At 57.9% G+C, this 127,567-nt stretch overlaps 3 protein-coding genes and 2 long non-coding RNA genes across 9 annotated transcripts; 2 read left to right on the top strand and 3 right to left on the bottom strand.

Moving 5' to 3' along the window:
• Positions 1 to 25,774: 25,774 nt before the first annotated feature.
• LOC147582162 (uncharacterized) lies at positions 25,775 to 35,018 on the bottom strand. 3 transcript variants are annotated; one of them, XR_015250660.1, is made up of 4 exons: positions 34,353 to 35,018; positions 33,964 to 34,179; positions 26,878 to 26,963; positions 25,775 to 26,231 (listed from the first exon to the last, which is right to left on the bottom strand). It is a non-coding gene; the product is annotated as an uncharacterized LOC147582162 (long non-coding RNA). The 3 variants fall into 3 exon arrangements; XR_015250659.1 differs by having other exon boundaries at positions 33,964 to 35,018; XR_015250661.1 differs by having other exon boundaries at positions 25,775 to 26,130; positions 33,964 to 35,018.
• Positions 34,968 to 72,777, top strand: MAEA (macrophage erythroblast attacher, E3 ubiquitin ligase). Of its 2 annotated transcripts, XM_086705656.1 has the most exons (10): positions 34,968 to 35,103; positions 56,657 to 56,839; positions 58,765 to 58,968; positions 63,222 to 63,344; positions 63,963 to 64,076; positions 66,639 to 66,715; positions 67,601 to 67,709; positions 70,446 to 70,579; positions 71,265 to 71,460; positions 71,982 to 72,777. In XM_086705656.1, exons 1-10 carry the CDS (start codon positions 35,035 to 35,037, stop codon positions 72,075 to 72,077), a joined length of 1,305 nt encoding a protein of 434 aa, XP_086561782.1. In that variant the 5' UTR covers positions 34,968 to 35,034; the 3' UTR covers positions 72,078 to 72,777. The 2 variants fall into 2 exon arrangements, with proteins under 2 accessions (XP_086561782.1, XP_086561783.1); XM_086705657.1 differs by lacking the exon at positions 63,963 to 64,076.
• A 5,503-nt stretch (positions 72,778 to 78,280) lies between these two features.
• On the bottom strand, positions 78,281 to 81,376 carry LOC147582161 (uncharacterized). The gene is made up of 2 exons (XR_015250663.1): positions 80,440 to 81,376; positions 78,281 to 80,358 (listed from the first exon to the last, which is right to left on the bottom strand). It is a non-coding gene; the product is annotated as an uncharacterized LOC147582161 (long non-coding RNA).
• A 162-nt stretch (positions 81,377 to 81,538) lies between these two features.
• UVSSA (UV stimulated scaffold protein A) lies at positions 81,539 to 111,215 on the top strand. Of its 2 annotated transcripts, XM_086705649.1 has the most exons (15): positions 81,643 to 81,693; positions 83,299 to 83,398; positions 83,909 to 84,002; positions 84,368 to 84,698; positions 85,226 to 85,346; positions 86,025 to 86,390; positions 87,249 to 87,361; positions 87,492 to 87,620; positions 95,586 to 95,697; positions 101,498 to 101,636; positions 102,013 to 102,138; positions 102,814 to 102,997; positions 103,421 to 103,538; positions 106,328 to 106,502; positions 108,114 to 111,215. In XM_086705649.1, the coding sequence occupies exons 4-15, from the start codon at positions 84,408 to 84,410 to the stop codon at positions 108,205 to 108,207; spliced, it is 1,968 nt and encodes a 655-aa protein (XP_086561775.1). In that variant the 5' UTR covers positions 81,643 to 81,693; positions 83,299 to 83,398; positions 83,909 to 84,002; positions 84,368 to 84,407; the 3' UTR covers positions 108,208 to 111,215. The 2 variants fall into 2 exon arrangements, with proteins under 2 accessions (XP_025778124.1, XP_086561775.1); XM_025922339.2 differs by lacking the exon at positions 83,909 to 84,002 and having other exon boundaries at positions 81,539 to 81,693.
• A 10,218-nt stretch (positions 111,216 to 121,433) lies between these two features.
• On the bottom strand, positions 121,434 to 124,877 carry NKX1-1 (NK1 homeobox 1). Its single transcript, XM_086702941.1, has 2 exons — positions 124,406 to 124,877; positions 121,434 to 122,317 (listed from the first exon to the last, which is right to left on the bottom strand). The coding sequence occupies exons 1-2, from the start codon at positions 124,875 to 124,877 to the stop codon at positions 121,434 to 121,436; spliced, it is 1,356 nt and encodes a 451-aa protein (XP_086559067.1).
• Between the last annotated feature and the right edge of the window lie 2,690 nt (positions 124,878 to 127,567).

Here is a 127,567-nt window from a genome sequence, read left to right as displayed (position 1 = left end):
CTCCCCCTCACCATCCCCTCCCCACCTTTGCACGTGGCCCTGAAGGCCCCGAACTGGCCTGCAGACAAGGGCCTGGGGTGGGCAAATGAGATGGTCCCACAGAAGCTCATTCCCACCCTGGGTGTGTCCACCACGGCCCACAGGGTGGGCCCTGACATTTAGGACAGCGCCGCCCACCCTGCCTTGCCCAGCTCAACTGTCCCCTCCAGGTGAAGCTGCCCCTCCCAGGAAAACTCACCACCTGGAAGGACAAGATAGGAGGGGCCCCACCTCTTTGCTCTTCAGAGCTGGGTTTGCACCCAAAGTAACCTGGTAAGTCAGTTCTGCTTTTGTGGAAGCCAACCCAAACTTTGCCAACTGCGGAAGGCAGCCGTGAGCCTAGGAAGACTGGAGCATGTTTCACCTTTGGGAAAGGGAGCACACCCGCCTGGCCGGGTCACTGGAGATAATAGCCTTGCAGCCCTGGCTTCTTTCCTTAGGAATTCGAGAACGTTCCTAATGGCAGAAGTTCCTATTTTGCTTTTGTCTCGATGCACAATAAAAGACCCTTTGTCTTTTAGTTGTTCCGGGTCCTCTGAGACACTGCGCAGACACCTGCCTGCATGATTTATACAACAGCGCGGACGTGAAGCAGGTCTGCGACTCCCACCCCCTGCCCTGGGACGCTCACTCGGTATTTACTCGGTGGTTCTTGAGAATACATCGCAGGCCACCCGGGAAAGACCAGCCTCTCCCGAGCGCGTTGAGAAGAGGCCTTAAGATGCACCTTCCAGTGACTCTGAAGGCGTGCCTGCTGGCTTCCTGTTTCCATGGCCGGCAAGGCTGGGCCGGCTCTGGGTCTCAGGGACCAGAAGGAGGCCCTGTAGGCATCACATGGGTGGAGTCGTGGAGGGGAGAGGGGTGGAGCCCTGATGGGGAAAGAGGCAGTCCTACAGAGATCTGGGCGAAGAATAGTCCAGAAAGGGAGCAACGAATGCAAAGTCCTGACGTGGGGGGAGGGTTGGGGCCTTGGGTTCTATTCCTGATGGTGGAAGGGGTGACGTGGGTGTGGGCGGGAACCTGAAGAACTTGAGGCTGGGCTGAGGGTCTGGGCCAGAGGCGGTCCTGACCACCCCCGTCCTGCGCAGCGGGAGTCGGCCGACCTCTACGGGGACGGTGAGGGCAGGCGGGGTCACCAGGGAGCCAACCACAGCCCTGGCTCGGACTTGCTGAATGGGATAGGGCTAAGAAACTCGGGAGTTGGACCGTGGACACCGGCAGTGGGCTACCGAAAGCCAGCAGGTCTCGGCCCAGAATTACGGCATCCGTCTAGGGTCTGTTTCACCCCCACCTTCGTTTTATAGCTGGAGCAGAAAGCCAGGGAGTTTCACAGCCGCAGCTGAAAGTGAGGGCGGCCCAGAGCTCCAGCATCTGCCCTGGCACCCCCTCCATGGTCGCCCCGTGGAGGCCTTCTCGGTGCCTTATCCTGGCTCCTCTGTGGACCCAACCCCCGACCCACCGGCCCTGAGCCTCCTGTCACCGTTACTAGATCTACGGAGGCCCGCCCGCCTCTCTTCCCTCCGCCTCCACCCCACCTTTCGGCCGGAGCCTTCGGGCCTGCTTGCCTGCTCGTGTGCCCGGGGCCCGTCCTGGGCCTGCACGTGGCAGGCACTCAGTGCCCACTGCTCTGCAAAGGACCCAAGTGTCCCCGGAGCTCCTGGGTCCCAGGCTCTGGGCGTGACAGTGCCAGCCCCAGACCCCATGGGAGGACCCGCTACTGGGGGAAACCACGTCCACGAAGAACCTCTAACATTTTAGATGAGTAACTGCTGCTTCGTGAGGCTCCGTGTTCACGGCCTTGAGTTCCACTTCAACACCCGCGACAGTCTCTCGTGGCAGCCACGTGCAGAAGCAAAACCCCACTTCAGGCGTCCACACCTGCCGTAACTGGGAAGGCCGGGGCGTCCGCTGCTCCCGCTGGCATCCGCGACCCCGGCGTGGAGGCTGAGGGGCAGCCACGCCTCCCCCAGGGCCCGTGTGCTCGCCGATAACACCGCAGCACCGCGTTCTGGTCTACAGACACCTGGCAAAGTTGGAACGAAGCGGGGCCGGGCCTCTGGCCAGTGCGCACGGCTCAAGCGGTGGGTAAAGAAATCGCCAGTGGGTGAAACCTGCATCACCCGCCACCCAGACACCGCAGCCGCCACGCGAGTCACGGCACTTCTGAGAGACTTGGGTTTTCAGCCGCAAGACGGGGGGACACGAGTGTCCACCTGCAGCGGGCTAAGGAGGGCGAGAGGCACTGGGGGCTCGCCTGTCCACCCTGCTGCTCTACCACTCCGGTCCCAGCCTCCTCCGTCGGCAAGTGGGAACGAAGGGTCACCTGTCTGGCAGGCTCGCGAGGACCTGGCGAGACAAGTCACGGTAACTGAAGGCTGCCTCCTTGCCCGGTGTGCCGGACCGAGGAAGGCACGGAGGTCCTGGCCACAGAAAGCCCCCTGCACCCAGCTCCCCCCACCAGTTAGCACAGGGTGTGGCCTCAGATGTTCAGGAAGAAAGTGTCCCAGCCGGTCCAGAGCCCCTCCTGAGACAGGTCACACCTTATGAGTCATTCACTGAGTTTTAGGGAAGAGAGGATGTCAATGGGCTAAATTGTGTCCCCCTCAAATGCATTCATTGGAGGCCTAACCCCCAGGATCTCGGAACATGACCTCATTTAGAAACAGGGTCTTTGCAGATGTCGAGTTAAAATGAGGTCATTTGGGTGGCCTACTTCAACGACTGGTGTCCTTCTAAGAAGGACAGAGGCCCTGAGACAGAAACGTAGACAGTATCACATGCAGACGGACGTATCTACAAGCCAAAGGACACCAAAGATTGTCAGCAAAGCCCCGTGTGCAAGGGGAGAGGCAGGAACAGATCCTTAGAGCCTCCAAAAGGAAACACCTTGCCAACAGATTGATCTTGGACTTCTGGCGTCACGAACCAAGAGGCGATAGGTTTCTGTTTTAATAAAGCCACCGGTTTGTGGGGCGTCCTCATGGGAGCCACGGAAGACCGACGCAGGGGGAAGAGCAGATATTCGGAAGTAGACTTCCACCTCTGGCATAGCCCAAGACACCCCCCCTGCCCCCCCAGAACTTGCAAGTAAGAGATGGAAGCAGCAGCCTTGCGGCGCCTGGTGGCTCAGTCGGTGGAGCGTCCGACTTCGGCTCAGGTCGTGATCTCATAATTCGTGGGTCCGAGCCCCACGTCGGGCTCTGTGCTGACAGCTCACAGCCTGGAGCCTGTTTCAGATTCTGTGTCTCCCTCTCTCTCTGCCCCTCCCCCACTCATTGTGTCTCTCTTTCAAAAATAAATAAACGTTAAAAAAAAAATAAAGAACGAAACAGCAGCCTTTTCCTGTGGAGCTGAGCTCACAAGAAGGTTGGGAGTGTTACAGGGACAGAGCACAGCAAGGCGCTGAAGGGCGGAGGCCTGGGAGGGGTTCAACACCCACCCAGGGGAGGAGAGGGAGGCCTCCCGGGCCCATCCAAGGCCAGGGATGCACAGCACCCTCCCCCTCTTGGGAGGGACGTGAACAAGGAGACCTTGCTCGCAGGGACAGGGCACTAAGGAGGCCTGCAGGCCCGGGCAGCTGTGACACAGCCAGGGCCCAGAGCCTCACGCAGTGTAGATCCTGCCCTGTGGAGCCGTTGCAGTCCAGGCCCCGTGACCCCCGCAGCGGATGAAGGGACGTGAAACCTGGACCGGGGCCAGTGATGCCCACGGGGACCAGGGCAGAAGAAATGCACGATCGCCACGGGGGACAAGCTCTTGACCCAGCCCCACGTGGTCCTGCCGGTAAAAGACGAGTTCACCTTCGGGAGTGCGAATCACGGCAAGAAGGAGCCACCACGGGGGCATCAGATACACAAACAGCAGGCCGCCCGGCAAAGAATGACCCAGAGTGAGTCCGACAAGCGGGCATCGGCTACCACGGTTAACACGGCGAACGGGCCGATGGAGTGAGAGGACAGGGGAATGACGGCAGGTGGGATTCCAGGGGAGGGGACCGACATTCGGAGGAGAAAGCAGTGGTCACGAGAACGACTCGAGTCCTCAGATTCAGGAATACTATGAGTGTTAAGCCAGAAAAAACCCAAATCTACATTTCTACGTTTGCGGGTGAAACCATAGAATACACAAGACATAAAACTTAAGAGGAAAAGAGAGCCCCGAATCACCTCGAAAGCAGTTGTGACGACAGCTGACTTGTCGGTGACGGTGGTAAAAGTCAAACAATAGTGGTAGCTCTGCTTTTTTTCGAAGTCTCAAGATAAAATAACTATTACCTTAGGACGTTAGTATCTGTTTTGGTGTAAAAAGTTACCCCAAGACTCAGCAGTTCAAAACAAAACACTTTGGTCCTCACAGCTTCTGCGGGTCAGGACCCAGGCGTGGCTCAGCCGGGCCCTCTGCCCTACAGTCTGTCACACGGCTGCAGTCACGGCGCTGGGTCTGCGTCCTCATCCGAAGGCTCGCCCGGGGGGTCTCGGTTCCCCCGACCGCGAGGCGGAGGCCCCGTGCTCCGGTGCCTCGTGGGCCTCTCCCAGGCGGCAAATGGCCTCATCAGAGGACACGAGTCAGAAAGGCTACAGGGAATCTTCTAGCAAGACGGGAGGCGCGGTCGGGGAAGTGGCGGGTGTAGGTCCCGCTCCCGGGCAGGCACCGGGGGCTCACACGAGGAGGGCTCACACACCGTCACTCCCCAGTGGGGTCCGTAACAAAGCCACCTTCGAACACACGAGACTAAACGTCATCAGCATCACGTCCGCATTGAAGTCTCTCCTTGAGGAAGCACTTCAGGAGGAAATAAGGGGCTGAGGGAGAAGGTGCGAGCAAGAAGCAACGAAGAGGACTGCCCGTGTTAAATAGTAACACTGAAACAGGCGGTCGAGGAACAAAGCCAGCGGAGCCGCGGTAGCGGGCAGACGAGGCGGCAGGAATGCAGAATGGTGCGGGGCCTTGCACTACTCGGCAGAGGCCAGCGGTGCCGGGTACATCCCTCCCTTAAGTACGTGCGTTTAAAAAAATTCTGTTGACGTTTTATTCATTTTTGAGAGACAGAGAGTGTGAGCGGGGGAGGGCAGAGGAGAGGGAGACACAGAATCGGAAGCAGGCTCCAGGCCCTGAGGTGTCAGCACAGAGCCCGATTGGGGGCTTGAACCCACGAGCTGTGAGATCATGATCTCCGAGCTGAAGTTGGAGGCTCGACCGACTGAGCCCCCCAGGTGCCCCCAGATATGTGTGTTCGAAGAGTGAAGTCAGCCACTAAAATAACACTGAGAGCTTCCAAGTCCGTGGTGGGGGGCAAGGAAAACACTGATCGGTCTCATAGGAGTCGGGAAGAGAGAAAAAAGGCAAGGATGAAGTATGGTAAAGAGAAAAACTAAAATGGGGAAAAGCTCAAACCGTAACCATCATCCCAATAAAGTTCCACAGATTTAAACTAGCCAGTTTTTAACGATCGCTTATCAAACTGGGTGAAGAAACAAAACGCAGCTGTGTCCTGATTCCAAGGGCAGAGTCAAAGCAATAAGGAAGGAGACATATCCGCAAGTGTGAACCACGAGAAAACCGTTACCACGTTGTCGGCGCAGCTGGAATCCACCCGAAGACCGCGGTCATGCGCGGAGAGCACGCCGGGAACGCTGCAGCGGGTCGCTGGGGAGGCCGAATGACTCTGAACTCGCAGGCAGCACACACACAGCTTGAGAATACGGAAGGCGGACATTGGCAGAGCCCCAGAACGATCGGCTCTGCGGTCAGAAGGGACGGTGACGACAGACCAGGCCTAGAATTAACCCACTCACAAACACTCAGGGGACACGGTCACGAGCAAGACGCACCACCACAGGATCCCTTACCTTCAAGCGCACGTGGCATGTGTATCAACAAGGGACGCGCCGCAGGGCCACAGAACCAAATCTCAACAGAACACCCAAGGGGATGCCACGACAATAGTACAGAGAAACAATCACCAAACATTTGGAAACGTAAAACCGTAAAATAACATGTGACTGATGGTTCGGGGAACGAATCAGAGTGGGGCCTTAAGACAGGGAGAACCCCGCCACGAAGCAAGACCACGTGCAAGCCTTTTCAGGGCGCAGCTCCCCTCGACCTCGGAGGCAGTCCCTAACCGGAAAGCGTGGGCACGAGGAAGCAAAGGCGGAGATGGGCTAGAGGGAGACCCGGGGAGCACGGCGAACGATAAAGCAGTGACCTGTGGGATTGAGAACCGGAAACAAGAGCCGACGTGAGGCGGATCCAACAGAGTCCCAGCTGGCTCCCTGCAATGACCGTGCGGCGGGAAGCGTCTAACCCCGCCTGCGGGCGCCCGCTCGCCAGGACGGCCCTTCCAGAGCCGGCGCGGGGCTGGCCGGCCCTCCCAAAGAACAAGCCGCAGCAGAAGTGACGGGACGCCCCTGCCGAGAGTGGGCGACAAGAAGGTCACTGTGGCTTCTGCGTCCCCCCTGCTCTGGGGACACCGGCTGGCACGCGGTAAGCTGTCCCGTGCAGAAGCCCGCGTGGCTGAACCGGGGAGGGGGGGGGGGGCGGCTGGCCGTGTGAATGAGCTTGGAGGCGGACCCCGCCCCGGCCGGCCCGACGCCGCATCCCAGCCACCGCTGCACGGCCTCTAAGACCCGAGAAAGGGACACCGGATCAGGCTGCGCAGAAAGTGCCAGCTAACACGTGTTCGCCGTTCGGGCCGCTGGGCTGTGATGTCCTGTGCTGCACAGCAGCAGGTAATCGTCACAAATAAACTAGAAGGGTCACAACGTGGCAAGACTGAAGGAGACACGGGGGCAGAATTCGCCACTGAACAGTATCGGTGACACAACCACAGATGGAACAGAGATTTTAAATTAAAAAAAGAGATTATAACCAATTTTTGTCAATAAATTCAAAGCTTAAGTAAAATAAGCAATATTTTATTAAAAATTAAACTTATCGGGGCGCCTCGGTGGCTCCATCAGTGAAGTGTGGGACTTCGGCTCTGGTCATGACCTCGCGGTTCGTGAGTTCGAGCCCCGCATTGGGCTCTGTGCTGACAGCTTGGAGCCTGGAGCCCGCTTCGGATTCTGTGTCTTCCTCTCTCTGCCCCTCCCCTGCTTGTGCTCTCTCTCTCTCTCTGTCTCTCTCCCTCTCTCTCTCTCTCTCTCTCTCAAAAATAAACATTAAAAAGAATTTTTAGAAATTAAACTTATCAAAATCACTCAAGAAAAAAATAGAATACCCAAACAGCTCGATAACCACGAAGAAAATGAATCAGTAGTTTACAGAAGTACCCTACCCCCAAAACAGATGCAGATGGTTTAAAGAAAAGTTCCACCAACTATTTAAAGAACAGGAAATCCAAATCTAATAAAAAGTGTTTTATATGAGTAAGAAGTAGGAAAGCTACCTAGGTAATCTTGAGAGATCAAACCCAGAGAATGCCAAAATGAAATTTAAAAAAATGTATAGCCTAGGGGCGCCTGGGTGGCTCAGTCGGTTAAGTGGCCGGCTTCGGCTCAGGTCACGATCTCGCGGTCCGTGAGTTCGAGCCCCGCGTAGGGCTCTGTGCTGACAGCTCAGAGCCTGGAGCCTGTTTCAGATTCTGTGTCTCCCTCTCTCTGACCTTCCCCCATTCATGCTCTGTCTCTGTCTCAAAAATAAATAAACTTTAAAAAAACATTAAAAAATTGGGGCGCCTGGGTGGCGCAGTCGGTTAAGCGTCCGGCTTCAGCCAGGTCACGATCTCGCGGTCCGTGAGTTTGAGCCCCGCGTCAGGCTCTGGGCTGATGGCTCGGAGCCTGGAGCCTGCTTCCGATTCTGTGTCTCCCTCTCTCTCTGCCCCTCCCCCGTTCATGCTCTGTCTCTCTCTGTCCCAAAAATAAATAAAAACATTGAAAAAAAATTTAAAAAAAAAAACATTAAAAAAAACGTATAGGGGCGCCTGGGTGGCGCAGTCGGTTAAGCGTCCGACTTCAGCCAGGTCACGATCTCGCGGTCCGGGAGTTCGAGCCCCGCGTCAGGCTCTGGGCTGATGGCTCAGAGCCTGGAGCCTGTTTCCGATTCTGTGTCTCCCTCTCTCTCTGCCCCTCCCCCGTTCCTGCTCTGTCTCTCTCTGTCCCAAAAATAAATAAACGTTGAAAAAAAAAATTTAAAAAAAAATGTATAGCCTAATACATTTAGAAACAGAAATACAAAGTTATAAAATACGAGCAACGGAATCCATCAACATGCACAAAAATAGTAATTATGCCAAATTAGGTTTATTCCAGGAATCATCAGAAAACCCATGATTCGGAGCACCTGGGGGGCTCAGCCGGTTGAGCGTCTGATTTTAGCTCAGGTTATGATCGCACGGTTCGTGAGTTCAAGCCCCGTGGTGGGCTCACTGCTGTCCACACAGAGCCTGCTTGAGATCGTCCTCCTCTCTCTCTGCCCCTTTCTGCTCATGCGCTCTCTCTCTCTCTCTCTCTCTCAAGAATAATAAACATTTAAAAAAAGAAAAAAGGAAGACAAATGAACATTTAACACATTATCGGTGGAACTTGTCCACAGAATCATCACCACATATACAAGAAACATTACTTGATAAAATCTAGTGCACGCTATTTTTTTTTAATTTTAAATTAGGGTTATACATGTATTTGTTTACTAAGGCCACTGTAAACAAAGTACCACAGACTAGATGGCTCGAAGCAACAGAATGGGTCCTCGCTCGTTTGGAGGCTAGAAGTCTAAATGAAGGTATGCACGGGGCTATGGTCTCCCCTCCTCTTCTTGCTGGAAATTCTCACTTTTCCTTGGCACGCTGTTTTTTCATTGAGGTAAAATGGACATAACATCAAATTTAACCATTTTAAAGCGTACAATTCGGTGGCTTCCAGTATACAGATATAGATACAGATACAGATACGGATACAGATACAGATACAGATACGGATACAGATACAGATACAGATACAGATACAGATACAGATACAGATACAGATACAGATACAGATACAGATAGATATCCAGATGTAGATGTAGGCAATATAGATACAAACATAGGCACAGAATCAGATATAGACGTGGACGTACATATCCACTGTGTCGTGTAGCCGTCACCACTAGGTGATTCTAGACCATCTCCATCACCCCCAGAAGAAACCCATCCTATATGGCAGCCCCTCCCCTTTTCCCCTCCCCTCAGACCCTGACAACCACAAATTTGCTTTCCATCTCTCCCTGCTTTCCATCGCACGGAGGATGACGCTTCCCCAAACTCCTTGTGTCCGGGCTGGCCCGAGAGAGGAGTCCTGGCCGGAGAGCTGGACGTGGGTGACACGTCGCTTCGGAGGCACAACACAGAGCCGCCGGCGCAGCTGCCCCAGCGCCCTCTTCCACCGAGGCGGTCCCGGGGCCACTCGCTGTGGCGGTGCCAGACCGGGGCTGCCACACCGCACATCCCCACCTCCCGTCCCCACGCACGCCCCCCCTCCCTGAGCATGAGGGGGGGCTTGCGATGTGCGTGAACCAGCAGAACACACAAACTCGATGGGATGCCATTTCCACAATTATCGTAATGAGATTTTAATGCCCACCTAGAGAAGCGACTCTCCCCCCTGCATGTGGCAGGTCGCTAAGGGTGGCCTCCAGACGACGGCCAGCAAGAGACAGGCCCTCGCTCTCGCCGGGGCAGGATGCTGTCACGACCACCAGGTGGGCTTGGAAGTGGGTCCTTTCCAGTCTGTCCTCCGAGGAGGACGCGGCCGGGCCACTCCTGACCCACAGAAACCGTCAGAATCACGCGCCAAAATAGGTGTTGTTTCAGGTCCCTGAGTCGGTGGCAATACTGTCACACGCTGTAAGTACGTACAGTGGTGACAGACAGGATGCTGGCCCACGGGGCACGGTGGTGAGGGCATACGGGCATAACAGCAAGACGCCCGGCCTGTGGTTTTGAGCCACAGCCGCCGGGGCTTTGGTGACCACAACGTAACCTGGCCTAACTGTTATCACTGATCACTTTCCAATGATAAATGACCTTCAACACACAGCTTACAGGGCCGGCGATGGGGGGGGGGGTGCCCATGGCTGGAGGGACGGCTGCCTGGACAGAGAGAGGCTCAGGCCTTTGTCGGAGGATGAGAACCAGCCACCCAAGGTGACACAGCGGGACCCAGCAGCAAGGGCAGGGCACTGGATGCCTTCACCTTGCCCGGTGCCTGTGGGGGTCCTCTGGGTCCAGCTCCCCCAGGGTCCCCCGGGGCCGCGGGCAACATGGGGGAGGGGAGCACGGGGGACCTCTGGCGGCAGCCCTCAGTCATTGCGCATCGAATCTTGACCCACGAAGGGTCGCTGGAGTCCAGGACAGACAGCCCAGCAAGAAATGGATGGAGGCCAGAGCCAAGCCCCCCGGGTCGCTGCTCCCCCGCCCCCGGCCCGTCCCCCACCCCTTCCTCCTCTTCCTCCTCCCCCCACTGCCCCATGGCAGGAGTTTTGGAGGTAAGAGCTCCCCAGCACGGTCTCTGGAAACACAATTTGGCGGGCACCCGCAGGGTGGGGGTCAAAGTGTGGCAGACCCTGGGGGGCAGACAGACTGTGACCGTGAACCATGAACCACGACAACGATTTGCTGTCTCCCCCAGCAGGACAAATCGAAACAGCTCAGCGGAGATGTTTGGGGCAGTCTACACAAGGAAAACCGCACACAGGACATCGGGCCACGGCAGCCCGAGGTGGGGAGGACCTCTTCCCAGAGCCTGGCGAGTCTCTGGTGCTCTGCCTTTCAGAGCGTGCCCCCCCCCCAGTCCCCACCCCACCGCAAGCACCCAAGGGTCCCCTCAGACCCCGCTGGAGGCAGAGTGCCCCCCGGGCCCGGATCGGAAGCCCAGGGCCGGGCCTCCTGCGTCTCACCTTCTCATAAGGACACCAGCCACGTTGGGTCACGGCCCACCCTGTACCAGCGGGACCCTACCTTAACTAATTACAGCTGCGATGACCCTGTCTCCGATAAGGTCGCTGAGACCCCGGGAGTTATAATGTCCACAGACTGTGGGACAGAGTCCAGTCCCGCACCCTCGGCTTGAGGTGAGACGTGCCAGGCGCTTCTAGCTTCCACAGCTCGCCCGTCTCCCCCCAGAGCTCCCGTCAGAGCTGGCGGACAGGCCGCAGGCCCCCGGCCTGCGAACAGGGGTGTGGAGAGGTCTAGGGGGCACGCTGGTGGGCACCCCGACCTCCGGGCACCTCGCCACCACAGGGGTCAAGAGAGGGCTCCGCCGCCGTTGGGCCCCTTCTGTGTGGGATCCCTCAGGATAGTGGTTAAACCAAAATCGTGACCGTTAAAGTTATAGATGGCTGTTGGAAAACCTTACTTTTAAAACCCTCCAAGTCACCCACGTGCCCTAAACTCGACCACAAACTTCAGTGACTTCTCTGCTCACCACGGTTTCGTGGGCCCGGATTCGGTTTCCTTCTGTCCGACTGCCCCTTTCTTGACCTTTCAGAGAGCATGTGGATAATCTGCCAGAATCCGTGCGTGCGGGGACCAGGTGTTCCCTGGATGGCCACGTGGCCGGCCACAGCGGTCCGGCCCCCAGCACGTGGGAACACCGCTCTCACGCCGCGGCCAGCATCGGTCGGAAGCCTGTGGTCGGCGGGATCGGCGTTCATTTGCGGGCCGTGAAACTCCGGTCTCTAGCAGCTTCTTAGGCTGAACGTGAAGCGACAATTCATTCATTAAAAATTACTTTTTGGCATCCATCGTATGGACGGCTCCAGGCGCTGAGCACGTAGCCGTGAACAGGGCGGGCAAAGCCCTGCTCCCCGACCTGACCAGCCAGGGGCACAGACAAAGGAGCCAAACCAACTACCGAGCAGCGCCAGGCGGTGACCGCCACCCAGAGAGACATGAAGGGAAGGTGCTGGAAGGGACGCAGCGACAGGGGAAGGGCCCCGGATCACAGGAACATGGGGCCTGGCACCAGCAGAGGAAGAGGAAGGCCGGGGCTGTGGCACCGTGTGGGTGGGACCTGTTCCCACCCCCTTTCTTCAGGCAGAGGGTCCTTCCTTCACCTTGTCAACGCGGGGGGGGGGGGGGGGGGGGGGGGCGGGGCACAGCCAGCAGATGACGTCAGCAGATGACACAGCCTCCCTCACCTGAGCCTGCGTCCAGACGGCATCCTCGGAGCATTCTGCCTTCTGGGTGTCCCCATGCCACCGTGAGGTCCTTAGAAACAGGTCACCTCCCATTTCTGCTCCCGCCCCCAGCTCCAAGGTTTGCTCAGATAATTTCCCACCTTCTTCTCCGGATGATTATCGGGCATTTCTGGCAGCACATCCACACCCATTCCTTGAGTGCCCCGCGCAGAACTCCCGGGAGGCTGTGGGGCAAGGGCCCCAGAGCCCGGTGCTGGGGGTCCCCACACCTGGCTCACCAGCCGGGTGCTCGAGGCCAGGGAGTGGCCCCTGTGAGAAAACGTGTTCTCATCACCGTGCGAGGCCCCGAGGGGCGTCTGAACAGGGCAGTGACGCACCCGGAGTGTGCACGGCTGGGAGGGCTGCGGGGTCCCAAAGAGCAGCAGGCGTCCTCCGGGCCAGACACAGGAAGGCCTGTAATGCCAAGGAGAACCCCGCCTACACCCTCACGTGGCCGGGCCCGGGGGGGCCCCTCTTCTGCCTTCTGGTCAGTCCCGGCTGTGCCCCAGGGCTCCCGCTCTGCGCCTCCAGTCTTCCCAGTGACCCCGTGTCTCTCTCGGGGTCTACCCACACCAGCAGCATCTGGGAACCACCTACCAACCCCTGACGTCCGTCCCCCTTGCTGTGGAAAAGACCTCTGGGGCCGGGCTCAGACCCCTGAGGTACATCTCAGCCTGTGCCCACAGTCCGTCCCCTGAGCCACCCTGACCACCGCCCCCTCCCCCTGCGGCCTTCCGGACAACCTCACCGGTGGGCTCCAGCCGCACAGGACCCCCCACCCGTTCCTCTCCGGGGGGGAAGGCCTTCTCCAGCCAGCGGCCAGGGAGGGGGGCGGCCAGGGGGGCGCGTCCCGAGCCCCCGCTGGACACCAGACGGGCTGGGGCACCACCCGCAAGCTCTGTCACCCGCCACCTCCGAGAACGTCCCAAGCGGGAGAACGTCCTCCAGCCGCCGGCGAGCACAGAGGCGGAGAGAGTCCGGTGTTACTGGTGTACCCGCCTCGGGGCTGTGACAATGAGGAGGCCACGCGCCGGCAGGGGCCCGAGCGTTCTCCGTGCTCTTCAGGAGGGTCCCCTGCGGCTCTGCCAGCTGCATGTCCCGTCTCCCCCGCTTTGGTGGTGGCCGCAGCGCCCGCCTGAGATCACACGGCGGAAAGGGCCTCTGCTGGGCGCTGCCGGTGGCGGGAGCACGAACGCGGCCGCTCGCTTCGGGCAGCTCAGCGTCATGGGGAAGGGCGACCGGGCCCAGACGCGACGGCAACCGTGGGGGACAGTGAAGTCAGGGGGTCTCGGCTAGCGGGCGGGAGGGCACCCCGGAGGAAGCGACGCCCGGCAGCCGACACTCCGGGACGGAGGGGCACGGGCAGAGGCCCCGGGGCCCGAGGACACTGACCAGCTCTGGGAAGTGGGGAGTCTGCGCAGTCGACGCGGAGGGAGCCGGAGAAGGGGTCAGCGTGGGCAGGTGAGGGGCCCCACTCCTAGGTCGGCAGCTGTGGGGGGCGGGGGGTACAAGTGTCCGGGACCCCTTCCCAGGGCAGCTGTGCAGCCGGCGTGTACCCCCGATCAGGTGGGGATCGGTGAATCCGCTACGAACAAAATGCCACCGTAGGGACTGGGAAAAAGGAAAATGAAATTCTCTCATGTAAACAAGCCCGGATTCTCCACAAGATTAGGGCTTTGTGTCCCCCTTTCTGCTCCCTGGCTTTCCGGAGGTTTCCATCCTGGAGGTGCCGCGGAGGGATCCGGCCATCACATGTGGCCTCCACATCGGCCAAGGCGCTGCTGCATCACCTCCCGACCCCTTCAGAAATCCCACGAGGCCCTTCTTCCCAGCCCGGAGTCACAGGAACACAGCGGCCGCGGAAGCCAAAAACCGGTCCCCGTGGGACGGGTGCGTGGCTCCACGGGAGGGGAGGCACGGGACATACTCGGGTGAGATATTTAGGTTGTTCCGAAACGGACCCGCGAGGGTGACTTCGGCTTCCTGTGACGGAATCTCTGCCCGAAGTGGCTTCAGTGCAGGTGCCTCGCCCACAGGGGTCGGAGGTCACAAGGCCGCAGGGGTGCGGAGCGCATCCGGTCACAGGGCAGGCCTTTGCAGCAGCTCCTCTGGGAAGGCATCACGAAATCACCCAGCCGGGGCAAGAGCTTGGACCGCCTCCTACCGGCCGCCTTCCCTGGGTGAAGAAGACTTCCGCGGACACCACCTGCCCCCACCAGCAGGTGTCCTTCAGGTCCCCTTGGCCAGAACTGGGAGGACCTCAGCCCAGCCCCTTCTCACGCACTCCCGGGCTGCCCCGCCTGGGCCTTAACTTCAAAAATAAAACTGCCAGTTATTTCCCCAGCAAGACTGGCTTTACTCGGGAACAGCAGAGGCCAACACAGGCCAAGCAACTCTAGGAGGGAAAACCCTACACGGACCACGACGATACGGTTCAGGAGGCTCGTTTATAAGGAAGGGAGGGTGGAGTGGGAGGGAGGGCTGTTGTAAACAGAAAGTTCATTGGAGCAAACTCTGAGCTGGAAGTGTGGTGCTTTCTCATTGGCTGGGCTGTGGCAGTCTCTCATTGGCTGAGCTGTGATGATCTCTCACTGGCTGGGCTGTGGCTGTCTCTCATTGGCTGGGCTGTGGCAGTCTCTCATTGGCTGGATTGTTGCTGGGGGAGGAGGAAACCTTCCATCCTCCTGCTGAGCTTGTAAAGTGGTGGCTACAGTGGAATCCACCTGCAAGGTGCGTCCCTTCCTGTTGGGTCTGCAATTGACCGGGAGCGGTAGGGCTGAGAGCTCCCCCTGCTGGCCACCCGACTCCATTCTAAATGAGGTTTCCTCTCACTAATTTTCACGTGGGCAAGTCCCTGCTACACCCTGTACCCGGGGGTGGTGCTGCCCGGAGAAAAGGCCAGCGTGGGCGCTGGTCCAGCTGGTAGGGGACCCAGGATGGCGTCCAGGTGATGAGGGAAGGAGGGCCTGGGTGAAAGCTGCCTGGCAATTGGGCCTCCCAGACAAGACCCAGTGAGAGACCCCTGGTGATTGTGGAGGGTGCTGTGGCGACATCAGGAGGAGGCGTTGTGAAACCCTGGCTGTTAGAAAAGCCAGTCACCTGCAAAGCCGCACTGAATAGAGAGATGGCACGTTTCCTGCAGCTTCTCTTAGCTCCTCCTTGCTTCTCCGTTCCTGTCCCTGCTGATGGCGAGGCCCCGCCCACTCGTCCTGCCCCCCCCCCCCCCCCCCCCCCCCGCTTCTCGCGGACTCTGTGCTCCACCTCAAGGCTGGTGCCCACCTTCATGCCGCCTTGCAGTCCCACATACCTACACCTGGCACCTCCTGGACCCAAGCCCAACAAGGGGCTGGCCAGATTGCTCAGTTACGTGTTGTCATTCAGCAGTTGGGAGTAGGGCACTGAAAATCAGAGTACAAGGGACCCTCACCCATCCAGGGAGAGCCCTTCTTGACTTCCAAGGCCACAACTGGCTCAGCACAGGGTGAACGAGTCCCCTAGGGGACTCGACACCTACCACCCAGATCAGCACAGGGTGAAGAGTCCCACTGACGTCCAGCTAATCAGGAATCCTCCGGCTGGGAGCCCTCTGACCCAGCCCAGCCCAAGGAGAACAAGTCTCCAGGACCCCCAGCTGGCCAGGAGCCTCCAACACAGCTCAGTTCAGGGGAAATGAGTCTCAAGGACTCCCAGACCGGGCACCCTGCAACCCAGCTCAGCACAGGGTGGACGAGTACCTGGAAACGCAGCCCAGGGGGTGGACCCAGCCCAGCACAGGTAGAATGCATCCACAGGACACCTGGCCAGCCTGAGCCCTCTGACCTAGCTCAGTACAGGTCGAACGAGTGCCCAGGAAACATGGCTGACAGGGAACCCTCTGACCCAACTCAGCACAGGGCGAATGCATGCACAGGACACGTGGCTGTCTGAGAGCCCTCTGAGGCAGCTCAACATGGAGTGAATGTGTCTGCCAGACCCTCTACTGATCAGGAATTTGACCCAGCATAGCGCAGGGCCAAAGATCCTGCTGGACACCTGGCCAACCAGGAGCCCTTCAACACAGCTTAGTGCAGGGCATAGGAGTCCCGTGAACATCTGTGTTCCCGTGGAGGAGCCAGGTCAGGCGCCGTCTATGAAGGCAGAGGTTCCTTCCTCTGTTGGAGGCTGGCTCCCATGTGTCACTCAGTCATGGCCAAGGCCTGGCTGTTGGAGCCCTTTCAAGCGCGGTCCTGTTGGGTTGCTGTGTGGACTTGCTGGTGAGCACATGGCCAGTAGTCCTCGGCCTGGGACCGACTTCAACCTGGTGTCCCGGTGCCATGCCATTTCGGGAGCCTTTATCTTTTGGGGAGTTGTCTTCAGAGGAAGCAAAGGGTACCAGCCATAAACTAAGAGACAGAGCAGAAGTTGGAAGAGCCATCCACGGGAATGAAACTCGTTGATACATCTCTGACCAATTTTGACAGAAAGCTTGAATTTATGAAAACAGCTTTTTAAAAAATTTTTTTAATGTTCGTTTATTTTGAAAGACAGAGACAGAGAGTGGGCCAGGGAGCCAGGGCAGAGAGAGAGGGAGACGCAGGATCCGAAGCAGGCTCCAGGCTGTCAGCATGGAGCCAGATGTGGGGCTTGAACTCACGAACCGTGAGATCATGACCTGAGCCAAAGTCGGACGCTTCACCGACTGAGCCACCCAGGCGCCCCAGAAAGCGGCTTTTAATACAAGCAGGGAAAGGAATTGATGTCTCTTTCAGAAGGAGTCTAAGCTAGAGGTTTCACTTCTCATGTGTGAAGAAGAAAATCGAGTTGAGAAATCTGCTTTGTCACTTGGTGTCACAAGGGGGACACAGTTTAAAGGCCTTGCCAGAGACCCAGGCCTCCCCGGACGCAGCACGAGATGAGGAAAGGGACTGGGAGCGAGCTGTGGAGACCCAGGCCCTGAGCTTGGGGGAGGCTAAGCTCCTCCCGGAGGAGAGGATGAGGTCTTAGAAGAACGGCCCGGCAGCGCGGGCAGAGGCAGGCCCCGTGCCGGGAGCTGGACGGCTTCCTTGGCAACACACGGGGCTTTCCTGGAAGTCTGCCTTCCAGGGAAAGTTCTCAGAGGGGTGAGACCTGCACACCCCCAACCAGGAGGGCGTAGAGGGGGAGCCGGGGCTGGGTGAGGGCCACCTCTGGGATGTATATGACTTTTAAATAAAGAATTTCACATAATCATTTCAAAATAATTTAAGATAAACGGTCCCGGGGTAGCCCAGGACTGCGGTCACCACCACGCCTCATGCGTCCCCACCTCCTCCAGATGGGGGACGGGGGCCTCCGTGGCTCTGAGAAAGCGTGGGGAGCTGACACTGAGCACGACCTGTCTGTCCCGTCAGCCCTTTCACACCCATTGACTCCTGTAGAACACAGGCCACCGCTGAGGTCAGCACCATCCTGATAGGAAAGGAAAGGAAAGCAAAGCAGGTGTTTCTGCATGAACCATTTCTTGCCCGAGACCTCCCAGCTGGATCGTGGTAAAACTTGGGTTTGGACCCAGACGTTACAGTTCCAAACTCTGGCCACAAGAGTAGGAGCATCTCAGCTGCGGGCCTGGGGCCCTCCCTGCCTCTGGGCCAGGGGTTGTGGGCTCAGGGCAGCAGGCAGACATGGGAGTGAGGGGCTGGAGGGTGGCTCTGCCCTGACAAGGAAGCACTGTGGGATTGGAGGGGACACGTGGGATTTATGCCAGCTGCTCTAGGTGCAGGGGTGGGTGGGCGGGGTAAGGCAGAACAGGGGACAGCTGGGAATGGGTGCATCTCAGAGACTGTAGGGTGCCTGTGGACGTGGCAGATGTCCTCTTAGCTCCGGGGATGTGCGGTGGGAGCTGAGAGGACGTGCGGGTCCCTGAGAGCCGGGGCCGCCTGTGGCTGCAGCCGAGGAGGAGGAGGACAGCCCAGCGCTGGGGCCCCTGGGCAGAGCTGGAGGCAGCACGCTCGGGGGACCTGGGCACGAACTGGTGGGAGCCGTGAGGAAGCTGGCTTTTTGGGGTGAGGCGAACTCGAGACGGACGTGGGACGAGGGAGGCTTGCCTCCAGGATGGATGGTGTCTGAGCTGATTCGAGGGCGGCTGGTCTGGGGAGCCGGTGGGGAGGCTGGTGGAGTCCAGATCACTCCAGCCTGAGAGGACAGTGGAAAGTTTGTGTGATCCCAGGGCTGGGGGTCTCCTCTGCTCAGCTGATCTGACCCTGCTCACCGTACCCCGGGTCCTGGGGCGGGGGCCGGCACCTCACCCTGGGGGTGTGATCCAGAGCTGTTCACCCCGTGAGTCCCCAGTTCCTTCATCTGTAAAATGCAAACAACTCTGGATGGGGTGGGCGGGAGGCAGGAGATGGCGGAGGTGGGAGGGGATTGGCAGGGGCAGGACACAGATGGAGACCCGAGGAAGGAGACACGGAGGGAGGGTCCCGGCCCTTCCTTGCCGAAGCCGGAGCAACAGCTCTGGGAGGAGAGCACCCCGGGTGCTGCCTTTGTCTCACACGGCTGGTGTCTCACTCCACCAGCCTCCCCACCGGCTCCCGGGGGCCTCCTCTGCCTGCTTGGTCATGGCTCGCGGGTCACGGGCCACAGCACCAGACCTCTCCTGCTTCCTCCACTGTTGCTTGGCACCCGCAGGTCAGAGTCCTTGGACCCGTGGGGAAGCTCTGAGCTCCAGGGAGCAGCGGTGGGACCTCTCGCTTCAGGGAACTCTTCTGGGCTGTGTTGACGGGCATGCAAGTAGTGTGTATGTTGTGCTGTATTTATAGGGTCACAGGAAGCTGCAGAAACTACAGGGAGTTCCCTTCATTCATTTTGCCGCAGCGTCACATCCCACATCGCTGCAGACGCCATTAACGCAAGGAAACCAACACTGGCTCATTGGGCGTGGCCGGCTGTTTATCGCGTACACTCAGCTAGCCAACGACACGATCCAGCTGTGGACTGTTCCATCAGCACAGAGATCTCCCTCAGGCCACCCACTCCTGCCCCTGTGATCCCTGCCTGTGGCAGTCGCCAATGCGTTCTCCACCTCGGAGGCTTTGCCCTTTGGAGAGTGTCCCCTGAGCGGGGTCCTGTAGCTGGGACCTTGAGGTTGGCTGTTCTTTTCACTCAACACTTGCCCCTGAAATCTATCCAAGTTGTATGTGTTGTATGCTTCAGCAACGTGCAGTGGCTTCTTTATCACTGAGGAGGGTGCCCTTGTGTGGATGGGCCACAGTTTGTTCATCCGGTCACCTTTCAAGTTTCCAGTCTTTGCCATTACCAATAGGCCCACAGTGAACATCTGCACACAGTGTTTTGTGTGATATCGTTTTCATTCTCTGGGCTAAAGGTTCATGAGTGTGATTGCTGGGCCGTAGGGTTCGTGTTTAGCTTTTTTTTTTTTTTTTTTTTTTAAATTTTTTTTTTCAACGTTTTTATTTATTTTTGGGACAGAGAGAGACAGAGCATGAAAGGGGGAGGGGCAGAGAGAGAGGGAGACACAGAATCGGAAACAGGCTCCAGGCTCCGAGCCATCAGCCCAGAGCCTGACGCGGGGCTCGAACTCACGGACCGCGAGATCGTGACCTGGCTGAAGTTGGACGCTTAACCGACTGCGCCACCCAGGCGCCCCTCGTGTTTAGCTTTTGAACAGCCTATCAAACTGTCTGACTAGGGGGGCTGTGCCGTGTACTTTCCCACCAGCAGTATACGAGAGAGCTGCATTTTCCCCGACATTTGACATTTTCCCTTATTTTACCCAGCTGACAGGTGGCTGGTGATATCTCATTCACGTTTTCGTCTGCATTTTCCTAATGGCTCGTGATGTTGAACACTTTCGTGTGTGTGCTTAATTGCCATCTGTATATTGTCTTTGGTGAAAAGTCTGTCTTTTGAAGATTTTCTATTTGGCCAGTTTGCAGTTTTCCTGTTGACTTTTGAGAGTTCTTTATATATTCTATTTAAAATTTTTTTTTCAACGTTTATTTATTTTTGGGACAGAGAGAGACAGAGCATGACCGGGGAGGGGCAGAGAGAGAGGGAGACACAGAATCGGAAACAGGCTCCAGGCTCTGAGCCATCAGCCCAGAGCCTGACGCGGGGCTCGAACTCACGGACCGCGAGATCGTGACCTGGCTGAAGTCGGACGCTTAACCGACTGCGCCACCCAGGCGCCCCAAGAGTTCTTTATATATTCTAGATACAAGTCCTCTTTTCAGATATGTGGTTTGCAAACAATGTTTTCCTAGTCTGTAGCTTGTCTTTTCATCCTCCTAACAGGATCTTTACCAGAGCGACACTTTTTAACTTTGGTAAATTCCAGTTTATCAAGTGTTTTCTGTTGTAGGTTGGGCTTTTAGTACCATGTTTAGAAGCCACCAGTCTCCAGGTCCTGAAGATTTTCTCCTGCACTTCCCTTTGAAAGCATTACAGTTTCATATTTTACTTTGAATCTGTACTGTGATCAGTTTGAGTTCACGTTTGTATAAGGAATGAAGTTCAGGTCAAGGCATTTTTGTTTATTTGCTTTGATGTTGTTTCTTTGCCAACGGATGTCCAATGGCTCTGGCGCCATTTGTTGAAAAGCTTATCCTTCTCATGAAGTGGATTATTCACCTTTGTCAAAATTCAGTGAGTCACACTGGCAGAGGCCTGCTTCTGGGTCCTCCCTTCTCTTCCGCTCATCTGTATCTTTTCCTCCACCACCAGCACATGGTCTCGAGATGCAGCATACTGATTCCTCCCATTTTATTCCCTTTCAAAACTGTTTTAGCTCTCCTAGTTCCTTTGCATTTCCGTATAGACTTTAGAATAATCTTGTCTATATCTATAAAATAAATACTGCTGGAGTTTCTTTAGGAAATGTGTGAAGCCAGTATATCGATCTGGGGAGACCTGACATCTTTACGGTGTTGTGTCTTCCAACCCACGAGCATGGTGTCTCTCCTTCACTTAGATGTTTGATTTCTTTCATCAGTGCTGTGTAAATTTCAGCAGGTAAGTCTTGTACATGTTTTTCAGATTTGTACGTAAGTGTTTTAATGATTATAAATTTTTAAAGATTGTGATTTTGGTTTCCATGTGTTCATTGCTAGTAGATAGAAATAAGGTTGATGTTTGTATGTTTATCTTGTTTCCTGAAACCTTGCTGAACTCATGTATTCTAAAGAGGATTTTTTCCCCCATCTGTATGACTCCCTGACCCCCTTCCTTGCCTTACTGCACTGGCTGGAACTTCAAGCACTATGTTGAATAAGAGTGGTGAGTTCAGAAGACTTCTGTGCCTTGTTCCTGATCTTAGAGAAAAAGTATCAGTCTCTCATTATTCTGTATAACGGTACCTGGGGGTTTATAGAGGGTTTTCATCAAGGTCGGGAATTCCCCTCTATTCTGATGTGTTCTAAGTTTTTATCCTGAATGACTGCTGAATTTAGAATTGCAAGAAATGCTTTTTCTGCATCAACTGATGTGCATTTGTGATTTTTTTCCTTTTTAGCCTGTTGATAGAGTGGATTAATATTGATTGATTTTCAAGTATGAAAACTTTCTCACATCTGGAATAAGCCCCATGTGGTCATGGTACCTGATTGTTTTTATACAGTGTTGAGTTCTATTTGATAACGTTCTGGTGGGGATTTTGGCATCTCTATTAACGAAGGATATTCATCTGAGGTCTCCTTTTCTATACTATCTGACAAGTTGAGTTTCAGGGTGATACCAGCTTCATCAAACAAATTAGGAATTTCTCCCTTGTTTTCCTTCCATTTCCTGGAAAATATTATGTAAAACTAATGGTAATTCTTCCTCAAATGTTTAGAAGAATTCTCCAGTGAAACAACCTAAGCCTGGAGATATCTTTTTGTTTGTTTGAGCTTAAAAATTATTTATTGAATTTCTTTGTTATAGGGGTATTCACAATACCTATTTCAAATGGAGAACATGTAGTAGTTTGTGCTTTTTTGAGAACTTGGTCCATTTCACCTAAGGTGTAAAATTTGTGTAGGCGGAATATTTCCTCCTCATTCTTTTGATGTTTGCAGAGTCTGAGCCGATACCCCTGGTTCAACCCTGATATCGATCATTTGTTTCTTCTCTTTTTCTGTATCAATTTTGCTAGAGGTTTGTCCATTTTATTGCCTGCTGTTTCATTGATTCTCTCTGTTTCTTTTTTCAATTTTATTGATTTCTGCTTATTTTTATTGTTTCCTTCTGCTGGTCTTGGGTTTATTTTGCTCTTCTTTTTCCTATTACTTTAGGTGCAACTTTAGAGGATTGATTTAAGACTTTTCCTCTTTTTTTTTTTTTTTAAATTTTTTTTCAACGTTTTTTATTTATTTTTGGGACAGAGATAGACAGAGCATGAGCGGGGGGGGGGCAGAGAGAGAGGGAGACACAGAATCGGAAGCAGGCTGCAGGCTCCGAGCCATCAGCCCAGAGCCTGACGCGGGGCTCGAACTCACGGACCGCGAGATCGTGACCTGGCTGAAGTCGGACGCTTAACCGACTGCGCCACCCAGGCGCCCCACTTTTCCTCTTTTTTAAAGTAAGCATTTAATGCTGTAACTATCCCTCATAACACCGCTTTAACTGTGTCCCACAAATTTTAAAAACATATTTTATTATAATTTAATTCGTCAATTTTAATTTCCCTGGAGACTTGCTTTATTTTAATGTTTATTCAGTTTTGAGAGAGAGACAGACAGAGTGTGAGCAGGGGAGGGACAGAGAGAGGGAGACACAGAATCGGAAGCAGGCTCCAGGTGTTGAGCTGTTAGTACAGAGCCCGATGCGGGGCTTGAATTCATGAACTGTGAGATCGTGGCCTGAGCCTAAGTTGGATGTTTAATCGACTGAGCCACCCAGGAGCCCCTGGGGACTTGCTTTTTGACCAATGTATCATACATAAGTGTGTTGTTCAGTTCCCAAGTTCTTGGAGATCATTTTGTAATCTTTCTATTATTTCTTAGCATGATTCCATTGTAGATGGAGAACATACTCTGTATGATTTCAATTATTTTAAATTTGTTGAGATTTGTTTTATGACCCAAGATATGTCCCATATTGTTATATGTTCTGTGGGCACTTGAAAACAGTATGAACTTTGCTGTTGTTGAGTGCAGTGTTCTATAAATATCTATGTCAATAAGCTAAACTTGTACTTTCCACTAATCTACTTTGTGTCTCTATGGATCTGCCTACGTGGACGTTTCACATCAATGGAACCATACAGTATGTGACCTTTTGCGTCTGGCCCCTTCCACTCGGCATGTTTCCAAGGTGCATCATGCTGTGTGTGTATAGCAGGTGTCAGTACTTGGTTCCTTTGCGCGGCTGAATAATTTTCCGTTGTAGGGATGGGCCACATTTTGTTTACCCATCAGCTGATACTTGGATTGTTTCCACCTTCTGGCTATCGTGGAATTGCTGGATCATGTAATTCTATGTTTGAATCTTTGAGGAACCTCCACAGTTTTCCACAAAACAGCGCACCATTTTACATATCCGCCAGCAAAGTAGGAGAGTCCTGCTTTCCACTCTGTCACTAACACTTGTTGTTTTCTGGCTTGGGATTATTTTGTTATTTGCCCTTTGGGGATTATGGATGTCCTAGTGGGTGTGAAGTGACATTCTATTATGGCTTTGATTTGCATTTCCCCAGTGACTAAGGTATGGGAGGTAGAATGTATCCATCACCCTCTTAGGGTTTGTGACTAGGACTGACCTGAGCCAGAGTAGCAGAAGAAAAGCATATATGTTTGATTTAATTAAAATTTACATGTCCATGGGAGTCCTCACAGGAAAATAAAGATCCAAAGAAGTGATGAGGCCTAGGTGTTTATAAAGCAGGTAAACAAAGAGAAGCGACTGTGGGAACGTAGCTAAAAGGTGTGCGGAGGGTGAAGGCAGAGGAAAGCTTTTAACAAGGTCTATCCACACAGAATCCCCTCACCTTGACTCCTCGTCTCCGATGACAAGAACGTTTCTTTCCATTTGGTGCGGGGGGGGGGGGGGGCTGCCTTCCACATGGAGTCCCCGCTCCTGCTTTCAGGAGGAAATGTTTGGGGGGAGGTCAGAGTCTTGTTTGGGGGAGGTTAGAGCCTTGTTAGGGGGTCAGAGCCTTGTTGGGGGGTCAGTCTTGTTTGGGGGAGGTCAGAGCCTTGTTAGGGGGTCAGAGCCTTGTTGGGGGGGTCAGAGCCTTGTTTGGGGGAGGTCAGAGCCTTGTTGGGGGGTCACAGCCTTATTGGGGGGTCACAGCCTTGTTTAGGGGGTCACAGCCTTGTTGGGGGGTCATAGCCTTGTTGGGGGGGTCAGAGCCTTGTTTTGGGGAGGTCAGAGCCTTATTGGGGGCGTCACAGCCTTGTTTGGGGGGTCAGAGCCTTATTGGGGGGTCACAGACTTTCTTGCACCTGCTGTGTTTCAAGTGCCTTTGGTGCAAATGACCAATATGCGGAAGTGACATCTTTTGGAGCAGCTGTCCTGAGCAGCTTCACTGATGACGTTGAGCATCTTGCCATGTACTTACCAGCCACCTGTGAATCTTCTTTGGAGAAACATCTGTCCAAGTGCTTTGTCCACTTCTTAATGAGGTTGTCTGTCCTTTTGTCACTGAGTTGTAAGAGTTCCTTATCTATCTGTGTCAGATGTATGATCTGCAAACATTTTCTCCCCTCTGTAGCTTGCCTTCTCTTGATAATGTCCTTTGATGCACAAAAGTTTTTAATTTTAGTGAAGTACAATCTTTCTATTTTTTTTTTTCACTTTGTTACTAGTGCTTTTGGTGTCACAGCTAAGAATCCAACACCGAACTGAGGCCTAGATTTCTTGAGTGCAGTCTTGCCCTGGCATCTCTGTCCTCAGCTGTCACTGGCGCTGCTGCACCTTCCGTCTCCACGCGCTCTGCCCGCGTGGTGGCCTCCATAATGACGTCCAGGACCTGTCCATTCTTTCCCGGTTGGCTCTGCTTAACATGGCCACCCCTGCACTTCTCCAATTCCTTAGCCAGCTCTAAAATTTAGGAGTGGGCCCACTCACTGTGCCGTCCACCCTCAGGTGAGCGGTCAGGGTCAGCCCTCATGGGCCCCAGGAGCAGGCTCCAGACTGGTTAAGTGGGGCTCTACAGCCACAGGCATCTGGAGCAGGTTCTAGAAAAGGAGAGGGCATGTGGATGGGCATGGCCCCTTGGCCTTGAAGACTCCTTTTTCATGGAGACAAGCGTAACCCCAGACGGACACCGAGGGAACTACTGGGTCTGGTGTCCACAGACACGTGCACATTGCAAGGCAGTGCCACGCGGCTTTGATCCCCCGTGAGGAAGAGGGCTCCACGCACGAACACGCCAACCGTAAATGTGGGAGTGTCCACAGCTCCACCGGGGAGAGGGTCCTCGGAGGCTGTCTCGTCAACCTGCTCGAAAGGGGCTATGTAACTACTACTCTGCCTGTGAACTGAAGTGAACGAAATAAACCCGTCAAGGTGCATTAGCGGTTTAGCATGGAAATAAAATCAGAATTCAAAGAGCGACCATGTGAAATGTGGAAAATCTAGAAGGAGTCATTACCCTTAGAAAGCAAAAGGGGCTCTCAGCTAGCGACAGTGACACAGCCACTTTTATTGTAGTAAAAAGCCAGTAAATCCCAATGAGCTGAAGGAATCGGAGTATCATCCCCACTAAATGTGTCGGACGGGATCACAGCACGCAGCAGGCGCGATCACAGGTTTGGCCACGTTACCGTCTCTCCTTGGGCATTGACACTGACCTTCAGAGAGGACTTCCGCCTCCACATAAGGTGTAGACGGTTGCAGCGACCGTTGCTCCAACCCTGCCACTGAGATTTCGCCAGATTTGGCACAATGGTGTCACATCAATGTCCTTTGTTTGTTCTGAACTTCGCCAAAGAGCTAAGGATGTGATGATAAAGTAGATTCTGGAGAGGAACGTGGCTGTTGTGGGAGAGAAGAGACCCGCGGCTGCTTCTCACTTCCGCAGGGTGGCGGTGAGACCGCCGCGGTCAGGAGCAGGACGGCGCCGGCAGAACTTGGAGCTGACAGGTGAGGACGGCACGTGGCTGGCGCGGGCATTAGCACGCAGGGAGCCCGCTCACCCAGGTGGGGCCTGCACCCCTCGGGCTCCCCCTCAGGGCCTGCGGAGCCGAGGCCGGAGAGCACCCTCCCGGACAAGGGCTGTGCCAAGCGCTTGCAAAGTTGGGGGCAGCACAAAGGGCGCAGAGGGACATCCTGATGGGAAGAGCTGGGGGCGGGACAGGAGTGCCACCTGGCAGGGAGAGAGATCCCACGGCCCAGAAAGCTGGCGTCCAGCCGGAAAGCCCAGAGACCCGCACGGTCTCATCGGAGCTCAGACCCCAGGGCCTGCCGCCAGAGCCTGTCCCTTTGACTGCTCTCATTAAAAAGCGAAGTACAGCCGACACCCACGTGGCATTAGGTGCAGGTGCACGACGGTGACCCACCACCCGCCTCGGTCCTGCCGTGCTCACAGGCGTGGCCACCAGCCGTCACCACACCATGCCATCACAGCATCACTGACCGTAACCTCTAAGCGGCACCTTTCATCCCCTCCGCCGGTTCCTTCCATACCCAGGAGCCTCCACCTCCCACCCTCCCCCGTTTTGCCTGCCTCCCCTCCCCCCTCAGTTTTTTATTATAATACGATATAAATCCCATGAAACTTACCGTCTTAACCATTGTTAACTACATGGTTCAGTAGCAGTTGATACATTCCTAGTGTTCCCTCCTCCACGTCCAGAGCTCTTTTCCACCTGTAAAATGGACACTCTGTCCCCGTCGAACACTGACTCCAACCCCCTCTCCCAGCCCCTGGTACTCGGCATTCTGCTTTCTGTCCCTACGATCTGACTTCCCTAGTGGCCTCATACCAGTGGAGTCGTACGTGATTCGTCTTTTTGCGACTGGCTCATTCCATTGAGCATCGCGTCCTCCAGGCTCATCCGTGTTGCAGCAGGTGTCAGAACGTTTCTCATTTTGAGGCTGAATGACATGCCGTTTTTCGTAACACGTTCATCTGTCCAGGCGCGCTTGGGTTGCTTCTGCTTCTTAGCTATCGTGAATAACGCTGCAGTGAACAGCGGGTGCAGATGTCTCCTCAAGACCCTGCTCGGAATTCTTTCAGGCAAATGCCTGGAAGTGGAACTGCTGGAACATGCGACAAACATCTTTCTTTAATTCTTCGAGTAACCCCAACACCGTTTTCCACACGGCTGCACCATTTATAGCCCTGCCAACCGTGTGCAGGGTTCCAGTCCCCACACCCGTCAACAATTGCTATTTTCGGGTAGCAGCCACTCCACCAGGTGTGAGGTGGGACCTCATTGTGGTTTTGACTTGCGTTTCCCTGACGTTTGTCGCTGTCAAGCATCTTTTCATGGCTTGTTGGCCATTTGCATAACTTCTGTGAGGAAGGTCTGTTCAAGTTCTTTACCCATTTTTGAGTCAAGTTCCTTGTTGTTGGGTTTTAGGGGTTCTCTACATATTCCGCATCTTCACCCCTTATGAGAAATGTGATCTGCAAATATTTTCTCCCATTCTGTGGGGTGCCTTTTTACTCTGTTGAGAGTGTCTTTTGATGCACATAAAGTTTTTCATGAAATGTAATTTGTTTTGTTTTGTTTTGTTTTTGCCTGTGCCTTTGCTATTCTACCCAAGAAATCATTGTCGGGGCGCCTGGGTGGCTCGGTCGGTTAAGCCAACTTCGGCTCAGGTCATGATCTCGCGGTCCGTGAGTTCGAGCCCCACATCGGGCTCGGTGCTGACCGCTCAGAGCCAGGAGCCCGCTTCGGATTCTGTGTCTCGCTCGCTCTCTATCCCTCTCCTGCTCATGCTCTGTCTCTCTCAGAAATAAACATTAAAAAAATTTTTTTTTAAATAACAATCATTGCGAAATGTTGGGAAGCTTTAGTCCTATGTTTTCCGCTAAGAGTTTTGTGTTATTAGGTCTTACATTTAGGTCTCTGATCCGTAATCTTTTCGTATGAGGTAAGGCTCCAATGTCATTCTTCTGCTTGTGGATGTGCAGTTTCCCCGGAACCTTAGAATGAGTTAGGAAATGTTCCCTCATTTTCAATGTTTTGAGAGTTTGAAAATAATTGGTATTAGTTCTTTCTTCATTTGATTTTTTAAAATATTTTATTGTGTTTCTTTATGACTTTATTTATTATTTAGAGCACATAAGCAGGGGAGAGGCAGAGAGAGACGGAGAGAGAATTCCAAGCAGGCTCCGTGCTGTCAGCTTGGAGCCTGACATGGCCTTGATCCCATGAACCATGAGATCGTGACCTGAGCTGAAATCAACAGTTGGAAGCTTAACTGACTGAGCCACCCAGGTGCTCCTTATGATTTTATTTTCAAAGAATCTCGACACCCAATGTGGGACTAAAATTCACAACCCCAAGATCAAGAGTCCCGTGTTCTACTGAGTGAGCCACCCAGGCACCCCAGTGTTAGCTCTTTAGATGTTTGGTAGAATTCACCAGTGAAGCCTTCAGTTCTAGGGCTTTTCTTTGTCAAGAGACTTTTTACTATTCATTCAATTTACTTACTAATTATGTCAATCAGATTTTCTGTCTCTTCATGATTTATTCTTGGTGGGTTTTGTATTTCTAAGAATCTGTCCATTTCATTTAGGTTATCCAGTTTCTTAGTGTACAATTATTCATAGTACTGTCTTATAATCCTTTTTATTTCTGCCACATGTGTTTGAATGTTTCCACTTTCATTTCTGATATTAGTAACTTGTCTTTTTTGATTAGTCCATCCAGCTGCAGTTTGTCAGTTAGGTTGGTCTTTCCAAAGAACCAAATTTTTTTTATTGATTTTCTCTATTGTTTTTCTATCCTCTATTTCGTTTTTCTCTGCTCTCATCCTTACTATTTCCTTTCTTCTGCTAGCTTCGTGCTTAGTCTGTTCTTTCTCGAATTCCTTAAGTTGTGAAGTTAGGTCATTGACTTGAGATCACTCATTTTTTTAATGTGCTTAGAATTATAAATTTTCCCTAAGCACCACTGTCAATGAATTCATTAGTTTGGGTAAGTTGTGTTTTCTTTTCCATTCATCTTTATTATTTTCTAATTTTCTTCATAATTTATTCTTTGAGGGGCGCCTGGGTGGCGCAGTCAGTTAAGCGTCCGACTTCAGCCAGGTCACGATCTCGCGGTCCGTGAGTTCGAGCCCCGCGTCGGGCTCTGGGCTGATGGCTCAGAGCCTGGAGCCTGCTTCCGATTCTGTGTCTCCCTCTCTCTCTGCCCCTCCCCTGTTCATGCTCTGTCTCTCTCTGTCCCAAAAATAAATAAAAAACGTTGAAAAAAAAATTAAAAAAAAATAATTTATTCTTTGATTCACTGGTTGTTTAAAAATGTGCTGTTTCGGGGGCACCTGGGTGGCGCAGTCGGTTAAGCGTCCGACTTCAGCCAGGTCACGATCTCGCGGTCCGTGAGTTCGAGCCCCGCCTCAGGCTCTGGGCTGATGGCTCGGAGCCTGGAGCCTGTTTCCGATTCTGTGTCTCCCTCTCTCTCTGCCCCTCCCCCGTTCATGCTCTGTCTCTCTCTGTCCCAAAAATAAATAAACATTGAAAAAAAAAATTTAAAAAAAAATGTGCTGTTTGGACAACAAATTGAGCCTCTAGTGTTTAAAGTAGGTCCAAAGTTGTTGACCATATTTATAGTCTCTACAAACTTATAGCTTATAAACATAAAATGAAGAATTCATCCATAAGCATTCCTTTTATTCCAGAAATACCTGCGAGAACCAGAATAGCTTCAAGACTTAAACCAGTTGAGTTTTGAGACGAGAGAACATGGAAGAAATCATAAATCCCCTGCAAGTTGCGCAGATGGTGATGGGCATATCTGGTCCTCATCAGTAAATGTAAACATTTTAAGTCGGTACAGTAAAAGGAGATATTAAATATCAAAACTATTCATAAATATGTGAAATGTTTTTAGCTTTCTTTGTACAATTTCTAAAATCTGAGTTTGTATTTAAGTTATATATATATAATACATATGTATATGTAAAGATATAAAAAAAATAAAAGTGGATTGTTTAATTTCCATAATTTTGTGAAGTTTCTAGTTTTCCTTCCATTACTGATTTCAATCTTCATCTGTTGTGGTCGGAAAGATACCTGGTATTATATCTATCTTCTAAAATCCACTAAGACTTGGGGCACCTGGATGGATCCGTCAGTTAAGCATTCGACTTTGGCTCAGGTCGTGATCTCATGGTTTGTGGGTTTAAGCCCCTTGTCGGGCTCTGTGCTGACGGCTCTGAGCCTGGAGCCTGCTTTGGATTCTGTGTCTCCCTCTCTGCCCCTCCCCTGCTCACACTCTCTTTTTCTCTATCAAAAATAAATATTTAAAAATTAAAAAAAAAAAAAAAAAAGAACTTGGGAGCCTTGAATAGCAGTTCAGAGTTTTCTGATACACCTCCATTACCCTGCTTTTTGCCAGCTATTATGACCAGTGCATTTTGGAGGCCACGCTTCACAACTGAGACTTAAAGATCCTTTTATGGAGAGTTCTCTAGTTGAGTAGAAATCCTTCTATAGAAGTTGGCTGGGATTTGGAGCTATACTACAAAGCTACAGTAGTTAAAATAGCATAGTCGTGGCATAAAAATAGGCACATCGACCAACGGAACAGAATAGAGACCAGAAATAAACTTCACGTATATAGTCAACTAATATTTGATAAGGAGCCAAGAACATACGGTAAGGGAAGGGCAGTCTACTCAGAGCATGGGAAAACTGGATGCACACAGGCAGCAGCATGAAATTGGGCCTCCTCCTGACACCACTCACAAATAGTAACTCAAAATGCCTCAGACTTAAACATAAGACCTGATACTCTAAAATTCCTAAAAGGAAACAGGGAAGAAGTCGCTCAACATTGGTTCGGCAACGATTTTGTTTTATGACACCAAAAGCACAAACAACAAAAGGAAAAAAAATCAACAGGTGGGACAACACCAAACTGAAAAGCTTCTGCACAGCAAAAAAGCCATCAACGAAATGAAAAGACAATGTGCAGAATGGAAGATAATTTTTGTAAACCATACATTTGCGGTTAATATCCAAAATATGTAAAGAAATCATAAACTCAACAACAACAAAAAACCCCAAACCATCCAACTTAAAAGTGGACAGAGGAGGGCACCGGGGTGGCGAAGTCACTTGGGCGTCTGACTCTTGGTTTCGGCTCAGGTCATGATCTCACAGTTTTGTGGGTTCGAGCCCCACATCGAGCCCCATGCTGACAGCACAGAGCCTGCTTGGGATTCTCTCTCTCCCTCCCTCTTTGCTCTTCCCCCACTCGCACTGACTCTATGTCTCTCGAAATAAATAAACTTAAAAAAAAAATGGACAGAGAAACTAAATGGACTATAACTGAATTTTCCAAAGAAGACTTCCAAACAACTGACAGGCACATCACCAGAGAAACGCAAATCAAAAGCGGGGCGCCTGGGTGGCGCAGTCGGTTAAGCGTCCGACTTCAGCCAGGTCACGATCTCGCGGTCCGTGAGTTCGAGCCCCGCGTCGGGCTCTGGGCTGATGGCTCGGAGCCTGGAGCCTGTTTCCGATTCTGTGTTTCCCTCTCTCTCTGCCCCTCCCCCGTTCATGCTCTGTCTCTCTCTGTCCCAAAAATAAAATAAACTTTGAAAAAAAAATTAAAAAAAAAAAAAGCATGATATTTCCTCATACCTGTCAGAATGGCCATCATCAAAAAGACAAGAGATAACAAGCGATGGTGGGGACGTGCACTATTGGTGCACTAAACTGGTTCAGCCACCATTGAGAACAGTATGAGGTGGCTCCAAAAATGAAAAACAGAGCTATTACATCATTCAGCAATCCAACTTATGGGTATACATCCAAAGGAAATGAAAACAGGATACCCAAGAGAAACACACATGCCCTTGTGGAGGGACAGTTGAGTCACAATAGTCAGGATATGAAATAACCTAAGTGTCCGTCAATGGATGATGAGAAGATGTTGTGTGTGCGCGCGCGCACACACACACACACACACACACACACACACACACACACACACAGTGGACTACTATTTGGCCATGAGAGAAGAGGAAACTCTGCCATTGTCAACAATGGATGGACCTTGAGGACATTATGCTAAATGAAATAAGTCAAACACGTCATGATTCGTGTCTTTTATGTGCGGAAACTAAAAAAGCTGAAATCATGAAAGCGGAGAGTAAAATGGTTACCAGGGGTTGCCGGGCGGGGGAATGGGAGAGAGATTGTTTAAAGGTACATACTTGGGGCTTGGAAGTAAGTCAGTCCCAGAGACCTACTGCACAGTGCTGTGATTATAGACAACAAAAATGTATCATGAGCATTAAACCTGCTAGGTGATTGGACCTGAATTGCTCCCAACACTAGAAGAAATGATAGTTATGTGACCCATAGAGGTGTTCCTAATTCTAAAATGGCAATCATATTACAATATAAGTGTGTCAAATCAATACATTGTACACCTTAAACTTACACACAATGTTGTTTGTCAAGTATCTCTACAAAGAAACGTCAGGGGGTTCTGTTACTCTAGGAAAGACTTACTGTCTCTCTGAATGTTTAAAAGGCATTTCCTGTTGGGAAAAAGCACAAAGATAATGGGGACTTATTTCACTGACAACTTAGAATGCAATGCATTAACCTTAAAACCAAAACCACCAGCTACTTTACTAGCAAAACTGGGTTTATTCAGGAATAGCAGAAATCTACAACCCAGGACAAGTGATCCAAGGAAAAACCATAGACAAGTGAGAATAAGGTACGGGAGACTCTTTTCTAGTTTGTTCTTTTTTTTTAATTTTTAAATGTCTATTTATTTTGAGAGAGAAAGTGTGAGCAGGGAAGGGGCAGAGAGAGAGAGAGGGAGACACAGAATCAGAAGCAGGCTCCAGGCTCTGAGCTGTAGCACAGAGTCTCATGCGGGGCTCGAGCCCACTAGCCCCAAGATCATGACCTGAGCCAAAGTGGGACACTGAACCGACTGAGCTACCCAGATGCCCCCAGGGGGCTCTCTTATAGAGAAAAGGAGGGCTGTTGTAAACAGAAAGTCCACTGGAGGAAACTGGGACCTGGAAGTGTAATGGCTTTTCATTGGCTGATCCATGGCAGTCTCTCACTGGCTGGGCTGTGGCTGGCTCTCATTGCCTGGATTGTTGCTGGAGGAGGAAGAAACCTTCCTTCCTCCCACTGGGTTAGTAAAGCGGGAGCTGCCGTGGAATCCACCTGCAAGGTGCGTCCCTTCCTGTTGGGGCTGCAACTGACCGGAGTGGTAGGGCTGAGAGCTCCCCCTGCTGGCCACCCGATTCCACTCTAAACCACGTTTCCTTTCAACTTTAACAGTATTTTATTTTTAAACTTCTGAAACTTGAGAACAAGACAACCTAGTTAAATAATACAGTTTTCCAAAGCTGCGCATGCTCATTTCAAGCTCAATTTTTTTTTTTTGCCCTGAAATACAGAAACAACTTCCTAAAACTCCTAGACGGGGGCACTACTACTCTGATGATCTGTGATTAGGTCTGTGATCAATCACAGTTGGTAACATCCCTGTTTCTCCTTGGTAAGGGTTTTTAAAAATTCTAGAATAGTGCATTCTTCTAGTCTTACACCAATTTCACTCCAGATGTCTCCTAGAGGCATATGCCATGCACAGGAATCTATCTTCCTCCTTCTCACTTTCACAAGCTTCCGAAATCGGCATCAGACACACTCACCGCGCTACATCGATCAACAACGGTGGGAAGGCTTGATTAGTATTGAGCTGTCAGCCCCTTCTGATGATCCTGATGAACTCACTCACGCGGATGGCCTCAGGTATAAGGAACTTGGTGTGAGCCTGGACAGGAAGCTGCTTCTCCCCGCGGCTCCCACTCCCACAGTATCGGCCTCCCTTGTGTCAAACCTTAGGTGGTTTTTTTTTCAACGCTAAGCTTGAGTTTCAAAAAAATCGTTTCAGGAATAAGTGTGCAACACGAGAAACGGTTTAATTGGGAAGTCTTCTAATTAATGAAAACTAATTTCATTTCTATTTAAAAAGGGGAATGAAAGGACTAGTTATTTTGAAAGGATAGAATGTGGAATGGTTGAAAGGGAACTGGAGTACCTTGCTAGGTGCCAGGGCCGTGTGACATTGGTGAGGACACAAAGGCACACAGGCCCTTGTTCTACTTTGGGAGCTTCTTTCCTGAAAATCCGTTAACAAAAATTTCCTTTCCTTTTCCGATAGGAAACGTCAGGACTCCAGCAGCTGCCACTCTGCGGAAATGCAGCCCAATGGAAAGTAGTTGCCTGACATGCATGGTGGCCTGCAGACCTCTCGGCTACTACCGTAAGGGGTCACGACGGCGAGGGTCACCGTCCCACGCAGAGGGTCACTGTTTCGGGGGCCCGCCCCCGCGGGAGCCCAGTCGCGCCCACGGCTGCGCCACTCGACGAGCCTCAGCCTCCCGACCCCAGGGAGCGCCCCGGACCGCCAGCGCCCAGAGGCTGGGATCGGCGGGAGCGTCCCCGGCCGCGAGTTCAAGGAGGAACCCGCCCAGACAGGCTTCCCGCTGATTGGCCGAACGCGAGGAGGGCCAGAGGTGATTGGTCCGGCCGGACGCCTCTCCGCGCGCACGCCGCGGTCGCGCCTCCTTCCGCCGCCACAGTCTGGTGGGCGGACGCGATTGGAGCAGGCGCGTCGGCCCGCCCGGGCGCGCCCCGCCCCCGCCGGAGAGCGCGACGTCACTACCCGGCGTGCCGCGCGCGGCGCTTCCCCCACCCGCTAATGTTTTGGCCGATTCAAGATGGCGGTGCAGGAGTCAGCTGCTCAGCTTTCCATGACCCTGAAGGTGCAGGAGTACCCGACCCTCAAGGTGGGGTCTGCGGGCCGGGGTAGCGGCAGCGCTTGGCCGGGGCCCGCGGGCCGCAGGGGTTCCTTGGAGAGGGAGGTGGGGCAGGGTGGGGGTCGGGGCGCGGCCTGGGGCACCGGGCGGGGTCTGGGGGTCTGCGCGTCCGGGCTTCCGAGGTCTCGGGGTCTGCGGAGCTGGTCTTCCGGGCTCCCCGGGGCCTGGGGGTCTGCAGGGCCGGCCTCCCCGGGGTCTGGGGGTGGTCTGCGGGGCTGGGCTCCCCCGGGTGTGGGGGTCTGCAGGGCCGGCCTCCCCCGGGTCTGGGGACCCGCGAGACCGGCCTCCCGGGCTCCCTAGGGCCGGTGGGGTCTGGGGTCCTGCAGGCCCGGTGGGTGTGGCGTGTGGCTGCCCATGCCCCTGCCCGGCCTTAGAGGACTTCGTGGCAGGGCGTGGAGCGCGTCTGTCTGGCGCCCTGCTTCGCCCTCTGGAGTCCGATTGTGGCCCCTTCATCCTAAAGAAAAAAACACACACAAAAAAAACCCACAAAAAAACCGTGAACTGCCCCAGTGACATTTCCGGCGGTAGGCAGGCTGGTGACTTTGAGGGCCGGGGTGGAGGCCGGCGTTTCCAGGGTGTGGGGTCGCGGGCGCAAGAGTGCCCGATGTGGCTCGCGGTGGGTGTCCAGCTGTCCTCCCGGAAGCTTAACGTCAGAGGGTGTTGGTATGTTGGCTTCCAGTCACTAATTAGGAGCCTACAGGGAGAGACCTGACGACCTAATGGGAACCCATCTTGTGGGGCGTCACCAAACCTGAAATACAGCCCTTGCCACTCGGTTGCCGGTTGTGTGACCTTGGATGGCCACTTAGCCAAGTCGCCTTCCTTGAGGCTGAAGCCCGCGTCTCTCATAGGAGGGGCTGTACTGGCTCCTTACCTAGTTCGCAGAGGAGTTGATGAGAACAAAGCATCAGGAAACAAGTTCCTTAGGAGACGAAGGCCGCAACATTCCCAGGAGAACTGTGGCTAGGCATTTGTGATTCCAAATTCCTTTCCCGAGAGGCCGGGTAGCTTTTTCCTCCTCGTGGCAGAGCCCAGCGTCCCCTCCACCTCAGTGGTGACAGGTGGCGGCGATGGGTGCGGTGAGCGCTGAGCCCGGGGAGGGGGGCGGGGGGCTGGGGTTTGAATACTGCCCCGCCTTGCTCGTCACTTACTGAGAGACCACTCTGAGATCGTTGACTCCTGTCAGACAGAGTCGTGATCGCAGCAGCGTCGCCTTGGGTGAATTGAGGGACCCGGTAATGCTTGCAGTGGTGCCGGCACTCTTTGGAAGGTACATGGGATAGCTGTCGCAATTCGTCAGAGAGTCACTGTCCTCACCAGAAAGCAGAAGTGAGGCTTTGTTGCTTTTCTTTAACTGGCTGTGGAGCGGTGGTGTTTCTCGGCGCCTTGTCTGATCCAGGAGGACAGGAGAGCGCTGTTGACATGAACCAGCTGCCTGTTCGCCAGGCCCTTTCGAGATTAGGTGCTGGGTGGTGGTATCTCCAACTCCTTGAAGGCCCTGTGGCTCACGTTGTGCCACCTGAGGCCCCGACCAGGCATCATTTGGGTTGATGTTTATCTCCCTCCACCTTCTCCCTCCACCGAAAAAAAAAGGCTTTATTTGGGGAGCTGTGGATTGCTGGCCTGTTGTCTCACTCAGTCCACCACCAGGCCTGTCGTGGGGCTGACAGAATTGTGGCAGAGTTCATCATTTGTGGTGCTGGCTGGTGAGTGTGGGCAACAGGCAGGAAGGGATTTCCCTTTCGAGTTCTTTCTGTTGTTTCACAGCCGTGAATGTGATTTGATTTCTAGAATTATTAAGTAGTCTTTGATTAAAAATAGTCCTGCAGGTATTCATACAGGTGAAGAAATATTGTAGTGTCATTTCGAGTGAGCTCACCAGATTGAAAAGAGTTTTACTTCTGCTTTAGAAGGATTTTTTTCGGGTGCGCTTGCGGGGCTCAGTCAATTAAGCCTCTGAATCTTGAGTTAGGCTCGGGCATGACCTCATGGTTTGTGAGTTTGAGCCCCCAAGGGGCTCTATGCTGGCAATGCAGAACCTGCTTGGGATTCCCTGTCTCCCTGTCTCTGCCCCACCCATGTTTTTTCTTTCTCTCAAAATAAATAAACTTAAAAAAAAAAGGATTTTTCAAATGTTTTTGAGAGCACGCACACGCATGCAAAAGAGAGCATGTGGGCAAGCGAGAGGGGGAGGGGCAGAGAGAGAGAGAGCATCCCAAGCAGGATTCTGCGCTGACAGCACAGAGTTCCACACCTGGCTCGGTCTCACCAGCCACGAGATCACGACCTGAGCTGAAATCCAGAGTCGGACACGTAACCGACTGAGCCACCCGGGCACCCAGCTTTTAGAAAGCTTTAAACATTTTTTTTTAACGTTTATTTATTATTGAGAAACCGAGAGAGACAGAGCATGAGCGGGGGAGGGACAGAGAGAGGAGGAGACACAGAATCCGAAGCGGGCTCCGGGCTCCAAGCTGCAGCACAGGGGCCTAACGCGGGACTCGAACCCACAAACCGCGAGATCGTGACCTGAGCTGAAGTTGGATGCTTAACCGACTGAGCCGCCCAGGCGCCCCTAGAAAGCTTTTAGATGAATTTTTGCGATCAGAGAAGCTATTTCCACCATATCCTCTCACAGATTTAGATCACCTATGACAAATTTTCTGTTGACACATGTGTCCCTGTTGAGAGTTAACATTTTTTTCTAGAAGTTTTCGGGAGTGATTCCTAGTGCACAATGAGGAAGTTTCACCGGGAAGCTAGGGACCCTTGCCTTAGGAACGCACGCTAATACAGAATTCTACAGAATTCCACAGAACGTTGGGAGGCCTGACGCTTAGGAGCTGTGCCGGTCACAGATGCAGGTGCCATGGGCGGGAGGGACACCGAATCCACATCAGGGCGAGGGGAGTGAGGGCTGAGGGGCTGGTGTCCTGAGAGGCCGGTGCTCGCTTCTCCGGTTCAAGGGTGCGTTGTGCAGCAGGGTGGTGGGAGCCGGGCCGAGCCCCCATTGCTGTCCCGACGGCCGTTCCTCCTCACACGTGATGGGACAGGGGTCTTCGCGATTCAGAACATCGGCCAATCGGGGCAGGTTCCTCACAGCCTCGGGGCCGGGAGGGGGCTCGTGGGCCCTGGTGGGCACCGCTCTCACCCGCTGGCGAAGCGGGACGAGAATGGCATGGCCGTGAGGCGCTGCTGCCCGCACGTGCCCACCCGGGCACCCGCTCCTTCGGGAGCCTTCCAGTGTGCGGCGGGCGACGTGGCCAGCACAGGCGCGTTCGGGCTGGGCGACTGCGTGGCGGGGGCCCGGCAGCGCCTCTAGCTTCTGCCCACCAGATGCCAGCGGCAGGCCCGCAGGATGCCTCCAGATACTGCCAGACGTCCCCGGGGGGGCAGAAGCGTCCCGGTGAGAGCCACCGGCCGGGAGTTTGCTCTGCGGAACCTGTTTTTATGTTCTGACCACAGCAGGGAGAGGGGGGTCGGTGGGACACGAGCCCTGTGTCCTGGGCCTGGTCGAGGCTTTTCCTGTCAGCGCCCTGAACCAGAGGCCCTGCTGTAATTACATTTTTTTTTTTTTTAACGTTTTATTTATTTTTGAGACAGAGGGAGACAGAGCATGAACGGGGGAGGAGCAGAGAGAGAGGGAGACACAGAATCGGAAGCAGGCTCCAGACTCTGAGCCATCAGCCCAGAGCCCTACGCGGGGCTCAAACTCACGGACCGCGAGATCGTGACCTGAGCCGAAGTCGGATGCTCAACCGACTGAGCCACTCAGGCGCCCCATGTAATTACATTTTAAAAAGCGTTCTCTCATAAGAGGACCTTATGTTTATTTTCCAAATCATTCTGATCATCCTGTTAATATTTGGGCGCATTCTATTTTTTTTTTTCCCTCAGAGAGCTGAACTACGATAATTTTTTAGAGACCTTTACCGCTACCCAAGTTAGGCGGGGTTTTCATCACAGCCCAGGAGAAGTGGTCTAGAATCGGTCCTTGGGAGACCTGGCTCCGGACCCTGATTCCTCATCTGGAGTCTCGCCCGGGACCTCGTCCGGGCCCTCCCAGCCGGAGGAGGGAGGTTCAGTGCCCCCTCCCAGCTGGCCCCTCTCCCTAACTCGTGACAGGCTGGGGCCTGGGGCAGTGCTCGCAGCGGGGTCTGTGGGCCTACCTCCTGGGTCCCGGCGTCCTCTACGGCAGTGTTTCAGCGTCCCGGGCTTGTGCCAGCGCGAGGCCCAGAGTTCCAGCTTTCGGTGAACTTTCCCAGACTCAGCTGGGGATTTAGGGACTGTGGGTTCTCAAGTTTGAGGAAGGGTGGTCGGCACGAGCGTTTGGTCTTAAGGGACAGATATCCTGATTGTTCTGAGCCCTAGAGAGTGGCAGTCGGCTGGGTCTTTACTTCCTTTCCCTTGAGATCGTTTGGTTGACCGAGTGAGCCCTTCCCTCCCCCAGAAGGTGGTTGTATTACTTGAATCCGGCCTGGGGCCTGGTTCCCTTCCTCTGGTGGGACCTCCAGAACCTTCCGGAGTCCCATCTGCTCTTCCCTGCAAGAGCCCCGTGTTGCCTTCGCCTTCCAGAACCCCCCAGAGCTAGAGCGTGGTCGAAATCCTCCCGGCCTTCCGCTCTGGCCTCTGCACCGCTGCTCAGATCCTTGACCACAGACAAGACACTTGGGGGCACAGGTCGATGTGCCCGCTCTGCTCATGATGCTTGGAAGCAGCCTTGTGCCGGGAGAGGAAGGGCTGTGGCAGCTGGAGGCATGGGAAGCCCGGCGCCAGGCAGGCAGCAGCCAGAGGTCCAGGGCGTGAGGTCCGAAGGCGGGGCTTGCTGGTACCGCCCCCCTCTAGGAGCCCCCCCGCGAGGCACCCCAGGGTAGAGGTGCCAGCTCCTTCGGCCCGCACTCCTTGCTGCTCCCGGAGAACTCTGTCCCCATCCTGGTGCCACCGGGCTTGGCGGGAGGGAGCTGTTAAACAAGTAGGTGCCAGCCTTTCAGATCCCGGAACCGCGCGTGGAGTCAGGCGAGCGTGGGGCAGTGGGGGGTGCGATGGCCCTCCGGGGGCGGCCAGGGCACGCGCACTTGGGGGAAAAGCTCCGCGGGCTGTGTTGGAGCCTAGGCGGACCCTGGCACCATTGGCATCCAGTCCCACTGGAACCGTAGGGCCCAGGATGTCCCCAGAGCCTCACGGAGGTTGTGACAGCGGGGCCCCGAGGGCCCAGACCTCCCCACGGACCGCGTGTGCGGCTCAGCAGGAGTGGGGAGCAAGCTGGGAAGACCCCCGAGCACTAGAGGAAGGAGGAGGCCGGCCGGTGTGTGCAGCGCGGCACCCCCCTTGGGGCTTTGGATGAGTGGGGCCGCTTGGTGCTGACCTAATCAGGGCAGGGCACGGTCTCCAGAGGTAGCTGCTGCTTTTCACGGCTGTGCGTTGTTTTTCTTTACACTTGGGGGCCACTCTTGAAAGCTTTCTGAGGAAACCGATTTGTTCGCTGTTTGAATAACAACTAAGTAATAGTAACTAAGTGTTGTTAAGTAGTTTAATAACTGAAGTGTGGCCGAATGTGGCTAAGGGAGGAACACACCCAGCTGTGCAGATGGCCTCGCTGACTGTCCCCTCCTCGTTGTGCCCCCCCCCCCCCCCCCCCCGCTTCCCCCACGTTCCTCCCAGCTCCTCCCACACGACGGTTGCCGCCCTCCCCTCGTGGTCCGCTCGCCCTGCCTGGCCCGTGGCTCCTGCACTCTCGTCTCTTCCTCCTGCCTCTGTTTCCCCTTTTCACTGGCTCGCTCCACCAGCGCGCACACGGCTCTGGTCGCCCCGTGCCCTCCAGCTGCTGCTTCCTCTCTCTGCCCCCTCCTCCCGCATGTCTGTTCGGTCTGAGTCAGAAGTGCCCCTAGGTCACAGTCCCCTCGCCTTCGGTATAAGTGCCAGTCGCCAGGCGGTTGCCTCCTCCTCTCGGCCCCCGGGGCGCCATTCTCTCGCTTCCTCTCATGGTTTGTTTTCTGCAGATGCCTTTGCTCTTCCCTTGGCATCCTCCGGCCCGGGGTGACCGTGGCAGCCGCCAGCCCTGGGGAGGTCTCTGTGCCGCGGCCTGCCACTCCCGCCTGGCCTCCCCTGGACTCCCGCCTGCTGGGTCTCTCCGTACATCTGGGCAAGGCCTGGAGGACACGGCCCGCAAAACCATGCCCTGCCCTGCTCCTTGGCGCCCGGCCGGCCCGTCCCATGTGGAGCCCGCGCTCTCCTGCCGCTTGTTCAGGGTCCCTTCAAAACCTGGGGGTGTTCTGACGCCTGTGTTTCCCACGATCCTTGTGATCCCCTGCTGTTCTGCCCTGGCCGTGGGACCGCGGCCGCCGTGTCGCGGGCAGCACAGAGAGGGAGAGGAGGGGAGAAGGTGCCAGCTCCCTCCATGGGGCCTCCCAGAAGTGCTGTTCAGCATTTGTGCTTAAGCTCGGAGGCCAGGGCTTGGGCTTGGCTGTATCTAGCTTCAAAGGGACCTTAAAAAAAACAGCCTGGCTGTGGGCTTGTTGCTGCCCTGGGCCTGAATGAAATTGGGGTTTGTGGCTCCTGCTGTGATCTGTCCCTTCCTCTGTTTTGCTTTCTTTATGGCTTTAATCACAGCCTGACGGAACTACCTCTGTCTGCTTGCTTTTGTCGGAGGCCCCATTAGAAGCCATGCTGCCCGCCGGCGCTCTGGCCGGGCCTCCCGTGATCCTGATGGTGTCTCCCAGGGAGCACCCACTGATGGCCCCTCCTCCCTGCACAGGGTCCTGTCGGGCCCCCAGGACTCCCCCCTGGCCAGGTTCCTCCCCAGCTCACAGCTGCCCCCTCCTCCCGGCTGTGACCATGCGCCGTCTTGGTGACCGTGTGTGATCTCATGCGCTCCGAGGACGCTCCGTGCGTACCAGTCACTGCCAAAAGGTCATCTCCCCCACCCCGGAGCCCAGGGTCCAGGGTCACCTGGATCTCTGTGACGTAGCTCAGCATGAGTAGATCTGAACTTCTTAACTTGTCTGCCTCCTCCCCGTCTTCCCGGTCTCAGGCTAGGGCCGTGACCCCTCTGTCCTCACAGCTTAACGTCTGTATGTCGTTCTGTAGCTCCCCGGCGTCTCAGAATCTCCCGCAGCTCACTGCCTTCCTCCTGCCACCGTGGCCGCAGCCCCCATGTGTCTGTGGGTTGAGGTGGCCTCCTAACCGGTCCCTGCTCTGCCCGGGCCCGGCACAGCTACCACAAGGCTGCCCCAGACAGCACCTTCCCTGTTCTCCGTGGGTCCAGAGTGGGTTTGGGCCCTGACCCCTGCCTCTGCCCCCACCTCCTCTTCCTCACCCACCTCTGCTCCCCTGGGCATTTGCCACGGTGGCCTCCCTGCTGCTAGAGGATGTGCTGGTGGCTCCTCAGAGCCTCTGTACCTGTTTACTTTGCCCGGAACCCTCTTCCTCCAGGGGGTCATCTGTCTTACTCCCTCACGGTCTCGGATCTTTGCTTAGGGATCTCCCTCAAGGTGGGATCACCTTATTTAAACTGGGAGCCTCATCATCTTCCTCTCTGTTTTTCTTCTTCGCCATTACTGTCATCTGAGACATTCTGTATCTTGCTTCTGTCTGTTTCTGACCCCTGGGATTGTAAACTTTGTGGAGGGCAGAGAAGAAATAATTCATTTAACAAGTGAACCATTAGGGGCACCTGGGTGGCTCAGTCACTTAAGCATCCAACTTTGGCTCGGGTCATGGTTTCGTGGTTCATGAGTTTGAGCCCCGTGTCAGGTGGAGCTTGAATCCCTCTTCAGGATTCACTGTCTCTTCCTCTCTCTGCCCCTTGTGGGACGGTCTCTCTCTCCCTCCCTCTCCCTCCCCCTCTCCCTCCCTCCCTCTCTCTCTGTCTCCTTCCCTCCTTCCCCCACCCTCTCTCTGCCCCCATGGGATGCTCTCTCTCTTTCCCCCTCTCTCTGCCCCTCGCTCACTTGCACTGTCTCAAAAATAAAAACAAACAGGGGCGCCTGGGTGGCTCAGTCAGTTAAGCATCTGACTTCGGCTCAGGTCATGGTATCACGGCTCGTGGGTTCGAGTCCCACGTTGGGCTCTGTGCTCATGGCTCAGAGCCTGGAGCCTGTTTCGGATGCTGTGTGTGTCTGTCTGCTCTTCCCCCACTCGTGCTCCTTGTCAAAAATAAATAAACATTATGAACATTTTTTAAAAAGATAAGTAAGACATTAAAAAAATGTTTTTAAATAAAAACAAACAAAAAAGGAAATGAACTATTAAACATTACTTTGGCATTTCTGTCCAAAGAAGTAAAAACTGAAACACGAGTAAATGTAACTTCGAACAGATGAGACGTGTTTATGTACTCAGAAAACACAAGCAAACTAACTGGAAAATTACTACTCCAGTTAATGAGAATGTTTCACACAGTAACGGGCACACGAAAAATACCCCCAAATCAGTCACTTTTCTGTGTCAGCAATAACCCGTTAAAGCACCTCGTGGAGAAGCGCCTCGTGGGGAATGTTGTTCACGGTAAACAAAACGGCAACGGAGATACAGTCTCACAGTGAGCTTTGCCGGTGATGGACACTGAGGAGACGCCACGTGGTTTCTCAGGAAAGGCCTAGAGGACGACCTTGGCAACGGCAGGGAACGTCGTGTCTGTCGGAAGGACGCTGACGGCCGAAGATGCCCCCGATCGCATACTTCTCACTTGTAATCGGAGGCGCCCGTCGGGCCGGGCCTGCCCGACGCCGAGGCACGTGCGGGCCTCGTGCAGAGCTGCTTCCGGGTACCCGTCGCAGCTAACCAGCCGGGACGCCCGCGCTGCTGGAGCCACCGACGCGAGCGGATGGCGGGGCCTGCCGGCGGTTGGCGTCGCCTTGGGTCGGCGAGCCCGTCCCGAGGGCCGCGGGCGCTCGACCACGTGGAGCGCGGCCCCGGTGCTCCCACCGCGGCGGTGCTGCTCGGCTGCGCCGTGCGCGCTGGCTGACTCGGGCTGACTCGATCTGGAGCTCGCGCCGCTTTCCTCGTACCTCCCTTTCTAAAACGGGCCAGCGCGGGAAGAAGTCTCTGCGAGTGCCCAGCAGGCGGCAGGTGAGACGGTCGCGCACCCGGAGAAGAGGTCATGGGGGCGCTGGCTGTGCTCTTCCCCTTTCCCCGCGATGGCCCCCGGAAGCTGACGGCAAACGTCTTTTTTCAAGAAACCCACTGGAAACCGGACGAGCCTCCCCCGGGGTGTGTGCTGCGCTCGGGAGGTCAGCCCAGGGAAGCAGGGAGCTGCTGTGATTGGGGAGACGTCTCATGCCACACGCAGGAACGTGAGACAGAGATCTCTGGGATGTAGAGAGATGTCTCCCGCCATTCAGGGCTCAGTCGAACACTTTAGAAGATGTCACTAGCTTTGGAATAAATACGTCGAGACCCCTCGTGAGGTTTCTTCATTGTGAAAGATAAGTCCTGCGCCGTTGGGGAAATACTTCCTTCCTGTGCTGGTAAAAATGGCTGCAGACATTATGATGACAAACTAAAGTGCGTTTCTTTGTCAGCAAATACTGTCAGCAATCCCAGAGCAAACACCGGAGAAGGTTTGAACAAACACACACTCAGGCAGATGACATGGTGTAGGAGGATCGCTATAGAGCTGGAGGAAAGTACAGATGTTTTCTACAAAACTTAACTTACGGTGTTTGCCAGATTCTGTTTCAATCATGAAAACAGGAAGGATTACTTTTTATGAGTCACTGAAGGGGAAAAATGTACTGGAGGAAGTATAATTTAACATCAGCCAGCTAAACAAATCCTGTGATCTTAGAAGTTGTCATGCAACATATTAGCAAGGAAAGACGGAGTACATTTGATTAATACAAATTTAAATCCTGGGGATACCCAGATAAAAATAGAACCAGAATTTAAAAGCAAATAACAATTTTATTTGGGTGCTGGGTGGCTCGGTTGGTTGAGCATCCGACTTCGGCTCAGGTCTTGATCTCGCGGTTCTTGGGTTTGAGCCCTGCATTGGGGTCTGTGCTGACAGCTCAGAGCCCGGAGCCTGCTTCTGATTGTGTCTCCCTCTCCGCCCCTCCCCCCCCTCAAAAAATGAATAAACACTAAATAAAAAAGCTTACAAAAATAAAAGCAAATAACAATTTTTTAAAAATTTATGAAATATGAACCGTAAAGAACTGATTCATGTTGATGAGAAAGATCCAAAACCTCTTTTTCTTGTTGAATGTTGGGCAAGGAGCACAAAGGGAAAATGTATCGGGTTGAACCATGTAAAATTGCTATTTTGTAGGTTAAAAACCGATGGCTGAACAGGCTATGATATGAAAAGAGGTTAAAAAAAAAAACAAAAAACTTTCCATAAAGAAAAAAGCCCAGGATCAGATGGCTTCACTAGTGAATTCTAGTAAATGTTTAAAAAAGAATTAACACTGATCCTTAAACTCTTTCTAAAAAAATAAAAACGGACTTTTCCCAACTCATTCTGTGAGGTCAGTATTACCCTGATAGCAAAATCAGACATAGGTATCCAAGAAAACTGTAAAGCAATATTTCTTATGAATGAATATAGGTGTTAAAATCCACAACCACATGCTAGCAAACTATATTTGACAACATACAAAAAGGTTTGTGTACCATGACTAAATGGGATTTACCCCAGGAATGCAAGGTTGGTTCAACATGCAAAAATCAATGTAACATACCACGTTAATAGATAAAGGGCACAAGCCATGCGATCATCTCCATAGACACAGGGAAAAAAGCACATGACAGAATCCAACACTTTTTCATGATAAAAATCCTCCATTTATAGGAAAAGGAGAGAACGTCCTCAACTTAATGAAGAGCATCTATGCAAAAACCACAGCTAATGTCATGCTTAGTGGTAAAAGACTGAAAACTTTCCCCCTAAGACAGAGGTAAGGATGTCCATTCTGGCCACTTCCCATTCAAATTTGTCCTGGAGGTTGTAAGCAGGGCAGTTGGGCAAGAAAAAGAAATAACAGGCATTCACATTGGAAAGGAAGAAACAAAACTTTATTTGCAGATGAAATGATCTCGTATACGAAAAGTCATGAGGAATGCACATACATACCCACACGACTCAATAGAACTGATAAACTAGAGCGAGAGCCGGGTTGCAGGACACAAGATAAATATACAAAGACAAGTTATACTTCTGCACCCTGGAAACGAACAATCAAAAAGGGATGGAAAACATTTTTATAAGAGCATGAAAGACAATAAAGTACTTAGGAATAAGACTTCACCGTTAAGATAGCAGTAGATTCATCTACAGATTCGACCCAATCCGTATCAAATATCAAAATACTAGCTGGCTCTTTTGCAGAAATTGAGAAGCCAATCCAAAAATTCATATGGAAATGCAAGGAATCCAGAATAGCCAAGACAGTTAATTATCTGAGTCCACTCAAGCTGCTATAACAAGAGATCATAGACTGGAGTGGCTTAAACAACAGACATTTATTTCTTACAGTTCTGGAGGCTGGGAGGTCTCAGATCAAGGTGCCAGTACATTCAGGTTCCCGGTGACCCTCTTTGGTTTGCAGGTGGTTGTCTTGTCACTGTGTGCTCACATGAGAGAAGATGCATGCTGGTCTTTTCCTTTCACGAGGACATTGATCTCATTATAGAGGCCTCACACTTGTGACCTCGTCTAAAGCTAATTATGTCTAAAGGCCCCAACGCCAAATACCATCACATTGGGGATTAGGGCTTCAACATAGGAATTGGGTGGAGACCCAAACATTCAGCCAATAATGATCTTGAAAAAGAACAAAGTTGTAGGGCTCACATTTCCTGGTTTCAAAACTTAGTACAAATTCCACTTAAAAAAAAATTTTTTTTTTGATGTTTATTTCTGAGAGAGAGGGAGCAAGTGTGAGTGGGGGAGGGGCAGAGAGAGCGGGAGACACAGGATCCAAAGCAGGCTGCAGGCTCTAAGCTGAACTCACGAACCATGAGACCATGACCTGAGCTGAAGTTGGACGCTTGACTGACTGAGCCACCCAGGGGCCCCCAAATTACACTTCTTGCTTATTGGCTAAATGGCTAAAAATAGATTCGTGGGCTACAACTGAAAGTCCAGACATAAGTCCATACATAATTCTCGATAAGGGTGCCAAGAGGGTTCCATAGGGAAGGGAGAGGGTTTTCAACAAATGGTTCTAAGACAACTGGAGATCCACTTGCAAAAGAATGAAGTTGAATTCTTCCTTCACACCATATGCAAGCACGAACTCCAAATGGATCAGAAAGCTAAATGTAAGAGTAAGAACATCTAAAGCATAAGAAACTAAAACAGAATTCTTGGTTGTTGAAGGTTGGACTTCAAAAGTGAAAAGCTTGGGGCGTCTGGGTGACTCAGTCGGTTGAGCATCCAACTTCAGCTCAGGTCATAATCTCACAGTCCAGAAGTTTGAGCCCCATGTTGGGCTCTGTGCTGACAGCTCAGAGCCTGGAGCCTGCTTCCAATTCTGTGTCTCCCTCTATCTCTGCCCCTGCCCCACTTGTGCTCTGTCTCTCTCTCTTTCTCTCAAAAAGATTTTTTTAAGTGATAAGCTTGTGCCTCCAAGGACAGAATGATGAGAAATGTTTTCATATCACATTTAATAAGAATCTAGTAGTGGGGCGCCTGGGTGGCTCAGTCGGTTAAGTGTCCGACTTCGGCTCAGGTCATGATCTCATGGTCCGTGAGTTCGAGCCCCGCGTCGGGCTCTGTGCTGACCGCTCAGAGCCTGGAGCCTGTTTCAGATTCTGTGTCTCCCTCTCTCTCTGATCCTCCCCTGTTCATGCTCTGTCTCTCTCTGTCTCAAAAATAAATGTTAAAAAAAAAAAAAATTAAAAAGAAAAAAAAGAATCTAGTAGTATCCAGAATCTACAAAGAACTCTTATAGTTCAATAACATAAAGAACCCAGTTTTAAAATGAACAAATGATTTGAATAGACTTCTCCAGAGAAGATATACAAATGGCTAATAAGTATGTGAGAAAATGCTTTATATTATTAGTCATTAATGAAATACAAATTGAAAACCACAGTGAGATTCCACTTTATGCACACTGAAACGACTGTAATTGGCAAGATGGACGGTAGCAAGTGTTGGATGATGATGTGAGCGAACCGAACTCTTCACGGACTTCTGGGGACCATAAAAGACACTTTGGAAAGCAGTCTGGCAGTTCTTTTTTTTTTTTTTTTTTAATTTTTTTTTTTAACGTTTATTTATTTTTTTGGGACAGAGAGAGACAGAGCATGAACGGGGGAGGGGCAGAGAGAGAGGGAGACACAGAATCAGAAGGCTCCAGGCTCTGAGCCATCAGCCCAGAGCCCGACGCGGGGCTCAAACTCATGGACCGCGAGATCGTGACCTGGCTGAAGTCGGACGCTTAACCGACTGCGCCACCCAGGCGCCCCGTGGCAGTTCTTTAAAAAGTTAAACATAGAGTTACCAGCAATTCCACTCCTAGATATCGCCCCCGAAGAAATGAAGAGATGCCCACACAAAAACCTGTATGGGAATCTTTGTAGCCATATTATCCATAATAGCCAAAATGTGGAAGCCATCGAGATGTCCGTCAACTTATGAGTGTGTAAATAAATGTGGTAAACTCGTGTGGTGGAATACTATTCAGCCATAAAAAGGATCGAAGTACTTACATCATGGTGTGGAGCCTTGGGAACATGCTAAATAAAGGAAAAAAAGCCAGGGGTGCCTGGGTGGCCCAGTCGGTTAAGCGTCCGACTTCAGCTCAGGTCATGATCTCACAGTCCGTGAGTTCGAGCCCCGTGTCGGGCTCTGTGCTGACAGCTCCGAGCCTGGAGCCTGCATCGGATTCTGTGTCTCTCCCTCTCTCTGCCCCTACCCTGCTCATGCTCTGTCTCTCTCTGTCTCAAAAATAAATAAAAACATTAAAAAAAAGAAAAAGCCAGACAAAAGGCCATAGAATGTATGATTCCATTTATGTGACGTATCTAGGGCGGGCAGATCCGTGTAGGTAGGAAGCTGGCTACTGGTGCTTGGTCGCCTCGCTAAGGGGAGGACTTCAGTAGGTAAGGGATTTCTCTCTGGCTCGATGAGATGTTCTGGAAGTGTTTGTGGTGATAGTTGTACAACCTTGTGATAACATTAAAAGCTAAGTTGTACACTGTCAGAGGGTGAGTTTTATGATATCTGAGTTGTATTTCAACTTAGAATTGGGAAGTTAACGGCAGCCTGTCAGCATTTTGTACAGCCCATCTCAACAGATGATTAGGGAGCCCTCCTGCACAGCACCACCAGGCTCGGGCCGGTGCCGGTGGCCCGTGGGTCCGCGTACGTGTGCTGGTCGGCCTTTCGGATGGACCCACAGAATTAGAACGGCCGGGTTAAAGGTTCGGCATGGTTTGGGTGGCGACTGTCAAGTCCCCCCGCCGTCCATCTGCACTCCCCGCCAGCCGCGAATGGGGTCCGAGTTTCCCCAGACCTCACCCCGGGTTTTCCGTGGTGGCACAATCCAGCGCAGCCGCCCTGAGCCCCGCGTGGCAGTGAGTGCTTGCAGGGCTGCTGGTCCAAATACGTGCTCTAAGTGTGAAATAGAACGTACACTCACTCGTAAAGATTTAGCACAAAGAGAAAAGGTAATGCAAAATGTCTGTAAATATTTGGGGGGTGTTGGATTAAATAAGATCCACTAAAAATCCGTTCAATCCTGCTCTTTTCAGCAGGTGACTGGGTGGGCTCTGTCTAGCAGTCTGGGTGGGCTACTAGAAAACTTGAAATTGCACGCGTGTGCGACTCAGAGTTGCGTTGGGCGGCCCCGCTCCGTGGCTTTCTCCTTGCCATTTGTCTTTTGTCTGTCTACTTACTCTGTTTCTGAGAGGTGTTTTAAAAAGAAAAAAACCTTGCTCTGGTGTTTCTTCCCACAGCCATCCAGTTCACAGTGATTACTAATACTGTGGGCGTATCCTCACCCCTTACTCTGTTTTCTGTCTCCTGTGCTTTTGTGTGTCTTCTGTTTCCTTTTTGTAAATTGATAAGGTTTTCTTTGTTTCATTTAATTTCCTCTTGTGGTTTGGCAGGCTCACAACCACACCCCAGTCGTGACAGATCAAAAAAAGTCTCCAGACACTGTTGCCGAGTGGGGGGGGTAGGGGGTAGTCGACCTGGTGGAGAAGCGCCCCTCCCACTGGTCCTGGTGTCAGAACATCACCTTCTGGGTCTCGCTTGTCCCTCACCTGTGTCTGAGCTTCAGTGTGCTGCACCCCACATCAGCGGGCACCAGGTTACCATCCCCGTGGGTGGGCGTCCAAGTTGGTTCCGGTCTCGGGCTTAAGAATAAAACTACTAAGCATTTGTGCACAACTGTCGTTGTGAATACCGTGTGTTCGTTTCTCTTGGGATTGCAGTTGCTGAGCGACACGCGTGTGTTTAGTCGTACTAAACATCCAGACTGTCTTCCCAGGTGCCAGCGATGGCATCTAGGTGTCCTCAGCCTGGCCAGCAGGTGGTGTGAAGTCTTAGGGCTCTCCAGAGAGACAGAGCCAGTAAGGGAGGGAGAAACAGAGAGGGGAGGTGAAGAGAGATTGAGACTGACCGGAAGGAATTGGCTCATGGGATTACGGAGGCTGAGGTCTGCAGTGCGCAAGCTGGAGCCCCTGGAGAGCAGCCGGAGCAGCCGGGGTCAGAAAGTCGAAAGCGCCTGGGGGCCCGGAAGAGCTGACGTCCTGGCTCTGCCGTTGAGTGGGGAGAGTCCCTCCTCCCAGCCTCTTACTCCCTCCAGGTCTGGGTGGATTGGAGGAGGCCCACCCCTGCTGGGGAGTCCGCCTGCTCTACTCAGCCCATCACCCAAATGCTGATGGCCATTCATACCGAGAGCCGTGTCTCCCCCAGTGTCTGCGCACCTCGTAGCCCAGTCAGGTCGGCAACACATAAAATTAACCCTCCCAGGGGCGCCTGGGTGACTCAGTCAGTTGTGCATCCGGTTGAGTGTCTGGTTCTTGACTTAGGCTCACATCATGATCTCACGGTTGTGAGTTCAAGCCCCGAGTGGAGCTCTGCCCTGGTGGCACAGAGCCTGCTTGGGGTTCACTCTCTCTGCTCCTCCCCTGCATGTGCGCTCTCTCTCTCTCTCTCTCTCTGTCTCTGTCTCAAAATAAATATTTTTAAAAATGGGATTGTCTTGGTCTTGAGTCGTAAGAGTTCTAAGTATGTTCTAGGTACAGGTCCTTTGTCAGATTTCCATATGGTAAATGTTCTCTCCTAGTCTTGCCATAGTTGTCTTTATTCTTAAGTTGTCTTTCAAAGAGCAGAATTTTGTTCTGATAAGGTGTAATTGATCAATTTTTCTTTTATAGTTAGTGCATTCTATATCTCTTTAGAAAACTTTGCTTGCCTTAGGGTTATGAAGATTTTCTTCTGTGTGCCCATCTAGAAGCTCTGTAGTTGTAGCTTTTCTGTTTGGGTCCCTGAGTCCATGATCTTCTAAGGCGGGGTTTATGGACCACCTGAGCTATAGACTGAAGCCTTCCCCCTCCCATGTCACTGTCTAGATGGTCCTCTCCGCCCTGGATTGCTTGTCTCCTTGGACAGAACACGATGAGGGTCCATTTCGGGGTTCTCCACACTCCGCCGGTCCCTGTGTTGCTGCACGAAGGCCACACTGTCTTGATTGCTATAGCTTCACGGTTAAGTCTTGAAATCAGATACCATTGTCATGTAACATCAGTAGCGGGAATATCGCTTTCGTTGTGGTGAAACGTTATGCGAACCAGCCATCTCAGGCCTTTTTAAGTGTGCGGCAGGTGTCCAGACCTTTTCGCCTTGCGCAACTGGAACTATGTACCCGTTTGTCTCAGTCAATCCAAAGTGCTGTGGACCGCGTGCTTATAAGCCCCAGGAAGGTATTCTCCAAGCTCTGGAGGCTAGGGCGTTGGGCCGGTGTGGTTCTGGTGAGGGCCTCCTCCGGGTTGCCGATGGCCACCGTCCGTCTGCATTGCGTGTGGTGAAGAGTGAATGGTCCCTGTTGTAAGGACGCTGATTCCAGTCTTCAGGACCCCACCCGGGTAACCCAGTCACCTCCCAGAGCTCCCGTCTCCATACGCCATCCCAGTGGGGGTGGTATTTCAATGCACAAACTATGGGGGACACATTCAGTCCCGGTTGCACATTAAACAGTTCCCCCTGCCCCCCAGCCCCCGGCAGCCGCTCTTCTGTGTTGTGCTTCTGATCACACGGCTCCTCTGTCTCATGTAGGAAGAATCACACGGCTTAGTCTTTCTGTGCCTGGCTATGCCACTTGGCACAGTGTCCTGCAAGGTCACCCGTGTCACACCAGTTGTCAGGACTTCCTCTCGTCGGGTGGACCACGTTTTCTTACCTGCGCGTCTGTCAACGGACTCTGGGTTCTTGTTCGTTTTAGCTGATGTGAATGCTTCTGCTGTGAACGTGGGGTGCACACACCTCTTGGAGACCCTGCTCTCAGTTCTTCTGGGCTCACACCTGGGCCAGACGTGGGCTTACTGGATGGCAGGGGGAGGCGGGCGTGGGCTTGCTGGGTCGCAGGGGGAGGCAGGCGTGGGCTTACTGGATGGCAGGGGGAGGCAGGCGTGGGCTTACTGGGTCTCGGGGAGGCGGGCGTGGGCTTACTGGGTCTCGGGGAGGCGGGCGTGGGCTTACTGGGTCTTGGGGAGGCGGGCGTGGGCTTGCTGGATGGCAGGGGGAGGCGGGCGTGGGCTTGCTGGGTCACAGGGGGCGGCAGGTGTGGGCTTACTGGATGGCAGGGGAGGCAGGCGTGGGCTTACTGGGTCGCAGGGGGAGGCGGACGTGGGCTTACTGGATGGCAGGGGGAGGCAGGCGTGGGCTTGCTGGGTCGCAGGGGGAGGCGGGCGTGGGCTTACTGGATGGCAGGGGGAGGCAGGCGTGGGCTTGCTGGGTCGCAGGGGGAGGCAGGCGTGGGCTTACTGGGTCTCGGGGAGGCGGGCGTGGGCTTGCTGGGTGACGGGTAGGCAGGTGTGGGCTTACTGGATGACAGGGGAAGGTGGGCGTGGGCTTGCTGGATGGCAGGGGGAGGCGGGCGTGGGCTTACTGGATGGCAGGGGGAGGCAGGCGTGGGCTTGCTGGGTCGCAGGGGGAGGCGGGCGTGGGCTTACCGGATCACAGGGGCTCCCTGTTTGATTTTTGGGGGACCCGCCACATTGTTTCTGCAGCGGCGGCACCAGTTTACGTCCCCACCGACAGAGCGCGGGCTCCCAGTTTCCCCACACCCTCTCCAAGGCCCGTGGACCCGCTTTTCGGAGGGCCGTCTTCCCCCGGGGTGTGACGTGGGGTCTCCTGGTTCCGCTCTGCATTTCCCTGAGGCTCGGTGACGCCGAGCACCTTTTCGTTCATGGGTCGGCCACGGCGTCTTCTTTGGAGAAATGTCTGCTCCAGCCCTTTCCCTTGGGTGCTTTCAGCCTGGTGTCCCCATTTGTCTACCTCTGTTTTGTTGTCTATACGTTTAAGCGTATGTTTTTAGTGTCTGCCTCTTATTTTGGGATTCTTTCAGAATCTCTGAAACTTATCGTCCCCATATCCACATTACTTAGGCCATGGATTTTCTTTTTCCTTTTAAACTAACTGCCTGTTTTTTTCCCCTCTTGGTTTGATTGTATTTTTTACTCGTTTCTTTCCTCTCAGCTCTTTCTTGTATCTTGTTGTTTCTTCTCATTCATGTGGTTATTCTTGCTTCGTGGAGGACTCTCTGAGTCGTCTTCCTCCCAGAAAAGGCTGTGGGTGCTCAACTTGGCAGTGTCTCCGTGTTTGGAAGTGTCTTAATTTTGCCCTCCTTCTTGAATGATGGTTGCTTGGTTCAGAATCTTCAGCATTTCTGAAATTCCATTCCTTCATTTGGTAAAGGCCTTTTGGGAGGAGCCTGTGAAGGAGCCGTTGGTGACGGAGCGGCAGGGGGCAGCTGGGGAAAGGCAGGGACCCCAGGCTGCGGGCCCTGCGGGCAGAGGCTGAGGAGCTTTCCGGGGTCAGCTGCCCTGTGTCCTCGGGCCGGAAGTTGGCCCAGGAGGCGGCTCCGTGCTCTGGGAGCTCCTGCCGCGTGTTTGCGGAGGGGCGGTGGCGGGCGCTCACATCCCTGGCCTTGGCCCCACGCCGACCTCCGGGTGCGGCCCAGGCTGGTGGGGGGCTTGGGCAGATGGGGGTGTGGGCAGCAGAAGGTGAGGCCCTCACAGGGGCCGGAGCCCGGAGGGCAGGAGGCCAGTCCTCGGGTGGGAGGAGTGGCGCAGGAGGCACGCGGCAGGGCCATCCGGAGGTCGGAGCCAGGAGCGGCGGCTGAGGGGCGGGCTCGGGTCGCGTCACACGGCGGGCAGGAGAGGAGCACGGCCGGGCCGGGCTCGGCGCCACCAGCAGTGCTGTCACGTGGTTTTGTTAGCCACACCCAGAAGCGCATCAGGTCTTCGAGAGAGAGAGAGAGAGAGAGAGAGAGAGAGAGAGAGAGAGAGAGAGAGTAATTCACTTCGTAACCTCACAACATGCGTTGTCGGGCCTGGATGTTGATGACGCACTGAAGGTGAACGTCAGGGCGTTGCCGGCTTCCTTTTTGGATACAAGTTACAAGTGGAGGGCTCAAGCCTGTGGCACCTGCTTGGGACCCTCCTCTTGTGTCCCCTTTGGCCCCGTGGGACGAGCCTCGGGCCGGGTGTCCCGAGCGGAAGGCGGGATGCTGAGACACGTCACTCCTGTGAGTCCCTGCTGTCACCCGCTGAGCGCGGGTATGTCGACCACGCAGAGTCTTGCTGGCACTTAGGAGCACGACCGTGTCCAGCGTGGGTGACAGAGCACAGTGGTGCTCACCTGCCTTACAGCCGCGTGGAGCGGGGACGCTACCGTCACCTGGTGCGTGCTCGGACTGACTGTGTGTGTGGACGTGTGACTTTTCCTCTTTTCCTTTTGACCGCGTTTATTGAAGTGTAGTTTTAACGTCTGAATCTGAGAGTAAAACTTTGAAGCTTTTGTTATTGTGCGTCACGGGATTTGTCTCAGTACATTTTGCAGTAATCCTGTTTATCGTGTCTTACGAAAGCGCCGGCCGGGTCAGGTTAGACACACACCTGTCCTCACACGGTCGGTTTGCGGGGCCGCTGGGGTGGGTGGAGGCTCTGAGAACAGCCCAGGATTCTGAAAGGGAGTCTGCTCGCGGCAGCATCCCACCAGCACCCGGCTTCGGCGCCTCCTCTGAGGTTGACCGGAGTCGAGCGAGCGCGAGCACCCAGGTCTCTGTGCTGCGCTTTGTTACTCTCTTGCGAGGTACGCGTGACAGAACTGAGGCTCGGCGCAGGGTGTCTCTTCCCCTGGGTGCGGGGACAGGTGCGTGTCTGCGGCCGGCCGTCTGCCTGCAGCTTCCCCCTCGTCCACGCCCGTCAGGGACCGTGAGATCAGGACAGACCTGGTTGGCCGTCGACCTCACGCAGCCGAAGAGGCGCAGGTGCCTGGGTGGTCGTGTGTCACCCCACGTTGGGGACGGCCCTGCTCTGTTTCCTCTCAGAGACTCTCGTGTCTTGCTCGTGCCGGACCCAGCGTGGAGGCTGCAGGGGACGAGACCTCCCCGTGTGGCGCCCGTGGCTTGTCCAGTGGTGTCGCGCCTCTTGGGCCGATAAGACCCAAGGTGTGGACAGGAGTGTTTGCCCACTGCCACTGTGTGCCCAACAGAGGCGAGGTGGGAGTGGCAGCCGGGACAGGACGGCGGTGGCCTAGCCGGGTCCCGGGGAAGAGTCCTGTTGCTGTGGCCCTCCTTGGCCGGGTCTGGCCCTTCTGATTTATGCTGTCACCTTGGCGTCTCCACCCCTGGGAATCCCGGCTCCTCCCCACCGAGCGCGGTGCCCCTTGGGAGCGGATCCTTCCCCGTGGTCGGCACCACTGTAGGGAAGGTGTGCGCTTGGTGCGGCTTGTCACAGACTTCTGCAGTGACTGCTGGCCCTCGGTGGGTGGGAAGTGCTGGGCCCGCAGCCGGGAGGAGGGCTGGGAGGGGTGTTCTCTCTGGAAGGACACGCCATCCTTGGTGGGTATTAGGGGAAGGCGGTTCACGTAGTAGTTAAACGCGCGCTCACGATTTCCCGTAGGTGCTGGCGCGCCCTCCCCCTCGTCCTGCGTGACCCCCCGCTGTTACGTCCCCGCTGTTACGTCCCCGCTGCCCCCACCGGGCCCATCATGGGCCCTCTGCAGCCCCCAGCACTACGCGTTTTCAGTCGTTTTCTTAACTGTTTGTCATTCTGGATGAACTTGGGGATTACTTCGTCACAATGTACCCGTAAATGTTCTCCAGAAAGAGTGCAGCTGCACTACCTCTGTGGATTTGGGGACAGGACACATCCTCACATTAGTGTCCTCGTCCAGGAACACGAATGGTCCTCGGTTCACACAGGCCCTTTGTGGGTAGTAGACGTGTGTTTAGACCGCTGGAAGCCTAGGACTTCTGCCTGACGAAGTACCAGGAAGGAGGTCTGGGGTCCTGCACATAGGACGGCGGGTGCTCACACGCCAGCTGCCTCTCTTCCCTAGGTGCCCTATGAAACACTGAATAAACGCTTCCGGGCTGCTCAGAAAAACATTGACCGAGAGACGAGCCACGTCACCATGGTGGTGGCCGAGCTGGAGAAGACGTTGAGCGGCTGCCCCGCCGTGGACTCTGTGGTCAGCCTTCTGGATGGCGTGGTGGAGAAGCTCAGCGTCCTCAAGAGGAAGGTGAGTGTTGCTTCCGGACCGTCCCGTCTGCCCCCCGGTGCTCGGGCTGTGGCGTGGGTCCGTGGCCCCGGCCTCACCGTGTGCCCGGGCTGTCCCAAAAAGGGGCCGTCTTCTGTGGGATCGGGGCCACGGCAGAGGCCAGGCAGCCCTGAGGTGGGGAGGTGGGCTTTCAGGGCCAGAGTGCGGGAGGGGCGAGCCACTCCACGCCGTGTGTGCCCTGCGCCCTCTGTGGGAATGGCAGGCCGGCTTCCAGTTCCACGCTCCCCTTCCTGTGAGGCCGGGTCGTCCTGGCACCAGAGTGTCCCAGGTGCAGATGGGGAGACAGATGACTTCTTACTTCCAGAATCTCACCTCAGAACTTTGTGTCGGGTTTTTCACGAAGCTGGGAGAGCTAGGAAGGGTGTACACTACGCCCAGTGAGAACAACCTGGAAAATACCAGAAGCTATTGTAAAACATCTCGCTGAACTGTCAAAGGGCTCACGAGACAAAGTTTATCGCCAGAATCGGAGGGCAGGGGACAAGAGGAGAGAAGGGCGGGACCCCCTGCCGCCCTGGGGACTGCATCACACAGGTGAGCCCTCTGAGGGCCTTGCTGGCCGGGGCCCACTAGCCCTGCTTGTCAGGTGAGGGTGCCCCAGGGGCAGACATCGCAGCCGGTTTCGGGACAGCCAGGTGAGCCACGACCCCTCCTCTTCGACTTGGTGTCAGCGGTCCCTACCGGTGGTACCTCCAGGCGCCAGGCGGACCGCAGCGCTTCTCGGGCGGGGGACGGCTTCTGTCAGGGCGTCACATCTGTCGAGTAAGATGACCGGACACACGGGACGTGTGGCCGAGGCACGGCAGAAATGGTGGACGCCACGCGGTCTTCGGGGGGTACGGCGTGGAGGCTGTCGGGCCCCACCCGACTCCGCCGCGTCTGAAGAACAGACAGCTGAGACCATCTGCGGGGGACACAGGGGACGGGAAGTGTACAGTGTGAGTGGGTTTAAAGCGAACCAAACAGAACTTCGAGAGATTAAAAGTATAATAAGTGAGACGAAAGACGCAAGTGTTTGCTTATAACAGACTTTTCAACATTTAACAGTCAGACCAAGCTAAAGAGAGAATTTGTGAACTGGAAGGTAGGTGTGAAGAAATTATCTAGAATGCAGCACAGAGAGCAGGAGAACGCGAAAATGCATAAGAGGGTAGGAGGCCTGGGAGAATAGAGCAAAGACTTTGACCAAAGCCAAGGGACGGTGCAGGGGGAATGGCTGAGATTTTCAGAACTGCGGGAGTCGCCAGGTCAGAGTCCTAAACGGGACAAATAAAAATAGACCTACCTAGGATTTCACATCGTGAAACTGAAAAGAGAGACAGAAAAATCTGAAAAGCGGCAGGAGGAAGAAAACCACTTCCAAAGGGTTAGCAGCTACCCTGGCAGCAGGTGGAAGCCGCAGAGGAGCGGACCGTGCCCGACGAGCGCCAGCCGGCTGTGACACCGGCGCCACGGTCGGTGGTGCTCGAGAGTCGGCTGCCGTTGCAGACGGCGCCGGCACGTAACACTTCTGGGGAGACGCACAAAGTGTCACGAGAGGTAGTCGTGACATAACAGGTGGTTTACTTAACCGGGAAGCGAGTTCAAAACTACGTGTCTGGCAGCACAGCAGCAGAGCACGTTGAGCAAAAAGTCGCGTCGCGGAAGAGCAGGTGGGGGCCACAGAGCCGTGGGTGTTGACTTGCCTTCTCGGGAATGACGGATGCAGCCGCACCTGCCTCCGGGGCGTGTGTGGGACCCTCCCTTTGGCCGCCCGTCACCCGGGCCCGGGGCCGTCCCCTGCCGTCCTCGGATTTGTTCTTGCCTCCCGTTTGCGGGTGTTGGGGGCGGGGCAGGCTGGCCGCCGCCCAGTCCCGAGCGCCTCTCCGTTGCGTGTCGTGTCGCAGGCGGTGGAGTCCATCCAGGCGGAGGACGAGAGCGCCAAGCTGTGCAAGCGCAGGATCGAGCACCTCAAGGAGCACAGCAGCGACCAGCCCGCGGCGGCCAGCATGTGGAAGAGGAAGCGCATGGACCGCATGATGGTGGAGCACCTGCTGCGCTGCGGCTACTACAACACGGCCGTGAAGCTGGCCCGCCAGAGCGGCATCGAGGTGGGCCGAGGCGCGGGGCGGGGCCGCGGGGGCCAGCCTCCCGGGGCAGGTCCCTCCGGGTAGAGAGGCTGACACCCGCGTGCACACGCGCTCCCCTTTCGGTGGCTCGGGAGCCGAGCGGGCCGGCGTCCGAAGTGACAAGCGGCTCCGGGGGAGGCCTGCCCGAGGACACTGGGATGTGTCTGCAGCCATCTAGGTTGGCACGCGGGGCCCTCGCTCCCTTTCCGGGGGCCTCACGGAGCCGTGTGCACCTTTCTCTGGCCTCCGGGCCGGTTCAGCTGGGGGCCGCCCCTCTGCCGTTGGGCAGCGGTCCCTCTGGTCTCCCGAGGGCGGCATCTACCGTGGTGCGGGGTCCATAGCACACCCGCCTCCCCACCCACCAGTCTCTGCGCGGCACCCAGTGGTGCCTCAAGCCTGTTCTTCCCACGCTTTTCTTTCCCTGACCTTCCCTGCCCAGTACAGCCAGCTCGTGCCTGACTGTCGGGGTGTCCTGTCCTCCTGTTTGCCTCGCACGGCCTGTGCATCCGCGGTGGTCGTTGGGCTTCTCACAGACACCCCGCCCTCCGTCTTCCTGCCCCGTGAGGGAGTGGCCGAATGCTCCTGGCCCCGAACGTGTGCTTTGATGGGGAGAGAGGCATGAGTCAAACAGGATGTGTACAGGTCGCACAGGGCACAGGGGCAGGAGGACTGGGGATTTTCAGAAGGTTGGTTTCGGGGGGCACCTGAGTGGCTCAGTCCAACTCCTGATTTCTGCCCGGGTCAGGGTCTCACGGTGGTGGGTTTGAGCCTTGTGTGGGGCTCTGTGCTGACAGGGTGGAGCCTGCTTGGTGCTCTCTCTGCTCCTACCCTGCTCCCCTTCAAAATAAGTAAACATTAAAAAAAAAAAAAGGTTGGGGTGGGCTTGCAGAGATGAGGTCCCAGGCCCGGGAGCTGCCATATAGTTGGGGCGGGTGTCTGAGCATATGCGGAACTCATCGATTGGGGTTTCCCCTCAACTGAAATGTGTGCATGGTGGGGGGGTGGGGGTTGAGTTGGAGGCATTGCTTTTTTTTTTTAATGTTTGCTTATTTTTGAGACAGAGACAGAGCGTGAGTGGGGGAGGGGCAGAGAGAGAGGGAGACACAGAATGCGAAGCAGGCTCCAGGCTCCGAGCCGTCAGCACAGAGCTCAATGCAGGGCTTGAACTCACAGACCGTGAGATCATGACCTGAGCCGAAGCCGGACGCTCAACCGACTGAGCCCCTCCAGGCACCCCTGGAGGCATTGCTTTAATAGGCTCACCCTGGTTGCTCTGTGAGAACAGACTGTGGGCGGCAGAGGGGGACCGTACTGTGATTCACGGTGATGGCAGTGGTCAGACCGTGGACATCCTATGAAGGGGGCCCTGCAGCATTTCCAGGTGGAACCCAGGCTCGCAGCTGTTTGCAGCAGGAAGTGTAGGAGGACCCTCATGCCCTTGGGTGGGGGGAGGGCTCCCAGCAGAGTGGGGTGCCGTCACCGGCGAAGACGCTGGTGTATCAAGGTTCCTTAACGTTTAACTTCCGTCCATCCCAAGACGCCGTGGAGAGAGAGCTCCGGGGCCGCCCGGATGGGGCGGCGTGCCCCACGTGGAGCCTCGGTGTTGGAGGAGAGGCACATCCCCAGGGGTGTCTTTGTGCGCCGTCTGGCTTCTCACGCGGGGCCAGCACCTGATCGTCTGGGACGGTTTCCAGCTTCCATGCGTGTTGCGCATGCTGACCCACCTCCACCGCCCGGCGTGGCGCCTCTGGTGTGAGTCCCCCAACCCAGGGGCCACGCGTGGACCTCGGAGACCCCGTGGGCAGGAAGGAGAAAGATGCGAAGGATCCAGACTCAGAGGCTGCACCGGTCAAACACACAGGTGGACCCTGACACGCGAGCAGGGGAGACCGCCTCTGAATTCAGGGCGAAACTCGCAACCGGAGATGGAAGTAGACAAAGACGATCCTCGTGTAGGACACCCAGCATTTGCCCGTTAGGGAGGTTCTAGAAAAGAGAGAAGAAAATGCCAGAGAAACGGCGGAAGGAGTGGCTCAAGAAGACAGCCAACCTCTGAGACGCTGTGCTGGCCCTCGCCCCGCTTAATAAGTAGGAACACCGGCGTGCGAGGCGTGTGTGTGCACGACCCTTACCCGTCAGCTCGTGTCGGGAGGGCGAGGTGTGGGCGGGGCGGGAACCGGGGAGCACTGCGGGAGTCTTAGCTGCCCCCCACCGCCCCTGCTTGAGGACAGAGCCCTCTCTCACTGGGCCGGCCCCCCTCCGAGCTTGCTGTCCTGCTGCTTGCTCCTGCCCTCACCCCAAAGTTGGCAGTCAGGACGTGGGGCAGGGGAGCCACGGTTGGGTCTCCGGCCGTATGAGCTTGGGGATCCGTCCGGTGGCTCCTGACGACTTGGGTGAAGCGGCCCTGGGGTGACCCACCCCAGACTGCCCTCCGTTAAGCTGCCGTTCGGAAACCCGCAGAGCTCACGGGCCGTGTCCAGGGCGCCGACCCCGACAGTGGCACAACCCCTGTCCTTAGGTCAGCTACTCTTCTGCCCGAACCTGGCTATTGCCTTCCACGGCGACACGCCCCAGCAGTCCCTGTGCTGGCCTCGGCCCTGGTGTGGCTGAGCCCAAGGGTCGCTGTGTGGTGGCACTCTGATTAGTATGTTTTCTGGTTACTTTCGCGATAAACATCCGGTGTTAATGATACTGCAGCATCGTTAGCTGTAACGTACTGTTTTTTTTTTTGAAGTTTATCTATTTTTGAGAGAGAGTGCCCACGCATGAGCAGGGGAGGAGCAGAGAGGAGGAACAGGAGAATCCCAAGCGGGCTCTGCACTGTCAGAAAAAATCCCAAGGCGGGGCTCAAATTCACACACTGTGAGATCATGACCTGAGCCAAAACCGAGTCGGACGCTTAACCACCGACTGAGCCACCCGGGCCTCTGTCCAGGATGTACTTCTTAATGTGCAGAAAGAAAGGAAAGCTTCTGGCTTTCGCTCTGGTCACTTCTACTTGAAAGTCCCCATCTTCTGCCACAGTCCTCCCTTCTCCAGACACCGCTTGTGCGAGAAGCAGGCCGCGGCCCTGGCTGCCGAGGCTGGGAAGCTCGGTGGTGAGCTCCTGACTTGGTTGGCCCCAGGGCAGACCTTACGTGGAGACAGCATGGCAAGAGAGCGGACTCGTCCCGCACTTTGCCATGCCAAGTGGCTCTGTGTGAGGCCTGCCTGAGGACACCGGGATGTGTGTGCAGCCAACGCTCGCCTGCTGGCCACAGGACACTGGCATGCAGAGCAGCACGGTTCCCCCGAGAGTTCAAGTGGTCCAACCCTCCCCCGAGGGTTCGTGCTGGACGCTTTCCCTCCGCTTAGCGAGACACTGATCTTCAGTAACGGTGTTTGCTCCGGTCATTCCAGGAGGGGGAGAAACTTCCCGCTTGACATTCGTTTTCCTCACGGCTTGTCCCTTTGGTGATGTGCAAGCATCCACTGTCTCTTCCCAGCCTGCATGGCCACATCCTTCTTGTTGGCAGTGCTCCAGCCCCTTGCTGGGGACGTGCAGGCCCCGGGCACCCCGTGGGCTCCTTCACTCTGGCAGACATGTGACGGGGCTGGTGGCTGTCCTTACCCCGAGTCCCTGGGCCTGCCTAGATCCGCCAGAGCGCAGCAGATGCGGCTGTGTAGGCTGCTTCCCCAACTGCACAGGCACCAGAGAAGGGGAAAGAGCAAACGTGACACAGAGACCGCCCTGCTCATCCACCCTCACTGCCCCTTCTCTAAAATCTCATTCAAATAAATCTTCAGAGGAAAAAAAAGGCCCAGAAAATGAGGGTATGGATTCCCGGATCTAATTGTGAAGGGGTGAAATGGGGTCAGGCGTATGTTCCCGCCGGGAGGGGGAAGGTTCTAAACTGGGGCTTTGGTTTGGGGCCCACAGCTGCTCTTGGGAGACCGTACATGGGCGCAGAATGGGCCTTGGGCGGGGTGTTCGGGCCACTGTGCTCGGCCCAGTGCTGGGGCTGGCGTGCTGGGGCCGCTGTGCTCTGGCCGCTGTGCTCAGCCGGCGCTGGGGCTGGTGTGCTCGGCCCGCTGTGCTGGGGCCGCTGGGCTCAGACGGCCCACAAGAGCCTCGGGCCGAGCCCTTCTGCCAGGCTGGGCCCCGCCGAACCGGAGGGAGCACAGAGCACATGGGGCCTGGGTGCGGGGGTCCCAGAGCCCAGTGCAGGGAGCTCACGCCGCTACCCTCCCCTAAGGACTTAGTGAACATCGAGATGTTCCTGACTGCCAAAGAAGTGGAGGAGTCCCTGGAGAGGCGCGAGACCGCCACCTGCCTGGCCTGGTGCCACGACAACAAGTCCCGGCTGCGCAAGATGAAGGTGTGCGGGCGCGGGGCGGGGCTTGCGGGCGCGGGGCGGGGCTTGCGGGCGAGCACCTGCGGGAACCAACGCTTCTTCACCTGTTGGTTCAGAGTTCTGAGCTTCCGGTTGGTAGGGTGGGGGTGTGGGGTTTCGGTTTTGGTCATCGTGTTTGGGTTTGGGGTAAAATCCCTGAAAAGTGCACCCCCTCTGCATTACGGTTTGACAAATGGCCTGAGCATGAGGTTCTGAAGGGGCGAGGTGCCGACTGCCTGCGTGTGCCGGGTCCCTCCGGCTCGCCCAGCCCCTCAGTCACCGGTACAGGAGAGCCCCGCCGGGAAGCGTTGTCCACCTGCCAAGGTGCTAAGTGCTAGGTTTTCTTGAGAGCTTTTCTTGAGAGCTACAATACAAGCAGCTTAAAAAATGGACACTTAAATTGCAGAATTTAAATGTGCTTACTGAAAGGTGTTGTCACCATGGGGCTTGCAGAAATGTTTAACTTCTATTAACCTTCCCCTGCCTCCGTTAGAAAAACTGTTTGTTTTCTGTTTTCTAAACCGAGCGCCTTTAACCTCTCCCCGGTTGAGCTTGTCGTGTGCATATAGTCACCAGCCAAGGGTGACGCTCTCTGCCACTCAGGGCCGCCAAAGCGAGCACGACGCGAAGACGGGACGGAAAAGTAGAGTGGCCAGTGGCTCCCCTAAAGAGAGTGAGGATCTTGGTATGGAAACCATAAAAGGAAAGCCAGAATTGGTATGTAACACTTACCCTGCGCTCCTGCTCCAGCCCCCACAGCTGTGCCACACGGTGGGAACCAGGCCAGAAGGAACGTAGGCTTCCCGTCCTGACAGCCAGTTTCTGCAAGCCCCGATGCCTCCAGACAACACTGCTGCTTGGCCAGGGCACGTCCCCCTGGGCCGGGTCTCAGGCGGGGCCTCACAGCCACTGTGGGGGAGGGCGGGTGGGCAGGCGGCCGAGTCCGCGGCTGGCAGCTTCTTGTCACCGGCCCGTGCGCTGGAAAGCACGTGGACAGCCACCCCGTTGGGCGTGAAGATAGGCTTGTTACGAAGTGCCGGCCGAACAGGGTAGAGCGGTGAAGCATCCGCAGCGCACGTATGTGTGGGTACACACGTGCGCTCACGCGCGCAGGCCGGGGAGGGGCCGTGCTGGACCACAGCAAACCCCTCGGAGCAGTCAGAGGCCCTAGGCCAGAAAACAGATTTGAGACCCGAGTTTCCCGATGGGTGTGCCGAGTGGGTGTCTGTTGACTCTGGGGTCCAGACGCTTCAGGGCAATCGGAGCGGCAGCACACGGGCTGCGTGTCCGGAAAGCCGGTGGAGTCACAACCGTGAAGGCGCCAGGCCCCCCCAGGTAGCACACGAGGGATGCTATTCAGCCGTGGGTGCTTGGCACGATCGCCTAGAATTGTGCTGTCTCATGCTGGAGTCTGGGCACCCGACTTCCAGTTCGTTTGTATTTGCCGGTGAGACCGGAAGGTGAGCTGCGAGAGCAGAGCCGTTATAAATCCTCGAACGCGTCCGCACGTGCAGTCATAGGAGCTGTCGTGGAACGCGCCGTGGCGCTCTCACCTGGGACATCCACCTGGTGGCTCCCCCCTGTTGTTAGAGCTCCTGGCGTCCCCTGAGCCCAGAGCGGCGATCGTCGGCCGCCCTGGGGAGGCAGGCAGGGCATTTCCCCCCGGGCTCCCCACCTTGGCTTCTGCTGGTCTGACCTCAGAAGGGAGCGCGTCATTGCGGGTGGGACCTCCTTTCTGTTTACAGTTGGTGCCGGGCCCGCCACTCAGCACGTGGCATCTGCTCCATCCATTTGGGGGCCAGGACGGACCGCTGCCTTGGTGCAGAGGGCAGGGGAGGTGGGGTGAGGGCGGGGAAACCGCTTGCCCCGAGCACCTGTGTTGTGGACGTGTTGGGCACCAGGTAGGTGGTTCTCAGCACCTTTGCCTCCGACGGCCTGGCGGGCCCCAAGGTAGGTCCCGTCAGCCGGTGCTCTGCCCTCGTGTCCCTGGAGGCGCCCTCGCAGGGGTCCGGCTGAGACCCTTCGTCAGAATGTCCGTGTGCACGTTCGGAGGCCCGGGTGGGAAAAGTCCACGTGATTGGTAGACTCGAGTCACAGTTGAGACACTTGGGGCTGGCTGACTGGCTCACCACGTAGAACTCTGTCCGCACCGCACTGCGATCCAGGTACGACAGAAGACGGAGTGACAAATCGTGGAAAACCCAGAGATTTTCCTATTCCGTTAACTCCACTTATTCTGTTTCTGGTTGGAAATACTGAGCGTTTTCTGAAACCACAAAGATACTATAGTTTAAATTACTACTTTTGTAGAATAATCCAGCTTTTCATCTTAGGTCACAGAAGTTAATTTTGCCTGCCTTCACCCATCCTCAGTCAGAGTTTGAACCCAAATTGGACCGGCATTGTTGAGATTTCAGAGTTAGCGTTTGGGCTTCCACACAAATGACCGTGCTGGTGCCGCACCCTGTCAGCTGCCCCTCACTGCCCCACGAGGCCCACCGGCCACTGCTGCCCCAGACCTGGCGCCCCCTGTGCCCTCTGCAAATCCCGGCACCCCCGCCCTCCCCAGGGCCTTTGAACTGGCTCTTTCTCTGCCTGGAACACGTGTCCCCGGCATCCCTGTGCACTGTCCCCACCCCCACCCCACCCCAAGGGTCCTCACCCGTGTCCCTGCTCGGGGACCTGGGTTCTCTCCCCTGCTCCCCGCTTGGCGCTCCTGCTTCTGCTCCCCTGCGAGACACCACCTCCCAGCCTCTCCCAACCGGGTGTTGGGGCCTCATGTGGGGAGCAGGTTGAGGTGGACAGTGCCACACGGGATCCTGAGGCCAGGTCCCCGGGGCCGAGGCTGGGAAATGCGGCTGGGCTAGGAGAAGGCTGTGACAGCGTGCCCACACGCTGATGCCTTTGTGCGGATGAAGCAGCCGGGGTTGTGAAGGGGCTGGAAACTTGTCTTCACACACACGGGAAGTCGTGCCACGGGCCCTCCGAACCCTCAGCCTCCGGCATCCTCGCCCTCAGGGGGTGCCTGTCCCGCCATCCCCGAGCCTGGCCCACGGGTGCACTCGCAAGGCCCCAGCCCCCTGGGTGCAGGGCTGCTCCCGCCGTGCTGGGGAGGCATGGGCTGCAGCTGAAACTACAGCTTTGGCGTCCGTCCCACCTCCCTGCTGGCTCGAAGCTCCCTCGGCAGGGCGTGCGGTGTGTGGCCCGTGTGGCGGGGCCAGCCCGTGGGCGTGGCTGTGTGGGGACGCTACCCAGGCCTTGTCTCGTCTTTGCCCCCAGAGCTGCCTGGAATTCAGCCTCAGGATTCAGGAGTTCATTGAACTCATCCGGCAGAACAAGAGACTGGACGCCGTGAGGTACGTGGAGGAGGTCTCCCGGTTCTCCGCAGAGGGCAGACTCCCTCCCTGACTTCACGGGGCAGGCCTTCTGGGCTCTGGGGGGTGAAGCGTGGAGTGTCCAGCAGGCCTGCCCTGACTGGCTGGGCCCTGCCTGTGACTCGAGGCCTCTCTCCCCGTCCCCAAGCAGGACGCTGGGGCCGGGCACCCAGGCTCCTCCTGTCTGGTGCACACGACCGTTCTGACGGCACGAGGCCGACTTACCGTGTGGGCACAGGCCGTGGGTTCTGCTGTGTCCACCTGTCCTGGGACGGTGCCGGCCCCGGGCTGCAGGACGCTCAGGCGCGGAGATGTGCCGTTTAGGGGGTGGACCGAGGGTGTGCGTGAGGGCAGAGGGGGGGCCTCTGGGAAGGAGGCTGGCACGCAGGCACGGGGACGTGGGGTCCCCAGGTGCGGCCTGTGCGGGAAGGCACAGCCCTGGGGCCCGACCTGTGGGCTCTGTGTCTCCTGAGAGTCAGAACCCGGGGGGACGGACTGTCTCCGGGGCCTCCCAGGGCTGTGCCGGGGGCGGGGGGGACCGGTGGGCGTTCTGGCGCAATTAGTGTTGCTGGGCTTTGGGTTCATGTAGGCCAGGGTCACTTGGAAGAGCTTGGGCAGGTGCCCTTTACAGCTGGGTCGCTGCCTCTGGCTGTTCCCTGAGTGGGATTCCATGCTCGGTGCCTCGAACCTCACCCCCGACCCTGTGTCCGTGAGGAGGGGTCCCTGCTGAGCTGAGCTCCCAGCAGACCCTGGCCCAGGGCCACGAGGAGGGGGCTTCTTCGGCACTGAGGCTCCAGCATACACTGTGAGCGCAGACTCTTAAAGGTAAAGCTGCAAACTTAGACGGCCCCAAATGTTGTTTTCCAGACACGCGAGAAAGCATTTCAGTCAGGCTGAGGGGAGCCAGCTGGACGAGGTCCGCCAGGTCATGGGCATGCTGGCCTTCCCACCAGACACGCACATCTCGCCCTACAAGGTAACCCGTGCCCGTGGGCCCTCAGGGCTTGGGAGGACTTCGTCTGTGGTCACTTCCACGTTCAGAGTATGGCCAGCACCCCAAACAGGCCCTTTCCCATCTTGTTCCTGTTTGGCCGGGGAGAAGTTTGGATCGGAACGACGCACGGGGGTCTCAGCCTAGAAGGCCCTTCGGCTCTGAGCGCGTCACCTGCTCCCCTCACCTTTCTCCCTCACTGCCAGTGTCCTTCCTGACCTCCATCCTCTCTTCGGGGTCTCTGTGGGTCCACGTGGGGTCCGGGCGGGGCGTGGTCATGCAGCATCGCTAACCAGTCCCCTTGGCTTTGCTGGGTGCTGGGGCAGGGTGTCTGGCCTCTTGAAATCAGGCAGTGCCCCCCCACCCCCCAAAGCCTAGGAGCAGCCCTGGCGATCTTTGATCCGCCTTTGGGTTCCTCCTTCTCTTGTCTCGAAAAACGTCAACGTGTTCACAGCTGAGTCGCTCACGGTCCCGTCTTGGAAAATCTGGGGATTCCAGCAACTTTCCCCCGTTCCGGTGGCTGCTCCCCGCCGGGGTCCCTTGGCCATCAGTCTGGTCACGCCCACACGAATGTCCTTATAAAGGCTGCTTGGCTGGACCCTTAATGCTCTTTCTGAGCAGCCTTCTCATTTTCGCAACACAGACAGAAGTTTCCAGATCATAAAGTTCTGCTTTCTTTTGGTGGGCAGTTCCGCCCTGAAGTCATTTTTGTCTTCATGTGTGTTACTGTAAATGGGACTCTGCTTAGAGACCACCTCGGTCGGACTCTCAGTGTCCTCGCACATCTCCGTCCTCCGGGGTCTCCGGGACAGCAGCACAAAGCCGCCGCACTCTCTGACGCCTCTGACAGGGCTGGCCTTTCCTCGGCCTCCCTGCCGCCGTCCCGCTCCTGACCCCCTAGCCGCTCGCCCTCCATGAAGACTGGGGCTCTCCGCGTGGGACCAGTCCCATCGCCGCAGCATGGACTCTGTGTGGTCACGCGTCCACACTGTCCCAGCTGTGGCCCCAGTTCTGGCTGTTCGTTGCACGGCTCCTCCCTCGGTTTTCCGTCGTCGTCCGCCTGGGCTCTGGGACAATCCCACAGGCTTGGCGGCTTAGTCCTCACAGTCTCGCGCCTGGGAGCCCTGGATCGTGGCACCAGCAGGGTCCGGTGAGGCTCCCTGCCTCCACCCCCTTCCTGAGCCTGTGGCTCCTGGAGGTCCACCTGCCGACACTGTCACGGCGAGGGACACGGCACTCGACCCTGGTGTTCCCTCTCGCTGTTGTCAGCCTGTCCCCAGGAGGGAGGGAAGTGAACTGCCTTCCCCGTGGGCTGAACCCGCCTTGTTCTCTGAGCCTGGACGTTGGGCTCTGAGGTCCCACGTGCCCCATGCGGTTTTGTGGGCCGACAGCTCCTGTCCCGGGCACAGCCCGGGACCTCGCCCCCACTTACTGAAGTGCTTGGCCGCAGGCCTTCTCCGGGCTGCTGGAAGCTGCTGCTTTGTCCCGACTGGATGCACACAGTCCTCAGGTGTCAGGCATGTCCTGTGATACAGCCTGTGTTCACAGAGATCTTGGGCGTGATCACGTGTCTCTTCCCTGCTCTGGAGAAGGTTTGCGAGGAGTGCAGAAGGGGCCTGCCCTTAGTGCGTGAGAAGGCCTGCTCGGGATGGCATCCGTGGGGCCCGTGCCCACTCCTCCCTGGAGAGGCCTCACGGCGGCAGGAAGGAGCAGGGCCGGTGCTGCCATCGCAGCCTGAGGACCGGAGGGCTGACCGTCGGGGAGACATCCTGGCGGCGCGGAAGAGAAACCACGGCAGCCAGTGCACGGCCAAGGCCGGCTGGGGGTCAGGGAGGCTGGGCGGCACGAGAGAGGAAGGCCGGGACGTGCACAGTCTCAGCGGAGGGGCGCGGGCCGTCAAGGGAGGTGCTGAGGCTGTGGCATGCCCTGGGGGCCGTGTTGAGGGGGCACATCCCTGACCCCTTGTGGCAGGAAGTCACAGGTCTAAGTGGGTCACATGAGAGGCAGGATGAAGTGCTCTGGTCTTGGAGAGGTGGCCACACCAGTGGCCCGAGGCCAAGGGTCTGTTGAGAGAGGGGTTTGCGGAGCCTCTGGACTGTGGGCTTGGTCCTCTGTGGGCTTTGCTGTGGTAAAAATAACATTAAAGACACGTGCTTTTAACATTGGAGTGAAGTGTGCTATCTGCCCCGGACTAGGGCTCCCCGTGGGGCTCCCACCCAGCGGTTGCCTGTGCCTCTGCCTTGACGCGGGACCCCTGACCCTTGTGCTTGACGTCCAGGGTTTCCCTCCTGTTGGTGTGTGCCCTCCCCTCCCTGCTCTTGTAGGCTCTGAACTTGGAAAGCTCTGGAGACGGGCTCATCAGGCCCGGTGTTCTGTTCTGCGGTTCTCCACCCTGAGCCGGGCTGCTGGGTCCCATGCCAGCAAGTCCCTTTCTGGAACGAGACTTTTCCTCTGGAACCTCAGTGCCTTTATCCATGTCCAGCTGTCTTTAGACCCACTGAGTCCCCTTCTTGCCGCGAGGCCACAGGACCCGCACCCTCTATCGTCTGTCCGCACAGAACACACTGGCGGGCCTGTGGGCAGACGTGGGGTCTGGGCTTCGGGCGCGCTGTGCCACTCTCCAGCTGGCGGCTGTGGGCTCGTGGGGGCCCACCTTCTGTTGCCCGGGACTGCAGTGGGCCCCGGGGTGCCCCCAGCACTGCTCTGCCCTGTCTCTTCCAGGACCTGCTGGACCCTGCCCGGTGGCGAATGCTGATCCAGCAGTTCCGGTACGACAACTACCGGCTGCACCAGCTGGGGAACAACTCTGTGTTCACCCTGACGCTGCAGGCTGGCCTCTCGGCGATAAAGACACCGTATCCTTCTGGCGGGCAAGGGGCCCCGCGCCAGCTCCGCCCTTCCGAGCCTGGGGTTCCCGTGCCCTTGCCTCCCCCCTCCCCCCCCCCCAGGGAAAAGCCGGGGGCTGTGGCCCTCCCAACCCGAGACCCGTGCTCTTGGCTTGTGTTGGGGGGGCCCCCGCTTAGGTAGTCGGGTGGTGGTGCGGGCGTGCCCGGGGCCCCGCTTGGTCCGTGGGAACCCGGTCACGGAGCCACACTTTGTGTTCTCTCGCCCCCAAACGCTGCCTGGCACGCTGCACGCCGACCGGATGGCCGCCGGTGTGCGCAGCCTTCTGGCGGCTGGGACCCTCACCATGCGGAACCGTTGCCCGGTGTGATTCCTGAGCATCCCCTCCCAACTTCTGCGGGTCTGAGCCCAGGCTGCGGCCAAGCGCTTCGTCTTTCTTCACACGGTTCCCACCCCAAGGCCGGAGGGCCCCTCTCGAGTGCAGCACGTGGGCTTCCTGGGACCCCGGGCTGTTTGCTTTTGTGTGTGAGGGGACCTGCCCTGAGGGCCGTGAGTGGGAACGTGCTGGGGTGGCCGGGACGTGCTCTGGCCTCCTCGGTGGGGCCATTTCCCCGCCAGATGCAGTGTTTCCTCTGCCGTGAAAGAGAGCTCTGGGCTTGTTTCCTGCCCCGCGCCCCTTCCTTAACCCGAGCACAGACAGTGCTACAAGGAGGACGGCAGCTCCAAGAGCCCCGACTGCCCCGTGTGCAGCCGCTCCCTGAACAAGCTGGCGCAGCCGCTGCCCATGGCGCACTGCGCCAACTCCCGCCTGGTCTGCAAGATCTCCGGCGACGTGATGAACGAGAACAACCCGCCCATGATGCTGCCCAACGGCTACGTCTACGGCTACAACGTGAGGGGCGGGGCCGAGGGGCGGTGCTGGGGTGGGGCGTGGAGGTGGTGGCGGCGGGTCCGGGGAGGGGGTGGGGAGGGCCCTGGAAGCTGGAGAGGCAGGAGGTCCAGGGGAGGGCCTGGGAGGGGGTGGGAAGGGGAAGGGCCCTGGAGGAGGGGGAGCCTGGGAAGGGGAGTGGGTAAGAGGCAGGGAGGGGGTGGGGGGCGGGAAGGGGGGAGGGCCCTGGAAGGGGGCTCGGGAAGTGGAGGAGCAGGGCCTGGAGGGGCCGCGGGAGGGTCGAGGTGGCGCTGGAAGTGGGAGGCATGGGGCCTGGAAGGGGCTAGGGGCGGCGGCGCTCCTGGCCTTCCGCCTGCGCCAGGCGCTCTGCGCCAGGCGCGGACGTCTCGGCCCCGCGCTGCCCCCGGAGAGAGCTGCAGGGTCAGGAGTTCGTGGGCAGGGCTCAAGGGGAGCGGAGCTCTCCCGCAGCGGGCGGTGGTGGGCGCGCCCGTCTACATGCTCGCGTGCGGCCCGTTGTCTTTCAGTCTCTGCTGTCTATCCGTCAAGATGACAAAGTCGTGTGCCCGAGGACCAAAGAAGTGTTCCACTTCTCACAAGCCGAGAAAGTGTACATCATGTAGGCCGGGCCGCCCCGCGCCCCGGGCCCCCGGGCCCCCGCGCCCCCGCGCCCCCGCCCGCCTGCGTTTCTGTTTCTTGCGACCAAAGATCAGTGAGCGACGATGGGCCCCCTAAGAGGAGAGGAGTCGGATCAGCACGCGTGTGCTTGGGGACAGCCTCTCCGCTGGTAGGACTCCGGAGCGCGCGCGAGCTCCTGGCCGCCTTCCCCTTACAAAGAGAGAGACCTTCTCGGCCGCTTCGGAAACAGGAGTCGGTTGTTTTTCCGCGCCCCGGACCCTGTCTCCGCCCGCCGAGCCCCGGGGCCTGAGCCTGCGCCCGGAGAGGTGCCCGGAGGCACCAGGACCGCACTGCGGCCCCAGGACCGCGCGCCGGGGCGGGGTTAGGGTGTGCTAGGTTCAATGTCACGTCATTCGTGCCGCCTTATTTCCTGCTTGAGAATGTATTCACGTGGAGACCCACTGGACCGAGTTCTGCAGAGGCCTTGCCGATGGCTCCGTAACTGTAGACGTAACGCTGTTCGTTACAGAAGCTAGTAGTTCAGTTGAAGTAACCACCGGTGACTTTCCAAATTCAACGAACCATTGTAGTTTACACAAAACCATACCGTAGAGGTTTGTACTTAGCGCTTATTTTTGCATGTTGATGTTGATTAGCTAATAAACTGTAAATGTACATGTTAATAAAAGGGTTTTCTATTTCTTACGTCTGTGTGAGGTGGAAGCCGCTGTGCACCCCGGTACCCTCGCTCCTGTCTGCTCACCCTGGGCCGCCCCCAGTCCAGGACCTTTGCTCGTTTCTGCTCACCCCAGGCCCCCCCCCCCAGCCCCCCAGTCTGCGGCCGCACCGCCGGTGGGGCCGGGGTCCCAGGAGCGGCCCCCGCGGCTCTGGCCCGCTCGTGCCCACATCCCAGAGTCCCGCTCCAGCACGCAGGTGGTCGGCCTGCTCTGCTCGGGGAGGCAAGGGCGGCAGGGCCATCCGAGTGGGGTCTCCGGAGTCGCCGGCACACGTTGGCGGCATGCTGCCAGTGAGCGCCAGGCACACACGTGTGGCCGTGGGCGGCCTCTTCCAGAGTCCCTGCTCGGAGCTCAGGGTCGAAGTAGTGGGGTGCAGGCTCCTCCCTGCCGTGCCCTCCAGTCCTCCAGCCGCGCTCTGACCGCCACCCGTGCCGCCTCCCCTTTTCCTTCTTCCCAAAGGCGTGTGCACGCACGCGAGTGGCCACGCGCCCCGGGAGCCCCTTCCGGTCCACTCCAGCGACCGCATCCACGGTGAGAGCGGCTCAGCCGTGGGGCAGCCACAGGGTGGGTGGAGCAGGGCGGCTGGTCCCCGCTATGCTGGGACGTACGGGCTGTGATGGGTGACGCCGCACACACGCGCTCAGGTGCTCCGCGGAGGTGCCGGCCCGCTCGTTAATGCAGGAGGCGCCGGTGCCAGCCCGCACCCACCCGCCTCGAGGCCGCCCCACCTGCTCCGCGTCCTCCCTGGAGTCCTGGGCTTGCGGCCTTGTGCTCGCGGGAGTTTTAACTGAGGTACGAATCGCATCCGTTGAAACACGGCGATCTTCAGGAAGCGGCGTGAGCAGGTTTGATAACCGTGTGTGCAGGTGTAACCCCCGGGCCCAGGCGGCCAACGTTCACCCCCAGACCCCAGGAAGCCGCACCTCCGCCTTCTTCCAGCCTATCCACACCGTCTGTCCGCGTGCAACGAGCTCTTGGGCTTTGACCACCAGGGATTAGTTTTGCCTTCGGGTTACGTGGAGACAGACAACGTGCTCCTTTGTGCCGTGCTCGCTTCAGCAGGTGCCTGAGGTGCGTCCACATGCCTGCGTGTATCGGCGCTCCTCCCGGGCGGTGGGGTTGCTCCCGGGCATCCGCGGTCATCCTGGCATCGGCGCCCCTCCTGGTGTCCGCGGTGCTCCCGGCATCAGCGGTGTTCCCGGGCATCTGAGCTCCTCCCGGCGTCGGCGATCCTCCGGCGTCCGCGATCCTCCAGCCGTCGGCTGTGCTCCAGGCATCCGCGGTCCTCCCCGCATTGGCAGTCCTCTAGCATCGGTGCTCCTCCCGGTGTCGGTGGCGCTCCAGCATTGGTGTTCCTCCCGGGCATCTGCACTCCTCCCGGCGTCGGCAGTGCTCCTGGGCATCCATGGTCCTCCGGTGTTGGCGGTCCTCCCGGTGTCCACGATGCTCCCACATTGGTGCCCCTCGCGGGCGTTGGCGGTCCTCTGAGCATCGCTGAGGAGTTAACCAGTCCACAGACCCCATAGGCTGTCCATTCTCTCGATAGACCTTTGCGTTTGCATCATTCTTACTCTGAATAAAGCTGCTATGAACATTGCTGGACAATTCTTCGTGGACATTATTTTCGTTTCTCGTGGGTAAACATCTGGACATACGGTACCTGCGCCATGGTGTTGTATACTTAACTTGACAACTGCCAAGATTTTTCCCAAAGCGGTGATAACAGCGTTCATGCCCGTTGGCAGTGTGTGAGGGTTCCAGTTTGTCCACATCTTTGCTGGCATCTGCTGGGGTCATTCTTCCCGTGAGCCGCTCGGATGGGTGTGTGCTGGCACCTCCCTCTGGGTTTCATTTGCATTTCCCTGATGCCTAAGGATGCTGAGCCCCTTCTCAGGTGCCGAGTGGTTGGTCACGTGCCTGTTCAAGTCTTCTCCCCATTTTGTATTGGGTGGCCTCTCTTGATTTGCAGGAACGCAGTACATATTGCGACACAGACCCTCTGACACACCTGAGTGCACTTGGTTGCCTGTCATCTGACGAGCAGGGTTGTTTTTTTTTTTTAATTTTTTTTTTTTTAATGTTTATTCTTGAGAGAGAGAGAGAGCATGAGCAGGGAAGGGGCAGAGAGAGAAAGGGAGACACAGAATCTGAGGCAGGCTCCAGGCTCAGAGCTGTCAGCACAGAGCCTGATGCGGGGCTTGAACTCACAAACTGTGAGATCGTGAAGTCGGACGCTCAACCGACTGAGCCACCCAGATGCCCCTGACCCGCAGGTAACATTCAATTAATTTTTTCTTTTATGGTTTGTGACTTTTTGTGTTCTTTGAAACATTTGCCCACCCCAAGGTCCCAATGATCTTCTCTTCTGTCTTCTGGAAGATTCAGTTTTACCTTTTGTTTGGCTCTGTAACCCGTCACAATGAGCTTCTGTCTGTGGTGTGAGGAAGAGGCTGACGGCCATCCCCCGCCATGTGTTCATCCTGTTATTCAGACGTCATTTGTTCAAGGCTCTTTTCTGTCCATCAGATGATAAATCCCCTGGCTGTGTCTCTCTGGGTCTGTTTCCTGGGGTGGCCCTCAATCTATCACCCCAGCATCCTGTCATTTCACTGAGGCTTAAAGTACAGTACAAACAAGTCCCTTTTGTTCTACATATTTTCTACTTTTTCAAAATAAAATTGTTTTGACTGTTCGCTTTAGTTTTAGAGTCAGCTTGTAAAAGTCTACCCCCAAAAAAGGCTGCTGAGATTTTAACTAGAATTGCATTGAATCTATTGATCAACCTGGGGATTTTCAAGCTGCCACAACACTACCACAGACGGTGCTTCAACAACAGAAAATCATTTCCTCACAGTTCCAGAAGCCAGAAGTCAGATCTGGTTGCCAGCCTCTTCCTGGCTTGTGGACGGCAAGAAGCCACCTCTCGTGGGCTCCATGGCCTTCCCTCTGTGTGTACATGGACAGAGACCCCTGCCTACTAGGGGGACACCAATCCTGCCGGACCAGGGTCCGGCTTGTGATGTCACGTGACCTTAGTCACCTCCAAGTACAGTCACCATGGGGGGGCAGTCAGGGCTTCAACACGAGTTTGGGTGAGGGGGACAGTTCAGTCCACAATGGAGATTTTAAAATCTCGACAATACTGAGGCCACCGGCCTTTGAACACGGGGTGTCTGTGTCCAGACCTCACCACGTTACAGTTCTCAGTTCTCTTGCTTATCCTAAGTGTTTCATGACCTTACTGCTGTTGTCACTGTCATCTTTAGATTTAACTTCCCATGTGTTCCAGTGTGGTTAACATATATGTAGCACTGATTTTGTTTATTGATCTCGTATCCTGTGACCTTTCTAAGCTCATTTGTTCTAGACGCTCTTTGGTAGGTTATAAAGCATTTTCTATGTGCGCGATTGTATCACCAGCAAACAAAGGCCATTTTGCCTTTTCCTTTCTCATCTCTATGGTTTTTATATCTATTTCTCCCCTTCCTGTGTGGGTAAAGCCTCCAGCACAGTGTGAACCAGGAAGGGAAGAAGGAAGTCCTGGACTTGTTTCAGATCTCAGGGGGAGGTGTGGTCTCCTGCCAGGAAGGACGCAAAAGACGATGTCTGCCGTACGTTTTCATGGGTGCAATTATCAGGTTAAGGAAGTTCACTCCTTGTTCCCTGAGTTATCATCATGAGGGCATTTTGAATTCTATCAAATGTTATTCTCTTCGTCTAATGAAAGTACTACAGGATTCTTCTCCTTTGCTTTGATAATGAAGGAGACAGGGAGGACTACACGATGGACCTTGAGTGGTGGACCAAGCCTCCCCTTCCTGAGACAAGCATCACTGGGTCATGGTGTAGGTTTCATATATCGCTGGATCTGACTTGCTGGTACTTTGCTGAACAAAGTGTCCATGACGTGCACTCTATTATTCTTTTAAGGTCTGTAAGATATGTAGTGATGCTTCCTCTCATTCCCAATACTGGTCATTTGTTTCTTCTTTTTTCTTGATGTCTACCCAGAGGCTTATCAATTTTGCAGATCATTTCAAAGAAACACCTGTTTGATTTTTTCCCCCTATTGTTTCCCTGTTTTCCATTTAATTGATTTCTCTTCTTTACTGTTTTCTTCTTCCCGCTTATTTTGGGTTTAATGGCTTCTTTTAAATTTTTTTTTAACATTGATTTGTTTTTGAGTGACAGAAACAGAGTGTGAGTGGGGGAGAGACAGAGAGAGGGGGAGACACAGAATCCGAAGCAGGCTCCAGGCTCCGAGCTGTCAGCACAGAACCCAATGTGGGGCTCGAACTCATGAACTGTGAGATCATGACCTGAGCCACACCCAGCTGCTCAACCAACTGAGCCACCCAGGTGCCCCTCTTTTTCTGGCTTAAGGGGAAGATTAGATAACTGCTTTGGGCCTTTCATTTCTACTATAAACCTCCCGTACATTTTTTTTTTTTAATTTAATGTTTATTTATTTTTGAGACAGAGCACAAGAGTGGGGGGTGGCAGAGAGAGGGAGACACAGAATCCGAAGCAGGCTCCAGGCTCCAAGCTGTCAACACAGAGCCTGATGCGGGGCCAGAACCCACAAAATGTGAGATCATGACCTGAGCCGAAGTCGGACGCTCAACCGACTGAGCTACCCAGGTGCCCCTGCGTACATTCTTATGTTGTTTTTATTTTCATGCATTTCAAAATATTTTATAATTTCATTGTGATTTTTTTTTCCTTTGACCCATGGATCACACAAGTCTGTTAGCTAATTTTCAAATACTTGGAGACTTTCCAAATCTTTTTGGTATTAAGTTCTAATGTAATTCTGTTAGAAAATCTACTGTGTCTGGTTCCGACCCTCTTAAATTTGTAGCGATTTGTTTTATGTCTGCCCTGATAAGTGTTCTGTGTGCACTTCTAAACAATATCGTCTGCCATCGGGTGGAGCGTCCTGCCAAGTGCAAACCAGGTCAAGTCCACGATGGGCGGTTAGTCTCTCCTACCCTTCCTGATCTCCTCCCTGCTGGTTCTTAAAGCTTACAGATGAATTTGTCTATGTCCCCTTTACGTCTGCAAGCCTTTGCTTCATTTATTTGTAATTTGTTATTAGGAGCAAGCACCCTAGCTGCCAAAATCTCTTATATAAAAGTCCACTTTGTCTGATGAGGGTCCGGCCAGTCTGGCCCTCACCTACTTAGTGTTAGTATGTTACATCTTTCTCGATTCTTTTGCTTCCAATCCAAGTCAAATTTGAAGTGAGTTTCTTGTAGACATTATACACTCGAGTCTTTTTAATTCAGTTGGACGACCACTGCCTTTCAATTGAGGTGTCTAGACCGTTGACGTTTAATGTAATTATTATTATTGCTGGATTTAAATCTGTGCCCTTTCTATTTGTCCGGTCTGTTTTCTGTTCCCTTTTTTGTCTTTACTTGACACCTCTAGACTATTTCAACATTATTCCTTTTTTAAAAAAAAAATAGTTTTAATGTTTATTTTTGAGAGAGTAAGACAGAGCTTGAGTGGGGGAGGGGCAGAGACAGAGGGAGACACAGAATCCAAAGCAGGCTCCAGGCTCCGAGCTGTCGGCACAGAGCCCGACGCAGGGCTCGAACTCACGGACCACACGATCATGGCCTGAGCCGAAGTCGGACGCTCAACTGACTCAGCCGCCCAGGTGCCCCCACACGGTTCCTTTTAATCTTTGACTTTTTAGCTACGCCTCTGTAGTTCAGTGTACATCTTGAACTTCCCACAAGGGCCTTCAAATACTGTATAACTTCATGTAAACACAAGGATCTGAGAAAACTGACTGCCTTTCTCCCTCCTCTGTCCTTTGCCCCAACTATGGCATATTTTCCCTCTACGGACATTCTGCACCCTGTGATACACTGTTACGCTTTCAATGAGCAGCCAATGATTTAGAAAAGAAATTTAGAACAAGACAGATCTTCCATTTACCCGTATTTGCCGATCCCAGTGCTCCCCCCAGCTTTTGTACATGTAGGTTGGCATCTGCGTTTGCCTTTCATCTGAAGAGCTTACTGTACCGACGCTCCCTCAGTCGACCTGCGGACGAGGAATTCACTCAGCCTTTGTCTGAAAGTGCTCCGTTTCAGCTCAGTTCAACTTTGGAGGGGTATTTCGTGGCATACACGGTTCTGGGTTGACAGTTTTTCTTTTAACTCTCGGTTTCATGCCTGTGGTGTCCTGGCCAAGAACCCCGCCGCTTGCTCTTTGTAACTTCGTGTGAGGCCCCTTCTCTTCCACTCCTGTTCGTCACTGCCTTCCCACACTTTGATCGTGACGGCCTTGGATGGGCTCGTGTTCCTTCTGCTGGGGTTCATCTCTGAAAGTCCCGCTTGGTTCTACCATATCTTCCAGGCCTCAACACACTCACCTGAGCTAACTCTGTGTATTCGGCATCCAATACAGGCGCCTGTTGCGTGCCCGATATCGTGAAACGAAACAAAGATGCCTGTTCTCGTGGAGCAGGTTTTCAGAGCAGAGAAAAGAAGGTACTAAGATTACAAACCTCGTGTGACAGGAAGTCTCGGTGCTTTGAGTGCTGCTAAAGCAGAGTTGCCTGAGGAAATGGCAGGAGGAGGCTTGTTACACAGCCAGCGAGGGGCCCTGCCCGGCTGGGAGCGGCCTTCCAGGCAGAGGGGCTGGCCCGCCCCGGAAGCCGGGCCCCTGGAGCAAAGCAGCCAGCTGGGGGCAGCACTGAGTTCCACCCTGGCTGGGCGAGGTGAGTGGACTCGAGGGGTGTGAGGACAGAAGTGGGGGCACAGGAGGCGGCTGCCGGGCCGCGGAAGCAGAAGGACTGACATCCTATCGGCTAAGACGAGGGCGGTGGGCAGGAGACGGGACCGGGCCGTGCAAACATCACAGGGCACTGGGGTGGACGCGGGTGTCGCAGGAAGAGGATGGGGCGCAGGGCAAAGCACAGACAGCTGTCTCCGGGAGTCCTGCTGCAAAAGAGGACCAAACCCGGAACGGCTGGGGGAGGGGCGGCATGCACACAAGGCTTTGGTTAGGACAGGAGAAACTGCTCTCCTGCCGCTGAGAACAGTCTAGTGGTGCGGGAACACCGAACCACAGCAGAGACGGAGGGAGGGAGGCTTGCTCCGAGTGGACCGCGGGCCGGGGTCAGGCGCCCCGCGAGGGCCGGCGTGCTTTCCGCTTTCCTTTTCTCTTCCAACAGCCGCTTTTTTGAGAGACAATTCATGTACCATAAATGCCACCGTTTGAAAACATACAACTCAGTGTTTTGTAACGGTCACGCGCCCCCGTCTCCACGCATCTGCCCTTTCTGGACGTTTTACGTAGGTGGCGTCACAATATTTGGCCCTTTTGTCTGGCTTCTTTCAGTGCCCTGCTTTTAAGGTTCATCCACGTTGTGGTGTGAAGCACAGACCCCACCGTCTACTGACGGACATCTGAGCCGTTCCCACCTTTGCCACTGAGAGCCCCACTGCTGTGGGCCTTCAGGTCCAGACGGTCCTGTTCCAGTGGGCCCTGTCTTTGGTGCTTTCCTCCCGTTCTGCAACCACCGGAGAGCCTAGAAACATCCAACCAGCTCGCTGTGCACCGGTGGAGACCCCCTCAAAGAGCCCAAAGCACGGGGGTGGGGGCCCAGTACCTGGGGTGAGGCAGGCCTTCCTGAAGAAAGGGCGAGACAGGAGCCAAAAGGGGTGATGGCCCCTCAGCCCTGGGGTGGAGGACACACAGCGCGCAGGCTCTAAGCAGGGGCGAGTGAGGCCACCAGCCTGGCCCCTACAGGACCCTGGGGTGCAGCAGGCCGCACAGGTGAGGAGGAAGCAGCTCACCAGGGCCGGGAACGTGTCAGGAGCAGACCCCCAGGGCCCTGGTCGGCCCGCTGGCCCCCGAGCCCACAGCCGCGGAGCCCGCGGAACCCCAGGTGCGCACAGGCCCGGCGGCTCCGGGCTCGGGCCGCACGAGGAGCGAGTCGCAAACCCGAGGTGTCCCCAGACTGAGTGAGGGGCCCCGGCGAGGCCAGCCGCAGCCTGCACTGCTCAGGGACAGGGGCGAGGGGTGTCCTGGGGAAGGACGGAGCCCGGCAGGGGCCCAGGCCAGCGCCTCCACTAGGGGTGCGGGCACCTGCGCGGAGTCCGACCACAGGGCGGGGGACTAAGGCCCGGCGCGCCGGCAGGTTCCCGGGGCCGGGTCGTGTCGCCCCTCCCGCGGCTGCACACGCTCCTCCGGGGACCGCCCCTTTCCACGCCGCCGACCCCCCACCTCAGCACCAGGAAAAGCCCCGGCCGGCCCCCGGCCCCGGGGGACCCCCCGCCCCTCGACCCCTCTGGGTAGCACGTGGGAAGCGGGGGCGGGGGGAGGGTAGTCTCCGGCGCCCCCAGTAGAAACGTGCACCGGCTCCCACCCGGGCCATCCCGTCCGATGGCAAGGACTGGGGATCTCAAACCCCTAGGCTACCGCGGCATGGAGACCGAGCTCGCACCCCTCGGGCCCGCTCCGCGTCGCCATGGCAGCCGGGCACACGGCCCCTTTAAGGACCTGCTGCGCCCGCCCGCTTCCTTTTTCTCTCTCTCTTAAGCAGTCCCGACCTGCCGGGAGCGCGCCTGCGTCACCGCGCAGGCCTCGGCCCCTCCCGAGCGCTCGCGCCTCGAGGGTCAGGGAGAGCCATTGGCTGCCGAGCTCGGGGGCACGTGACAGGAGGCGGGTTGGGCCTCCGCCGGAAGGGGCGGGCTAAGGTGACTGGTCCGCTTGCGCTGTAGGTGCGGTCGTCGCGGCGCTGACCTTCGTCCCCGCGCTGCCTGTGGCAGGGCGAGCCAATGACTGTGGTGATCTGCGGCACGTGACAGGGGCGGGTTCTCCGCCGGAAAGGGAGGAGCGAGGCGAGCGGCCTGGTTTCGCGGTACGTGTCGCGGTCGTCGCAATGCCGGCAAGGGGCTGCGGCCCAGCCGGGGTTCGGAGGGCGGGCCCGTTTCCCCCCCGCCACAAACCTCCACGCCCCGCCGGGCGTTTTCCCTCCTTCTCCCCGGGACATGCCCTTCCACCCCGGGACTCTCCGTCCCCCTGCTTTCTTCCTGGGACACCGTCCTCTCTTTCTCTTCTTCCTCCCTGGGACGCCCTTCCCTCTCCCTCCTCCCCGGACTTCCTCCGGCCTCCCCGTCTGCGTCCTCCCCCGCCTCCCCGCCCCGCCCGCTTTCTCCCTGGGACACCGTCCTTTCCTCTCTCTCTCCTTCCTCTCTTGGACGCCCTTCCCAACCCGTCCTCGTGATGCCATCTCCTCCTCCTCTCCCCTCCCTCCTCCTCCCGGGGACACCATTCCCTCCTCCCCGCACACCGCCCTCTTCTCTTCCTCCCAGGGTCGCCCTTTTCTCCTCCCCGCACACCAATCCCTCCTCTTCCCCTTCCTTCTCCACGGACACCCTTCCCTCCTCTTCCTCGTCCGGATGGGGATGCCATGCCTTCCTCCTCCCCGCACACCATTTCCTCTTCCTCTTCCCGTCCCCTGGAACACCTTCCCATGGTCCTCCTCCTCCCTGGGACTCCATTCCTCCCTCCTCCTCCTCCTTTTCCTTCCAGGACATTCCCTCTTCCTCCCTGAACACTGCTCTCTTCTGGGATGCCCCCTCTTCTGTCCTTGGCTCTGGTGCGCTGGGCTTAGAAACACTGGCAAAGTCCCCCCGGAGGGATCCATGATCAGTGGGAGGTGCTGGGAGGGCGCTCAGTTGAGCGGCTCCTTGCTCCTGCCAAGTGTGCATTGAGTGGAGTCAGTGTCCCTGACAAACGTTACTTTTCGAGAGCTCCTCCTGGCTCCCTGTACACCTGCTGGCCTCCCTCCTCCGAATAAAACAGCCTGCGGCAAGCCTGGCATCCGTGCTGCCCCCAGTCTCTGTCCACGCTTAGTGGCTGCGTTCCCCGGGCCTTCCTCCTCCCAGCCCGCATTCTCCCCTCACCCCCACCCTTTCCTCTTCTTTGTGCACACCTGCTAGGTGCTTAGCATTGGAGTGCTAGGTAGGTGCGCCTCTGCTGGCTTGCTCCTAGCCATTAGGCTGGCCCCTGAGTGGGTCTTCCGTTACCGAAGTCTGTAGCGAGAGGCTGCCTCGTGGCTTGGGAGTGAATAGTTGGAAAGGGAAAAAACGCCTGTCACGTTTGGGAAAAGCTAATCTAAATTTTATTTGCACGGTTATGTTCTGTCGCTAACGTGTTGCTGAGCATCCGTTGCTGAGCTCTGATCTGTGTGACTGTAGAGCTCCAGAATTAGTATTTTGTTGTTGTGCTTTTCCTAATTTACCATCGAAGAGGTCTCGTTGGCCGTGTCCAGAATATCACCTTGAATTGTTATGTTTCAGCATCGAGGCCATGTACCAGAGGCAAGGGCGTGGGGAGCCCAGCCTTGCAGCCCCCCACCCGGAATGCCCAGGAACCGGTGGAGCCCAGTAAACGTTTAATGACCTAGAGAACCTTCAAGTGCTAGGGGGTCATTTCTCGCCTCTCCCATACGTATTTCTAGACATGGATCAAACACTTTCAAAGTTGGTAGAAGAGCTCACGACTTCAGGAGAACCCCAACTGAGTCCTGAGAAAATGAAGGAACTGAAGAAAATTTGCAAGTATGTCTTCAGGCTCAGGATGTCATGCCGATCGATTGCTGGCTCCTCCAGCCTGTGACACCTGGGGGATTGTGGGGCTTCCCCTGGGTCGGTCAGGCCTCCCGCCACCTGCATGTCTCAGCCCTTCCCTGCCCCCCACCATCACGTCTCCGGAGGCTGTGTCCCCAGGGCCCTGCGGCGTCCAGGTCTGGCAGGCGGTCACTTTGTGGGGCAGTGGCCCCAGGGTGGGGGAGTGCGGCACGAAAGCTTTCTAAAGATTGTCGGTTCGGATCTGTTGAGAGCTTAAGTCAAAACTCGCCGATCGTCCTTATCTTGTATTTACAAAAAGGAAAGTTTAAGTGACTTTAAGTAGCGAAGTCTTTGCACGTCGACAAGATTTTCGGCTCAGGTCTCACTGTACGTCCCACAAAACTCCAAAACGGCAGTGGGTTTTTCTGCAGGGGAACTAACTGGGAAGAGCGACAGGAGGGCGGGCCCCAGGAGCCCCGTGACCTTTCCCTTTTGTTCCAGTCAGGTGGCTGCACCTGCAGGGGAGGCTGGGGGCTGTGGTGTCCCCTGGAGATGTCAGCTCGGACTTTGTGTAACGGGCCAGGTGGTGAATACCGTAGGCTCTGCGGGCCATAAAGTCTCTGCCGTGACCACTCAGCTGTGGGCGGTAGCAGCGAATGAGGTGAAGGTGCGGCCGCGGTCGTGTCCCAGTAAAACTTTATGGGCACTGACGCTGGATCTTGTGATTTTCACATGTCATCAAGTATTATTCTTTTGATTTGTTTCAGCCGTTAAATAGCGTGAAAACCGTTCTTGGCTCGTGGGGCCCGCAGAAACAGGCAGAGGCCCGAGGCAGCGGCCGTCCGCCCTGCCGTGGACGGAGGCGGGGGGTCGGGAGAGGGTGTGTCCCCACGCAGGGCACTGAACGAAGCGTCCCCGGGGAGTGGGCGCCCGGCAGGCCAGCACGGCTGCTCTCCCCAGGTCTTCGGAGGAGCAGCTCCGCCGCGCCTACCACCTGCTCATGGCCCAGCTGAGCCGAGAGCACGCCGAGGTCCGCCTCTCCGCCTTCCAGGTCATAGATCAGCTCTTCGCCCGGTCTCATCGGTTCCGGGTGCTGGTCGTCTCCAACTTCCAGGAGTTTCTGGAGCTCACCCTGGGCACCGACCACGAGCAGCCCCTGCCGCCCCCCAGGGAGGCGGCCCAGAGGCTGAGGCAGGCGGCCGCCAGGGCTGTCCAAGGATGGCACGGGAAGTACGGCGCCGCCTACAAGAAGCTCGCCTTGGGCTACCACTTCCTGAGACACAGCAAACAGGTGGGGCGGGCCTGCCTGGCGTCTCGCTGCCGGCCGGCGTGGTGGAGGGGCTCCCGGGAGGGGACGGCAGCTCTAAGACGGGGACGTGTGGACGGAGCGGAGCCTCCGGTCCTGACTTCCACAGGAAGCGGAAACGAGGGAGAGTCAGCTTCTCGGACGCGGCCCTGTTCTGTGGCCCCGAGCTTGAGTCCCGCCTGGCTCTGCCGTGGGCTCTGGCGGTCCTGGCCGCGTGAAACCCGCCGGGCCGGGCCGGGCCCTCCTCCCCGGCAGCCCCCGCCTCGGCCAGGGCCGCTGGCCAGTCCCCCTGCAGCCTGAACGTGCCGCTGCTCGTCCGGGGCCCCAGGGGCCGTGCTGCTTTCCCACGTGGCGTGTGCTTCGCTGGAAGTGCTGCTGGCCCTGATCCCGTCAGGCCCCAGGGGCACAGAGGGCCGTGTGCTGGTGCCGACACGCCTTCTTCTGGGTTTCTGTCTGACTTACTGTGTTTTCCACGTGTCTCGTGTAGTCCGGTCTAACCTCTGATTCCTCAGGTGGATTTTGAGGATGTGAGCGCACGGACTCTGGCAGAAAGAAAGCGGGAGGAGGAGAAGCAGAAACGCTTGGACAGAATCTACAGGGAGAGGTGTGAGCGGGCCGTCAGGGACATGGAGGGTGAGTTCTCCCCACCCCGTGGGGCTGCAGGTGGGTAGACCGCTGGCCTGACCTTGGCAGCAGCCCCCAGCCCGTCCCCAGGAAGCTCCGGGTGGGCCCTCCTCTCCTGCGCCCCCTGGTGGTGTTGTCTGAGAACGATGCTCCCCATAACGTCCCGTAGGTGGGGCAGGGGACAGCTCTTGCTGGCACCCCTACTTCTGAAACCTGACCCTTTTCTGAGCAGCTGGCCCTTTCCACGAGGGGCAGCCAGGGTGAGAGGAACTCGAGAGGAAGGCCCCAGCTGGAGGCGCTTCTGGGCCCCAAGGCAGGTGCTGGCTGGAGTGCGGTCCGGCTGGAGGGCTGGGAAGGGTGTGCGTCCCCACGGCTCTCAGCTGGCCGCTCTCTTCCGGAAGTTCCGCCCACGGTGGCCTACCCCGCTTGGTACTCACGGGGCTCCCGTGAGCCTCCCAGAAGTCCAGGCGTGAGGGTGTTACTGAGGATGTCACGGGGCGGGTCGTGGGGTGCTGCACAGTCGGGTGGTTTCTAAGAGACGACAAAGCCTCCATGCGCCCAGGGCTGGCCTCTGTCCGGGGCAGGAAGGAGGGGCGGGCGGCCCTCCCTCTGACCCTGGGCTCTGCCTGAGGGGAGGTGCCGCTGCTTGTCATCATGACCCAACAGGCAGTTCCTGCATCTTTGCAGAAACGTCTGAGGAGATCCGGTGCTGCCTCACGGAGGTGGAGAGCTGCTTCAGGCTGCTGGTGCCGCTGGACTTGGCCGAAGGCCCGGGAGCCGCCTTGCCCACCGTGGCCTTCGGTGCATCTGAAGGGGGCGCCCCTTGCCTGGCCGGTGCCTTGAGGCCTGGGGACGAGGAGCCCTGTTGCAGCAAGAGCCTGCTCGCCTGTGCCCGCCCTCCGTCTCCCCTTCCCTGGACCGCAGGGGACTCAGGGGAGGAGGACGAGGAGGACGAGGACCGGCATGAGGACAGCGACGGTGACAAGGAAGGGTTTGTGCGGCGCCACGGACTGGGCTCCCACAAGTACACGCTAGATGTGGAGCTCTCCTCAGGTAACCACCGGCTCCCGTGGGCTGGCCGTGGGCCCTAGGGGTGCTGGCAAGAGCTCAGACTTCTCGGGACGTGGCAGGGCCGGTCCTCCGAGGTTGGGGTCCCGGGTGACTTGAGGCTCTGGGTCCCACGGCCCCACCCGGGGTGCTCCTTGAGAGGGGCTGCTGCCACAAGTGGCCTGGAGCCCTGCAGGAGGCTGTGGGGCCTGGTCCTGGGCCCGTCGGGATCGGAGGGTGGCTGTCCGCCCTGATCTGGAGGAAACGTGTTTGCGGAGCGGCTTCTCGCCACGTTGGCGACGACACAGGTGTGCCGCACGGGACCCGCCGTGGCCTGGCCCCCTGTGCGGGGTGTTGGGTGGGTTGAGAGCCCCTCGGGGGTGTTTACAGAGGAAGGGCAGTCAGGGCACGGGGCTGTGTGAACACCCCACACGCCCAGGCATCTCGAGCCCCACCAGCCCCAAGGAGCTGCCCGCTGTCTGGCCGGGCCTGGGGCAGCACGAGGAGGGGACCCGGCCGCAGAAGGGCTGGGGGCGGGACACGGAGGGAGGACCCTGGGCCCGAGCTGAGGCTGGGGCCTCCGTCCTGAGAGCTGTCAGGGGAGGGGCTTCAGGGCCGCCGCGGGCGGGCCGGGCGTGTGGGCTGGGGCGCATGTGTCTGTGAGGACACCGGGCCGGGCGTTGGGGTCGGGCTGAAATGATTTCCACCAAAATCTTAAAGTAGTGAACGTCTTTCTGTGGCATCAGGCGTGGGGTCCTGGGCGACACGTGGCTGGGGGCCGACGCACAGAAGCGCGGGTGGTCCATCCGTGGTGCTGGGTGACCTGCCCTGCTTCCTCGGGTGACCCCGTGTGCTTTGATCCAGATGGCCTGAGGGTGCACGAGGACGAGGACAACCACGCCGTCATCCAGTCTGCCCGGGACGCGCTCAAGCTTATCCGAAACAAGTTCCTGCCGGCCGTGCGCTCCTGGGTACAGGTGAGGCCCGTCTCCACCGCGCACACGTGCTCAGGTGCAGGCCAGGGTCAGGGTTGTGCAGTGGCTGACCCCTGGGGTGGAAGGGGAGGGCGCCCTGGCCTGCCCCAGTGATGTGCCTCCTTGTCGGCAGCTGTTCACCCGCGCGGGGATTCGTGGCGGGCACTTGGAAGCCGCCATCAACCTGAAGGCGGAACTGGAAACTGCCCTGAGGAGATCTGGGGAGCTGGACATCGAACCTGAGGAGGGACGCAGGGGGGAGGTGAGTGCCGCCCGCGGGCTGGGGCAGAGGCGACAGCAAGGAGATCTCCTCTTTGGCCTGTGGTCGGTTTTCTGAGCGGGAATGACTGGGGGCTCAGAGACGTTCTGGTTCTTGCCTCATCGGGTGCTCAGTTCCCGAAACGGAAGCTTTGGTTTGGAAGGTCAGAGGGCGCAGCTGAGGCCCCCTGGCCGCTGGAGGGCTGGGACGGGGTCTGGGGCAGGAGGGCGTGGCAGGTGAGCTGAGGGAACAGTCAGAAGGTTCTGGTCGGGAGGGAGGTCCCAGGGCCCCGGAAGAAGAGGAGGAAGAGGCCAAGGGCTGAGCTGAGACCTAGGCCAGCCCTGCTGTCCCCTGAACCTCCCCGAGCGCCCCAGCGGAGCCTCCCGTGAGCTGGTGTCAACCTTCCAGGCTTCGGGGTCTCATCCTGTTGCCTGCGTCGTAGCCAAGGACACACAGAGTTAGGATGCCTGTGGCAGACAGAAAATCAGGACTTTTGTTCCAGGCTTGTGCAGAGGGCGGTGTCCCTGGTAGTGCCCCACGGAGGAGCTCCCCGGCCGCCGGGCGGGCTGAACGTGCGGCTGGTGCCTAATTTGGGGAGGGTGGTTGAGGCCGGGTGTGGCTGGTCGTGGCGCCTCACAGATACTGGGTGGTTTGGTGGGGGAAGCTGGTGCTCTTGAGCGCCGTGTCCCCAGGCAGCAGGACAGGCCCGCACTTGGTGATGGTGCCCGAGTGAAGGCCGCCAGCCCCTGAGACAGCAGGCATCATGCGGCCACCCTGAGCCTTAAAGACCGTGACTTCCGGGCCCCCGTCCGGTGGGTCTGGGCCAGGACCTGGAACTTAACATCCGAGAGGGATTTGAGAGCCGTGTCCTCTGCGGGTGTCCTCAGAGACTGGGCGCGGGCCAGCAGGGAGACGCAGCCGTAGCCAGACCACGGTGGGGCCAGCACAGCACCGCTCTCTCAGAACCGAGAAGGCAGGCCCCAGAGTGTCCTTCTCCGCCGGGTGCCGGGACCCTGAACCTGGGCTCCAGCCTGGGAGCCGGACACCAGCTTCACCTGCAACCCCAGGACCCCGGAGGGAGGAGGGCGGGGCTGCGCTCCAGGGAGACACAACTGTTGCTAGAGGAAGCTCTAGGGTGGGAAGAATGGCGTTGCCGGGCTGGGAACAGCAAGTCCAGAGCCACCGAGACCTAGGACAGACAGCGGCCGACACCCCCGGTCTCGGCACCTAGTGACCTTGTCCCCTCCGGGGCCACTAGACGCCCTCCAGGCCGCCGCCCTTCGTGTGGGAGGGGCCCGGGAGAGGGGTGACTGCGCAGCGGCCCCCAGGGACCGGCAGAGGGCGACCTTGCCTTTCTCCCGCAAGGCCTCAAGAGGGTGAGGAAAGTTCCTGACCTGGCGCTGAGATCCCAGCCCGGCTTCTGTGGGTGCAGCATTCCACGGAGGACCCTGCTCGGGTGTGTGCCCTGAGTAAGAAGTTAGTTTTGTGAAAAAAGATACTCTTCTTGCAACGAAAGAAGGTGGTTTTCTGGTGTCGGGAAGGAGGTGATGTGGTCAGCTCGTTCCCACATGTGCAGAGGGATTTCTTTTGGAACGTGAGGTGACCCGGGGTCACGGTGCCAGAGCGCAGGCTGGCCTGAGAGCAGGGACGGGTGCCGGGGCCTTCGCAGTGCTCTGGGGCCCGCCTCTTTCCTGCCGGAGGCCCAGCCGGGCTGGCTCCCGCTTTCCCTGTAGCAGGTGCCCTCGCCCGCCCTCGGCGGCGGAGCCGGGCGGGGCGGGCAGAGCCACCCAGGTGCCTGAAGCCGGCAGGCACCACCCTCGCCTCGAGGCTCTAGGGCCCCCAGGGGAGGAGAGGCCGGCTGCCCTGTCCGTGGCTGCTGCAGCCCCGCGGCCCGGGGGCCCACGGGGCTCAAATCTGAAGGCAGGCTGCCGACAGCAGCCAGGATGGGTCCTTTCTCCAGCAGAGGCCACAGGCCGGTGGAGACTGAAGGGCTCAGGCTCCCCGTGTGGAAGGAGCCCTGCCCTGGGTGCCCTGTGGGTGCTGGGCTGGGGCTGTGCCCCCTCCCCCCCCCCCCCACCCGCGATACAGTCAGAGCCTTGATGGTTCCCTCGCTCAGGCAGGACTCACACCCTCGCTGATGTAGCCCCCCATCCCGGGCACTGTCCCCAGGCATCCGAGGGAGTGTCTGGTGGGGGCAGGTACGCTGCTTGTGGCCCAGCAGGTTGGGGGATGGGAGGCCCTCAGTCAGAGGCGCCGGCTTCCGTTCTGAAGGCTGGGGGGCCGGCGAGGTGGGGGACCCGCCGGAGGAGGGGCTGTGGGTGTCCTCCAAACAGGACACTGTTCCTCCGGCAGGAGGACAGCAGGGCGCCGAGGCTCAGGATGGCCCCGGAGGGTGGAGCTGAGTGTGGGAAGGTGAGTTCGGTGGCAGGGTAGCTTCACCGCCTCTGTCAGCCGAAAGGACACTTTGAAGACGCTCCTCCACGAACTGATTTAAAAAAGGCACCGCTCCGAAATCCTTGGAGACGGTCGTCCGCGCCAGCTGGTGGGCCATGGCGCCTGGAGACGAAGCGATCGGGGCTGGGGTGGGGTGGGGGGGCTGAGTGGCAGCGCCCCGCTCAGGTGAGCGCCGCTTCCCGGAATAGCCGCGGCCGTATCTGCACATCTGCTCCCGCAGCGGTGCCGGCCTCCGGGGAATTAGGAGCCAGGCGCGCTCCGCCCGGTCCCAAGTAAAACGTCTGAGACTTTGAATCACTGGCCTGGGCCGTCCCCCACGTCCCCCACTCAGCCGGGGCTCGCCCTGGCGACCGCCTGCACAGTGGCCGAGCCGGGGACGCCGATTCGGTGACAGGGATCCGAGTGTCTCAGAACTAACGACCGATATGTGGGAGGCCAGAACGGACGCTAGAGAGAGAGAGCGAGCGAGCGAGCCGGCCAGGAGCCTGTGACTGCGGAAGCCCGACCGGGAAGCCCGGCGGGGGTTCTGCGTGTCAGAAGCCATCCTCGGGTTGTTTTTTGTGTTGCTGTTGGTTCTACAGACTGTTTTCCTTTTGACGTAGTTCCACCTTTAATACGTGTAAGTGTTTGTTCTATAGAGCGTATCTCCGTCCTGCGGGAAGCAGGCCGGGGATAAATCCTGAACGGATCAATGTGGAGCGTCGTCGGGTAGATTTAGTCTCCGGCTCTGCTGTCGTAGGAGAGGTGTAATAATCCGTGGCTGCTACATTTGTTAAACTGATAAAAATCCTTTATAAACTTTTAAATTGCCTGCGGTTTAATTATGTGGCCGAGATCACCAATTATTCTGTTGTGTAATTAACAAAATATTAATTTCCCACCAACCGATATGTCTGAAAAAATGAATTTCAAGCATCCGTTTATACAGACTATCCGCGGTATGGTTTTTAAGAATGCCTGGGTTATGTTTTCTCACCGCTCACCAGTGGCAGCCACATGGTCTGGGCGGCGGGCGCATCGTCACTCGTTCTAAAAGCAGATGGAGCCCCGTGGCTCTGTGCCAGCGTCCCCAGCAGACCTGTCTGAGGGAGGAGGCCCCTCGGCCTGGGGCTCCTGCTGCTCTGGTGTCGGACAGGTTTTCTCTGCTGCTGGAGGCATGTGAGTGCTGGCTTCCTGTAGGTGAAAAGGACAGAGCAGGGAACCCAGGGAATGAAATGTTGAACGAGTCAGGCACCCCAGGGAGGCAGGGAAACTAAATCAGCCGGCGGTGGGGACCTTGTGCTCAGCAGGGCCAGTAAACAGCCTTCCTGGTGACGCGGTCCCCTCCATCACGCTGAAGGCCGAGCCGCCGCAGCGAGGGGCTGGAGGCCGGGGGAGGGGTCTGGACGCCTCTTGCCTTTCTCACGAGGACTGGAGCTCCCGCTCAAGCGCCCCCTGCTCAGGGCCAGCCGTCTCCTGGGGGCCCTGGGGCCCAGCCCCGCGGTGCCTGTCCTCTCCTGTGTGTCTACACCGCACACCCCTTCCTCCGGAACACCTTCAGGTACCAGCCCTTGAGTCCCCGAGCATGCTCTGAGGTAGATGATGGTACCGCCCCATTTCACAGATGAGAAGACGGAGTCTGGGGGGAGTTGCGTGAGCCTCAGCCTTTGAGGGTGCCGGCTGCCTGCCGTTGTGCCTGCGAAGTTTGGGCTGAGGGAGGAGGGCGCTCGCTGAAGGTTTTCCTCTTCCCGTGTGGACACGGCTCCTTCGGGCGGTGGGAACTGCCCGGTCTAACCAGCAAGCTGCGCCCTCCGCCAGATGCGCTGTCAGGTAGCCCAGGGGAGCGCGTCTCGCGGCCTGCTGAGTCCAGCAGCGAGCCCCAGCATGGCGGCCGAGGGGAGGATGCCCACGTGGACCATGGCACAGACCCGAGTTACGCACCCGAGTCTCCTGGTGACCCTGCAGGGCCTCGCGCCCCAGCCTCGCCCTGGCAGCGGGCCTGCCCGTGTCCTGTGGACCCACGGCGCGGTTTCTTGCACTGCCAGCAGGCTGGACGCAGGGCTGGATCAGACCAGGTGTGGGGGGGGGGGGGGGGGGGCCGTGGCCGTCCTAGAACCCGGTGACGCACTTCACCAGCTCTGCTCTCGCTGAGCGGGGACCGTGCGCTCTGCGGCCCGAGTGGTGTCGCCGAGGGTCCCTGTGTCCTCACTCTTGCCCTGGCCAGTCCCACGCCCTGCTGTCCTCTGCCCTGTGAGCGTGCGTCCCCAGCAGCTGGAGATGTGCATGAGATATTGGCCTGGCTGGGCAATTTGCACGGCCTTCCAGGGAGGGCATTAGCATATAAATAGCAGATGCGATGACGGCCATCACAGCTGAGCACGTTTAATTTTTAGTTTATAAGATAGAATGGGGTTTTAAATGCATGGCCATCAAGCCGCCGAAAGACAAATGCAGGTTGGAGCTCACTTGTCTGACGAGGCCTTACATCATTTTTTTTTTTAAAAAGGGAAACAGACACACATAAAACTGAACAAAAGTGATTTCTTGGGTGAAAAGTAATTGAGATTGCGCACCAAGTTAATTAGATCGTACAAAATTTATTTAACGGTCCCAGCTGCATCTCGGGTGCGCGTTTGGCGGGCAGACCCGCTCCCGGAGCCAGGTCGCTCGTTCTGTTCCTCCTCAAATAATCAGTAACCCCGATACCCCCACTGCTGTAAGCTGATTGCGTTGTATATTTTAGCCGTTTTATTGCTTGTTTAATTACGATCCCAGAGGCTCATTTTTCTAAATCCTTTTAACGGTGGGTGCGAATCCATTTGTATAAGACCCGCGAAAGGCCTGAGGCCCTCCTCTGCGCCTCCCCGTGGCTGCGGACAGGCTGTGCCCGGGAGGTGTCTGTCCCCCATCCCTCGTCCCTCGGGTCTGGCCTCTCCCAAAAGGGTGACGTGGTGCGGGGGGGCGTCCCAGGGGCCGCAGGGCTCTGTCCACCTGCCCAGGGGCTCTCCGTTAGGGAAGGTGGGGGGGACGCAGGGGCTGGTTTCTCGAGAGTGTTCGTGGGGTTTATTGCGACAGGGAAACTCAGCTTGTGGCAAACACAGAACAGCTTATGAGCCCACTCAGTTTTGAGGACCACCCACTTTCAACTGGATGCCTCCTTACAGGACGATCCCAGTGGGCGCCCCTCCTCTGCCTCCTGCCCCCAGTGCCTCCCCCTGCCTCATCCAATGCTGGTTTCTTACCAGCCTGTGACCTTTGACTTTGAGGGGAAGCCCTGCCCCGGGACTGGCTCCCATGGGCTCCTTCCTGCCGGCCTCAGTTTCCCCAATCCATGCTGCTTCACCAACGTCTCACGGAGAGGGCTTTCTGGCCTGCCTGGTGGCGGTGCTCCTGCTCTCTGAACAGGCGTTTGTGTGAGGCGCCAGGGCAGGTCACACAGGTGTCACAGCCGCAGTGACTGTTCTGGACGTGGCGCCCCCTCCACCTCTGGACACCAGATGTCACTGCCCTTTGCTGATGTGCTCAGGGCCCGACATCCAGGGTCACTCTGAGCTCCGGGGGGTTCAGACAGCTGAGCGAACACCGCGAACCAAAAGAAAGTGGAAGCTTTCAAGCGTGGCTTCGATATTGGCGGTAAAGTCCGTGTCTGACTGCGTCGCTGTGGTTTGAGTGGGCCACCAGCGGACCGGAGGTGAGCACCCTGCGGTCGAGTCAGCCGCGTTCTTCCGGGGGACCTGGCTGCACAGACCCAGGGGGCGGCGTTCTGGAGGTGGTGTGTGTGCTGCCTGGTGCGGCCTGATCAGTGCTAATTTAAGAACAAAGAGCAGCTCAGGGCTCCGTGTTTCTTCACAGGAATAAACAATTTTAGTTGGGGAGAAAGAGGGCATAATTCCTAATAGTTAGCTAAGCAGCCGAATATTTTTTAAGAAATGAAAATTTAATAAAAGTCCCTGGTGAAATTCAAGGGTGTGAACAATAAGCATAATATTTTATGAAAATGACCCCGTATTTAAAACCCAGCACTATATGTTATGCATTGTAGCACCCAGTGCACATCTACCTTTTAGAAAATTAAAACACATAAATTCTGTTTAGTGTTTGATACGCGCTGCACTAGCCGAGAACTGTAATGCCCTAAAACCTTGGGCTGCTTTCCACCTTTCATAAATTCCTGGGTAGATTCTATACAAAAATAATTTTCAGGTCCGCGGCTCATTGTTATTCAAACGTGATTGATCGTCGTCATTTGCCCAGCTCGGGAGTTAAGTGCCCCTGTCATTTCCAAAGAGCATAATTGGGACGTTTCACAGGTCAGTGGTGGAGACAGGCTTCCCTTTTGATCAGTGTTAGACTGATAACAAAAATTACAGTTTCCAGTGATTAATGTCTCCCGTGCTTCCCAGATGCACAGCCGTGGGTTGTACCTAAACAAAGTGCATTTGCATCTGATTATGCCTCTCCGGGCGGGCGGTGGCTCCTGCATGGGCGTCCCGGGCCCGCAGGTACGGCCCGCCACCAGGCCCAGCTGTGCGGGCGGGCGGGCGCTGCCGGCGTCTGTGACTTGGCCGGGCCTGGTGTGGGGCCAGCCCGCGGCCTCCTGTCCCCTGGGTCACTCAGGCTCTCCGTCCCCCTGCTCAGGCCTGCGCTGTGCCTCTGAGGCGTGCTATTGAGAGAGGTTTTGGTGGTGCAGGCGTGTGTCACAGGGCCGTTCTTCCAAGGCTGCTGCTTTGTACCTTCAGAGGCCTGGTAGTCTGCATTCGCGCGACGGGGGCCTCCATTCTGGAAGTCTCCTCCACTTGGTCTGAAATCGGCTGCGGCCGTGGTGCGGAGTAGGCCGGGCTCCTGCTGGGATCCTCTCCCTCGCGTCCTGCCTTAGGGCCACAGGGGTCACTGAGAAGGGGGGCGAGGAGGGGGCTGCACAGGACCAGCCTCAGAAGCCCGATTCCTGGGTGTGCGGCAGCCCCCGCCCCTGCTGTGCCACGGACTGGGTGCTGCAGAGGGTCCCGGTGCCCCAGGAGTGAAGCAGGCCCTCCGGGCGGGCTAAGGAGCAGGTGGCCCTGCCCAAAGGGAACGGGCTCTTCAGTGGCTCTGTCACGAGTGACTCTTAAGGGCAGGTTATTCCAGCAGCACAGGCACACCACTGTCCCCGGGGGGCCTGGCTTGAGCTGGATGCCACCCTCAGCTCGGCCCGGAACCGGGGGCATCTTGCCTCTCGCTGGGGGAGACGTGTCTCACGGGGCCCTGGGAGCACGTCTGCTCCATGAGACCTTGAAGCCGGGTGTCTTGCATGAGTTTCAAAGGGAACGAGGTAGTGGGGCAGGTTTACATGTGTCTGGACGTGGACCCCAGGTGGCTGGCCGGTGGAGGAGCCACGGGGCTGGCCTGAGCTGAGGAGCAGGGCCTGGAGACCATCTTTGGTGTTTGGTGCTGCCTCGAGCCCGTCGGCGAAACCCAGCCCGGAGCGAGGTCTCCCCCGGCAGGATCGGGAGCGTCCGGGCCTCTGGGCTGTTCTCACACACAGGTGTGTTTCCACAGACGGGCCCAGCGGTCGGGGACGAGGATGAGGACGAGGACGACGACTTCATAGAGGTCCCAGAGAAGGAGGGCTATGAGGCTTGCGTCCCCGAGCACCTGCAGCCCGAGTGTGGTGAGTGCGGCCGGCGGTGGGGTGGCAGGAGCCGAGGATGCTGGCCCTCGGGCGTGACCTCTCGTCTGGGGTCCGGGGCCCCCTGAGCAGGGGAGCCAGCTCTGGTATGCGCCCTGCCTGGTGACGCTGCACATCTGTCACCGAAAATCATGCCATCTTCCCCCTCGTGCCCAGGGCCCCTCTCCCAGGCCGGCGCTGTGCTGGGCTCCTGCCGTCCCCGAGTCAGGCAGGCGCCACCGCCCCTTCTGGGGGCACAGTCAGGCCGGCTCCGCACGAGGGGCAGCCCTGCTGGGGACACACGAATCCGGGGAGGGCCGGCTCCCACGTCCAGGGACTCGATTCCCGCTTGGGGCAGGGGCACCGGGCAACAGAGACTGCTGCCTCCTCCCTGGTCCCCAGCCCCCGCGTGGCGGAGCACCCTTCCCTCCTTCCTGACTGTGGAGCCGCGGACGGTGGCGGCACGTCAGGCCCAGGACGCCTGTTTGCCGTGGGGCAGAGCAAGGTTGCTCCTGGGCAGTGTCACCCTGTGGTTTCCTTGCCAGCGGCCCAGGGTGGTGGCCCTCGGGAGCAGGGGTGTGGGCGCACGGGGCCGACCCCTCACGTCCAGAGGAGCCAAATAACCGGATCCGTGGTTTTGGGGGCAAAACAGGTGGATGTCTGCCTGAGGCTGTGAGGCAAAGCGCAGGTGTGTGAAGAGTGTGGGTGGTTGGCAGCCGCTCAGGGGTGGTGCTGTGGCCCGTTAGGGGCCTCACGACCCGAGCAGCACAGCCAGACCTGACGCCTGCCGTCTGTCAGCCAGGTGACCTCCCCCCAGGCGCCGGCCTGCACGTGCGTCCCGCCCTCTGCTCTGGCCGTGCTGACCTTCCGTTCGTGGCTTTTTGCCCCCCCCCCCCGCCCCGACCACTGGGCGGCCCTCCTGCCCTTTGGTCTTGTGTGTTCTTCTGCCGTCCCTGGGTTCTCCTGTCCTCCCACCGGAGCGGGGGCTCCCCGTGGCCAAAGGCCTCCCCCGTGGCCAGGCCAGAGCCCAGCACAGGCCCAGCCGCACTTGAGGCCGCTCGTGCCCAGGCTGGGACGTGGGCGGTGGGGACGGGACCCCCGGGGAACGGCCCCCCCCCTCAGTCCGGTCACTTCTCCGGGCCTCTGCAGCCCGTGCCCGAGCGCCTCCTGGGGCGTGCCCACCACCCTGTTCTTGCTTCCCTTGCCTGGGCAGGGTGCCCGGCAGTGGTTGGGCCGCGAGCCCCTTGGCCCTGCCTCTGGGGCCTGGGAGCCCACGCTGACCCTCGGCTTGTCCTCCGCTGAGCTCTTACTGCCACAGCCGCTTGTCCTGGGCCCTCTGCAGTCTCGCTTTGAGGGCCCTGAGCCCTTCCCGCAGGAGGGAGAGCTTCCCTCTGGCCTGTAGCTTGTGCTTGGTGGCCAGTCGTGAGGAGAGCAGTGACCACAACCGTGGCCCGTGGATCTGCCTTACCACCGAGGGGCTGGCACGTGGTCTGGCCTTGCCAGCCTCCGGCGGGGTGGGGGAGCTCCCGCCACTCCCACTGGCCGGGTGGTGAGCCTCCCTGGAATCCTGCTAATCAAGAGTGGCAGAGGGGGACTGGGTGTCACAGTGCCGCTCACAGGACACTCGATGGGATCCTGCCCTGCTGCTGTGTGACAAGAAAGCCCCGGGCCCACCGGCAAGAGCCGTTGAGTACCAAGCCCAGCTGAGTCCTGCTCCCGGGTTCCCCAGGTGACCACAGAGGGTGAGCGCACTCCAAGGGTTCTGACCGCTGTCTCCCCGGCCAAGGCCCCGGCAAGACAGATCAGCTGTTCCCACTGAGGTATTTCTGGCCCAGAAAAACCCACAGGCCTACAGGGTGCCCCGTCCCTCCGCTGAGCCCCGGAGCGTTTGCCCTGCAGGAGCAGGTTAGCAGAATGCCGCCTCCTGTCACCTGCACCTGACATCCGCTTCCTTGTGAGGCCCGCGGGGCCCGTGTTGGGAGAGACCCCGCCGGTCTTGCCGCCACTGGCTCACCCCTTTTCTGTGGAAGGCTCACGACATGCTGTCTGTGACCCGGAAGGGAATGCTAATGGCCGACGCGGGTCACGGCCAGGTGCTGTCCGTCCGTCTGTGTTTGCTAAACTGAGTCCCTTCCCGGACAGGTGGGCTGCCGAGGGCCTGGCCGGCGATGGAGCAGGGGCCTCGGGGACGAGGCCAGCCCCGTACAGCCCAGCTGTGTGGGGGGGGGGGTGTCACAGGGTCCCAGTGAGCTTGGGGTTGGGGGAGGCGGGGGCGCTCGCGACCCGGGATCGGCTGCCGAGACGGCTGTGCGCCCGGGCGACCCCACCCTCACCCGCACGGCAGCCCTTGCGGGCCTCCAGGGCCCTGGGGGTTTCCAAACACAAGTGTGCCAGGGCGCGGCAGTTCATAACGCTGCTTTATATTCCGTCGCTGTTTTTTCAATTAAACGCAGGTGAACCCTGCAGTAGAGCCGTCTAAATCCACACGGCGGAGGACGCTGGCGCTCTTTCTTTCTCATTCCTTTCTCTGAATTTTCACCAAGGGGCTTTTATCTTCCCTTTAATCCTACCGTTTCTGTCAGGACGTAATCTCTTTCTCAAATTTACATTTTAATTACAAGGCCAGCTGAACCAGGTAGAATCAATAGTGTCAAGCTCGGCGGCCTAACTCCGCGCGAAGCCGCAGCCTCTCCATTTCCTGCTATCGATTCATCTCTCCCGCCCTGTCTGCCTTCGCGCTCCAGGCAAACGGGTGCCACTTGGTCAATTTAAACAAAAACGGGGATTTGGGCGTTTTTCCGACGCTTTCTCAAGGCGACCGTGGGAGTACCTCAGAGCCACGCTCCCGCACTCCAGTCGCACGCCCCTGGGCCGGGCGGGCGCAGCTGGCGAGGCGGGGCGGCCGCGGCCTCGCTCTCCCGGCAGATGCGCGCTCCCGGGCCCGAGGAATGCCGTCTGCTTTTTGGGGTTTTCCTTTGAAAGTGTGTCAGCAAGATTGATTTTCTACAACGACGTGAAAGTGGTAGTGGTTTTTTTCGTGCCCTGAGTATTTACTCTGCCTCAACGCGCTTACCCATCTTTTTAATGGTTTAAAACAACAAATCAATGAAAAATATATTTCATTCTTGTAACTCTTAGGAATTCTCGTATCGATCCTCGGGCTGTGATTGTATCCATCTAAATGCCACAGTGCCCACTTACCGGTCTTGCCCACCGCCACCCCCCTGCACCAGGTGTGCGCGTGTGTCGCGGGCACGCTCGCCGGGCCACCGCGACGGGCCCTGCGGCGGTTAGCGATCCACCTCGTCCACGTCCCGAGTGGGGGCGCTGGGGGGTTTTGGGGAGCTGGAGCTAGGGTGTCATGGTGATGATGGAGCCTGCTTGGGGTCCCCAGCCTCGGGGGACCCAGCACGCCTGAACGGCTCTGTCCTTTGCTCTCAGCCACGGGAGCCTGAGAAAGGGCAGCGGGCGGGCTCGCTGGTCTTCTGGAGCGGGCGCAGGCAGATGTTTCCCGCGAAGGGCCTGCGGCCTCCGGGGGCCCCCCCGAGAAACCAGCTGTGCGACGGCCAAAGCCGTCTGCCGCCGCCCACCAAGCTGCAGAGGTCGGGCAGCCGCCTCTGGGCCGAGTCCGTCCGCAGAGAGCCCGAGGCCACCTGAGGCGGGCGCGGCCCCTCCTGGTGGTGCCGACGCAGCGAGGCCCTTCCTGGCGCCCTCCCCAGCGGCCCTGGCTCCCTAGCAGAGTGGCTGGGCGGAGTTGGCAGTCGTGAGTCCGTGGGGGAGGGGGCGGTGCGGAGTGGATTGTCTACACCACCAGTCTGTACGCTCGGGAAGTGGGCACGCGTGTGCGCTGAATACGTCGTGTCTGTGTCCGTTTCTGACGTCTGGGGTCTCCACTGCCTGTTGCTGTGCACCCTCTGACCGCTCCGTGGCCCCGGGACGTGGTCTGGGGACGCTGCTCCTGTCCGGGGCCCGTGTGCCCGGAGGGGCCCCTGGGATACAGCGTCCCGCTGGCCCGTCGCGTGGGCCCTTTTGGTCCGCGGAGCCCCCGTGCCGCCTGTCAGCGGGCCGCGCTCCTTGCCGCCTGCAGAGTGAACCCTCCCTCACGTCCTCGTTCCCGCTCTCTGCTGACCGGCGGTTTTAGGTGGGTCTGGTGTAGACAGCAGGTCGCTCCGTGTTAAGCCAATCGGTCTGCCTCTCGGCTGATGGTGATCCGTTTAGCGAGTTGTTAGTACTTTGCTGCCTGTGCCGGGCCTTGGTCCCCAGTTCCTGTTGTTTTCTTCCTTCGCCTTTTATGCGGTAGGATGACGTGTCTTCTGGTTTTGGACGTATTCGTTAAATGTTAGTGAAATGGTAAGAATGTTAATTTTTCTGAGGGCCGTTTTGAAAGATTCATCCTCTGTCCCATGCACTGCCCTCGTCACCACGCTCGAACGTCTGTCCTGGGCCTTGGTCTGCTGGCCCGCCCCATGGTCCCCTGACTTTTACAGAGACAGTCACATCCCCCCCCCCCCCCCCACCCCGCCCTGCCGGCCGGCCCAGCCCGGAGCTCCCTCCCCTCCCTACCCCCCCTCCCGGCCGATTGGCTGCTGCTTCCGGAGTGTTTTCAAGGCAGACCTTCCTGTGTGCGCCCCCCACCCCCATCCCCACCCTGCCAAGGGGTCTTGGTGGGAGGCTGCCCCTCAGGCTGGCTGCAAAAGCTAATAGGAGAAAACGCTGGGAGTGTGATTGGCTTTTCCTTCAGTCTCCTGAGGCCTTGCCCCTGCCCGCTCACTGTCACGTCACAGGGAGCGTGGGTCTTCGCGTAGGTCTTTCCGAGCACCCGCCTCTTCTGCTCAGAAGCTTTGTGGGTCTCCTGCAGCCCCTGTAACTCTAGCAGCTGGGTTTCCCCCGCTCTCTCCTTCCTGACACCCGGCAGGCCCTTCCGATCTTTCCCACGTTTTCCAGCAAAATCGCGCTGCCTTCTTCTCGGGTCTCTCACCCTCCAGTTGTCTTTCTGTCCTCCTGGGTCCAGGAGCGAGGGTGCTGGTGTCTGTGCGTCTGCCCTCCCCACCTGGGAGAGCCCCCCCCACCTCCCGCTACCCCGGCTTCATGCCCGCGTGCCGCCTGGGGGTGCCCGCCGCTCACGTGTGCCCCTCCAAGTCCCGAGCTCCTCGGCCCCGGAGGACTGTGCAGCCTGCTCGACCTCTCGTCCTCTGCCTGGGACACATCACTCAGCTCACGGTCCTCACGGTGCGAGCCATGCTCGGCCCGCGGGCCCTCAGCCCCTCGGTGGGGAGCGTGCTCAGTCCAGGCCCCTGGCTCCCACAGCGAGTTGGGGGGGTGCGATGTGCTTGGGGTGGAGCGCCCCTGGTGTCCGAATCCACACTCCGCCCCGCGCCTCCCGTGCGCCCTGGGGCGCCGGCCTGCACGGCGACTGGGAAGGGTGGCCTCCGCACCCAGCGGAGAGAGCCAGCAGGGGTCAGGGCAGGGCCCGGTAGCGTTGAGGAATCTCTCACCCTGCCCTGGGGACTTGGGGGACTTGGGGATGGACGCCGGCCCGCAGAGGTCGGTGGCCTGGCAGCCTAGCCTCTCTTCTGCCCGCGTCCCGTTGAGGTGTCGGGAGACCCCAGCGCGGTGGCCTCATCCTGCTGGTGGCAGACCAGGCTGTCTGTGGAACGTGGCCGAGGGTTTGGTAGTTGGAGGGTTTGGCACTAACACGTGTGCTCACTAGCGTGTTGTCACCGTGAGATGGGGGCGTGGTGGCCCCAGGGGTCTGTCCGGGGTCGTGGGAAGGGTGGTGGGGAACAACACCTCTCTGTTCCAGGGCTGGAGAGGGACCCGGCGGCACGGGGCTCGTGGGCCCGGAAGAGGATGAGGAGGGATGAGGAGGCGCAGGACCCCACCTGTGCTGCCGCCCAGCTGCACGCACTGCACGGACGCTTGCCCCCGCCCCCGAGCCCCAGGTGACCCCCGGGTGCCCCGCCTCGCGGGCCGTTGTCCTCGAGCTGCCGAGGCCCCTTTGGCCCCTGGGAGGCGGTCCCCGGTGTGCGCCCGGGCCAGGGGTTATGAGGCGTACAGGGGCCCGCGGAGGGCCGTACCGTAGCCACCTTGAGGCCGTGGGGCGTTCAGCTCCCTGCGCAGCTCCCCGGGGACGGCTGGGGCCCGATGCTGGGCTTCCCGCGGGCCCAGGTGTCCGCCCGGGAGCCCGGGCCCGAGTGTGCTGACGTGGGGGCCCGTGTCTGTGCCTGGGGAGAGTGGAGGACATGAGGGAGAGGCAGGTGGCTGTGGCCGGCTCCAGGGGTGCACAGTCGGTGTGTCCTGTTCTCGGGGCCTCTCCAGGGCACCTGTGGGACCAGAGGAGGCTGGGAAGCTGGCCGCAGAGAGGGCCCGGGCGCCTGTCGTGCCCTTTGGGGTGGATCTGTGCTACTGGGGCCAGGAGCAGCCGCCGGCCGGGAAGATCTTCAAGTGAGTGAGTGTGTGTGCGTCTGGCTCCCGCAGGCACCCACCCCACCGCCCTCGCCGGCCGCGACTCTCGCTCCCTTGCCCTGCAGCCCCTGCGGATGCCAGCAGGGCGTGGGGACGGCCACCACATGGCACGGGTGTGTGGCGGCCGTGGAACCGTGTGCAGTGCGCGTCTGCACTCTGTCTGAGGTGCCCCGTCGCTCGCCGTCCTGCGTGGTCTGGCATCACCCCGGGAACGAAGGACGGGCTGCCGGGCCCTTTGTGACCCCTCGCGCTCCCTCAGTGCTTCTGCACCCCAGCCCCCGTCACGGCCGCCCCACCCACCCCTCGCCCGGTGCTCTCAGACGCCCCCCCCCACGGGCCAGGCCTGGGGTTCTGCCAGGAATTTCTGGGAAGCTGCCCCCTGGCTGTGCTGGCCTTCACTTTCCCTCTGGGGGCCGCCGACGGGAAGGGGCGCGACTTCCATCTGCGTGTCCCCCAGGCGAGTCCCACTCCTGCCGGGCCGGGATCGCCCCTGAGGTCTCTGTTCTGCCGGGCTGCTGGCGTTCACCTTGTGGCACCTGCGGTCGGGTCCTGGGGTCTCTGCGGCGTGCCCTCCCCAGCCTGCCCGGCCCAGGCCTCGCCGGCCGGGCCGGCCGACGGCCTCCCTGCGGCAGCGCTGAGAGTCTGGGGTTGCAGGTGTCCCTCTGAGCACCGCTTCTGGAAGCCCAGTGAAGCGCACGTGGAAGTGGACAACGCCAACGTCTCAGAGATGCTCCGGAGCCGCTACATCACCTTCGCGGGGAAGTTTGAGCCCGTGCGGCACCGCTGCCGCGCCCCGAGGCCCGACGGCCGGCTCTGCGAGCGCCAGGACCGGCTGAAGGCGAGGCAGGGGCTGAGGCCGCGACGGGCAGGGCGGGGCGGGGCGGGGCGAGGGGGCGGGGTGGCAGTGCGCGGCTCCAGGCTCCAGCCTCCCACTGCCTCTGCTGGCCGCTGCCGCCCCAGGGAGGGCTTGCCTGTGGCTGTCACGCGTCGCTCAGGCGGGGACTTGTGCCGGGGTTGGGAGCTGGGGCGCTCCGCACTTTTTCCGGCGCCCTCGCTTGCTTAACACCGCACCTCCTGAGCCCACTCCGTACGGAACACGCCGGGCGGGCGGCGGGCGCGTGACTGCCATGGGCCCCAGCCTCCCTGCTCCCTCGGCCCACCCGCCTTCACAGACGTACCCCAAGAGCCCCTCCTTTTCGGGGTGTGCGAAGGAAGGGGCATTCCTGTCCCGCCATCCGAACTGCTCTGTTCTCTGCCACAGTGTCCTTTCCACGGGAAGATCGTCCCGAGAGATGACGCGGGGCGGCCCCTCCGCCCGGAGGACCGGGCCTGGGAGCAGAGGCGGCTGCAGCAGCAGCAGCAGCAGGCGGGACGCCCGGGTAGGTCTGGGGGCTGTGTGGGGACGGCCGGGACCCTCCCCATAGGGTCTTTGTGGCCACCTGCCACCAGCGTGGTCCCGGCTCACGGCGGCGCAGCTGGGACACAGCGGGGTGGTGCTTTCGCACAGCCGCCACCTGGAGACGTGGATGCGCTCACGGCCCGAGAAGGCCGCGTTGTTGGCTGGTTGGTTGTTTGGCTTCTGGGCTCTGAATCAGTTTTTTAGTTTTGTTTGTTTTTTTATTTTTTTTAACGTTTATTTACTTTTGAGACAATATGAGAGAGAGTGCAGGCAGCCGAGGGGCAGACAGAGGGAGACACAGAATCCGAAGCAGGCTCCAGGCTCCGAGCCGTCAGCCCGGAGCCGGACGCGGGGCTCAAACTCACGAAGCGTGAGATCATGACCTGAGCCGAAGTCGGATGCTTAACCGACTGAGCCACCCAGGCGCCCCCGAATCAGTTTTAAGGAGGTGAAGAAATGGAGGCAAGAAGAGTTAATTGGCCGAAGCCCGGGCTCCAGGGAGGAGAGCAGTTTGCTTCCCGCCAGGCAGACGCACTTGCCCACGTGTCCCCCGTGCAGACCTTGTGCCCCCTGCCACCCTGCACGACCGGCTCGCTCTCTGCAGCAGGGCGAGCTGCAGGCACGTGCAGGTGCATGTGTCTGTGCCCGTCTGGGCAGGAGCGAGTGGGTCCCGGGCAGGTCCTGAGGCCTCAGGCCTCGGGAGGCTAGGTCTCCACAGAGGCCATCTCAGGGTCCTGTCCCGTAGGCTAGATTCAGACAGGACGGTGGACTTGAGCCACATAAGCACCGTTTTCAGGACAACCCAGGGAACTTGTCTCATCCCAGTACGGGTGTCCACGCCCTGTGCTGGGCAACGTGCCATGTGCTGGCTGCCTCCCGGCTTCCCAGGACCCCTGAGGAGCAGGGCCAGGGGGCGTCACCAGAAGTGGCCGTCACGGGGCAGCGTGCGGGCACACTCACCGGGCCCCTGATCTGTCTCCGTGTCTCCGTGGTTTGTCCAGCCCGGGCCAGTTGTCTGGAGGCCCCGGGACTGCCTGGGGCTCTCGCTCACCTGAGAAAGCCCTGTCGCAGACCCAGAGCCCCGACGAAGGGCAGGCGGCCGCGTGCGTGGGGGGCAGCGCTGGCCTGCACGTGAGGGTCCCAGCCAGGCTGTGTTTGTCGTCATTAGTGGGGTTTCTCCCTTTGACAGATGTTAGGTTTCAGGCTGACACCCGGGGCAGTGGATGGCGGCGGGGAGGGGCCCCTGACCTGCTAATCCGCAGGGTGAGGCCTTCCCTGGTGGCTCACACTCAGGAGCAAATTAAGTGCCTATTTTTTGTGTCAGCCCCGAAGAGCGGGTGGTTCTCCAGCCCTCGGCGACTTGTTAACAACAGGTATCGGGGCTGCGGCCGCGGGCCGGCGCTGGCCAGTCAGATGTGAAATGGCATCTCTTCACTAACTACAGTATCGATCCCCGCCTCCCTCGCACGCGGGGCAATTTTCTTTTCCCTGGCGCTAACCTTGGTGACAATGCGCGCCGAGCTCCAGGGCCCGGCAGCGCACAGGAAGGCCGTGCGGCCCCGGCTTCTATTGATTTTCTTCAAAGGCTGTTAAATTGGTCCTTCGTTTTACTGAGATGCTCATTCCATCTCCAGCGGGCGCTGGCATTTTCTGTTGTGTTTAAACAATTGCTCCGTTCACCGGGCTCCTAAACTGTGGCGCCTTCTTATTACGGGAGATAAACTGTTTAGACACTTTTCCTTAATCTCGGATTAATCGTTCCTGGGCCTGAATTGTGCGGCCCTGTATTCCTTCACTTCAAAAAAATCAACTTGGGGAGGCCTGGCCATCTGTCTGTCTGGGGCGCACAGCCCAGCCCTCTGACCCTGGGCCCTGGGGTTCCCGTCGGCTCTGTGGGCAGGGCGTCCGGCACCCTCCTGCGGGCCAGGGTCAGCGGCCACAGGTCTGGGCACAGGAGGGACATTGTGCCGTCCCGCTCCTGCCCGGGATGGCCTTCCTGGGACGGCCGGCATAGGCAGAGCAGCCCCCACTGGGACCGGGGAGCCGAGACTGAGGTGGGCGGTAGCCGGGCCTTTGGAAGCCAAGGCCCGGAGCCCCCACCGTCGGACAGCAAAAGCTCCCCTCGGTTCTGGCAGGTGAGCGCGCCGACCTGGCCTCGGTGCAGCTCGGGGCTGGTGAGGCTGGGCTCTGGGACCGGGTGACGCGTGTTTCCCCTCGGAGTGCTGTCCCCCACCGCGTTGTGTGGCTGGGCCGTGGCAGAAGGCACGTGGCAGGAAACTCAGAGCTGTCTGGGTGAACTGACCCCCGCGTTGCTGAAGCCCGCGTCCGGTTCTTTTTGGACCGAAAAGAAAGAAGGCTGTGCCCGCGCTGACCCCTTGGCTGTGGCCACCGCTGCTGCACGCGCCCACCAGCCAGCAGACGGGCCTGGCAGCCATATTTGGGGGCCTGGCGGGGCACAGTCCAGCTGGAGGCTGGGAAGCAGCCTGCAGATGGCACTGTCCCCCAGCCACCAGCCTCAGCTGCCTTCCTGCCTGAGGGGTCAGTGGATGCACCGGGAGAGGCTGCTGGGTCCTGTCCCGGCCCCTTCCTGGCCTCTGTGGGCACAGGGGCCTGCGGGGCACAGGACGGTGGCGGGGGGAGGGTCTGCCTTGCCCCCCGCCCCGCTATCCCCAGCCGAGCCGGCCCCTACGGCGGGGAGGGATCGGGACTTGAGTAGGGACGCTCGGGTTAGTGTCGGGAGTTCTCCTAAATCTCGAGGCCTCTTTGCAGAGTGGCAGGACCCCGAGTTTATGAGAGACGTGGAGGCCGCCACAGGAGTAGACCTTGGCTCGTCTGGGTCCAGCGGGAGAGGCAGAGGAAAGAGGAGGAGACGCAGTGGCCTCACCGACCTGAAGCAGCAGGCCGACACTGCCCGTGCGCGCATCGCGAAGAAGGTGTTTGCTAAGTAAGAGCCTCTGGCGGCCTCCTTGCCCCCCACCCCCTGCGTCTGGGGGTGCCGGGGTGGGGGGGGTGACTGGACTCCAAGACCCTGGCAAGCCTGGGGCCCCGACTCCGCTCTACCACACGTTTCTCCCGCTGACCACCAGGCCCCTGGGTGGGCCAGGTGCTCCTAGCCAGCAGGGGCAGGGCCTGGAGCCGGTCACCCCGAGGGTCACCGGTTAGCGGTTCCCCTCGGGGTGGGGCTTCGCGCACCGGCCGGCCAGCACATCCTCATTTCCCAGTGAGGGGCTGAGGCCTCAGCGGGGGCTGCTGGCACAGAGCCGGCCCTGTGTCTCCTTGCCCAGCTGACCTAGAAGGGCCGGGCGCTGGCCCGGGCTGGGCTCTCTCGAGGTCAGTGCCCAGGGACGTCCACCTAGGGACTGTGGGCAGGGGAGTCGCTCCCAAGACCGGTGGAACCTGCCACCCAGGTCTCCGCCCCAGCACTTGGCCGGTGCCACAGGGAAGTGGGTCAGGGCCTCGAGCCAGCACTCTCATTGCCTGCTCACCACTGTGGCTCGCCGGAGCCACCTTGCTTATACGAGGTGCTGCCGGAAGGAATTGGGGTGCTTGTTCAGGAAGCCTGTGAGGCCGTCGCTTCCTGGGTCAGATTTAGGCACAGGTCTTAACAGGCGCCTCAGACCGTGCCTGCAGGGCGGCCTCCTCCAGTAGACTCTGGAGGGCATTTGGCTCAGTGTCCTGGGCAAGGGAGGCCCTTCTTGCTCTCCTGGCCAGCATCGCCGTGTACTTGGCTTGAGGGGACGGGAGAGCACGGCTTCCTCGGCGCCTGCACGGAGCCCCGAGGGGCGGGGGGGGTGCAGGACCTCCTCACTGCTGGCGCGTCGTAGGAGTCGGCATCCTGAGGAGGGCTTGGCCCCCAGCCTCCGGGCACGAAGCTGGCTTCTGGTGGATCAGCCGAGGGTAAAGGGCACCCTGGGTGCTGATGCCCAGAGGAGTGCCGGCCAAGGGGCCTCTGTGCCCCGCACCCTCCCACCATGCTCAGGAGAGCCTTCGGGCTGGCTCCTTGCAGCAGCTTGGTGGCCTAGAGCTCGTCTTGCTGGAGGGCCGGGGTGACAGCGCCCCTGGGGCCGCGCCCAAAAGTCACATGGGCACCGGGCACAGGCCCTCGGCCTCACAGCAGCCAGGCTGGGCAGCAAGATGCGCCCCATCCGCCACCCCGCGTCTTCCTGCCGCACGTTTGTGGTGTTCTCCTGCGGCCCCACCTGAGGTGGGGGCTGGCTGGGCGGGGAGGGGGCTCGGGGCGGGGGGGAAGCAGGCTCGGCGGGGGCTGGGTCTGGCAATGGGTTCTGGCACTTGGTTCTGGGGTGCAGCCTGGCTCTGGCGAGATTCGGGATCCCGGGAGGTGCTCTGGGGGTTCAGGGAGCCCACGGGGGTGGTGCCAAGGTCGTCGTTGGGCTCTGCGCAGGTAGGGCCCAGCTGCTTCTGAGCTGCAGGGAGCCTGGGTGGCCGGAGTGTGGCAGCCACCTGGGACCGGTGCCTCAGCCCAGCCAGACCACAGTCGGAGCCCAGAGCCCTAGCCGGGGCTCCCTGATCACGCCCCGCTTTGCTTTCCCCACAGGGCAGCCGTGCAGAGGGTCGTCACGGCCATGAACCAGATGGACCGCAAGAAACACGAGAAGTTTGCAAACCAGTTTAACTATGCGCTGAATTAGAGGGCCAGACTGGGCGTGTGTGGTCCCCTCTGGCCGCAGCTCCTCTTCGCCCTGTGCCAGCGCTCGAGGACGGGCGAGCGGGCACGGGACCGGGTCGCCACCACAGCCACCGTTCCTGTGTGTGCTTCGTGGGAGGAGTTAGCGCGTATTCTAATTAAAGTGCCCCAGAGCCGTGGACTGTCCCTCCCGCGGGGGTGCCACTGTCCTCTGGGCTCCCGTCTGGCCCGAGAGCCTGGAGGACACACGGGCAGCTGTGTCTCAGTGGGGCCTCTTACAAAGCCTGTACATCTTACAACGTGGCTCAGAGTCGATGGGCCACGTGTGACCCCTGGCCCCTTCCCTGGGCGGTGATCGCTCGGAGGGGCTCCAGGAAACCCACACTTCTACGCGCACACCGTTTCTAAGACGAACACACCGGAAGTGAACCGCTCAGGGCGCTGTGCCTTGTGCCTCCAACGCACACGTGTGGGGTGGTGGTTCTGCGTTAGAATGCCCACAACTACCTCACTGCTCTTGTTCTTCCAAGGACCGCGTTCCTGAGACAGAACCCACATACCATAGCATTCACCCTTTCAGAACGTATAACTTAGTGTCATTAAGTGCGTTGACGGTGTTGTGCAACCCACACCACCTGATTCCAGAACTTTGCATCACCGCAGAAGAAGCCCTGTCCCCGTGGGCAGGCGTGTGCAGCACCTCTGGATTTGTCTGCGGGTTTGCGCCCTTTCTGGACGTTTCACGTGAATGCCCCTCGCGTCCGGCTTCGTCCGCTTAGCCCCGTGTCTCCAGGGTTGTTCCGTGTGATAGAATATGCCAGAACTCCAGCCCCTTTTGTGGCCTAGTGATGATACCCATTGAGTGGATGCCACACCCTGTTTATCTGTTCATCACGGACATGTGGGTCGTTCCACATCGCTTGTCTGTTACGAATAATGCTTCCGTGAACGTTTGCGTACAGGTTTTTGTGTGGACATGTATTTTCATTTCTTTTGGGTTTACACCTAGAAACGGAATTGCCGGGTCATATGGCGACTCTGTCTGACTTTTGGATGAACTGCTGAACTGTTCCAAAGCCGCCGAACCATTTTACTTACATTCCCACCGCAGCGCGTGAAGGTTCCAATTTCTTGTCTGCGCTTGTCCACGCTTGTTATTATCTGTAATTGGCGTAAAGTGGTGTCTTGATTTGTATTTTAGTCTGTATTTTCCTAGTGACCAGTGGTATCATTTTTTCGTGTGTTTGTTGGCCATAGAAATATCCGTTCAGATCCTTTGACCATTTTCAGTCGGATAGTTTGTTTTGAGTTGTAAAAATTCTTTATCTATTCTGGATGCCAGATCCTTATATCGTGTGCCAATACCTTCTCCCATTCTGTCTCACTTACTCAATAGTGCCCTTAGAAGCACTAAGTTGTTACTTTTCATAACATCCAGGATCTGTTTTTTCTTTTGTTTCTTGTGCTTCTGGTGTGCTGTCTAAGCAGCATGGTCTGATCCAAGGTCATGATATACCCCTATGTTTTCTTCTAAGTGTCCTTATCGGGTTAGCTCTTAAATTCAGGTCAGTTTTGTTTTGAGTTAGTTTTGTATATGGCGTGAGGTAGGGGCCCAACTTTGTCCTTTTGTGTGTGGAGAAGATTATTCTTTCCGACCCACTGAATTATCTTAACACCTTTGCTGATTGTCGGTTGGCCATAAATGTATGAATTTATTTCCGGATTCTCAGTTCTGTTCCACTGACCTATATGTCCTTATGCCAGTGCTGCAGTGTCTTGATTAATGTAGCTTGGTGGTAAGTTTTGAAACCTGAAAGTGAGTCCTCCCTCCAGCTTTGTTCTTTTTCAAGACTGTTTGGCTGGCCTGGGTCCCTTGCATTTCCAAATGAGTTTTAGGATCAGCTTGTTAGTTTCTGCCAAAAAAAAAAAAAAAGGCAGCTGAGATTTTGACAGAGGTTTTGTTGGATCTAGGGGTCACTATACTTAATACCTAGCCGTGTGGCTTATGCACTCGGGGTCTCATGATCGTTAGGCTCTTCCCCAGCTTCTTTTAGCAACGTTTTGTCAGTGTCCACATTTTGCACTCATTTTGTTAAATGTGTTCTCAAGTATTTTATTCTTTTTAATGCTGTTGCAAATGTAACTTTTTCTGAATTTCATTTTAGATTGTTCTCAATTTATAGAAACTCAACTGAATTTTGTATGGTTTTGTAGCCTGAAACTTTGCTCAACTCAGTTAATTCCAATAGCACGTGCGTACAGATTTCTTAGGATTTTCTCAACACACAGTCACATTATCTGCAAACAAAATGCTTCCTTTTCAGTTTGGATGCTTTCGTTTTTTTCTTTTGCCTAACTGCTTTGGCAAAGTAGAAGCCTCGAGTACAGTGTCAAGTAGCAGTGGTGACAGTGGACATCCTCACCTTGTTCCTGGGCTTGGGGAGGAAGTTTTCAGAGTCTCACCCCATGGTACGGTGTGGGCTGTGGGCTTTTGAAGATGGTTTTTGCCAGGCTGAGAAAGTGACCTTCTAATTCTACTCTGTCAGGTGTTTTTGTCTTGAGAAAACGTTGCATCTGTCCGATGTCCATCCATCTGTCTCTACGGAAACGATCATGTGGCTTTTGTCCTTTATTCTGATGATACGGTTTATTATGTTAATTGGTTTTTGTACGTTGAACCACTCTTGGCTTTCATGGGATAAATCCCACTTGGTCGTGATAATTCTTTTTATATATTGCTGCATTTGGTTTGCTAGTATTCTGTGATTCCATTGACCTAGTGTGCTAGTACTTTGTTAAGGACTTTTGTGTCTGTATTCATAAGAGATATCAGTGTGTATTTCTTCTGATGCTGTCTTTGTCTGGCTTTCGTACCAGAGTACTACTGGCCTCATAGGTTGAATTGGGAAGTGTTCCTTCCTCTCCTGCTTTTTTGGGAACAATTTATGGAAGATTTGTGTTAATTCGTTAAGCATTTGGTAGAATTCGCCCGTAAAGTCATTTGGTCCTGGACTTTTCCTTGTGAGAAGTTGTTTTTTCTTAATTAACTGATTATCTTCATTTATTATAGATCTGTTTAGATTTTCTGTTCTTCCTTGAGTCAGTTTCAGTAGCTTTTTTTTTTTTCTTTAACGTTTATTTTTGAGAGACAGCGAGAGACACAACATGAGCAGGGGAGGGGCAGAGAGAGGGAGAGACAGAATCTGAAGCAAGTCCAGGCTCTGAGCTTTCAGCACAGAGCCCGACGCGGGGCTCGAACCCAGGAACTGTGAGATCATGACCTGAACCAAAGTCAGACGCTTAACCGACTGAGCCACCCAGGCTCCCCAGTTTTAGTAGCTTCTGTATTTGTAGGCATGTGTCCATTTCACATACTTTTTTTTTTTTTTCAACGTTTATTTATTTTTGGGACAGAGAGAGACAGAGCATGAACGGGGGAGGGGCAGAGAGAGAGGGAGACACAGAATCGGAAACAGGCTCCAGGCTCCGAGCCATCAGCACAGAGCCCGACGCGGGGCTCGAACTCACGGACCGCGAGATCGTGACCTGGCTGAAGTCGGACGCTTAACCGACTGCGCCACCCAGGCGCCCCTTCACATACGTTTTTTATTGTAATTTGTTGATCTCAGTGGTTCATACTATTCCTTTACAGCCCTTTTTATTTCTGTAAGTGTGGTGGTAACATCTATTCTTTCATTCCTGATTTTAGAAAATTGTCCTCTCTCTCTCTCTCAAATTTTCTTGGCCAGTCTAGCTAAAGGCTTACCAATTTTACTATCTGTTCAAAACCCAGATTTTGGTTTTGTTGATTTTTTTTCTTATTTTTTCATTGTTTCATTATTTTCTACTCTATTATTTATTTCGGGTTGCTTTGGGCTTAGTTTTCTCTCTAGTTATTGAAGATAGGTGATTAGCTTACTGATTTGAGGTCTAGCTTCTTTTTCATTAGGTGTCTACATCTGGAAGTTTCCATCTAGGTGCTGCTTTAGCTTCATCGTGTAAGTTGTGTGTGCTCTGCCTCATCTTTATCTTCAAGTATTTTCTCATTTTTCTTGTGATTTAAGAGTTGGTTTAATTTCCACATACTTGTTAATTTCCCAATGTTTTTCTGTTACTTAATTTCTGATTTCATCCCACGTAGCCAAAGAACACATCATGTATGGTTTCAGTCCTTTAAGACTTATTTTGTGTATGCGCTATCCTGGAGAATGTTCCACATGCACTTGAGAAACTATTCTGTTGTTGGGTGTCGTGTAGACACATGTTAGGTTGAGTTGGTTCGTAGTGTTGCTTACCTCCTCTCTCTCCTTGTTGGCCTTCAGCCCAGTTGTTCTACCCACTATTGAAAGTGGGGGATTGCGGTCTCCAGCCATTCCTGTCCAGTCGTTTCTCCTTTCGTTTCTGTTGGTTTTGCTTCATGTGTTTTGGGGCTCTGTTGTTAAGTGCATATATGCTTATACTATTATTTCTTCCTGATATACTGACCCTTTTGTAACACAGCCTTCTCTGTCTCTAACAGCTTTTGTCTCTAAGTCTCTTTTTGTGTGATATCAGCACGCCTTCTGGTTGTTGTTTGCGTGGTACATCTTTATCTGATTCTAACGTGCTCCTTATAGGTGGGCATGTAGCTAATTGTGGCTTTTCATTTGTTCTGCCGATCTCTGCACTTATAGTGCAGTTTACTCCATTTACCTTTAATGTAATTACTATAAGAAATATTTACATCTGTCACCTTTCAGCTTTTCGACACATCTCTTTATCTCTCTTTTCCCCATTGTCCTTCTCTTGTATGTTGGATGGACGTTCACTTAATCCCCCTGTGCCTTTCACTGGGTGTTTGTTTTTGTCTTGGGGGCAATTTTTTAGTGGTTGCTCTGGAACCTTCAGAGTGAACGACTGAATATGGTCTAGTTTGGATTCATACCAACTTAATTTCAGGAGCATTTGCTCTAACATAAGTCTGTTCCCTCCCAGCTTCTTTGTGCCATTTTTTGTCGTACAAATTACGTGTTAATAGATTGTGAGCCCGTCAATAGAGTTTTGTGATGATCGCTTTATGCAGCTCTTTTGACTCAGGTGGGAAAACGTTTGCAATCCAAAATACATTTATTCTGTCTGCTCTTTGGCTGCGTGGTTGCCTTTACCGGCGCTCTGTGTTTCTTCTTGTGGATTCGACCGGCGTCTCTCACTTTAGCCTGAAGGGCTCTCTGCAGTTATTTTCTGTAGGAGAAGTCTGCTAGCAGTGAATTCTCCCCATTTTTGTTTATCTGGAATGTTTTCTTCTTCGCTTTTGAAGAATGGCTTTGCCAGATTTTGAAATCTTGGTAATAGTCTTTCTCTTCTAACACTTTGTGTCATCTCACTGCCTTCTGGCACCCATGGTTTCTCACAAGAAGCCAGTGTTCACCTTCTAGAAGATGCCATGTACACAACAGGTTGGGGCTTCTCCCTGTTGCTTCCCAGGTACTCCTTGTCGTTGACTTTTGACAGTTTGATTGTGTGTCTTTGCTTGTGTCGTCTTTGAGATTTGTTGAGCTTCCTGGATTTAGAGGTGGTTTTTCATCAAATTTGGGAGGTGTGGGGCCATTTTCTCTTCTCCTGCCTCTTTCTCTCTCGCCTGTCATTGGACTCCCATTATGTGTATGTCAGCTGGTTGATGATGTCTCTCTGGTCCCTGAGGCCCTGTTCATTTTTCTTCATTCTTTTTTCTGCTCCTCAGAATGAACCTATTGATCTGTTTTCAAGATCACAGATTCTTTTTCCAACAAAAATCTAATGTTTAGTTGCTCTAATGAATTTTTCATTTCACCTATACTTTCTGAGCCCAGAATTTCTATTTGGTTTTTTTTCTATAATGTCTTTCTTTTTACCAATATTCTCTATTTGGTGAAACGCCATTCTCATTTTCATTCTTTTTTTTTTTTTTTTTTTAATTTTTTTTTCAACGTTTTAATTTATTTTGGGGACAGAGAGAGACAGAGCATGAACGGGGGAGGGGCAGAGAGAGAGGGAGACACAGAATCGGAAACAGGCTCCAGGCTCCAAGCCATCAGCCCAGAGCCCGACGCGGGGCTCGAACTCACGAACCGTGAGATCGTGACCTGGCTGAAGTCGGACGCTTAACCGACTGCGCCACCCAGGCGCCCCTCATTTTCATTCTTTATACGTGTCTTCCTTTAATTCTTTGAACATATTTATAATAACCGATTTACAACATTTGTCTAATAAGTTCCACATCTGGGCTTATTCAGGGACAGTTTCCATTGAGTGCTGCTGTCCCTGTGTATGGGCCACACTTTCCCAATGCCTTATGTGTCATAATTTTTCTGTTGAAAATTAGACATTTTAGATAATACAACATGACAACTCTGGAAATCAGATCCTCCCCCCTCCCCCCCAAATTTGTTGTCGCTGTTTGTTTAATGTCCTTTCTGGACTAATCATGTAAATCTGTATTCTTTGTTATGCTTGGTCACTGGAGTCTCTGTGGTTAGCTTAGTGATCAGCTAATGATTGAACAGAGACTTCCTTAAATGCTTTGACCCAAGAAGTCTTGTGGTTTTGTAGACAAGCTGTGTGTGCATGTGGGGCTCACTTTGCTCAGCCAGTCAGTTCTCACCGAGAACTCACACTTCCTGCTTGTACAGGGCCTCGAGTTCAGCCGGAGGTGAGAGCTAGGTACTCCTCAGGTCTTCTGAGGTTTTTTGGCCAGCCTCTCGTTTGCCCAAGCACATGTCGCCTCTGTGGGTGGCCGCATCATTAAACAGCGCCACTGATTGTTTGCAACAACCCCACACTCGGCCACTTGAGTCAGGCCAGAAAAAGACCAGCCTGGCGAATGGATTTTTTCCAGGCAGCAGCCAGACAGGTCAAATGGTGCCAGTTCTCTGAGGGGAGGGCTTCGGGGGGCTCCACACCTCGTCTTCACCTCCCAGTGACTGCCAGACTGATTTCCACAGCCGCTGTGGCTGTGAGGCTGCTGGGTCTAAAGGTCACACTGCAAAGCAGGAGAGGGACTGGGAATCGCCAACCTCCCACCATGACTCAGCCTATCGGTCCAGGTCTCTGGTTAATTTCCAGAGTCTTGAAAATGTTAGTTTTGGCCGTTTTCCCTCGGGTTCTGTGGCATTTTGAGCAGTCCCGACTTTGGGCGGGAAGGCCCTTCCTAGCCCTTGACCGTTCCCAGAGGTCCAGCACACGGCTTGCACACACGCATCCACGACAGCCACGGGTGTCTCTCTGGGCCCCCGGGATCGCAAGTGCGGAGTCCCAGTGGTTGTGCAGCTGCTACTGTGCTAGTTGCCGTGGGACCGCTCCATTCGCTTTCCCAGTGGCAGCAGCCTGCGAAGACGCGGACTCCCGGAGCCCTGGGCACTCAGCGGTGGCGGCACCGGGTGCTTGCCCCATGGAGCAGTGGCACCTTGGAGTTCTGGTTGATGTGCCTCTTAGGGGGGTGAGCTGCTGGGCATTTCTCCTGTGGCAAAGTCCTGGTCGTTTCTCCTTTTCTGGGAGCCGGATGTCCATATCCTTTGCTCGTTTTCCTGTTGACTTACTAACTTGTGTGAGTTGCAGGAGCTCTTTGTTAGTTAAGACAAGTAGCTCAGGGGCGCCTGGGTGGCTCAGTCAGTTAAGCGTCCGACTTCGGCTCAGGTCACGATCTCACGGTCTGTGAGTTCGAGCCCCGCGTCGGGCTCTGTGCTGACGGCTCGGAGCCTGGAGCCTGCTTCGGAGTCTGTGCCTCCCTCTCTCTCTGCCCCTGCCCCGTTCATGCTCTGTCTCTGTCACAAAAATAAATAAACGTTAAAAAAAATTGAAAAAAAAAAAAAAAAAAAGACAAGTAGCTCAGTGTGATGAGCCTCGAGTATTTGCCGTCTGCCGATTCTGCGATCACCGTTCGGCCAGGTGGATTTTGTGTGCCTTGCATCTTCCCGACCTCTCCTGCCTCTTGTGTTTTGTGTCCCTTCCCCACTCAAGGATTACATTAAAAAATGTTCCCGCATTTCCCGGTACTTTTCTGGGCTTCATTTTCACATTTCGCTCACTGATCTATCATTGGTTTTGATACAAAATACGAGCCCGGAAACCCAGTTTTCATTCCCGATAGGTGGCTGCTCGTGTCACCCATTTCTAACAAGCTGTCTCTTCTGCACCGCCTTTCTCTTAGGTCGACACCCAGGGAAGACCGAACTCTCTTCTGTCCCGTCAGCCCGCCCGTTTATGTAGTACACCTGTTTTGATTACCGTGGCTTTGTCCTGCGTTTTTACGTCAGAGACGTCTTTCTGTCCGCTCTGAGGCAGTTAGAAAACGAGGGGTGCGCTGAGGGAGGAGGAGGGATTTTGTGAGACTTAACTCAGGCCTGAGTGCCTCTGTGTCTCATCTGGTGCTGCCTCTGCCGGAGTTTCCTGAAGGACAGGCCTGCGCGCTCGTGTGTTTCTAGCCGGTGGGAGAGCAGGCCCGCTGGCCTGGTGCAGCGCGGACGCCCGTGGCCGGCTTGGAGCCGGGCTGTGGTGACAGGCCCCGCGAAGGGGCTCCCAGCCCAGAGGGGCGAGGGCGGGGCCGTGGCACCTGCATACCTCAGCCCAGGAACGTGGTCCTGAAGGGCACTGCTGCCCCCCCGCCCGGGCCGGCCCGCAGAACAGCAGAGGGATGGCAGGAGGGACGACCGGCAGGGCCCAGGGAGCATCATTGCAGGGTCGCGGCCTCAGGACTGGGGTTGGACGGAGCTTACAGAAATGGCCTGTCACAGAACCGGCTGTGCAGAATGGGAAACCCCCAAGTGGCCCTGGCTTGTATGTGTGCCTCTCAGGTGAGCGCCCCAAGTTGGTGAGAAGCCACCCACGGTGCCATTGGAGCCTCATCTCTTCCCAGCACCAGTGCGTAGGACCTCCGTTCCCCAGGCTACCTCTTGGCCCAAGTTGGCTGCTGGGGCTCCAGCCATCACAGGGTCTGGAGAAGGAAGGAGGCACGGTGGGGTGTGCCTCCATTTTCTGTGAAGGGCCTTTCCGGGAACCCCTCTTGGGAAGGGAAGACACACACTGCTTGCATGGCCTTGGCCAGACTTGATCACATGGCAGCACCTAGCTGCCCAGAAAGCAAGAAATGGGGATAAGCCTCCAGCTACCATTGGCCTGTGTCCGGGCAAGGGGGAGAATGTGCCCTCAGTAGGGCTGCTCTGAAGGGGCCATCAACAGGTGTGGGTGGGACATGTGGGGGGTGGGGCCCTGGAATGGACCCGTGTCCCTCCTTGTGACAGTGCCTACGTCCCTGAGAGTGACCTGCTTGACCCTCCCCTCCCTCCCCCCTCCCCCCTCCCCCAGCTGGTGCCCCTGGTGCCCAGGCTGTCTGTCAGCCTTGCCCTCCCTATGTAAACGTCATTCCCTCCCGGAAGGAAGCCCCCCCCCACCCCCGCCATCCCTCGAATAGCCTAGGGAGACCCCTCTGAGCTGAGTGACACTTCACAGAGCCCTGCGAACCTCAAGTGACCCAGGACAGAGACCTGGGGACTCCACATTGGGCCCTCAGGGGGCCACTTTGGGACGGGCGATGTGACAGATGAGGCTGGCTGATTGGGAGCGGGGGCATGTGGTCACACGTGACTAACCGCGGGCAAGGGAGGAGGAGCGGGAGGGGCACGGTGACTGGTCCGGTGACAGCGCTAGACACGCCGGGGAGGGCTGTGAGGCTGAAGAGATGGCCCCTCTGCTGCGGGGCTGCGGTGTGGGGAGGGGACCACGTGGACGAGGGCACCGCGGCCCCACGGCCGGGGCGGCAGGGTGGGGAGTGAGGTGGGTCAGGGCGCACGGGCCACCAGGGTTTGCTGGAAGACGGTGGGGGGGCGGGGCGGGCACGGTCCCAGAGGGGGGGCGGAGCTGCGCTCAGGGTCACCTCTGCGGGACTGCAGGTGGGGCGCAACGGGTTCGTGGGGCCCGGGGTCCAGCAGAAGAACTGGCAGGCAGTGGGGCCAGGGCCGCGCGGGGCTGAAGGGGAGACGCGGGCGGAGACACCGAAGTGGACAGCGAGTGGAGACAGCTCTTTGGGTAACTCTGGCTTTGGGAGGGCAGCTGGATGCAATACAGGGTCGGCTCGAAGGAGGGTGAGGACCCCAGAGCATGTTTGGACACCGCCTAGCAGAAAGAGTGGGTGAGGAGGGAGGGCGCAGGGGTCAGTCCAGGTGGGCGGGGAGGGCACATGGCGGGATGGGTGGGTGGCCCGAGCCGGCAGTGGGGGCGAGGGGGCGGTGGGGGGGTCACGGACAGAGGGAAGTGAACACACTGGGGTGTGCCCGCTGGAGGGTGTGGCCAACAGCTGGGTGAGCCCATGGCCCCCGCGTGCCCAGCTGCCGGCGGGGGGGGGGGGGGGTGGAGGGGATGGAACAAAGCTGGGCAAAGGAGCTGGGCGGGCAGGCAAGGAATCGGGCAACGCTGGAGGGTGCTATGCGGGGGTGGCCGGTCGGCTAGCGGCCCCCATATCCATCCACTCTCCCCTTTTCACTAGGAGTTGCCACCGGCTCTAAAAAACTACATTTCCCAGCCTCCCGTGGCAAGGAGAGGTCATGTGACCAAGCTCTGACCAATGAGTTGTGAGCAGCTGTGTTACATAGGCTTCTGGGAAAGCGCCTTAAAAGGAAAAAGGGTGTGCCCCTCTGCTCCTTTCCTTCCTGTTGGCTGCCTGGAATGGGGATGTGATGGCTGGAGCGTCACCCTCCACATGGATCTCTGAGGATGAGGACCCAGCCCAGGGAAGCTGTAACAGATAGTGGGATGGAATAGGGCTTCCAAGGGCTCTTTGTAGGTGTCATGGCTGCCTGGGGCTGCCAGCGGCCACATTTTCCTCACACAAAAGAAAATAATCTTTCAACTTGTGTTCTTTGGATTTTCTCTTTCATGCAGCCAAAGCCAATCCCACTAGCAGGGGACCGCAGAGCGCCAGCTGTGGGCTGGGCACGGAGGGAGACGAGGAGGGCTGGGTGGTGTGGGGAGTGGCCCCATGGGGAGGGAGCTCTGCGTCTGCCTGGGCTCGGCAGTTCCCGGGCAGGAGCCTGGGGGCCAGTGTGGTGAGCAGAGCCTCCCCAGCAAGGCCCTCAGGGAGGCCTGTACTCGTCTGGGCCCATACTTGCAGGGCCTGTGCCTTGCTGGACAGGAGACTCCTCCCAGGTGATGGAAAGTACGTGGGTGTGTTCTGGGATTACAGGTGGATGCGACTGCAGCCAGGACTGGTCCTCGGAGCTCGAGGAGGGGCCACCCCTCGGTGCACTCGGATCCCAGGACTGAGACGGCCCTTCCTGGCACTAACAGCGAAGTCAGCCCCCCCGTGGGGCAGGGGCAGTGCTGAGGAATCCGGAAAACCAGCACTCCCCTCTGCCTCTAGCTCGGTCCTGGCGGCGCGGGAGACGCGGTACCTGGGGGTCTGCCTCGTCCTCTCCCTCTGAGGGCGGTGGAGCAGCAGACTCCACTGGGCTCAGCAGGTGGGCTTAGGGGAAGCAGGGGCTCCCTGGAGCATGGACCCCACACCCTCTAGGTTGATAGGCTTGCCTCCTCTGGCCTGTCCTCCCGGCTCGGGAGAAGAGAAGCGGAGGCTGTGGCTTCCTGCTTTGGCAGCCCCTGAGCCCACTTGGGCTAAGTTCACCGCGATGCTGTGATTTGATTTTAGGCCAAGAGCCTTCTGGAACTTTCTGGAGCTCTGGGTCTCCTCCGTCAGCTGCCTACACCCTGGGTGCCCAGGCCTCAGTGGTGAGACCAGGGGTGTCCCCACCTCCTCTCCCCTCTCCCGTTAGATTCAGCAGATTTGAGCCCCACTCCTGGGGCATGCTGAGCTCCGCCAGTGGGAGAGCCCCCCTCTTGGGGCTGACGGAGTCAGTCAGCAGGGTTACTTAGCAGAAAATCTCCTGGTGCAGGCGCTGTGCAGGTGGGGAGCAGGGGCGGGGGGTGGCAGGTGGGGTGGAGCCTGGGGCGTGGTGCGCAGGGTGGTCCCAGCTGCCCCTCAGCCGCCCTTTACCCACTAGTGATGGTGAAGCCAGTGGGGGGGGGGGCGCTCTCCTCACTCCTACCCAGGCAGGTGGGGGATCGCTGCCGCCCACCCCCACAGCGCCTTCTCGCTCTCAGCTCCAGCCTCAGCCCCCAGCCCTACCCAAAGCGGACCGTGGCGGGCTGCCTGGCGCAGGGAAAAGTCGGGAGAGCTCAGCCGACTCCTTGCACGCGCAGGGGGGTGCTCGCCTAGACACGCGGCCGCCGCGCCCTGGCTCCCTCTGCGGCGCTGGGCTCGGCGCGGACCAGCCCCACGGGCCCCACGGCGCCCCGGGTCCTGCCGCCCCTGCGAGCTCTTTCGCAGTCCAGGCAGGCCGGCGGCCTGCGGCCCCGTAGCCTCGGCTCTCGCGTCGGGCAGCCACCCGCCCGGGGGCCGCCGCCTCTAGCCTCCCCGCGTCTCCGGGGCTCCAGGAACCCGCGTGGGGACCGCGACTGGAGGGGAACCCGCCAGTCGTTGGAGGAGAGGTGGCCGCGCCGGGCTGGAGCGCTGGACTCGTGCGGGCCGGGCTTGCGGTCCAGCTCGGCGCTCTCGGGCAAGTGTCTGGAGCCCGGCGCGTCCCAGCTTTCCTCCGCTGGGAAGCGACGGGAGCTCGTCCCTGAGGGGCCGGGGGAGGATGCGCCCAACACCCGCGGCCCCCGCCCCGCCCGGCTCCGTCCCGCCGGGCTTCCCGCACCCCTAAGGGCCCCCCAAGGCTCCACGGAGGTGGAAGGGGGGCGTCCCCGAAGCTAGAGGATCCGGGGTGGGGGAAGGGGAGACGCGGGGACGCGGGACTCTTGGACAGTAGCCTCAGTTGGCCAGCACCAAGCGCGCGCCTGTGGCGGAACCCGGACGCCATCCGACCGCAGAGTTTGGCCACGGGACACCACGCCCGCGGGGAAACCGAGGCCTGAACGCAGCGCCTGGCGCAACAGCCCCCGAGGCGCCTCGGTCGCGCCAAGTACGCACCGACGGGACCGGACGGGACCGGACGGGACCGGCGGAAGGCAGCGCGGGAGCCTGAGGGACGCGGGTTCGGCCTCCTGCGGTTTATTGATTGAGTCAAGTTCAGCAAAGTGCTTCCGAGCGGGCCGAGCCCGGCCCCGACGAGAACAGTCGTTTATAAATTTAAAACTCTCCTGTAGCAACGGGCTATGTACAGAGTCCACGACCGAGGCCTTGCACGAGCGCGGCGGCGGGCGCCTCCGGGTCCCCGTCCGCCGCCGCGCTCACAGGTGCGGCGCGTAGAAGGCGGGCGCGCCGTAGGTCTGCGAGCCCAGCACGAAGGGCGACAGCACCGCCGGGCTCGACAGGAAGGGCAGCTGCGCGGCGCACACCAGGCCGCCGGGGCCGTGCGCCGGGTACCCGGCCGGGCCGTGCATGGCGAGCGGCGCGCCCATGGGCGGCGACGGGCTGAGCGGGCTGAGGCCGCCCGGCAGCCCCGCGCCCGGCCCCGCGCCCGGCCCCGCGGCCCCGCCGCCGCCGGTCGGCGCGCTCGTGTCGGCGCCGGGGTTCTGCTTCTTCCACTTGGTGCGGCGGTTCTGGAACCAGATCTTCACCTGCGTCTCGGTGAGGCTCAGCGACAGCGCCAGGTTGAGGCGCTCGCACACCGACAGGTAGCGCGTCGCCTTGAATTTGTTCTCCAGCGCCACGAGCTGCTCGTAGGTGAAGGCGGTGCGCGCGCGCCGCGGCTTCCCGGACTTGGAGTCCGAGCCCGTGCGCTTCCGCTTGGGCTTGGCCGCGGCCGCGGCCGCACCCTGCGGGGTCGTCCCCGCGCCCCCCGCCGCCGCCGCCGCCGCGACCCCCGGCGGGCCCGGGGCTCCGGGCGAGGTCCCGCGGGGGCCGGGGGCTGCAGCCTCGTCCACCGCGCCTGGGGGCGCCTCGGCCTCGGCCGCGCCCGGGCAGCCCGACCCGCGGGCCGCGAGGCCGCCGCCGCCGCCTCCCCGCGCCTCCTCCGCGCCGCGCGCAGTCCCGGCCTCGGGCGCCCCGTCGTCGTCGTCGTCGTCGTCGTCGGGCGCCTCGTCCCCGCTGTCCGCGCTCGGGCTGCGGCCGCCGCCGCCGCTGCTGTAGCCGCTGGCCTCGGCCTCGTCCGCCTTGTAGGGGTCGCCGGCGTCTGCGGGCGGGCGGGGAGCACAGCACAGTCAGGACGCGGCGCCCTCCCTCCCGCTCCCGCCCCGGGGAGGGTCCCCTTCTCTCCGCTCCCCCACCTCCTCTTCCCCTGGGCGCTTTCGTTCTCCCCCCCCCTCCCCTCCCGCGCGCCCGGGGCGCCTCGCTATCCCTTCCTCGCTTGCTTCTCTCGAAGCTTCCCCTGCGCCGAGCCTCCCGGGCCGGGCCAGGCCGGGCCGGTTCCGCGCGCGGGGTTTACAGCGGAGTGAAGGCTCCGATCGATCCGCGGGGCAGATACAAACTTAATTAAACTCATTTTGTGTAATGTACAAACTAGTTAACGGCCATTTAATTTATTTCGGCGTAGATTACCCTCCAATTACGGGGAGGCGAGGGCCAGACAATTACCCGGCATTTTAGAGCCTGCGGGCCAGAGGCGGCGGTGGGGTTGGGGCCGCCTGCAAGGAGGTGAGGGGCTCCTGGGGACCAGAACCGGCCGCCCTGGCCCCGATTCCACCTCAAGCCTCCTGGGCCTTTGGCAGCCGTCCTCCCCGCCGCGGAAGCCCGGGTGGGTCGGGGTCCTGACCAGGAGGTCCGGTCCTGGGCGGTGGGGGTCCGGAGCCGGCGCTAAGTCGGGGGCGTGTCCCCGCTAGGCCCGGTCTGCGCAGCAGCAGGGCTCCTCCCAGCAGAGGCCCCCGAGGTAGCTGCATTTTGAGTCGGGGAAATTTGCAAGAAAGGGTCTGTCCTGGGCAGGCCCTGGGAGGGCATCCGCGCAGACTCCACCCCCACAGGTGGTGGTATGACCGACCCACCGTGAGAAAAGCCAGGCAGGTGCCCTACACAGTGCGGCCCAGTCCGCACCGAGGCCCCTGCTGTTGAGTCAGGTTGACATGGAGAACCCGGGGAACAAACGTCAAATTCGGTACCAGCAGACTCCTCCAGGGCAACTGCAGAGGTTAGGTGGAAGTCGGCAGGGCAGGTGGCCTGGCCCCCCAGCCACACCCCTTGGCGGGAGCAGGGGCTATCCCCTAGGGGACCCTGAGAGCACCTGGCCATACAGCCCTGCCTTGTCCGGGGGAGATCTGAGGAGGGAGAGGGCCTGGCCTGGCTCCCTCCCTGAAGCTGCGAGAGGCAGGGCCTTCTGCTGGGATGGGCTCCCGATGCGGGTGCAGGCTCGGGGTGGAGACTCCCAGAACCCAGGCTAGGCCCAAAGCCCAGAGGGTTTCCCTCCGGCCGGCCTGGGCTTGCTCCCCCTCCATCTAGACCCCACCTGGAACCGGCAAAGCCAAGTACCTGAGGCCCCCATGCCCCAAGGCTGCGGCCCCAGCCCCGGCTGCCCTGCGCTCGCTCCCATCCCTGCTCGGCGAGGGGCTGGGAAGTTGGAGGGAGAAAGGGCCGGAGGAGGGGGAACCAAAAGCAATCAGGAGCCGGTCGAATGCAATTCTCGATCAATAGCGGCCCCTAATAAGTGTAATAGGTTTTAATCGAGTAATTATCCGAATTTTGACCCTATAATTTAGATGTTCGGGGGGAGTTTGCAAGGTGCTTGAAAGAGATATGCATGCTGCCGTAATGGGATATCGACCGGGCCGGGGGCGCGGGCCGCCCCATTACCGGCCGCTTTCCGCCGCTAAGCACATTTCCCCTTAACTGTAATCGAAGGGATTTAATTGTTTTTCCAGAGATAACCAGCGTTTTGTCACAATTAGTCTGATTTGTCCCCCCAAAAAAAAAAAAGAGGAGGAGGAGGAAAGGGGGAGGAAGGGAGGCCTCGGGCGGCCGTGGTGGGGGCGGGGAGGTCACGGGCCCGCAGCCTCGCAGGCGCCCTCCTCCTCCGGCACCAACTACCTCCCGAGGCCGGCCCCGCGGCCCCGCGGCCCCGCAGCCCCGGGACCCGCTGGCGGAGCCATCCCGGGAGGCGCGGGGCGGCGCGGGCCCCGGAGTCCGGGTCGGACGGAGCCCCGCGCGCTGCGAACTTCGCACACCGTCCCGGCACCCGGCCGGCCAGGCGCGCCGAGGGGCCCAGGAGCGTGAACGCGTAGATGCGGCCCGTCCCCCCGCCCCCCGCACCCGGAGCGGGCCGCGTCCTACTCACGCGGCGGCTCAGCTCCGGTGGCGGCCCCAGCTCCTCCGGCGGCGGCGAGGGCGCGGCGCTCCAGGTCCTCTGAGCGCGGCGGGCGCCCCGGGGCGGAGGGGGCCGGGGCGCACGGGGCCGGGGCGCACGGGGCGCACGCGGCGGGGCCCAGAAGCACACAGCGGCGTCTCCTGCTGTTGAACTTGTTGGGGTCCAGAATGTCCAGCACCGAGAAGGACGTGGGGCGCGGCGGCGGGCCAGGCCGGGCCGCCCCGGCCCCTTCGGGCGCCGCGGGCACCGTGTCGCTGGCGGCGAGCGGCGGGGGTCCCGCGCGGGCGAAGGCGGGCAGCTCGGCGCGCCCGTCCATGGCGTCCCGGGCGGTGGCGGCGGCGGCGGCGGTGGCGGCGGGCGGTGCGGGCCCCGGGCCGGGCCCGGGCGGCGGCGGCGGCAGCGCCGGGCCGTCCCCGGGAGCCGCCGGGCCGCTCGCGCTCATGCCGGCCTCCCGCCGCTCCGGCCGCTCGGGCCCCGCCGGCTACTGGGCTCCCATCCCCGGCGGCCCCGGGCGCCGCCGCACGGCCCGGCGCAGGCGGCCTCGGCTCGGCTGGCTCTCGGCCGCTGCCGCCCGGCGCTGCCTCCGCCGCCGCCTCAGGCGCCCGCCGCGCCCGGCCCGCGCATTTATGGCGACCCCGCCGGCGGCGCCCACGCGCCCACACGCCGCACACACGTGCGCCCGCAGGCGGCCGCGGGGCGCCGCCGCCCTCTTTAGCGCGCGCGCCTAATTGGCTGCGAACGGCCCCGGGCGGAGGAGGCGGGCCCCGCGCGGGACACACGGACGGAGCCCCGGGCCCGACCGACAGACGCGCAGCCCGGAGCCCGAGTGCGGGCCGCGAGCGGCTGTCGCGGTCAGCGGCGCGTCGCCGCGTCTCCGCTCGTCCAGAAACGGTGCGCCTGCCTCCTGGGCGAAGGGGGAGGAGCCGCCCTGGCTTTTAAATAATTGCGGGATCGGTCGGCGGAGGGGCCGCGGAGGCCCCGGGGCGCGCGGGCGGGCGAGCGCGAAGACTCGGCCGGGACATCCCGGCGCGGGACGCGGCGGGCAGGCGGCCTCTCGTCCGGCTCCGGGGCGCGCAGTCCCGGCGCAACCGCGGTCCCCGAGGCCCCGGCGTCCCTCCGCGGCTGGGGCAGGGGGTGGGGTCGTGGCGGGGGGTGGGGGGTGTCCCCGGAGGCAGACTCTCGGCGTCTTCCGCGCGTCTCCGGCCCCCTCCCTCTCCTTCGGTGGACCTCGCTCCCGCCTCTCCCGGTCGCTCGTCTCGGGGTCGCCTCTCGAGTCTCTGGGTCTCCCTGGCTCAGGGTCTCTGTCCCTCCGGCCCCTCCCGCTCCCGCCCCCTTGGCGTCGTCAAACTAGGGCCCGGCCTCGTGTCCCCGCGAGGGGCGGGGCCGGCGGCCCCTGGGTCGCTCATTAGAAGTGGGATCGAAAATGAGGGAGGCCGGACGGCTCTCCCGCCCCCGCCCCCCCCAAATGGGGACGGAAGAATCGTAGAAACGGCAGGCGGCCTACATAAGAATCGATACCCTTCAAGTAAGGGGGCATCGTGCGGCAAACTCCTCCACCCCCCGCGCCCGGAGAAACCAGAAGCCCCGCGGGCCGGGGCTGTGTTTGCGCGTATTCACCCACAGCTGCCACGTGTGCACCACCGGGCCCTGCGGCCCTCGGAAGGACCGGCCAGCGTCGGCGTCCGAGGGTAAGACCGCTGCTGCCCCTCGGCGGCGCCCTCCCCCCTCCTCCCGCCGCAGAGCCCGCGAGCTCCTCGGCCGTCGCGTCGCCGGTGGGACCCAGGTGGGAGCGGGCGGTGGGAGCGCGCGTGCGAGGGTCTGCGGGGTGTGAGGCTGTGTGTGACGGGCGTGAGTGTGCGCGCGGGCGTGTGCACGAGCGGTGTGCGCGCCACCTCACACTGCGGTCCCCGGAGCCTGCTCCGCGCACAAGGACGGGTCCTTTGCAATTACCGCGGGCAATGATCCTTTGGAAGCAGAAATTAAAAGTTGGGAGAAATAATGGGGGACCAATCGGCTGTAATTTGGGCCCAGCTCGGACATGCTGAGCCTCAGGGAGGCTGGGACTGGGGGGAGGCAAGGGCTCCCCCCTCCCCTCCCTCCCCTCCCCTCCCCCGCGTGCTGGTCCATCCCGAGATTCTAATCAGACCCACAACACTGTGTCCTTCCTTGCCGGGACTTGATTATTCTTTATCTTTAAATTATAAATCACCTCTGGGGGAAGGAGGGTGGATAATCTCTCATCACAGGGAGGTAATTATTTCCTTCCCGCCCCCACCTTCCTGATGGGACTCTTAGGCTCTCTCTACCCCTCCCCCAGCTAAGTTTGAATATAGATGTGCACACCCCATTCACACACACACACACACACACACACACACACACACTCATTCAGCAGCAGGCACCACATACAGTCGCAGATTCATTCATGAGCACCTGGGCACACCATCTCAGGCGCATGACCCACTAATGCACTCACGTCCCTGCAGCCAGCCTCACCAGTGCCCACCAGCTCTGCACTGGTCTTGGTCCCCTCTTTAACGCTTTCCGTGAGGAGGGCACCCAGGGCCTCTGCCTGGCCAGTCCCTGAGCTGCCACTGCTCCCGCCACGCCCCCGCCCCCCCCCCCCCCCCCCCCCCCCGCCCGGCACAGCATGAGGTGCCCTAGGGGCGGGTCCCAACTACAGACCTCTGACCTGGCTCTACCCCTCATGTGCGTGCTCACACTCCATGCCACACAGCACCTGTCCCCTAGCTACTGCAGGTCACCAGGGAGGCACAAACATGGCTGTCACAACCCCCACACCCTGCCGGGTGGGCAGGGTGTGGACGTGGGTCTGCTCTCACCCCCGTTATACACACTGGGCACCTGCAGGTGAGGAAGAGAGATGTGAGGCGTCTCGCTACAACGTTCATTCAACACAAACACACGTAAGATGACGTTTTATGTCATGGAGATGCAGTACAATGTATGGTGAGTATCACTAAAGCATAGTAGAGGGAACACAGTATATTAAATATGATATGTAATAGGCATAATCAAATAACATATTGTAATATACAACCAAGCACATCCACACACTCAGCACAGCAGGAAGTGCTCCCTGCCCAGAGGCGAGGGCTGGCTCGGGGCTGA

Source organism: Puma concolor, chromosome B1, assembly GCF_028749965.1.
Source record: "Puma concolor isolate L17-30 chromosome B1, mPumCon1.1.hap2, whole genome shotgun sequence".
NCBI lineage: Eukaryota > Metazoa > Chordata > Mammalia > Carnivora > Felidae > Puma > Puma concolor.
The sequence above is the reverse complement of the archived record's forward strand: the minus strand, read 5'-3'. Positions and strand labels throughout refer to the sequence as shown.

What these genes read in the sequence shown, in the direction of transcription:
- MAEA (XM_086705656.1), top strand. Translation starts at nt 35,035, where the DNA reads ATGGCGGTGCAGGAGTCAGCTGCTCAGCTTTCCATGACCCTGAAGGTG. An exon ending in CGCACATCTCGCCCTACAAG is followed by an intron (nt 67,710 to 70,445) that starts GTAACCCGTGCC and finishes TGTCTCTTCCAG; the next exon opens with GACCTGCTGGACCCTGCCCG. An exon ending in CTCTCGGCGATAAAGACACC is followed by an intron (nt 70,580 to 71,264) that starts GTATCCTTCTGG and finishes ACCCGAGCACAG; the next exon opens with ACAGTGCTACAAGGAGGACG.
- NKX1-1 (XM_086702941.1), bottom strand. Translation starts at nt 124,877, where the DNA reads ATGAGCGCGAGCGGCCCGGCGGCTCCCGGGGACGGCCCGGCGCTGCCG. An exon ending in CACCGGAGCTGAGCCGCCGC is followed by an intron (nt 122,318 to 124,405) that starts GTGAGTAGGACG and finishes GCCCGCCCGCAG; the next exon opens with ACGCCGGCGACCCCTACAAG.
- UVSSA (XM_025922339.2), top strand. Translation starts at nt 83,301, where the DNA reads ATGGATCAAACACTTTCAAAGTTGGTAGAAGAGCTCACGACTTCAGGA. An exon ending in AGCGCCAGGACCGGCTGAAG is followed by an intron (nt 102,998 to 103,420) that starts GCGAGGCAGGGG and finishes TCTCTGCCACAG; the next exon opens with TGTCCTTTCCACGGGAAGAT. An exon ending in GCAGCAGGCGGGACGCCCGG is followed by an intron (nt 103,539 to 106,327) that starts GTAGGTCTGGGG and finishes GCCTCTTTGCAG; the next exon opens with AGTGGCAGGACCCCGAGTTT.